The sequence below is a fragment of the Athalia rosae genome, chromosome 5, assembly GCF_917208135.1.
Source record: "Athalia rosae chromosome 5, iyAthRosa1.1, whole genome shotgun sequence".
In the NCBI taxonomy this organism is placed as follows: Eukaryota; Metazoa; Arthropoda; class Insecta; order Hymenoptera; family Athaliidae; genus Athalia; species Athalia rosae.
The window spans coordinates 10,159,911-10,288,877 of record NC_064030.1 but is presented as its reverse complement, the minus strand read 5'-3'; the positions used below and the strand labels follow the sequence as shown (position 1 = coordinate 10,288,877).

The 128,967-nt window shown below is 41.8% G+C and overlaps 8 protein-coding genes and 2 long non-coding RNA genes across 22 annotated transcripts; 5 read left to right on the top strand and 5 right to left on the bottom strand.

Annotated features, from left to right (window-relative positions):
* Nucleotides 1-12,725: 12,725 nt before the first annotated feature.
* Nucleotides 12,726-16,014, bottom strand: LOC125500928. 2 transcript variants are annotated; one of them, XR_007278386.1, is made up of 3 exons: nt 14,582-16,014; nt 14,215-14,488; nt 12,726-14,124 (listed from the first exon to the last, which is right to left on the bottom strand). It is a non-coding gene; the product is annotated as an uncharacterized LOC125500928 (long non-coding RNA). The 2 variants fall into 2 exon arrangements; XR_007278385.1 differs by having other exon boundaries at nt 14,215-14,441.
* Nucleotides 16,015-44,971: 28,957 nt separating this feature from the next.
* On the top strand, nt 44,972-65,149 carry LOC105685428 (G1/S-specific cyclin-D2). Its single transcript, XM_012399491.2, has 5 exons — nt 44,972-46,537; nt 49,566-49,781; nt 57,399-57,564; nt 60,014-60,159; nt 61,005-65,149. The coding sequence occupies exons 1-5, from the start codon at nt 46,340-46,342 to the stop codon at nt 61,206-61,208; spliced, it is 930 nt and encodes a 309-aa protein (XP_012254914.2). The 5' UTR covers nt 44,972-46,339; the 3' UTR covers nt 61,209-65,149.
* Nucleotides 65,150-65,790: 641 nt separating this feature from the next.
* Nucleotides 65,791-90,932, bottom strand: LOC105685749 (DENN domain-containing protein 5B). Of its 6 annotated transcripts, none has more exons than XM_012400131.3 (20): nt 90,609-90,932; nt 75,133-75,242; nt 73,890-74,110; nt 73,608-73,802; nt 73,059-73,530; nt 72,844-72,980; nt 72,561-72,748; nt 72,217-72,392; nt 71,919-72,130; nt 71,637-71,843; nt 71,541-71,549; nt 71,167-71,341; nt 70,832-71,096; nt 70,542-70,577; nt 69,588-69,852; nt 69,234-69,501; nt 68,834-69,146; nt 68,571-68,747; nt 68,273-68,483; nt 65,791-68,189 (listed from the first exon to the last, which is right to left on the bottom strand). In XM_012400131.3, the coding sequence occupies exons 1-20, from the start codon at nt 90,724-90,726 to the stop codon at nt 68,000-68,002; spliced, it is 3,945 nt and encodes a 1,314-aa protein (XP_012255554.2). In that variant the 5' UTR covers nt 90,727-90,932; the 3' UTR covers nt 65,791-67,999. The 6 variants fall into 6 exon arrangements, with proteins under 6 accessions (XP_012255554.2, XP_012255536.2, XP_012255565.2 ...); XM_012400113.3 differs by lacking the exon at nt 70,542-70,577 and adding an exon at nt 70,041-70,148; XM_012400142.3 differs by lacking the exon at nt 70,542-70,577.
* Nucleotides 78,695-83,084, top strand: LOC125501111. 4 transcript variants are annotated; one of them, XR_007278611.1, is made up of 4 exons: nt 78,695-80,478; nt 80,965-81,149; nt 81,277-81,816; nt 82,543-83,084. XR_007278611.1 is itself a non-coding variant. In XM_048656087.1 (3 exons), exons 1-3 carry the CDS (start codon nt 79,919-79,921, stop codon nt 81,331-81,333), a joined length of 411 nt encoding a protein of 136 aa, XP_048512044.1. In that variant the 5' UTR covers nt 78,695-79,918; the 3' UTR covers nt 81,334-82,185. The 4 variants fall into 4 exon arrangements, 1 of the variants encoding a protein (XP_048512044.1); XR_007278610.1 differs by having other exon boundaries at nt 79,593-80,087; XR_007278612.1 differs by lacking the exon at nt 78,695-80,478 and adding an exon at nt 80,721-80,844.
* Nucleotides 90,933-91,047: 115 nt separating the features above from the next.
* LOC105685456 (coiled-coil domain-containing protein 22 homolog) lies at nt 91,048-94,423 on the top strand. Of its 4 annotated transcripts, XR_007278609.1 has the most exons (8): nt 91,103-91,302; nt 91,705-91,876; nt 91,964-92,264; nt 92,333-92,583; nt 92,649-93,071; nt 93,141-93,581; nt 93,666-94,011; nt 94,071-94,423. XR_007278609.1 is itself a non-coding variant. In XM_048656086.1 (7 exons), exons 1-7 carry the CDS (start codon nt 91,149-91,151, stop codon nt 93,783-93,785), a joined length of 1,743 nt encoding a protein of 580 aa, XP_048512043.1. In that variant the 5' UTR covers nt 91,048-91,148; the 3' UTR covers nt 93,786-94,423. The 4 variants fall into 4 exon arrangements, 3 of the variants coding, with proteins under 3 accessions (XP_048512043.1, XP_012254976.2, XP_012254967.2); XM_048656086.1 differs by having other exon boundaries at nt 91,048-91,183; nt 93,666-94,423; XM_012399553.3 differs by having other exon boundaries at nt 92,652-93,071; nt 93,666-94,423.
* On the bottom strand, nt 91,205-91,698 carry LOC125501112. The gene is made up of 2 exons (XR_007278613.1): nt 91,507-91,698; nt 91,205-91,427 (listed from the first exon to the last, which is right to left on the bottom strand). It is a non-coding gene; the product is annotated as an uncharacterized LOC125501112 (long non-coding RNA).
* A 49-nt stretch (nt 94,424-94,472) lies between the features above and the next one.
* Nucleotides 94,473-96,162, bottom strand: LOC105685982. The gene is made up of 2 exons (XM_012400502.3): nt 94,926-96,162; nt 94,473-94,848 (listed from the first exon to the last, which is right to left on the bottom strand). The coding sequence occupies exons 1-2, from the start codon at nt 95,997-95,999 to the stop codon at nt 94,570-94,572; spliced, it is 1,353 nt and encodes a 450-aa protein (XP_012255925.2). The 5' UTR covers nt 96,000-96,162; the 3' UTR covers nt 94,473-94,569.
* On the top strand, nt 96,036-97,286 carry LOC105685987 (39S ribosomal protein L22, mitochondrial). Its single transcript, XM_012400515.3, has 4 exons — nt 96,036-96,188; nt 96,421-96,652; nt 96,717-96,930; nt 96,999-97,286. The coding sequence occupies exons 2-4, from the start codon at nt 96,428-96,430 to the stop codon at nt 97,217-97,219; spliced, it is 660 nt and encodes a 219-aa protein (XP_012255938.2). The 5' UTR covers nt 96,036-96,188; nt 96,421-96,427; the 3' UTR covers nt 97,220-97,286.
* Nucleotides 97,287-97,362: 76 nt separating this feature from the next.
* LOC105685999 (60S ribosomal protein L39) lies at nt 97,363-98,222 on the bottom strand. The gene is made up of 3 exons (XM_012400525.3): nt 98,115-98,222; nt 97,892-97,995; nt 97,363-97,502 (listed from the first exon to the last, which is right to left on the bottom strand). Exons 1-3 carry the CDS (start codon nt 98,115-98,117, stop codon nt 97,454-97,456), a joined length of 156 nt encoding a protein of 51 aa, XP_012255948.1. The 5' UTR covers nt 98,118-98,222; the 3' UTR covers nt 97,363-97,453.
* Nucleotides 98,223-99,820: 1,598 nt separating this feature from the next.
* On the top strand, nt 99,821-119,564 carry LOC112694967 (potassium voltage-gated channel subfamily KQT member 1-like). The gene is made up of 5 exons (XM_025746672.2): nt 99,821-100,415; nt 110,080-110,190; nt 111,668-112,073; nt 113,109-113,324; nt 119,386-119,564. Exons 3-5 carry the CDS (start codon nt 111,980-111,982, stop codon nt 119,562-119,564), a joined length of 489 nt encoding a protein of 162 aa, XP_025602457.1. The 5' UTR covers nt 99,821-100,415; nt 110,080-110,190; nt 111,668-111,979.
* The last annotated feature ends 9,403 nt before the right edge of the window (nt 119,565-128,967 follow it).

Genomic DNA, 128,967 nt, shown 5'->3' with positions numbered 1-128,967 from the left:
ATAACAACAACAACAACAACAACAACAACAACAACAACTGTAACAGTAACGTGTAGTCGAGGCGGAGCGTACGCAGCCCCGCGTACTTTGTACGCTCCGATTATACGTGGCCCGGGTCGTCGAGGGGTCGGTGCGGGAGCCTCGAATCGGTCTCGATGTTGTATATCTTCCTCCGTCTATACCACCGAAGCTGTAAATTTAATATTCTCGGAGCAATTAAGCAATTAGGAGCCGTCGTGCGAGATGGATGCGGGGGAAAAATTAAAATTTACAAACATCGGGTGTTACAGAGCATATAGGTGGCTCGCGGACGTGGGAAAATTCGATCATAAAATTCGAAACTACCCAGTTTAACGACTGCCTCTCTAAAACAGTAATTCCCATAAGTTTCCGTACCTTGTATACATACATAGGTGGGTACAATACCAACATTGTAAACTCGAAGCTACGTCGTTGAGAGGAAAATGATTTCAACCGAAAGCTGCGGTGATTCGTTAATTCTTGTTCTTTCTGCGATCTTCTTCTTTTTTTTTTTTTTTTGCACCGCTCTCGATTCGGGGATTCGTGATCGTAAGATTTGGGAAAAATTCCACCGGTGGTGTCGCCCCTCGGGGTCCCGATTATTTTCAAAGTGCGAGTCCGCTCGCCTTTAACGTTCGCAGCCGTATAACATAGGACGTGACTCATAATCGCCGAATTATTAAAGGCTCAGGTTTTTTAAATGATCTCCTTCTTCTTTCCGTTTCTTTAAAGGTCCCTCGAGTCCACCGGGCTCCCTTTCTTGCACCTATATTGTTTGCGCAAACCGTATACGTACTCGTTGCACCACCCATTCGTCGCTTTGAATATTTTTTTACTTCCCGTTTCTCTTCTTTTTTTTCCTCTCCTTCTCCTCTTTCGATCGCTGCTGCCGCTGCATTTCGTCCGTACACCCCGCGTTATGACCGCCTCGGAAGAGATCTTGAATAAAAAAAATTTGCAGCTGCGCAACGACGGCGGTTCCGAGTAGTTTCCAACCCCCTGAAGGTTAACGCGCGCGACGAGGGTACGCGAGTGCGCGCGCTAAGTTAGGGAGGGACTCCTTGGCCCTCGTAAGTCGAAGTATTATTACCCTTGCACAGAAGAAGCAGCAGCGGCAGCAGCCGCCGTACGAGGAACTTTTTGTTCCCCCCGTGGCACGGGCCAGACTTTTGTCCGGTTCTTTTGTCACCCCGTAGCCTCCGTGCGTATAGAACCCGCGGGTGACTTTCGTCGGAGAGAAATCTCGATATTACAAAAAAGAAACGAGGAGAGAGAGAGAAAAAATAGAAAAACCTAAGAAATATATCCGGAGCGTTGTAACGCGGGCGAACGACCTCTTTCGCAGCATTGTTTTCCCCCTCAAGGGGTCGTCGAATAATGAAAATAATATTTCACCACGTGAACTATTTTCGATGGGGTTGGCATAAAAGGATTTCTTGGATTTTTGAGAGGCTTTAGTTCTTCTTCATCTTCTGCTGCTCGAAGGTGATCGAAATTTTATTTCACCTTTATTTTCATTCTTATTTTTATTTTGACGGGGGTACGCGAGCTGGACGGGGAGTGGAACGAGTATGTAGATACGCCGGATGCATGGGGCGCGTCTTCGCTCTGCGATCGTTAGGTACATTGAGGGGTGGTTTTTCGGACCCCCTCAAATAAGTTGGAACCGCTTGCCGATGCAACGTCCGTCGACCTGCAGGCGCAAAAGACGTTAAATTCGACGACCTTAGACCAAAACTCTCCCTTAGCATGACAATGAGACATCTGCCTGCCACGCGAGGGGATAACCAGGGGTAGTAAAAGGCGGTTACCTCGCAAACTAGACTATACTATACCGACGTCTATAATATAATCTTAGATGTTTCGTAACGGGCAGAGAAAGTAGATGAAAATCGAATGGGATCAAAAGGAAAACGCGGAGGGAGAACGACAACTCTAGGGAGAAGAAAACTCGGCGATTACGTATACGTGTAGGTAACTCCCGGTGGTGAACAACTTGTTGCACCTGGTGGTCGCGGTATACGTCGCGCGACGTTTTCCACATCGTTTGTCGGCGTGTAAAAATTATACCGATTCTTTTCGCGAATCACCGTAATTTCGAAGGGTCGTTCCGATCGCGTAAAAGCGGCCCTCGATGACCGAGGCGGCGATTGAAATTCGAAATTATTATCATCATTTAATCGCTGAAGATTACATCGAAACGTTCATTAATGATGTGTTACGTACTATCGTATGGTTTTCATAAAAGTATACAATTTATTTTAGAGTAACGTTACCAGGAAACTGCGATAATGTCACCGCACTTCCTCCACGTGTAATTATATACGGAGTAAAAGTGATAAAACAAATTAGGCCCACCGAGCTTTCAGCGGCAGTGGAGGGAATTATCGAAAATTTTTAATACCGATATTTTTTACCTATTCCGTTTTGTTTTCACGAAAATTTCTAGCAAATGTGTAAATAATTGACTTGTTACAACGTGTATTTTCTTCGAAGATTTTACAGTCCCTTTTTCAGTAAAGCAGGTCAGTCGTCGGCAGGTGTTGAGACATAATTACGTTAACTAAGAAAGTGGATAAGAAGAAGAAAAAAAAAAAAAAAAGAACATAGAAAAAAAACCGAGAGAAAAATTAAAATAAAGGAAAAGTAACATAATCAAATACACGACAGATGTTAGTCTCTTACGTCATTACATTATAATCGTTCGCAAAATATTCCGCGCGATATAACTACACGCTCATAAGCCAGAAGAGGATTTTTTAGAGGTGAAAAAACAAAAACAAAGAAAAAAAAAACAGAAAAAAAAAGAGGAAAGATATCATTTGGCATTCTGATGAGATCGAGATAAAGAAACGAGAAAAAAAATAAATAACACATTGCAAGCTCGACGCTCGACTTGCCGCGGAGATGGGATGTAATTTTTAATTTTTTACTTTCAGTTATTTTTTGTTCTTTTTCCTTCTGCAGATAACCGAAATTCCACTCGAAAAATCTTGCACACCGTCCCATAACCGTCGTTACACGCTCACGCACGCACCCGAGTATAATTTAATTTATACATACAAGTATACGTAGTTGTAAAGAGCGAGTAGGTAGGTAGATATATGTATACGTGTAAGGTGATAATCGTATACCGAGTATATAGCGAGTTGATTAAACGCATTCGTACAGTTACTTTGTTTAAATTTGAGTCATATAGATTAGAGGGCGAACACTCAAAAAACAGGCGCGCGGTTAGGTGAGACGCGTCCGTTGAGATTGCACGGAGAAGGTGGGTAGGTCGGCGGGTAAGGTAGGTAGACTATATTTCACGCATTTGTTCCTTTTACCTTTCATTTACGTGAGAGATGCGGTGCATACGTCGGACCGACATACTCGGTGTTCGATCGTCTCTCGATTCAACGTGTACACCTGCGGCCGTCCACCGAGGGACGCCTAATTTCGAAAGCGTCGCTGTATACATGTATAATAAGTCCTCGAAGGATGCAACAATGTCGAAGGTGGCCGAATCCTTTTTTATCAACTTCAAAGTGACATCGGCAGCCATTCGTTATACCGCATCTTCTTCCCCCTCTTTTTCTCTCTAATTATTCTCGTGCGCACGGTTTTAAACCAACTTTTTAAAAGGCAGAACCAAATTTGGTATTCCGGATGGGTCGAGACCGACTCTTCTTTGAAACGGCAAATAAAAATGAAAAAATCCTCCGAGAGGTACCTTTTGCCTCGGCGATGGATACGTACGTACGTACGAGTGGGAAAAATTCCGATCAAATATCAACCACCCTGTATATAAATTCTGGAGGCATCCGCGCACATTTAACAATCCGTGTGCACGTACGGGCGGGTACACGTACACCGGTCGGTACTACCTGCGTGTGTATGTACTCCGGTTAGCAACTTTGTCCGCATTTGTACCATATACCATACGTATGTATACTTTCGCGGGTTGATGATGACGATAAAATACATCACTTCTGGAAGGAGATGAAAAAAATGAAATAAAGTGAAGAAAGAGTAAAAATAGAAACGGAGACGGCGAGGAGGAGGAGGAGGAGGAGGAGGAGGAGGGAGAAAACAAAAAAAGGAGGAGAGTAGAATGATAAAAATTGCATGTCCATATGTGAGCAAGGAGTGGTACTTGTGTATCGAGGAGAAGCGGTAGCATGTCGGGTATCATCGCGGTAGCGGCGGGCACGAGTTTCGCGTTTCTACGTACCAGTTGACCGTAGCGCGCGATTTGCTCCGTTGGGTAGAAGTACGAAAAAATTTAATCTGCATTCCGGGAGTTGTAAAAAGCTGATCCGAGCTTCAAACAACCAATTGAAAGAAATTGATGGCTAATTAACGATTGAATTTTGCTGAGAATCGATATATTCCAGGGTTCCGATTCTCGCCGAACTCGTTTTGACTTATTATTATACAACGTACAGTATCCTACGACCGTATACCTATATACCCACATACCCATATACACGTCGACGCGGACTATTCCGGGCGATATGCTTGCATACATTTGCCAAATAATCTACATCTTTACATTTTATTTATTCCATCTCAATTTTTCCTGATTAATTTACGACCGCGCATAAATTACTTCGTTATTATCATTCGCTCGAATCGCGCACTTACATACGGTAATCACTGGTTACAACATCCTACTTTGTTGCAATCGAATCACATAATCGACACGCGATTACGGTGCGGAGAAATAAAAAACAAAAAAAAAATTGAAGGGAATAAATCCGACATCCTTCGTATATATCACGTTTAATTAATCAATACGCATCATTTATCACGCTCGGTGATCGGGGCGCTCGTAATCATCGGTTGCACTTGCATAAAGAACACGCGACGACGAAGGGAGAAGGCTTTCAATGAAGAAAAATGATATCCTGCTGCGATGGAAGGTTGACGCAAACGTGAAATTTAACAAAAATACGTCAGGTTATAATAACCGAGCGTTGAAAATTGGTACACGAGTCGTTGTCGCGGCGCGTGGTTCGCCACGCGTGAAATTTTATTATCAGCCAGTTTCTGATAAGAGGGCAAAAAGATACGGGATTCGCTTTGCAGGTCTTGAAAACCGGTAAAATCTCTCCCCGTTCTATGTACGCTGCACGTACTCGTACGTAGGTCTATATACCTACAGAAACATCTGATTTCTTTTCAACGTATCATCATACGCACTATTTACAGATGTATACCTAGGTAAATTTATACGACCATACGTGTGAATCTGGGTGAAAAAATTAATCCTATTTTTTGGGGGTGGCTTTTCTATTTTACTTATTTTTATTTCATCTTTTTAAGAAGAAGAAGAATAAGAAGATGGTACAGACAGTCAAAAAACCGAATAGTATGTAAAACGTAGAAGTATTTCGCTATACACACACACGCGTACTTTCACCGATCAAAGTTTCGTTGAAATTTTGACCTAGAAACAGACCAGCTGTGATAAGAAACCATTCTACGTACGATGTTACTAGCTGATCAACCGAGCGAAAATGTGCCACGCCTTTCCGCTTTCAATCGAGTTTGAAAATCATTTGATTTTCAATTTTTTTTATTTATTTATTTTTTTTTTTTTTGTCAATCCTCTCCGTTAGCAAAAGATCGTTCGCAAATAAAAAAAGGATAAAAAAATATCGCGCCCCAAATTTGAGATTCCGTGTCATCGTATCTTTATCATTATCGAGTTATACACGTGTTATTCGTAGATATTATGCGCGAATAAGGGGGGTAAGGGGCAGGGGCAGGGGCAGGGGCAGGGGGAGGGGCAGGGGGAGGGGGGGGGGGGGCATTAAAAAATGATTTTGGCCGTTTCGTGAAGCTCGCGCCACCCAGCGAACGACGACAGTTGATTCTTGGGCGCCGGTTCGAGTCGAAATGACCGATTCCAAGGGTGAACATCGTCGTCGACGCGATAGGAAGTGTTGCGCACGCAGAGGCGCACACATGCCGAGCTCCCATTGGCCCGTCGAGTGTAATACGGCCTCGTTTCGAAAAGGGAAAGAAAAAAAAAAAGAAAAATGTCGAAAAAAAAGCAAAAAAAAAAAAAAGAAACGAAACGAAATAAAATAAAAAAAAAAATCAAATAAAAAGCGAAAGATCGCTCCGCTAGTAGTCCTCTTCGCGGTATAATGCCGGTGCCCGGACACGAGGCTAGGGAAATTTATGGCACACTCTATACATGTATAACGTACACGTACTTTGAAACTGATTATGCATAAATTACGTCATTTGCAAATCCAAATCAGTTTGTCAGGTATGTGTGCGTGTTGCGTACGAACGTGTCAAATTATTTAGCGACAAGGATCAAGGCTGAAATTATTCGCCGCTAACATATATGCGATATTTCCCTGATGCAACAGTTACGTATCGACGCGAAATTTTTTTTCAGGGTTGTAGTTACAGAAATTTCAGCGGACTTGTTTCCGCGCTAGCTTTTTTCGGACCCTCCGTTGCGACGCACGTGTAGAATCCCAATTAGCCGTTTTGATGTGTAATTGGGCAGATTTTATTAATTGTCTCGGTACGCTAAGCTCGTATTGTATATCATCAAATCTTTGTAGCGTAACCAAGGTAAGTCGGGAGGGACGTGTACCTTTAATACTTGCAGGTATACCTTATTAGGTTTCCGTTGGGTATACCATACGTCCGTAGAAGAATTCTATTCAGGTACGTAACGACGATAACTAAATGCACGTACCTATGTACTTATGTATGATACACATATGAGTATGAAAATGTCGCACATAGAAGTGAGATATTACAATATTTGCACAGATGCGAGTTCGTTCGCGATTGAATGATATTCTTTTTTTAAAAAAAAAAAAACAACAAAGTTAATGGAAAAAAGGTAAAAAAAAAAATAAATATGTCAACGTCGAGGTGGTATACCCGCGGTACGTGTTCACGTAGAGGTATGTATTTATGCAATTCTTAGGATGTACGTACGCTGTCGCGTAGCTAATGTACAATATATGTAATATTACCTACCCGTCGTTTATTTACTTTGCACACGTTACAGTTGTTCGTTTAATCAGATGACTCGTTTTATTAATCGAAAGCGAGAAAATTGCATTTATGCGTATACATATGTATTCACGTTGTTCAATGTGTACCTACTTCGATGGTAGGTGTATTTAGCTAAAAAATTGTCCTAGGTCACTTCTACTCATTTCATGTCGAGAGAGGCGCACTTTCGCGGTTCCCTCTTCGTTACGTGGAAATGGATTTTTGTTTTCTAATCAATCGCAACCTCAACGTCTACGGCGCCATCTCACCGAGTGCAGATAACGCGATTGATTAGATGGCGAAACGACTCGGAAACGCCATCTTTGATAATTCACGACTCGGTTGGTCGTCTTGGAGACTTAAGAAAAGCCTGCGAGAACAGAGAAAGATAATAATCGATGAATTTTCGGAGCGAAGGAGTCGAACGAGATACGGCGAATCGATCGCAACTCCAACGTTATCGCTCCGACCAAAGTAATCGAATGAAACTCGTCTCCCGTCTCCTCAGCATCCAGGAGTGTCTCGGATCTTCGCGTTGCACCGGCGTCGGCATCGGCGTTGGGCGAAGTCGAGGCGAGTTACATCTCGGAGCGTGATCGCGAGCGAGCGAGCGAGCGTTTCGTCGTCGTTGTGCGAGAGCGTAAATGTGTCGGTAGGGCGTCGCGGTTGGGCCAGACGTCTGGACCTAACGTTATTTTACATTCACCTGCTCTTGACAGCCGACCGTCGACCTAGGGACACGTAACTTGCTTGTCCGAACCGCCCACGTTGCCTCCGAGGAGGGACGAATATCGAGTTATTTTATTCAAACTCACTTTTCTCACCGTATCGACGGTATCGATATAATTTTTTTCAATCGATATACGGTACACGCTCCGCTCGAAATGATTCCTCCGATGACGGGCGAATTTTCGATTCGTTTTTTCACCGTGTCGGGGCCCCGCGCAAACGAAGGGTTGATAATTGGGTGATAAAATCGTGCGCGATAATCACGCCGACCCATTATCGATAAATTTTAATTTGCTACCCGAAGATTCTCTCGTCTACCTGTACACCTTGAAAATTGCCATACGTACGTATAGGTGTAGCGTATGCAGCCGTCGGCAGAGGCGACGTGAACATCGTCCGACGAGAGTGACGAGCCGAGTGACATTCTTCGAACGACGTCTGCATTACAAAATTGAACCTTTGATTTCCAAGGGGACTAACTTTATCCATGGTTGAGGTTCCGGGCGACAGACACAACTTGTACATATTTTACGCTCTCGTCTACGTTTCGTTCAACACAAAACCTTCATTCATACGATTTTAACTTATACATATATGCAGGTAACATTCTCATGTCCATACGCGTGTCGTATACCGTACATATAGGTATACGTGTATATATATTGTGTACATGCGTTCATCTGAGTTTAAGTCAAGGGCGGAAGCGAACATCTAGCATAATGATTAGATAGCGTAAGTTACTGCCCAAAAAACCTCAGTCAATAATATCCTGGGCGATTATATGTATTTTTTTATTGTGGTCAGTAACCCTGACGAAACGTTAGATGATGACGCGCGAGAGAAATGTCATTGCCTCCGTTCTCCGCTGCTCCATAAGTGTGCGAAGGTGTCTTTGATACCGCGTACACGTGTACGAGCATACCGAACGACGAATTTTAAATCATCGTTGAATAATGTACGCGACACACAACGCTGAAAATCTTCGCCTATTAAATCGGAAAGAAAATCGCGTTGGTATCGGCACGTGTATAGGTATAACACGCGGTAGTCCCGTTTTCTTTCATTGTTATGTTTGCCATACTCGCGTTACGGCGATGTGCCATCTCCTGGTTCAACGTCATCGCGAGGCGCCAGCAGACGATACTTCGAGTTTAAATATCCGTCAGCCTATCTCAACCGTATCTATAGTAAAATCACCGGCGAAGAGCCCGGATCGCCGAAATGAAGTCCGCTGAGGAGTTCTTTTTTTTTTTTTCAATTCAAAATTATTTTCTTTACAAAAAACAAAACAAAAAACAATATACAATCAATTTTTCATGAATTATTATTTTCGAGCATGCGCGTGGATGTTGGATGTTAGCGAAAATTCGGATTGATCAATTATATCCGCAACGTCGTGTAAATCGCGTGATGAATTTTGAAATTTTTTTTCTTATTTCCAGCAGCTTCCTTTCACGCCGCGGTCGCACGGATATATTATTAGATGGAGGAGCACCACTGTTCCCGGCCAACGACTTCGCGGAGTTGAGTTTAAAAGTCCGCGCACGTGTCTAATATACGAAAGTGCTAAATTTTCCGCCCGAGTTGAAATCGGATTGGGAAACGGTGTAAGAATGTTACGTACCCACCTTACGCGTGCTCATATTTGTATGCGGATTTTGGTCCCGGGTGTTGGTTGCACGTACCGAATACACACACCCGTGTCAACGTATAACGCGGACTACCGATTTCGTGGGCGAAAGATGATTTTGGCAGCTGTGCGTAATACCTACATGGACATTTGAGACGGACATAGTTATACGGGCATTGCTATGTACGTGTACCTATACTATACCACGTCCGTGGCGGGGAACGGTCGCCATTATCGCTCTTCGATAAAGACAAAATGGCAGCCGAGTTTCAAGACCATCTTTCGATCCCCGACTCGGATTCGGAGCAGAACCGTGGCGAATTCGATTCTCTCTTCTCTCTTTTTTTCCCTTCTTCGTTTTATTCCTCTGTCCGCGGTACAACAGATTCGCGTGAATATACACGTGCAGTCTGGATTCTTTTTCGGTTTCTTCTCGACGTGTATCGAACTTTCCGAAATATCGCCGTGCGGACGACGGATCGAATGCTCGGCTTCTTTTTCGGTTCACCTTATTTTTGGCCACCCACGAAACGTAGGTGTTCGGAAAATTTGCCAATTCTCACCTCACTCGTTCGTTCGGTTGTGAATTTTGACCCATTATTTTCGAAATTTTTGTACAAATATTCTCGAAAAGGTTATTATGATCTAATCGACGCGAACGTTACACAGCGGTGAAATCACAGAACAGCTGATGTGACATATTTTTATACGCTATACGTTAATGGGATTTCGCATAGGCTAATCAATCGCGCGGTACTTTAATTGTTCTGAATATCGTTTCCGAGTTTACTGACCGCGCATTACAATGTATGAATACATGAGCGCGCGATTTAAAACCCAACAAGTATACATATTTTATGATGTACGTATCTACCTACACACGTACGCGTCTATACATGTATGTACAAGGAAGCGGCTAAAAACTCGTAGCTGTAAACCGACACCGCAACAAAGTAGCAACTAACGAGGCCATCGTAGACGTTAGAAAAAAATGAAAGAGAAAAAAAAGAACATCGAAGGAAATAAATGTGTCGATATAATATTTGCCGATCAGCCTTTTATACACGTATACACCAATTACTCTAAGTAAAGAGCTGGGTCATTTGGATTTCGCAACACATCTGCGGGTTTCATATCAACGATCGCAACTGCTGCAGAGTCGCGAGAGGAAAAGAAATTTCTACACGCGTACTCATTGTCAGTCCGAATAGCCTGAAAAAAATCCCGGAGAGCAAAATCTCGGGGAATCGCGAGAGCTGGGGGCGAGGTGGCGAGGTGGCGAGGGGGGGGGGGGGGGGAGGGGGGATCAGGTTTTTGGCGGTGATTTAAGGAATTCGTGCAGATTTTTGGGTCCGCGAAGAGAGCGCTTACACACACGCGGCGTTCGCGTGTGTGTGCGGGCGCGCGTGAATGGCGTGTGCGTGGGGATGTGTGTATTAACGCGGTAATATTATGTATTTATACACCCGTGTACCCGCGATGCACACGTACGCAGAGGAGCGAGGGAGTCGGTCCGCGGCGGGTTGCGCGGGGTTACAGGGAGAGGGAGAGGGAGAGGAGCGTGTGTACGACGAGAGCGCCGCGCGGCACGGAGCGACCTTTAATCATCCCAGAATTTACTACCTTCGAACACCCTTCGAGAGCCGGGAGAGATACCGCGGCGCTTCTCCGGGGCCCCAAGGGACCCGGGGAGAGTTTTCTGACGGGGCGGTCCGCGGAGTTGCGGCATCGCGCGCCGCCGCGCCGCGCGGGCCCCAATTGGGTTCCTCGGACTCCTTCCTCGGTGGAGCTCGCCCAGGGATGCAGCGCACACTGTAAAACTCGAAGACATTACCTAAGTATTTTGTACGTAACGTCGGAGAGCGGCGTGAGTAGCTTATAAATCAATTTTTATGTTACCTTTCGGAGCCATTGTATTAAAAGGCTCGCGTGGAACTCGGAATTTGTCGATAAACGGACTCGAGTGCGTTCGTTACACGATACGCACGCCGCGCGCCGTTCGGTAAAAATTTTTAATCGGACGAGCCGTTCAAGGTCGGCTATAATCAACGCCGAGAATTACCCTCTCGGAGCTCGCCAGAAATTACGAGTGAAAATTTTTTTTCACCTTTATCCGTGGACGTTTTACCTCACGCGGTAGGTGAGCGCGATTATTAAGCCCTCCCCTCCGCCCCCCGTATACAATTTGCGCCGCGTTTGTGAAAGGCCGTTTAAATAATGAAGAATTACTTTAACGCGAAAAGTAACGAGTAAAAGTTTAAAGAACGAAAGGAACTATTGACAAAAATGGGCGTCGGGATAATCTACACCTCTGGAGCTGGTCGCGCATAGGTGTACAACGTGGCCGCACCGTCAAAACTTTTATGAAGGTAGAATTTCGTTAACGAGAGAAGGACCGTTTCAATTTCCCAGGATTTAATCCGACCTACAGAACCCCACGATTACAATTAATTAGTTGAATTTTTCAACTGTCAGTTCCATCGTTCCACGGTCGCGGATACCTTTCTTACGTGTGAATGGGTATGGTATAACTTACACGCGTAAGCGAGTCAGTCCGCGTGTAGAAATTTTCCAATACATTCGAACGCACCTAACGTATTCTCAGCAACGCACACTCGTCTGTACGCTGAGTTGTGTGTTATACACGTATACGACGACGCTGAAGAGTAGAGTCGCTCGAACCGTTACAAGACAAAACCGGCAGGACGAGCGAGGTACCGGGCTGAGGTATTTCTTTCTCGCTTTCGCTCATGCGGTGGACGATAAGCCGTGCGGAGGGGCGCTTTTTTGAGGTTCTTTATCGCGGCGGAGGCGAAGGCGGAGAATGAAAAAAATAAAAGTAACGAAGTAAAAAAAAAAAAAAGGAGAAAAAAGGAAAAAGAGAAAAAAGCGAAAGAAGAAAAAGGAGAAAAATGGGAATGAGAATGAGAATGAGACCCGCTATCTCTAGGTTTTGGTATCACGTGCGCGTGTGTGTCTACGTACACATTATCCGTCGGTATGCGTTCGAGTTATGATAGGATGAAGATATCAGCGTGTTGGTCCACCGGACGGTGAGAGAGGAATGCGGCTCCTCTCGAGTCCTCCGAGTTCCTGTGGGTCCATCCCAATCAAGGATATGTCATCCTTGTCGTATCGTACCTATACCATCGTCGATACAATTATAATACGACGCACGCTGAACCGCGCGTACCAAATACAAGCCTTTTTTTTCTCCCTTCCCCCCTCCCCCCCCCCCCCCCCCCCCCCCCAGCCGCCAAAATTTCAATTTTACAAAGGTGATCGCATCAACGATCGTTCGCGTAATTTGACTCGGATAACGCTTCGATCGACGTTTACGCGCGTTATCCGAAAACCGCGCGACCTAGCGAGCACTCGTGAGTTTTCGGTGTTTGTGAGAAGAGACAAGGCGATAAAAAATAATGATAACTATAAACAAATATCATCGTTCATTCGTATTTATTTATTCGAAATTTTTAGAAATTTCTCATTCCGCGTGCAGCGTTACTTGAATGAGAATTTTTAACTACGTATACACGTACGTAATTGATGGGCACACGTCAGGTGCAAAAACGGTAACTTACAGATGTCACGTATACGGTGATAAGAAAAAAAAAACCACATAAACATAATTTTAATATGGTGATTGAGGAAATTCGAGAGATTTAATTCGAGAAAAAAAAGGAGGAAAAATTGAGGACGGTGGTGTTTCACACGATCATCGCGGGAAGTACGATGCGGTAGAACAGTTCGTATGGGAGTCAAAGGCGGTTCCCCGAGGTCCGACTAAATCCATTTCGAGTCTCCTCTTCGTACGTGTAATAACAAAGGTTATTCGACTCACGCGCCCGCTAGATCGTCAAATTTGAAGGTGGTTCCTACGCCGGCGTAACTCGACGCCGCGCGGAGACGCGGAGATCAAATGGGAAGGTTAAGGTCGCGTTATCTTTACTACGATTTTCCGCCCTCGCTTTCGTCGCTCGCCGCGGTAACATCGTGACACGGATGACTGGACTGGTTACCCGACCGTCGGATCCCCGCACTTACCGCCTCACCCAAGGAAACACTCGACGAATCTCTGCGTACATCGTCTTTCGGAGACTTGGAAATTCGAACATCGCGCTACGATTCTACCGCGTGTGCACCAATGAAATCAGGCGTCGAAAAAGCATCCGCGAAAAAAAAAAAACAAAGAAAACGGTCCGAGTTGAGGTTCCCTGGACAAAAATTCGGAACCTTTTTCCAAAGTTTTGACGCGGTCTGCACGCAACGCGTAGGTACCAACGTAATATCACGAAGTGATCGCGCGCGAGGGCAAATATAAACGCGGTACCACCGCAGGGGCGCGTCGTTCAGTGACAGGTATAAGGTGCGCTGTGTCGTGGTCGGGGTGATCCTGTACGAAACGAAGCGAAGCTCCTCCGGAGCTCGAGTCTCACAGCATCGCAGAAGGCATTCCATCAAGAGATGCTATCGAGAGAAGCTGGTGCGGTTCACAGGCGAGGAGACTCCGAAGTCGTACGGGCGGAGAGGGGAGAAGAAGGAAAGAAACCGAGGGGGACGAGGATGAGAATACGGGGAGAAAGAGTGAGAGTGTGGAAAGGAGGGAAGAGAGGCGCCCTGTTCACCGATGAAGAAGAAGAAGACGAAGACGAAGACGAAGACGAGGACGAAGAAGAGGGCGGCAAAAGATATTAAAGGATGTTCCGCCGGCACCGAAGAACGAGCTGAAACGATGAGAAGAGAAGAGGACGAGATGATAGAAACCGAGAGAAAATATGATCGAGTAAAAAGAGCGAAAGAGAAAAGCTGCATACCTATAGGCGTCCTGCTGCGGTGAAGAAGCGCGGTGGGTTCCGTGCGGTGAGAGTCCTTGGTGGGCTCGGGCTGGTCCTCGAAGTGGTCGGGATCTCGGATCTCCGGTCTCTCCCGGGTCGCCTGCACTCCACGGTCTCCCGAGTCTCCCGAGTCTCCCGAGTCTCCGTCCGGTACGTGACTCTTCGCGTAAAAGGGGGGCCCGCAGCGGGGCGGGTCGGCGAAAGAACTACCAGAGAAAACGGAGGTTAGGGGGCCCGGGACCGAATCGGTTACCTGCCAATTATGAAAATCATCTAGCTGCCGCCGAGTCGTTTGTTTGCAATACCCTTTTACGCGTCGTTATTACTAAAAACACGATATACCTACCCCACGCACCTATCGCAACGAGGAGGAAACGGCTCAGGGAAATTGAGCATATCTTCCCCCCGGGGTGTTTGAGCAACGCGAAAACTTGCGCGTCTCGCGCGATCGCACGTAACCGCTGCGGTTGATACGCGTCGTTATTCACGTACGCACACGTGAATAACGACACTCGTGTTACACGCGTATCCGGAACCCGTTCGAATTCAAATCTCGGTTTCGGAAATACTCGGTCGCGGGGCTCGGTAGTCTTCGGAATGATCCGGGCGGAACTTTTGAATCGAAACGAAACCCAACCGCCGCTTCGTACTTTTTAAATACCATAACGACCGAGCCGCGAGCCGCACCTTCTCGTAATACCCGGACATGCATCGATCTTTCGGAGCTGCTCTCCGACCAAATTATACACGTGTACACACGGTTACGCGGTATAACCAATTGATCGAGAATTTTCTATACCCTATCGTCCGATAGCTCGCCGGCGATTAGAGCCGATCGACTGTGACGACGATTCCGCCGTCGTAAAAAACCATCGTCCGAGAAAAATGTCCGAGTTACAGTCGACGCGAGAGGGAAACGGGTACACGTGGCATGTGTACGAATGCAGATACAGTTTTTGTTTCGTTTATTTTATCCGTGTTTGTTTTGTTTGATTTTTTCCTTTTTTTTTTCATTTCCCTCTAAAAATGGAAGACACGGAATCTTTGAACTTTCGCGCCTTCTATTCCCGAACGCGTGTCCTTGTCGCCTCGTCTCGGTCCGGCTTCGGCTCGGATCCTTGCCTGACTGCCTTCCTGGACCATAAATAGCGAATCTTTACACATAGATGGGTTTAAAGGTCTGGTATGCCGGGACTCGGAGCTTTAACTTGAGACAAGGAGGCTGATTCCGCCGCCGCCGCCGCCACCGCCGCTGCCTCGAGGTATGCGGTCCACATATACCCGTACCAACACCTTCGCACACGCCAACCAGTCACTCCTACACCTAAACCTTTTACTGCACGCAATCGCTGAACTTGCCGGCCCACCTTCGCAAGGTGATTCACTGCCAACCTCATCCTTATGCTGCTACAGCACTGAACTCAACCGCGCGTTCGCGCTCGCATTTCACATCAGGGAATCGACCGTAGTAAACAAATAATAGGTGCGAACCTTGATAATTCTTGCGCGGAATTTGTTCGCCCATTTTTTGTTTCTCAATTTTCATACCCATTCATGTAGCGTGCAGCGTGTTATATAGGTATACGCCGATCTTTGCGCTCAAACAATTGACTGCGCTGATTTTTATGATCCGGTTGATAAATTGACCACTTTATTTACACTTTGGAGCGCTGTGCTTTTTTCGTATCGGAGAGATCGTCGAACGAAAAGTTTTGCGCGTCGGGGTCGTCAATGAGTCGGTGTCAAAGGCTTCGCGGAGCAAAAAAGCGCAGCTAGCGATTCAACCGCGACAATCCCCGTCGTACTTCAAGGGTATTTAGCGTGTGCACCGCACGCATGAAACTTGGCGGAGGGTTATTTTTTTTTGTTTTATGGCGGGGGGGGGGGGGGGGGGGGAGAAACGAAGTGCGCGATAGTTTCTCTCTAGTCTTGCAGACCGCTTCTAATTGTAGAAAATAAATAAAAAAAAAAATAAACGAATAAGTATGAGAGAGGGTGAAGGGAAATGAGAAAAAGGAGGTGGAGGAACAAGAAGAAACCAGGAGATAAGTCATAAAACGTCGTGTTTCACATTTATAGTCCTCTCTGTGTAGCGCCTACCCGTACCGCGCCACCACCCTATACCGCGGACCTACCAACGGTGGCAAAACCTTGGCCTAGGTAGTGCTTTTGATTTATGGAAATGCTTCCTGGAATCACTCAGGTTCCTTTATTAGCCGAGCCGCGACGGACCCGAGCGAACAACAGATAGAATGCTCAGCCGATTATCGATATCGATCAGTTTTTCGTCAATCTTTCATCCGATACGTCTATAAATCCCTCCACCCTATCCCCCGCGGACAGCGGGAGATACCCATGCAAGGATTACACATCCTTCCACCAGACTTGACAACCTACCGCGCGTTATGGGTCGTCGCTGTGGGAACAAAGTAAGGCTAACACCCGTTTAAAAAAAAAAAAAAAAAGTAAATCAACGAATCGAAAAAAGGGACAGTGCTCAATTCAGAAATTTGATGTAATAATTTGGCGCTCGATCCGCGAACATGGGATTTTAATATCATCAGCTAAGAATCCAAGAGACGAGCAACTATGAGCCGAGTACGGAGCTAACCGTGCAAAATCGCACGTTGAACGAGGCAGAAAATCGTTGTGTAGGGTCGAAGGTATTTCTCGGTAAACTCGCGTAATTTATGCGCGATCCTTTTTCAGAAGTCCAGTCCTCGATACTAAAGTAGCCTTCGGAAGTCCGAGTCGAGAGTGTGCAGAAGCAGCCGCTCTGTTTTGACTAACTTCTCACGATATATATTTCGTCGTCATCTGCGGAAGACAAAAAGCTGCTTTGAGTATAAGTTTTTCGAAAAAGTAGAAAAAAAAAAAAAAAAGAGAAAAAGAAAGAAAGATTCCTACTGGTTTTGCTTTTTTTTGTCTCTCTCAATACTTGTTCTTAGCACGTGTAGCGCCCGATACTTTGCTGTGATCCTTACGCGTCACTGCAGCAAAAAGGTGCAAATTCAAGCGATACCCTGGCCATTGAAACGTCGATAATTATCGTGAGAAACAAATTAGCGAATAAACCCGACTTTGAAGGATACGATTTATTATCATCTTTATTATGTTTGATGGAAATTATTGGAATGCGCGTTTGTGTCCGTTCAAGGATAATATCGCGTGAGAACATTGAGGATATTCGAATACCAGATTTCGGTGCTTAATTTATCTACCTATATGGTCGTTAAAACGAATCAAGCATCGGGTAGAGAATATATAGATATATATATATATATAGGTAGACATCTGGACGGATGAAATAAAGATCGGAAATCGAAGAAACGTGTAAGCATTGCGACATAAGGACGAAACGGATCGAATTCGCCGCTGACAATTAATTCGTTTCTGTCTTTTTTTTTTTTTTTTTTCTCGTCTTCATTTTTTTTTTCGTTCTTCCCGGGCATTTATTCCCCGTGCAGAAATGTTACCCGCCGGCAACCGCACTCCGAATGGAAGTCGAAGCGGTCGGTGCAAAAGTGATTTTATTTTGTTCCATTTGATGCGTGCGATTTTAAAAGCGCGTTTCACCGCGTAAATTCACCGCGTTTACGAATGTATCGGGTATAATATCTTCGGCGGTACGTGAATCCGCGGGGATCAGTTTAAGCCGTAAAAATAAACGAGGATGCGACAAAACTGAAGAGGGTATGTCCCGATCGGGACGACGGAATTCTTGAAAGAAGTAATCAAAACAACGTGCTCGATCGATTCAACTCAATAAGAACAAATGTATATAAAACTCCGTTTGAAAAAGAACCGACGTAAACCAAAGGCGTTTGACCCGAACGCTCCATAAATGCCGAAACGATTATGTGTCGCGAGATTCCCCTATAATAATAGCGGTATATCATATGTACCTACCTGGCTGGCGCAAAATGGCGATGAAAATACAAAACGAAAGAACGGTAATTCTTTATTTATTCATTTGTTTTTTGTTTTTTTTTTAGGTATTTTTTATTTTTCTTTATTCTTCTTCCAACTTTTTAATACCGCGGAATTCCTGAACGATAACCAAAAAGTTTTTTTTTTAAACACATATAATACATACGCGCATATGCGGAGGGTATATACCGGTCCAGTTTGTCTCGGGCAAACACGTTTTAATTAGCCGAAGATCCTCTTAGGCAGCTATCGAGCTGGCATCCCTCGGGATCCCTCTATCTGGAGCCGGGACCTCCGATGCCGCCCTCGGCTCATGCCCCGTACCGTCTATACTTCTTCCGCCTGCCTCGCCGCGCGCCGTGCACGTCCACGCAACGGCAGCACCAGTCGCCAGGAATGCAGTCCTACGAGCCCACGGGCACACCGGGTTGTGTGATGTTCCCGGAGACGGAGACTCCGTTGCGGAGCTCTTCGGGGCTGCGTTATGCCGCACCTATACGTACATACAAAGAACCAACGAACGAATGAACCGCGGAGCAAACGGCCGAACAACCGACCGGCCAACCGAATGCCGAGACCGTGCGGAACAAGAGAGAGGGATAAGGTAGGATTCAGCTCCTTTGGGACGGGGTGCGGAACGCGAGGTAAAAGAAAAGAGGGAAGAGAGGAAGTGGGAGGCAGAGGAACGCGGAGGACCTCCCTGGACACGTCGCGGAGGTCCTTTTGGGCCTCACTTTCGAACCTACGAACTCGGAGAAAAATAAACGAGGCTTTCACCTTTTTTTCCTCTCTACTACGATCTCATCGGCACGTCGAGGTGCGGAGGAGGATCGATACAATCCGGATCTGTAAAGGACTCGGAACCGGAACGGAGGAACCCGCAGAAAATTCGGTCCCGCGACTAAGCGACGAAAAAAGTTTCCTCGTTCCCCGTGGAGGAAAATCCTGCTCTCAGCTGCTCGACATACGTACGTCGCATGTGTGGTTGTTGGACAGGTCGGAAGTAACGCTGACAAAGGTCAGGCGATATCAAGTCCGGACGGAACGCATGACTGATATCTCAAGCCGGTATACCGTATTATATTCCCCTGCGGAGACGGAGGAACTGATAAAAGATTCAGTAAAAATATCCCAACCACTTCTAACGGTAGGGCGTAGGTGGTCCGCCGCTGATAGCGGTGCTTTGGAATTGACGCTGCGCGACGTTGCTGTCGCTCTCGGCTTATTGCCGCACATCCGCGTCTCCTCCTTATTATTTTCGCTTCCATTTTATTATACGTTTCAGCGGGAAGAACCCCGAGTACCCCCTGCGTTCGGAGAATTTCATCCCGAGAGCGAAGAGTACCGAGAAAATATAAATCCGGTAGAAAAAGATCCGTTCGTTTTCGCGATTATTTTCGTACAGACCGTCGAAATTTTGTTTACCGAGATCGTTCGGTGCGGCTCGTTCTGCGTAGCTGCTGATACTTTTTGCGACGGTATCTCGCGCGGATTCCTTTCCAGACCGTAAGCTGTAACTTGTAAGCAGGCTCAATTCTTGACCCTCGTGCAGACGAGAAGCGAACCGCACGTTCTTACGTTCCGCCCGTGGCGAGGTTTGGGCGGTTAGACCACCGGTGCGTGGGAGAAGACCGTTGAAAAACCGATCTCGAGGGGCGTCGGAATCTCGGGGGCGATTCGTGTTCCGTCGGTTCCTCCGCATTGGAATGAATAAAATGAAATCGAACGAACAGAGGGATGAAGGAGTGATTGGCGCGAAGAGGTGAGAATTGTCGATTTGAAATCGGAGTGAATTTTCTGGATCACGTCGCGTGACGTGTCTCGCTTGTCGTGCGGCTACCGAAGCAGGAATTTTTCATTTTCAAGATGGAGTCAGCGGAGTGTCCGGAACATTCCAAGATGGCGGCGAGAGTTCGTATATCGCGTTCTCACGTTTCGCATGTACGAAAGTCGCGAGCTTAATTAAAGACGAACGGCATGCGGATTCGCCCTCGAAGCTGACCTTTGTCGTTCTTCGCATCACCGCCGCGTCTACCGACGGACCTAACTTCTCGATTGCAGCGGCAACGGCAGCAGCAACAACGGCAGTCTCCTTTTGTCTCGATCAGCGACTCGCTCCAGGCGTACAATTCGCCAAATTGCACATCTTCTCGTCCCTCCCTTTCTCCTTCACGCCCTCTTACTCTTCCAATTCAACGAAGGAGAATCTTACGGCTACGGTATACAACAAAAAGAATTACCCGAGAATTATTTCACCGCTGGAGAGGAATTTGATATGCCTCTCGGAGGTAAACGGAAATCAATTTCGTCGCTTACGGGATTATTCAAATGACCCGCGTTAAACCGGACCCAACGTCGGGGAAGACGAGAGTCTCCGATGTTATCGTTGAAATATATTTATAAAAAAAAAAAAAGAAAAAGAATACGCGTTTGATATCCGGGACTTTTAGTGAAAAATATGAGGGAGTAGCGCACACGGAGTTAATTACTTAATTCAGATATATATACCGCGGCGCGCACCGAACCGTAAGGACACCGAAGGACGAACAAGAGAATCGGGGGGTTGGTGCAGGAGTCAAGGTTCGAATTCGAGGTGGTTTATAAATAGGACGGCAGAAGGGAAACAATTAGTTTAAAAGTAATAAAACTTATTTAAGTGGAAGACGCGGCCGAAGACGCGGGACTAATATAACGAGACCTAACCCCAACCCTGGAGACCAGACAACGCGTACAGAAGTCAATGAATCTGTTGGCCTTTTCCCATGCTCGAGCACGCGCACCCGCCGATGCTGATGCCGATGTTGCCGAAGAGCTGACACATATACCTATTGCCTCGAGCCGACCAACTTACACTCGGCCGCATCTCCTTCAACGATTCAACGAGCATAACGTCGAGAGTAACGAGCTGATTGTATTACCAAAGGCTGACTCATTCCAGGGTAAACTTATAATAACGCGCTACTAAGTACAACGAGAATATCAATTCTTGCCTCGTATTTATATCGCATGTACGAGTGTCACTTGTACGTGTGCGTACGTTCGAACGCGTATAGGTGCGATGTGTACATACACGGCGACCAGCATACGCGCGGCGCGTCGTCGAGGCTCCAGGGCTGAGCCGAGGACCCATGGTGTTCCACGATGTGAGGGACCCCTACTCTCTTTCTCGACGCATCCGACATCCAACGGCCGTTACGACCTCCTTATTCAAATCGTAAAAATTTGAATTACCTACAACGTACTTTTTATCTACTGGTACGCACATCCCGGAGCGTAGCCGCTGCGCCGCGGCTCGCGTCGAGTAACGAGGAGAACGAAAAACCGCGTACGTACGACTGTCGTCTATTTCTTCTTAGCGGCAACTTTCGCACCGGAAGAAAAGCGCAAGCTGGTTATCCTCTGCAGGGGAGTAGCCTCCCTCTCCTCGCGTGGCATCGTTATTCCGAAAAAGTAGAAGCCGAACGTGTCGAAAATCTCGAACGATGTACCCATACCTACGTGGAGAAATTCATTTTTCGACGTTCTTCTGCCGGTGCGATTAAACTCAGGTGGTAAGATGTGTATGGATACGCGGTCGCGCGTGTGAGTGCGTGCACACACACCTATGTAGACGTACAAAATGTATACATATAGATATATAGGTCTGCGGACTGCGGCAAACTTCTGATAAAGGCTAAATTACTGACCAGCCGCCCCTTTATTTTTCTTGCCTTTGGGCCACGACGGAGTTCAATTTGCTCTTTCGTACCCTCCGTCTCACTTCCACTTTGGTATAAAGAAAGCAAACTCATTTCGTCGGCTCTCCGAACCGTTGCAGTAGGAGGGCGGTGGTAACAAGGCGGTGAGACCTTCACGCGCGGCCAAAGAGCTACACGGATAGGTGTGTACGAGATGGACAACGTCGTACACGAACGCTCCCATACGCGAGATTTTAACGCTGAAATTAAAATGGAGAGATTCGGAGCGATTCGAAAAATCGAAGCTTCGATGACCTCCGTCGGGAACCAATGGGCCGTGGGAGCGTTGTCAATTTTGTAAAAAATAGAAGAAATTTCTACAACACCGGGTGCGGGAAAGGTCGATTCGTTCTCGTCGAATGTCGCCCGAGATCTCGGCTAAATTTACCGCAACGCTCGCCCGATCGCGACGATCATTCATTTCCACGACCATTAGCGAGTGACGATTTTTTTTCGCCACCTGTTTGCCCCGAGCGTCAAATATTGGCGGTCCACTCTCACCGGGCAACATGATATACCCCGGAATGTGCTTAAAATTTTTAAAATATTTGTACAAGAGGTAAAAGGTAAAAAGAACGCGCAGGTTATTTCCAAAGTTCCTCTCCATCGGATATGCGATATTATATTCTATCTGGTTACACGGAACCGTGAGATACCCGAAACACTTGTCCCAGAATCCGAGAGACACCGCGGCTCGATCGTCGTCAAATATTTGTAGCCAATATAATTACTCGCGAGACGTACGTACGTCGCACGTATCGTAAGCACGTATCCTGGATGAGGTAATCGCGCGTTACGTTGGCGTTAGAAATATCGCCGCGCGTATCTCGAGTGCGAGGGAAAAGTGATATTGGCAAATTATTTGCAACGGCGGGCCTCCTCGAAATTCTTGAGTGGCTTTGCGGACAATAAAGCCCGAACTTTCTCAGGTTTTAACACTTTCAGGTGTCGGGGGATCGCCCTAAGATTAGGACCGAGTCGTACGTACACGTATACACCACGGTATCTTATTCGTATACCTACAGGCCTACGGGGGTGTTGGTGAACCCCGAAGATCGAAACTCCCTTTCTTTCCCACAGTTTTAATCCCTTTCTTAAGGAGCTGTCGAAGGACCGAACAAACTAAAGACGGAAGACCCGCTTCTGCCGTTCTTAGAAAAACGTTTGAATTTTCTTAACGAGCTTTGTCCTTGCAATAAATTTTCACGAAACCAAAGCTTACCCCCTGGGTATAATAACACCGTCGCCGGATAGTTGCAGTGAAAGAAAAAGATGCGAACCGGCTCACTTGTCTCCAAAAAAATTTATGTACCGTACTCACCGTGCACGTAACTTTATGGTAAAATTATTTTCCCACCTTTTTTTTGTTTCTGAAATTGAAAAAAAAAATAAATAAATAAAAAAAAAACACAGATCCTTCCTTTTTTTTTTTGACCCCCTCGATCCCGAACCCGGAAGTTCCGAGCTTTCGCGCATCGTCCACAAATTTCGAAAACCTAATTACATTAGCTGGTGTTGTAACGAGGGATTTAAAATTCTTCTGGAATATCTCCAGGGTTTTCGGGCGTGGTTCAAGAATCGTTTTCTTCTGTCCCACAGGCGTGTCTGTCAGACTTTAGAAGGATAGCTGATTTTTCTCCCGGATTCGAACAGCCGTATATCGAGGCACCCTCGCGCCACGGCTCCGTCGAAACAAAAACTCAAGTTAAAGCGCCACCAGGTCGAAGTCGGGGCTCACATTTCGTGTCCATATTACATATATTTAAAGGGCTGTTCGGGTTAGCTTTTCAACTTTTTTTGTATTACATGATATATTTTTTTACCCTCTCTCCTTTTCCTTTTTTGTTTTTTTTTTTGTTTTTTTTGTTTTTTTGTTTTCTTGTTTTCCCCCTCCCGCCCCTCTCGACGTCGGCGAACGGTTAAAAGTTCTCACCCGGAGTGAGAGTGGCGGATGGTAAAGGGGAGATAAAGCAATCGAATCGTGGGCGTTTCCATAGGCTGCTTTCATCCTTTCGAAATACCCCCACGATAAACACGGTTATGCGGTCGTCTGCACACGCTTATTCTATACCTAAATATATAATTTATTTATAATTTCATAGAGAGAAAAAAAAAAAAAACTAAAACCAAAACTATCCGCCATTGCCGAATATAATTCCTTCGGCAAAAGTTTATCGCATTCCGCACATTTCCTGTTGCAACATTGTCAGGTGAATTATGCAGGCAAAATAAAAGAAGATACGATGATAAAAATTCAAAAATTTACACGATCCGCGAGCGATGCTCCTCAAGTCTCAGCGTGAGAACAAGTTTCGGTATTATGAGAAAAAAAAAAAAAAAAACAATATATAGAAAAAAATACAAATAATCAACTCTCCTATTTATGGTAAATTTATTGTAAAAGATATATAAACTCGCGAATCTCAATAATCTCGAATCGCTAGACACGTGTGCCTCTCAGCGAACATATTTTATTTAATTTTTTTTTTCTATTGATTCAACCATAAGTAATTAAACGATAAGTTCAATAAACTCGTCGTACCGATGAATGGAAAAAAAAACGTATCCATTTCCACGGTCTTGCGAGATTGAATTGGAATAAGAATCCGAAAAAAAGAAATTCATCGTAAAAGTAATGAAATCTATAATCCGTGCAATATCGATGATTCAACTTTTGAGTTGATGGCAATTTTATTTTTACGTGTCATGTTCTTTGGGATGATCGTTTTTTCCAGAAGAAAAAAAAAAAAGAGTTATAGAGCGAGAAGAATGTTTGGGCGTATCAAATGCACTGTCATCTGTTCCATGTCGAGAACTTTTCCATCTCGTTTATCATAGAAATTATAATAAGTAGGTGGAGCATACTCAAGTTTTATACGGGGCATTCCACGTCAAGCGGGCCACTTTTTCCAAAATATTTTTTGAATTCGATGAAACTTTTTTGACGTCTTCAGCGGATGACCTCTAGATTTTGTTTCGAATCTGGGGTGAAAAATGAACATTTTTTTTCTATTTCGGGTTTCGGCTTTTTTATTGATCGAATTATAGGCAATTTTTCAATTTTTCGAGCAGAAAAATTCGTAGCTCGATTTACTCGACGGATTCGCGTTCCTTGGGTCAAAATACGTTGGCCGAGGGTCCTGCGGTCGATTTTCAAAATACTTCATTTTTGGGCCAAAAATTTTTTCTCTCATGTATAAAGAAGAAGTATCAGGTGGGGGAATTGTCACGTGCAAGTTTCATGACCCGCCACAATTCTTCGATAGGGAATAATTCGATCTTACGTATACCGTGGAGCGTATAAATATAGATGTACTACGTATAGTCACAATGTCTATTTTCGATATCGCATACAAAGTTCAAATAATCGGCACCCATGAATTTGAACATGCGTATCTAGGTTGTTTGTGTTGGATAAAATGACCCCGTCGACAAATTTTTGTTTGTACAATCACGAAGGATTCGTTTTTTATCCTTTTTTTTCTTCTCACTTCAAATCAAACGACGCCAGTCATCAGACAGAGCCATTCCGTTCGTCGATCGACGATTACCGAGGTGGATATATACCATTTGCCGTTACCTTGAACCACTTAATTTGACGCGTAATCAATTCACGACCCAGATGATTGCGGGGTATATCGTACGAAATGATATCGATAAAAATCGCCGGTTGACTTGTTGCCAAGCCGGTCATCGCCGTCATCGTATTCGATCTCGTCGCCGATGCGACGAATAATAACCGTGGATTACGTCGCGGCGCCAAATTCGCGTCATCGCCCAATGATCACCGAATGCAGTTGACGCCCGTACGCGACGGATAACGACTTATGTACATCTAATCTACAAAATACGAAGGCAAATAACGTCTCCCCGATCACACCGAGTATACCGTGAAGTCTTACGGATTTTCGAGTTCTCTGGGTGTGAAACTGAAAAACGTCCGCCATTATGAATTTGTTAAGAAATGAAAAGGCCGCCGGTGCGGTAATAATCCAATGGAAAAGAAATAATGCAACAATGCCCGCACACTTTTCCCCAGCAAAAAGTTCAACCGGAGGTACCTTGTGCGATCTTATCCCCGCTTCCAACAATGCGAGAATTATTTATCCGCACGCGTGTGCACGATTTTCACTTTTTTTCTAATACAACATTACAGCGTGCTAACGCGGTAAAAAGAAGCGCAGCTGTTCGAGATGAAGTCATTAGTTTTTTCCCCCCGCAATTGAATTCATGTTTTTTGTATGAATTAGAACTGTACCAAGTACGGCGCGCACACCTCGGCTTTTCTTTTCGACGAGTAAATGTGCATAATTTTCATTTTTCTCGACCATATGACCGATAAACGAGCGATATTCTTGAAACGCAACTCTTTCAGAGATTTTCGTTACTTTGTCGAGACCGCGCGCCTCGACAAAGTAACCAGTTTATTTTTAATTCGTTTAATTTTTTCTTAAACACCGATGAATTTTTCCATAGCTCGACACGATGTATTCCCCCCCCCCTCCATAGACCGCATCTTCGGATAAAGAGAGAGAGAGAAATTATAAATTATTATGGCATGTATAAAATAGTAACTGGCATGTGCAGCGCGCGGGCCAATGGCGGCGGCGAGAAGACCAACGCGAAGAGATATTATGTATTATATACTATGTGCATACGTATGCATGGAGAAACACGTGTCCAGACTTACAAAAATGCCTCGAGCCTCCTTTTTTTCAACCATACGTACGCTCGTATACACGAAAAAATCTCTAAAAGAATTCCTCAAGAGTTACTTATTCATTTTCATTCTGTCGCTGCTTCTGCTTCTGCTCCTGCTGTTGCTGTAATTCGTCTCTATGCGATCGTTCGAATTTCTTTTTTCTCTACCCGTCTCTTCTTTCTCGGAACCGAACATTTTTCCGACTGCCCGATATCGGTAGGCTTACAAATATGTGTGGTTTAGGTACACAGATGAAAATCGGTCGCGATAAGCATCAATAACGCGGTGTATAATAATGTATTCTCGATACCGCGCTGATAACTTTTTCATCGAATCGCTGAATCGTTTGATCACAGCTGCGATAGCTAATCGTCGGGGTCTTGAAAATGCCAGCTTCTAAAATCAAAAATCGAAAAAAAGAAGAAAAAAAAATAAAACAGTTACGCGAAGTCCTATTACTCGGGGCGTGGTTCTCCGCACGGTCGCCCGGTTACACCGACGGTCGAACGAATGTGTAGCGCGGAAAACTCGGAAAAGAAAAAAGGAAAATAGAAAAAAAATCGTACAGTTTGGTCTCAGATTAAAAAGGAACTCTTTTGCCGCTACGGATGCTGCAGAACGAAAATTATACGGTGGTTTTTGGCTAAGTGGCGTGTTTCAGGAGGGTATTTATCACCCTATACTAATACTTCACGGTATAATAAATGACGCCATAATGGCCATCGTATATATACGTTTATTATAACAATGATTTCGACATCCTTTAATTCTTTAAAAAAGCTTGACAGGTGAAAATGACCTTTAGCTAGTGCGACCAATCCCTAATTAAAATTCTTTTCTATACCTATAGGTTTTTAGAATAGGTCCCAATTTACCGAACCAAATATTCCCGGAATTTTCTAGCTCCCTTTTATACCTGCTTTGTACCACCGGCAAAACAGAACAAAATAAAAAAAAAAAAAAAAAAAAAAACATCGAAAAAGTACATATCGGGTATTTTATAGGTTCGGAAAAATCTTATCAATGATTCTCGTCCGGGATGAATGACGGCGACGCTGGATAAATTTCGAGTTTCTTCTTCCGCGCCGTCGTCAGCTGCGAATCGGTGACGGATGCAAGATCGGTCCTCCATCGATCGATCGTCGGAAAATTCGGGAGATTGTGAATTTTGTTTTATTTTTCAATCAATAAAAGGGACGCACAACTGCATAATTTTTATACGGGCGGAAAAAGGACGCGGCGGGGCGTCCCCGGCGTTGGTCGTTAAGCATTCTTATGTGATTAGAAGAGGAAGATACGGTCAGAATGTCAGATACTATAGCTGCGGCAGCATCACCGTCAGCATCTTGGCTAGTAGTCGGCGGCGCGGCGCTCCGAGTCGAGTCCGTGTTTCATCTCGAGTTCATCCTTCAGCCCCTTCTTCTCCCTTCTCTCTCTCTCGCTCTCTCTCGCTCTCTCTCGCTCTCTCTCTCTCTCTCTCTTTACTTTCTTCCCGTGTCCTCCCGGCGAGTGCAACGCCGTTGCATCAGCGGCACAGTGGATTTCCGTCGAGTGCGAGGAGCGCCCCGGCTTCGGATGCTGCCGACCCCATCCACCCCCACCCAAGGCGCATCCATTGACGCCTCGCACCGCGTTTATGAATGAAGCCCCTTCCTGTGACCCTACTCTGTATATGTGTGTATACACGCTGGTCTTTCAAGACTCGCTGGAACGTCGTCGTTGGCCTCCCCTCCGACACCGTGTCACTGAAAAAAAAAAACGAAAAAAAACAAAAAAAATAAAAAATAAAAAATATGTACATTATACATACACGTATCGTACGTAACTCCTTATCTCACCCCTATATTCGTTCGGTGTACACTTTATACCGAAAAATTATTTCTCGCACTGGGGAATATCCGTAAGTTTTTAGAAATCTTCACGATTTTCTTTTCGTCGCCTTGTTTTTGGCGACAGACGAAACGAGAGAGAAATTCTTTTCTCCCTTCTCTCCTCCGCGTTCTTCCTTCTTCTTTAATCTTCGTACACCGGATAAATATACGGAGCTTCGGGGGATTTGCATATATCACATCATGCCGTGGCAGGACGCGCCTGTATAATATAATAACAGAATTCGGTTGTGGGCGTAGAAGGATTTGGTACTGGGGCGTCTTGCGGAAGGTGTAGGTACGTACGTACATATATGTATATAGGTACGTATCTGCGGCATGTATACATGCTCATACTGGATGATAAGTGCGCTCCGCGAAAAACGACACGCCGGATATGACGTCATACAAAGAAACGTACATATAGGTAGATATAACACGTATACTCGTACGGCAGCATTTGCAACGAATTCTCGATACTCTTATTATTTTGTACGCGAAAAAAGTTGAAATTCGTCAATTTCAACGCGTCGTCCCGCGGAGTGTTCGACTCAGTTGTTGCAGAGGAGAATGTTCCTGTTTCTGAATTTCAATTTTTTTTTTTTCTCAAATTATTAATTTTCTTCCGTTACAAAACGTGCTCCTGGAGCGTTGTTCGTGCGATCCGCATTTTGTACGCTCTATATAATAATAAGGCGAAATCGTGACCTATGCGGATTTAAAACCGCACGCGGAGTCGCGTTAAAAGTAAATATTGCCAAAGTTGCCACGTCCGGTCTAACGTACGCTGTACATAGTGGTGTGTGTATATTATGGATAAATTTGAGAACATTATTATAAATATACATGCATATTTTTTAGTGAAATTCCAAGTAAAGCTAGTCGTTTCGTTTTCCTCTCCCACGAACCGCACGGATCACGATTGTAGGTGGTATAACGTTACCGATCATCATTATCAATTGAGTGATCGTTTATTTCAACTCGCCATTCGAAAAGCAAAACACGAAAATTGCAGATCCATCGCTGTATCCACGAATGTGACATTCGTATGTACTATGATTATTTTCTACAATAGTTCTTCGATGCGGCTAACGGGCTAATTAACTAACAGCGCTAATTAGCGAGTGGGTATAATGTATACCAGACTGCGTTCTGTAGTTTTACCGGATTTTACTTTCCCCCGTTTTTTTTTCTTTTTTCCCTCTCTGAACTACAGAGATTTAATTCGATCTTCCCGGAATTTTTACTTTTCCTCCAGACCCGACCGAAGAGGACCGTCCAGCTCTTCATCGATATACATGGTATGTATATCCTCTACCGTGGGAAGTTTATAGTCCGAAAAGATTCTTCTTCATTTATCCTTTTCCTGTTCCTGTATATCCTATTCGTTCCTTTTTCCTTTTGTTACCAAAAACGGTCGCATGATTTTTCAATCTCCAACGAAAACGGGAAAGCGACAAACCGAAGGAATCGTTGAATCGGTTAAAAGATTACGCGTTGTTCAATTCGTTCGGTAGACCGATATCGCCCTGGTATAATGTAAAAGCACTTCGCTTGCGGTTTCTAAACTTTTCTGATCGCGAGCGCTATACGGTATATCCGCGGGAGCGCAACTGCTACCGATATTGATACACATTCGGATTCGAACACCTCTCCGGTAATACGTTACACTTACGTGAATAATGACGTATAATAAGTGGCGGGGTCCGCAGAAGTGTCAATTATTAATTTGGTAACGACAATTTGAAGCAACGCACGCTGCCTCAGAGAACCTATGTGTATGTAATTCGAATCCCTCGCCAGCGAAATGAACTACTGCGGTTACATGAATACACCACGGTTGTAACACCAACGATCGCAACAAGGATGACGAAAATCTTTTATTTCATTTATCTATTTATTTGTTTATTTGTTTCGAAGGCTGCCGCACGTTTTACCGCGTACCGCTTCACTTCGGTCGTATTATTATAGTTTCCTAGAAGCGTCGGTCGCGTTGACCACTTCCTATAACTCCGTCGCCACTAATCTGCCCCCCCTGTATTATAATTTAATTATACAAACGCCGTGCAATGATAATTACGCAACGTTCGGTGTTTTATCTTTCGAATTGCGGTTCGGGCTATGCTATTAATTAATTAAGGTCAACAAGCTCCCACAGTTCATATTATTCTTACACAATTTTCTGTACCCATATACATACGTATACAGACGTACGTTACCAACGGTACAACGCGCTCCGTAATACGTGAAAATTCCTAATCGAATGCGCGATAAGGAAATCAAATTTTTTTCATATATTTGATATTGTTTTTTTTTTTTTTTTTCGAGGAGAATCAAAGTTCGGTGAGTGTTTCGACAAGCACGTCCATTTACGCGTGCATTGTACAGCGTGCAGGGTGCAGCGGGTGGGATTGCGGGAGTTCGAAATAAGAATAACGTGAGAAGAAATGACAAAAAGAAAGAATTTTTTCGCAACTAAAAAAATCCAAAAATATTAACGATCTAATGTTTTTCGAACGAACCGTATCAAGTATTTAGTTATAAAGCTCACGTGAAACTATGCGCGTTGTAAGCGAACGCCAGCGCATATTTTGAACGCTACACCAGAACAATATTCGTGCTAGAAAACAATTCTCAGCAAGTAGCTCTGATATACCTTCTCGTAATATATATCCCTTACGAATACATGTACGTGCACAACCGGAGTCGTACACGCATTGGGTTGTACGCGTACACGTATGTAAATACCATAATAATACCGCTGCAGGTACCGAGCTCAAGCAAATTTGAAACACTGATAAATTGCGTTCATTGTAACTCGTGGCACATACTATATGTTAAACGTTGTTACACGAAACTAAAATATCGTATGTGTCTATAGGTATATATATATATATACACATACCCACCCCATTCAAGAAGAGCGTATCCACAAAGTTGTGTTTTTTTTTTTTTATATCTTCCTTTTTTCGGGTTTTTTGATTTTCTTACACACACCACGGGTACGCCACGTCTAGCTGCAGACTTACCGCGATGAAGCGAGACACCTTTTTTTTATCTGCTCTGAAAATTCAAAGTTTGCGATAACCCGGCTCGATTCTCGGAAGAAATTATACCTCCGTTTTCTTTCGTTTTCGAACTCGATGTTCCATGGGGGTAAACGCGTCGAAATAGGTACGTAGCACGTACTCTGCAAGTACGATATTTTGGTGAAAAAGATGGGAGAATCGGAAAAACTAATTTACATTACGTAACAAAATGAAGGGGATTTATCGGTCGGCGGTATACGCGTGAAACACGGTAAACCGCATTCCCTTAGGGAGCCTCCGCCTTCAGGGCGAAGACATTTCGCGTTTCTGCGGCCCTATACGTCGTACGTACGTACGTACACGTACACGTATACCGGCGAACATGCAGAAGGAGAATTCCGGTACGCGCGGAGGCCCAACGCCCTGAAAAATACGTATCAGACACACCACACGCACACTAATCCTAATCTGTACGTACTTATGTAAATAAATTTCCGTATACGAATGTGTCAGTGCGTATAATCTGCGTACACGCGTACGTACACGTTGCAACGTATACGCGTACAGATCTCAGGGTTCCGAGTGTTGGAAATAATTCTGGGAAGTGGGGTTCCGTAGATAGAAGAAACAAAAAAAAAAAAAAAGGAAAAAAGGAAAAAAGGAAAAAAGGAAAGAGAGAAAGAACGCGATAAAAATGGAAGAGGGGATCGCGGGGCCGGAGGAGCCTCTCCGGGGAGGCCGACGTTAGGATAGGTTGGGCCGGCGGAGAAGACCTTTAATGTACCCGCATGGACCTCGGAACTCGGATCTTTCTTTGACCCACCAGCATGCGTCAATGTGAACCGTATACCGCAGGATACGCGCGGCAAAAGCGAACGGCAACGGATAGCAGCTCGGCCCAAACGTGCGGCGGTGGTCTCATCAGCCGCCTTATGTAATAATTATCGTCGTCGAATGCAGGCGTGCGGTACTCTTCGTAAAAAAATTAATGATTTCGTCCGATAAATCACCGATACGTTTCGCCTCCTTTATATCGCATGTACGATGTCGATACGCCGTCATTTTCGTATACGCATAGGTGGCTCGAATTTTTCGGGGATTACGGACGCGATCGTCATCCACTGAGAAACTACCAACGTCGGGCGACGCGACTCCGCGCCGTTGGATTATTATGCGGGCGGCTCGTATAATTTCGAGGTATACATCGAAATACCGAAAACTGTGCTATAAATGCGCGCATCTGTTGATCTTGCATATTACCTTTTATAATGCACCCAGATCGTACAACATCCCCTGCCACACCGATGATTCGGCTTTGTGTAAAGTGAAGTTTCGAAGAGAACGTATTCCCGTTTAAATCGGCTGCACATCCCTACGATAATTTCATAGCCATGTAGGCGCCATTGGCCGTCGGGGTGGCAATATTCGAAGGTAACGACGAGTGACAAATTTCGCACGACCTTGCTCCGAAAGCTATGAGGTTTTTATTTTTCATCGTCGGTAATCTCGATGAGAATCGCATCCGGATGGAAAGTCGTGTGGGATATAATTCAGATGGAGAGTGCGGGCAACGCACGTGAGAGATACGCATTTAGAGTGAATTAGTGAAGGGGAATTTTTGATCGACCGGTTGCCCGAAGTCGTTCTTCTTTTGTACGTGTATACCATATCGTAACTTTGATTGGGAGTTTTCTCATTACGAACGACTACACCACGACGCTCTCCTCCCTATCTCGATAATCCTTTCACGCCCCTTTTTGGCTGCTGATACATATAGAAAAGAATTTCCAGATGATTATCTCGCTTGTGTACGTACGTACCTGTATAGATGTGAAATTCTTACAAATATATATCGGACCTTTGAGACCTTTAATAAGGCATTAAATATCACGGTTTATCACGACATGGTGTATAAGGATATTTCGTGACTCTTCCCAGTTCCCAGATATCCCCGATGCTTCGTTTCCTTCTTTATTTACTCCGCCGCGACCCTCTCTCTCTCCTTCCATCCTCCGTGGTCCCCGTAACACGAATACACGTACGATTATGTATAAAGTTTGTCGGTAAGCACATCTACAAAGGTTTACACCGCTGCAAGTTCGGATCGTTGTTGTGTTATAAGTCCGGTGCAATCCTGAGAGAAAAGAGACCCATCGTCGCACGGTCGCCCTGCGCGCGCCCCGTTGTCGAAAGACACGTTGAAGTCAACTCCACGTTCGAGAACCAGATTCCTGACTGAAGACCCGCCTGCATCTCAAACAGACGATGCCAACCAAAAACGCTGCTTCGTTAAAGCCAGCAATGCCGCTCCCGCCGATCTTGCTCATTCCGAACCTACGACTCTCCTCCACTTCTACGGGCGTACGTTTCTCTTTTCACAATCAGTCGACTCATTGTCAGACGACTTCGGTGCCGATAGTCGATTCCGCTTTTCCAGACCTGCTGGGTACCCGCCGACGAAAAGATAACCGAAATCCACCTCGGAAGATGCTGTCTGGGTCGAGAAATAATTAAAAGTCAACTTAACCCCATTGTCAGTGTTAGGCGTCGCCTGGTATAATTCTATTACGTTTAACGTCTATTTTTTTAGTTTTACTCTCGGTAAACCGCACAGCGAGGTGTACGACGTGCGTACATGGCATACGAGGCGTACATACGACGATCGTGTAGTTCTGTATTTTATTTCGCACCGGAAGAAGCGATTTGTTTTTCGCTTCGCACTTTGATTAGGTATAAAAATTTATCCGACCACAAACCAAATTGAAAATTGAGACTCGGCCCAACGTCAGTCGGTGTATCGTGCGATCTCGAGGCTAAACGCGAATCGTGTCACCGGGTACGAAGATGAAAGAAGGAGTGAGGAAAAGGACAATAATTTCGCAGAGTTCCGTACGCATTAAACAGCACGGTTTGAAATTTGACGTTTCAAAATTCCATGCCTTTAACGTACGTACATATGATAATTATGGCTCTTACTCGTCTCGAATTTTGATTACTTTTGTACATTAAATCCAACAACTCGCGGCACCGTGTTGGCAAAGCCATGGCTGCATTTATTCGCCACCCACGTATGACGAATAACACGAGCTTTAACCTACGGTCTAAAACCACGCCTCGTCTTTGATATGAATTGAGCAATTACCCGCACCCGATAAATATTTATGGACGATCAGCATTCATGCGTCTCATTGGTACAACGAATTACGTGAGTTAATATTAACCCCTGCAACGTAAATATCGTATGTACATTTCTTACGACGAAAGTCTCCGTCTAATACTCACTCGAATTCGTCTGACCACGAGAATTACATCCTCGCGCGTATCTTCGTTACGACGTCATTCGTGACGAATGGAGCGAGGGGGAAAATGAAAAATGCCTCCCAAATTTTCGAAAAGCCTCTTCATTTTCATACTCATCGCGGAGTTATTTCTCACGTGTCGGCAACAACGCGAGACATACATTGTCGCGACTGTTTTACATACATTGTTTCACAGGGTGTTGAAGGAATTCATCAATTTTCACTTCCTTCCTAACGGAATTTCACCCAGAGATGAATATCCTCGAGGAAATGAGCCGATTGTACGTAATGAAAATGCGTCATTACGAGGTTCATTTATTCGAATGTACTACACATAGTAGTTGAGTCATAAATTGTATAATTATATCGGTGACACAAGACCCCTATGATGTTATAATAAGATAATTATTTTATTAATTAACAGACCACGTCGAGACATCTCTTCGAATATCATCCGGAAGAGTGAATTAGTCGAAATTAAAATACCACCCTTGAAATTTCTTCTTCTTCTAGATGTACCGTAGCCGTACCGCAACGATACAGTTTTGTGGGAGGCAACGGAAAACAAAGGGGATCCGGAACTCTATTTCGGGCAAATCGAGGTAAGATGACGATGGAAACTACATACACATATATATATATACATATATATATATATATATTCCTCGTGTTCTACGAAAAGGCAAAAATTTGTTAAGCGCGTTTCACGGTTCTCAATTTTTCGAGACCCGTACACACGCGTTGTGGCCGAAAGTCCTCTTCAGTTTCACGACCGCCGGGATGGCCCCGCATGCGCCCTGCAGTCCGCGATGAAAAACCTTCTCCGGGTCCGCAATTCTCGGTAAAGCCCTGTTATTTCTAGCCGCGGCGAAAAAAAAACTAAAAACTGAAAATTAAAAAACCAAAAAGCGGGATACGTGTATACCAACGGTTATATTCTTACACCGGGTTGGTTTCGGTCGGCGAGCCTGAGAGCACCCGATCTGCATCTACCTGAAATTTTCTGCAAAAGTGGGCTGGCCCCAGCGAGAGTTCCTTTCTACTTTTAGAGATAGATCGCCGTGATTATAGAAGTTTTCGAGCTCATCCTCGAAGGATATGGAAAGAGAACTGGAAGCGGGAAGCTATAAGTTTACCGTCGTTCCGAGAAAGTGAATGAAAAACTCCGGAAAGTGACGCGCCGCAGGTGAAATTGAAGTGGAAAAATCTCGGGGGGTGCTTCTCGCTGCGTGCAGGACCCGGACGTATACACGCGCACCCTTCACCTCACCGCGAGAACAACATTTAAGATAACAATATAGACGAGCGTACGCAGATGGATTTACAAATAAGGGTAAGAACATTCACTTAAACTTATCTCGCGTCTAACAAGACCCATAAAAATTCCTTTGTACCCTTGCCGCGAGGGACCGAGAGATAAAACTCCCTTATTACTCCTCGTACCTAGGATCAGAAGCGTACGTGCCTCGTACGCCTCGTTGAATCTATCGCAATGAAAAAGAAAACGAAAACGAAAAACGAGACGAGTACTCGCAAGTGTTTTGGAAAAATGACATTGCCCCCTCCCCCCCCTCCCCACCATTCGAAATCCGATTTCTCTTCAGTTTTCGTCATCGGCGGCAGCAGCAACGAAGAGTGACGGCAATTCGCTTCCTAGACGAAGGTTACGAGGGTACGAAAGTTTCTCACCCTTGAAATCTATAAAGACTCGAACTCGCGGTCGGTAGTTGTGACCAAATACAGAAAGGCGCGGGGTCTCGGCCCTCTCGCGAGTTAATTTTTTGCTACGTGGTTTGCCGCTCTTGTACACAGCGCTGACTGTAAAAGACGCGAAGGTCGCCGACCATTTCGAATGACTTTCATGGCTGCTCGCTAAAATTTCTGCATACATACGTGTAGCAACGATCGTACGGGAAAAATTTATGCTCTCGAATAGCGTGATGCAGACGCGCGCACTGCTCGCACCCCCCTAAGGGAATCCTTCCGCCAACCGGAAGTCGATATCTAGACCCGGTCCGATGCAGGGGAACGAGCGTATTATCAAACGACGAGTTTCGTTGATACGGTAAGCCCTTAAATTTTCTTCAAATACGACCGTAGAGGAAACTCGATAAGGCGATTACGCTTCTGATGTCAGGTCAGGATCGAGGGCGCGGTTCGCTATGAAATAACAATATTCATAAGTTACATTTTACCACGTCTTCTTTCTCCATTTTTCGAAGAACAATTATTGGGCGGATAGACGGAGATTACTATTTCAATACGGGGTCGTAGCGGCGTTCAACGGAATTGTACGTTTCGAAGATTGCCTCTGAATTCCAACGACGGCAGCAGCAGCGGCCAGCAGCAGCATCAGCGAGCAACGGCAACATCGGCAGCGGCAACAGGTCCTCACCGCAAACGGACGAGGGCAAGAAGATGGCTATAAGGAGTCGCTAAAAGCGGAACAATTCTGCTATTTCTGTACGGACGGAACAAGTAGAATGTAAGCGCACCTGATGGAGTTAACTATTAAAAGTAAAAGAAGGTAATAATTGCGAGCGCGGTAGAAGCGCGATACGGAAGATTAGTGGGTTGTACTAAATTGAAACGGAGAATAGCCCTTGGGGGGGTTTTTAACGGTGTGTTTTACTCGCAACTTAGTATGCTTTAAATAATCCACTTCGGGGAGCGATTTGCTTACTGCAGCGGCGCAACCGCCACCGGTAGTCCCCGAGCAACGACGCCCGTTCTGCCGCAATCTTTTACGACTACCGACGATCATCGTCCCTTCGAGTGTCATTATTTTCACATTACATTATACGTATGCCCGCAACGTTTCGCATACTCTCAACGCGTTGCACTCGCTCACGCGGTACACCGGTACACCGTGCACGCGCACACACGCCCCGTCCCGTACCGCGAAACCCCCGAATTTCATCGCCGCTCGCATGCGCGCTCCGCGTTTATCTTTTCTTTTTTCGCCGTTCACCTGAAACTACTACCTTATATTCCTAAGAATAACATTGAATCGCAATATCGCGGCGCGAACCGGCTGCGTTACGTATAACTCAATACTCGGAGTAATTTTTCAAAAACAACGATTGTCATGATAATGAAAAAAGAAAAAGGAAGGAATAAAATCGTCGCCGAGTCGCGTCGACCGCTGCTACGAAGAGTGCATACGAAAGTTATGCAATCGGCGGGCTCGCGATCATTACTGCAGCAGCAGCAGCAGCAGCAGCGGCTATTGACGACGATTTCCACGAGACGACAGACCAGAGGAATGCGTATAATGTCCGAATGAGTCGACCTGCATACGGTGAAGTTCGTCGATAGACACAATATGCATACGAAACAACGCGTCGCCGCGCGGCGGACGAGGACGAGGGGAAGAGGGAAAAAGAAGAGGAGAAAAGAAGAAGGCAAAAAAAAATGTATATTGCCGATCATGACGACGAGTCGTCGGGACGAATCGATGGAAATGATTGGCCCTGATGATCGTGACTGTCAAGATTTACGGCGATATTTGCACGAGGTAATTAACCGTCTTACCTCTAATCCGATGCCTTCGTGGAATTATCGATTCATTGCAATAGGATAATGTACAGCCGATGCATTTTATGATGTATAATTTTGCGGAATACGTGATTACGTGGAATCGTTATACCGAAGCGAGTTAAAAATCGACGCGATGCACGAGGAGTTGCGTACTTTTAGTCGCGATTCGCGGACCACGTATATCGCGAGGGTTTTGTCAATATCGTGCAGATAGAATTATATCCGATACTCATGGTGCAGAACAATAGGAGCGTGGTTGACTATGTTCTTTGTTTTTTTTTTGTTTTTTTTTTTGTTTTTTGTTTTTTTTTTAATAATTTTTTCGGGTGGGATTTAACCTTGTTTTATTATCCACGGTGTAACAATACCGAGACTCTCTGTATATACCCGTACCGCCAATTTTAGATAATCGCACGGTTCGACGATTCCAAAACTACCGGAAATAAAAGCAAGCAAAATCACGTCGGGATAAATAATTCGCGTACGATCGTTCGTGTTCGTACGGATAATTTCCGATTCGTTTTTCCCGGCTGTGCGTGAATTCCGAGATGGAAGGAGGAAAGACTAAATTTGAAAAATCGAGAGGCGCGCATGATTCACGGCCGCGTGCGCGTGAAATAAAAATACATACTTTCGGTGAAACGTTCGAGAATATCCAATTTCGTAGGCGTGCACGAGACGAACCTGTAACCCGCAATATATGTATACGCTGCAATATATTTTTCCCTCCGATCGATAATCGTACATTCGTCACGGACGTACAATTATTTAGGGGGGCGTTTGTCTGGCCGATGATGCATAAATTGAAAAATACATTTCGCACCCCTGCGATAAACACCCTATAAAACTGACTGACGTTATTTTTATAGCTTCCCCAGGAAAAAGCGTAACATAAAAACGAAAAACGAAAAAAAAACAAAAAAAAAAACATTCCCGCGCACGTAAATTTGAACCTTATGTCACCCGTAGCGTAATCCGCGTGTTCGATAGCTGGCACACGTGTAGATGTACGTACGTAGCTCGTTCGCGTGTATACGGAGCGTAAAAGATGGTAGACGCGTGTTATTAGGTTGCATATAGGTAGAGAGGTTATACGTAAATTTACTGGTGCGTGTGCACGCGTTTCGTACGTACCCTATACACGCCAACGAATGTATCGAATAAAGGTAACGTACACCAATACAAAAATCGGGTGAATGCCGTAGCATTAGTCTATTAATAGCTGCATTAAACCGGCCCCACCCGCAGATGTGTCTCTCGACTGTAGAGCGATAAAGTCGATATAGCATGGCCGGTATATTTGCTGCAGAGCATTTCCTGCCTTCGTGCGGTGCAGCGGTATTCATATGTAAAAGGTGGATCGGCGGATCGTCGATACACCCGTAACCACCACCCCTCCTCCCTCCGCCGACATACGGAGAATTACACAGGGACGTTCTCTTATTATTTCACGATCGCTTTACCGAACCGGCGCAGAAACTGGTGCTATCAATTTCACGATTACCGAGAGGCATTCCGTGGCGAAAAAAGAAGCGATCACCCGACAGTTTTTTTTGTTCGTTTATTTATTTAGCTTTTTATTTTATTTCCTCGCGATCGAGCGAACGACGCCGCGCGCGAACCCTGTACGACACACTCGTACACGACGATTTTAGATCACTTACCCGCAGGTTAGTCATTTCGAATTTCGATTCTTTTTTCGCTTTCGCCGGACAGTTTGGCAAACTGACCATGTCGAGTCATAGGCGCGTATCGTGTGTATAGTATTATTACACGAGACGGTGCGGCATGCGCGGATGACGCAAGTCCCCGCCACGTACAGGATTCGTTTGTCGGTATTGCGTGCAGATACATATATATATATACATATATATATATATATATACATACAACGAACATCCACGTATGCATAAGTATATATACGTGCGCACGTACGGACGTACCTATGCGTGATACGTGGGTACCGGTATTGGTATACGTACTACATACGGCCGGCGTAATTTTCTGGTGTGAACGGCCTGTGCCCTTGAGGAGCGCAAGACTCGGCGGGAGATTCGAACCTTTAACGGTTAAGCGTTAGACGAGTCCCGCGAATCAGGGGCGCGAGTGACGAAGCGAAAGAGAAACGTCCGCTGGTGAGCGATGATCTCTTCGAATATAATAACAATGAGAACGATCGCTGCGGACGCAATGAAACGTGTACGCCGCCGTTCCAGATTGTCGGTAACATCGGCGTGCGCGAAGGAGCGCGGATATCTTCGGGGGGGGGGGGCAGGGGGAATGTACGCGTGAAAAAAATGAATATGAAAATGAAACGTTGGCGGATTAATCAAACGTTTGGGACCAATTAGCGTCCGAGTTCGTAAGAGGCGACCTTTTTTGTTGTTAATACGACGCCCCTCGTCTTGAATGCGTCCCCCGGGTCGGCGCCAAGGTCCAGGGCGGAACTCGACCACCCGCATCATTTAGCCGCGCATATGTGTACACGACATACGTACGTACACATCCATGTATATTTACTGTCTCTATGTTCGCGTATGCTACGTATCTACTTCGTACGGTCGCGCTGTACGGTACGTCGCGACGCGAAGAAGGCGTCGCTAACAATCGCGATAATAATTTACGTGCGATCCGCGCTACTCGTCGCTATTCTTTTATAATAAATACATACATACATATATATATATGTATACATAGATATATTTATGAACCGTACATATTTACGTACAGAGTCAGCACTAATCACGTGTAATAATGCGGTACATAATCAGCTATAGGCTACACTCTCCTTTGCACACGTGTTCGTATATTGAAATTTATATTAGAATCTATATATAACGCACACATAAAGCACATACATGTATAATATATTTTATGTGTAAACGCGCTCTGCGTTATGAATTCAGCTGATCATGTTTTAATCAAATTGGGAACGCGAAATCATCAAAGCTATCCCCCTTTAGCCTCTCTTGTATTTTATTTATTTTTTATTTTTTTATTTTTTTTGTTTTTTTTATTTTTATTTTTTTTACATATACTTGCAGTTGCTACAGCTTGGCGTCGCCTTATCAAACGAGCAAGACTTTATCGCCGGCATTGGCTTATTGATTAAATCGGCGACGTTGCACCAGATATTTCGATACCCACGAAGAGCGGTTCGTTCTAATCATGTTCTGTTAGTTTTTTTTTTTTTTTGTTTTTCTTTTATTTCATTCATTCATTAAAAAGGCTGATAAATTAAAGCAGTTTCGTGGAATCGATCGACCTATTCTTCAGCTCTCCTGAAAATCATGTCGCCAATTTTTCGTACCTCGCGGTGACCGGATTCCCGGAGGAATTACGAGGCGAGGATCTCATCGGCGGATCTCATACACAGGGGGTTTCAACTTATACGCGAACATTTCTTTCGAATTTTTCTTTTTGGTATTCTGTTTTTTTTTTTGTTTTTTTTTTCTCCGATACATACGTGCGCGGTTTATATGCATACAAGTAGAGATGGGAGGCTATAACGTAAACGGTCGAGTGGTTTGAACGGAAACGGGCCCGGGTCAGAGGCTATACACTGATAATGACGTCATCTCCTCACTGGCGCACTTGTCAACTTCCATTTTATCACGGTATTATCAGAAGCTAGAGGTTAACGTGAGTTTAAAATACCAAATTAACCAATATGTAACTAACGTTGCGCCCCGTATTACATTCATTCATTCATTCATTCAGAAAACTTTTATACATGAGAAAGAAAGAAAAAAGAAAACAAGGAGATATTCGACATCGAACCTCCGAGAAAAACTTATTCTTCGATTCATTTTTCTGCACGTACAGATATCGTACACCTATATACGCGTACGTGCACATGCATATATATATATATATATATATATATATATATATATATATGTACTCGGTCAACGATTCCGCGAATAATTTATCACAAAGAATTTATTCATTCTTTTCTCACGTGCGATTACGTCTGTACGTACGTACGTACTATAAAAATTTAACCATCGGACTATAATCTCCCTATGCCATCGCCCACGCTGCCGCTTCTGCTGCACGAGCGTTAATTGTTAGAATTTATAATAGAGACAGGAAACGGCCTTACCCTTAGTCTTAACCGTGGCCTAGGTCTAGTATCGATGATGAAATTCCGGAAAACGAAAAAGAGAATAAAACACCGTACGCGCGACGACGAAAGCGAATCAATGGGGAAGTTTTCTCGCGTTACTGCAAATGACGCGTGTAATTTTTCGCAAAAATCTCGAGACGCGCGATTTCGTAAAAGTCTAATAATCCGGACGGAGCGCTATCTCGCTAAAATTCGCGGATAGCGCTCGATTGATCGTAGAAGGAAAGGAAAGGGGGTAAAATAATTCGTTGCGAAATTGGCACGCGGAGATCATTGTATCCGTATTACCGTCAAACATCGAAATCTGGCTAATGTCGACTCTCAACGGGGTGAATGTCAACGATTCGCACAGTCGCTTATTGTTAGTGTATGTCCGAAATATTTGCCGAATATCCTTTATTTCTGACTTACACCGGTAAACGTCGACGTTCGCCGTGCGCAACGATGTAATCAATGTATACGACAATGTAACGAGATACATTCGATCTTTTTCACCGACGTTATTGGCATCACGTCGACATTGTATCCAGATGTCGGTAATTCGCCGTAACATGGCGACGAAGATTTCGATGGACGTATGTACGTGTAGGTGAAAATTAATTAACGACTTCGGTATCACCCCGTAGATAACCACTCCGCAGAACGAGGCGACTTCCTTCGAGGAAAAAGGCGAAGGCATCATCGCCGCGAAGAGGCGGGTCTAGTCTACCTGCGTGCCCTCTCGAGTCGAGGGGCCTTAGGGCCTGTGACTGGGCCCCACGATATAGTTACTGGTTACGCACGGTGCGTAACTTTACGCATCGTTGAAGTTAAATACGACCGCTAGTACGCTACAGCTACTACTATAATACTACGAAACGGACGTACTTGCAACGTGTATCTAATGTAACACCGAGAATCGTACTATTCCGACGACGACGACGACGACGACGACGACGACGACGACGATGATGACCGTGATGAAATACAGCTGGGAGAGGGTTGAGGAGAATGAGATTCGTGGCCGTGTAACCGCAGCGTAAAAGTTACTACGTTACCGGTACGGTGACCCTTTGAAAAAATGTTTTTACTCTTTTTTTTTTCATTTATTTTTTACTTTTTTCTTCTATTCGTGTTTTATTTCTCTTCTAAATTGTCAAAGAAAGTCTCAAAAAGAGATGAGAATCTGATCTCGTGAACGTCACCTCTGGCGCGTATCTAATTGCAGTAATTTCCATCACCTCTTTTACGGCGTATCGTATATACGCGTATAAAACTTCGGAGCGTTGCAACACCGATATAATGGTGTATTAAAAAAGTAAAACCACGTACACGGTTTTGTTTTCGTATTCGTCCTTTCTTTGAAATCAGTTCGGATAGGAAAGAATTTCTTTGTACGATATTCAACCACGCTCAAACGACACCGCACACACACACACACACACACAGGCACACGTCGTACGCGCACAAAAATTTTGTAGCTCGGAAGGCAACTCATTGTTAGGAGAAATAAAAAAAAAAAAAAAGAAGAAGACATTCGAAGCGTATATGTAAGTCATGACTTAAAATAAAACAGCTTTGCGAATGACCCAGGAAGGCCTTGGAGCTTAACCTTTGCCAACAAAACCATCTCATGACGCTACGAAATGGGCGAAATCACCTCATGGAATACAACGACTATAACATTACGTAAGAATTCCCACCTTGCAGAGGTGAGAATTTCATGAAAATCTAATTAAAAGAAAATTACAAAATTATAAAACAGCAGCGGTTCGGTTCTTCGCGCCGGTACCATTTTCTTTTTTCTCTCCTCTATGCATTTTTCGATCATTCTTTATCCTTTTCCGCTTTTATCCCTCGGATTTCCGATACTAATTTTCATTTTTCCATCTCTCTTCGTCGTTCTTCAATCGCGTAGGACACGACCTGACCGCTCCAGGGGGGATAAAAGAAATGCGAAGAAGTAAAATCACAAAAATAAATCCCCTGTTCGCGCATCGAAATCTCCACAAATTCACCTCTGAATGAGAAATAAGAAAATGATCCCGATGCGTCGGAGAAAAAAAAAAAAAAAAAGGTAAATGAAACGAATCAAAAAAAAATCAGGAACGAAACGTCAAGTGACAAAAGTGGCGAAGCACAGCGTGATTTTATATGTCGAGAGGGTGACGCCTAGCGCTTAAATATCAGGTCGACTATCTTCCGTCAAGCTCCGTCTCTTTCGGCGGTTCCTCTCGTAGTGGGAAGAAAATAGGAACCTCGTTACAAACTATGAACGGGGAGTGGAAGCGGAATGTGTACCGTGGGGTGGGGGTGAGTCTCGAATCGGTGGAGGCCCTTCGAGAGGCTAGAACAAGGCCTGATTACCCAGAAAATGTTGGCACCGGTACCGTACTGGGTGGGGAAGCGCCATTCGTGGTGGGGACGCCGAGTAGCGACGTCGCCCTCCCCTCCAGTCGCGGGGACTTCTGATCAGCGCGATTCGAGATCGGACAGCATTCTGACCTGGTGAGTTGCCAGTGTCGGATCGTAAAAAGTAAAGGGCTCCTCGTGACACAAGACTTTAAATACCGGTGGACGGGCTAGAAAATAAAAGGACATTGAACATATATTTAAATACATTTTTTTAAATTACCCTAGAATAAGAATAAATATATACGTATATCTTATTCGGTCTTTTTTCGTATATCAAAATATCGAGTAATTTAAATAAAAAAGTAAACGCTCGTACATTACTACTAGCCGGCTAACGTTGACTGTCGTCGAATTCGGATATTAATCGAGTAAATATTTCAACAGTTACATTACAAATTGAGTTGAAAGTAAGATCGCTACTACTGCTCCGACGAGGATCCATACATTTGTACGCTTATTTATTACTAAACAATCTTAAAACGTTCCGAACTTATTTATTATTGTAACAATAGTAACCTACTGTAATTTAAAAGAAAAAGACGTAAAATTCAAAACGATAAACGCCGATTCAACAATTATTTACTAACGACGGATAATATTTGAAGCGAAGAAAAAAAGTTGATTAATTGAACGTCAATTATCGCGAACCGACCGATCGAGAAGATTTTAAAAGGATATTTGAAAATAATAAATCTACAAGTGAGTGTGTGTGGATAAAGAGAGGAAAGATAAAAAGAGAAATAATTAAAACTTGTCACCTAAAATTACACCGCTGTTACGATAATCATTATAATTAACGACGTAATACCTAATTGCACACATATTGTCGGTAGTGCTTATGTAAATAATATCCGTCAATTTGAAACATAGGTGAGTGTGCCACGCTCGTTATAAGAAAATAAGAAGAAGAAAAAGAAGAAGAAGAATTAACTAGGAGAAGCCAAACGAAAAAAGTTTTGTTGGTATTTTTCAACATATACCAATAGTAGAATCTATATTCTGTGAGTTGTGTGCGGTGCGCGTTGTGTCGCGTCGTCGACTTGGTGTGTTTCTGCTTCTTCTTCCTAGTCCCTATTTTTCTCTCTCTTTTTTCCCCTCTCTATTCTCTCTCCTCTCTCTCTCTCTCTTTGCGTAGTAGTCGTTCGTCGTTCAGTGAACCTCTTTTTGGCTCAACACACGTCTCTTGCTGAGTAACCAGCAGCACGTACCGTCTCAACTGTTACCGCACTTCAGCCATTAGAGTGTTTCATTGAAGAAGAATCGTTATACGTGTTGAATTAACGTCGTAAAACTTCGGAGAGAGAGAGATATATCGATAAATCATATAAAATCAAACGCGTAGAAAGAGTGGTGTGTCTACGAACTGATCGGTTATCAACCCCCCTCGAAACTAGAGTAATACCAACGACGACGATAACAGCTTTAAACGAAAAAAAAAAGTTGCGGAAAAAGTGGAACTATATCGAGGGGAGAAATATGGATCTTCTGTGCTGCGAAACAACGGAAACCGAGAGTAGGGCATACGCTGATCCGGCACTTCTCAAAGATGACCGGGTGCTACAAAATCTCCTCAAAAGCGAAGAGAGATACGCACCGAGTAGCTCCTACTTCGAGTGCGTCCAGAGAAACATATCGCCGTTAATGAGGAAAATTGTCGCCGAATGGATGCTCGAGGTAAGGAATTTCACAATCTCGATCTCAATTTTTCGCAGCAAAATTCTTGGACTACCGATCAATTTCCAGAGCGCATACGTACCTTTACCTTCTCACTTCAAGAATGAAGTTAACTTCCGGTCCACGTGTCCACGAGTTTCGCTGTCGTCGCGCCGCTGACGTTGCGGGCTCAACTCACGGCGATTTAAATCCTCTACGTATATCTATAGCAGACGGCGTAATATACGCTTTTATAAGAAGTGACAGTGACGGTGGTCAGTAGGCTGCCTATGGCTGCACTCGTCAAATAACGAATCTATGAATTAACCGCGTGTCGCGCGAGTTGAGGTCACGTCCACCAGGCAGACTCTTTTCAAAACTGTGACAAATTAGCGAATCGCCGACAATTTGTTTTCATCGACGATAGGATCCTTTTTCACCCCGTATTCCGATTTTCATTACGGACCTTTTTTTTTCTTTTTCTTTTCCTTTCTTTACTTCGTCTTTATCTCTTCGCACGAGAATCGTGGGAGAAATTCAACGAGATTCGACCCACACCAAGGATCAATTTGCATTATTTTACGCCGCCAATTATCTTTGGTCAAATCTATTGATAATGTCAAACGAATAACCGTACGTCGCGACATTAAAAATTCCCTCATCTACTCTTGGCCTGCGTCTCCTTGGCTTTTTTTTTTCTTTTTCATTTTTTTCGTTTTCTCCTGCCGCGGTTCGTTAGCTCGTTACACCGAGGCCGCACACGTCAGCGAATCTCGAAGCAGTTTTACACGAAATATTTCGCGTCCGGGACGCTTTCCGTTCATACCTCTGCGAAAAAAAACGTTACCGGTCGCTAACAAACGTCCAATCCGCAAATCTCGTATTTTTAATGAAAAAACATTTCTTTCGTTTCTCCTCTGTTTTTATTTTCTCTCTCTTTTTCTCTCTCTCCCTCTCTCTCTCTCTCTCCCTCTCTCTCATCTGATCGAGGCGTAACAACTTACGTGGGTAATGCCGTATGTAAACCTGTAATGATCCGCCTTCGTGAGTAACGTAATTGCAACCCAGAGATTAAGTGTAATATTATAAACGTAGTTGTAATCGTGACCTTGGAATTGTTGTACATGTGTACGCGCGGATAAAACTTACGTGACTGGACTGTTTAAATAAAGTTTATTGGCTTCAATTCTCGATCTCAGAACTAGTCGGACGAGCCTATTTTATTTATACGTAGAATGGGACCGTAACGATGACTTATAGCGCTCGAGACTACGATTGTTCGAATAACTCTGGTATTTGGAGAACAAAATAAAACCGAACACCGAACGGCAAAAATTTGGCGGTGGATCGTACCAGGGACACCGGATGAGAAACGCGCGGGTGAAAAATGTATTGCAAATCGAAGAATGAATCATCGGAGGTAGAAAGAGATGAAACCTTTTTTTTAACCCGGTGGTTTGCGGAGTGACAGAAATTTTGATGGATCAATGAATGCGGCGCGGTGACCCGCGGGACACAAATTGACCGTTGATTAGGGTTTTACTACGTCCACTCATCCTAATTATCCCCCTCTCCGATAGCGCGTTTTTCACGTAGATACAGCCGGTAGGTTCGACTCGACTCCTGCGCCCAACCATCGAACAATTAGGATGTAGTGCCACGGCATGTGGTGACTGAATGACCGACCGACCACCGCTGGTATGCATTTAATGTTTCAAGGCTGTGTCCATAGTTTAAATTAAGGGGAACCCGGCGGTGCTCGAAAGCTGTAACGCGCGTCGATATGTTCTAGACCTGTACGTACGTACGTACGTAGTACCTATGCACACGTATGTTATATCGGGTACTACGTCAGCTGCGCCGCGTTCCGGCATCCGGAAAAGCCACCTGCCACACACGGGGGCTGCAGCAGCTATACGCGGCTGTTGCGTAACCCCGATTTTAGGACCCGATTCCACGTAGGACAATCCATCCCCTCCTCCTTTTGCACCCCGTACGCTGTTTTTTTTTTTTCTTTTTTTTTATCAATAGTACGGTCAATCATATCGTTACAAAGCGTCGGTGTGCGCACCCTTGCTAAGTCCCACATGCACCGCTGTAGTGTATATTTAGTGGAAAAAAATTGAAATTACGTATCTACCTGACTCTTGATACTCCCCCACGCATATATTTATTTCCACGCGTCACGCACCCACACGCTTGTTTCTATATACACGCACATAGACACGCGTATATAGATCATGTTTATGTGCTCATCGAGCGTGACATTTGGTATGCCGGGATTTCTCTTCCCTTACCTCGTGGGGGTTTCTTTCTCCCTTTTTTCGAATGCTATTTTTTCGTTTGAAGAAAATTTTTTCTTTTTTTCTTTTCTTTAGCAAAAGATATCGTTTAATCGTTAATTCGATGAATGGATAAGGGATAAAATGGTAATTGGTTTAAAAAAAATAGAATTAAGAAACGAGTTGGTCTAAAAATTGTGCGAGTTTCTTTGTTGTACCATCGAAATTCTTCGAATACCACAGTAATCGAACGACGAAGATATGGCGTATATATGTATATACAATGTGTTCGGTGGCTTTTGTCTATAAATATCCATTGCAGCGACTACGGTGGTTCGAAGTTTCTATGCGCACGATGTGTGTACGGTATTTTTGAATTTATTCAGCACGTATTTCTCGAGTTGGGCGTGCGTAATTCTTTACCAGTATCAAAAGTTTTCCTTCATTCCGAAAATGAGAGTGGCGTAACTTGGCAGTTTTCTATTATTAGTTCACCTCGTGATAGTTGAAAAAACGCGGCGGTCCAAAGAAGAAACTCTTCTGGTAAAAAATGAAGCGTAATAGTGCGCCTTGGATTATCGTAGCCACTAAATTATCCGCGCCGATTCGATCGATTGACAATCTATAATTTTTTTGTTCCCTCCGTTCGTTCTATGAGATCATAAAAATCCGATGGCGTCGAATCGATCGATCGGTCGATCGAGTTTCGGCTGCGCAGTTAATTGCGTTTATACTGAATGGAAATATTTTTTTCATTGTCCCAACAGGTTTGCGAGGTTCAAAAATGCCAGGAAGAGGTATTCCCACTCTCTATGAACTACGTGGACAGATTTCTTTCGATCTGTCCGATCAGGAAATCGCAACTTCAGCTATTAGGAACGGCTTGTCTTCTCCTCTCATCTAAACTGAGGGAACCCAGGCCGCTGTCTGCAGAAGTTCTCGTTTTTTACACCGACAACTCCATCACTTTGGACGATCTTTGGGTGAGTGTGGTTGAACTTATTTACTCGTGTTAAAATAGCACCGAAATTCATACGATGTATCAAACGCGCACCAACGATATTTTTTTCGTCCAGTCAAACCGAATCCGCATATTGCAGTGATTTGCCGAGACATTTTTTTGCTCTTTCTCCGTCTGGCGGAGGCTTAATCTAAATTCTAAAATCTAACGGGTCGTCGCCGATCCCGGCCGCCCGCTATCTCGATCTCGATCCTAATCTCCCTTTTTCTAAAAGTCCCAGTCAAATTTGAGAATCGTTTATCCCGTCGCTAAGACGAACGCGCGCGGGGGTTGCAAATTTACACTGCGGTCGTTCCCTGGGAACCCGATGCAACAAAGAAAATGAAACGAAGAAAGAATACGCGATTACGCGGGACTGAAATATCAGTCAAATCTGGATTTTCCGAATATACGCAATCGCGGTTGATACGGGGCGATGCCCCGCGGTGTTGATCTCCCTTTATTAAACGCCATGTACGTTGTTCCTGGGTCGCGCAGTCCGTCCAACCCACGCTGTTACGTTACGTCGTGAATGAGAAACTCGCGGAATCCGTCATGAAAATTCTCTCAATTGGTTAGATCACAGATCAAGATATTGTTACAAAAATTCACCGTGTACAATCCATTCGTCTTTCGTCTCATTTTATTTTCATCTTCGTTTGCGCATCGCGTGTAATTATCGGTCGGATAATTGGGACGTAGACGGCGGTGATCCTTGGCCCATTTCTCCTCAAGTTGTACTTGAAAAGCGTGTCTATGACGTACGTATGCGGTTTGTGTCACACGTTGTCACGGTATAACGCAGAAACGTCGGAAGCGCGACAGGAGGACGGGGGCGCGGAAATAAATGAGAATGAAAAAATGTGAAATTATCGAAATGAAGAGAGCGACGATCGGCGTTGAAAAATCGAACTACTTGCAGCGAATTTCTCGCGGTGATTAGCGTTTCCGTTCGTTGTAACGTGTCCGACGAGAACATGCCATGGGAACGCAAATACGAAGCGATAACGCGCACATACCTTGCGTAGATATAGGGTGTTTTCCTTCTCTCCCTTTTCTTTGTATTCCTTTCGTCTCGTCCTCCTCATCTCGTGGTGGGAGAAAATCTGTAGCCTGCGCGAAAAGGGGGGCGTTACGTATCGCGGTGCACAACGCCGTACTTACGTAAGTGCGTGCGGTGCGTACACATTTTTCGTTCTCTAAATTTCTTTGCGTCTTTTTTTGTTTTCGAATATTTCGCATCGGCATCGGCATCGACGCGCGCCGTACTCAACGGAAGAAAACACTCCCGCATCGTTCGTTAATCTTTCGCCTCGGTTATTGTTTTATAATCTGGTTCGGTTTGGTCGGTGGTTGTGTTGAATTATGACCTCATCCCTGCAATCTCGCGACTTTGCTACGTGTTCCAATCAATGTGCTACATTATTACACATTGTAATGATACATCATACGCGAAACTCAACGGCTCGCAATTATCATTTTCTCTTTTTACTTTTCTCTCATACACTCTGCACTTCATAATTTACCACCACGAACTTTATTGTTTATACTTTAGTACTCCGTAGCGTTCTTTTTGTTTTTTTGCTGTCATTTTTTATTTTTTGATACTCCGTTTTCGGCATTTTCGTCTCTTTTTCAAATTTTAACACTCGCCTATGGACTCGTGTACGCAAATGTCATTGTACTTGTCAATCTTTCTTTCTTTTTTTCTCATTTGATTTCAAGTTGATATCTCGTCTATCGATACTGTTCCATTTTACTCATCATTGATGTCTGCAGCTCAAATCACGCCGCGGTAATAAATTGAAAAAAGAAAACAAAAAAAAAACGTCAACGACATAGGTGTGAGAACGAAGATAATTTTTTTTATTATACCCGACGCTGTATTGAATTTCTCGTCATAAATATACGTATACGTATGTATACGTATAAGGTATAAATAGGAGCTGCGGAGATAGCCTGTGAAATCGGAAATTCGATAACGTCGTTCGCAGAGTTGTAATAAGAGAAAATACATTAACAGCTTCTCCCTTGCAATTGAAAGAACGTACGAAGTTGAGAAAAATTGAAATAACGAAGATGAAATTTATCAGAGGCATGCGCGTCGGAGGATACGGTAACATCTGCTCTCGCGAGCCGTGCTCCGGGGTGGGGGGGGGGGGGGATATGCTTACAATGTATATCGAAAGAAATTAAAATCAAAATTTACTTATAACGTACAAAGTATCGTCGGCGAGGTGTAATCTCTCGGCGTATTTATCGTCGTATCGGTTATCCGCGGTGCCGAAATGCCCTTGGGATCTTTAACGGATTTATGCAAATTCGAAACGAAAGAACTTTAAATATAGTTGACTCATTGCGTTGACTCCGTGCTATCCTACTCTACACGTGCTGTATATCTGTACGTGTATCTAGTTATAAACTAGGTATGCGTAAGCATAGATATAAACGTCACACGCGCACACACACTAAAAACTATAGCTGATCGTCGTCGGCTCGCGTATCTGCCTAGGAACGCGTATACGTACACACCCTCGTTCGCGCACACCGGCGAACGGAGACGGAGTGATCTTTTATCCCGCTAAACACGCTTGATAATTTTATCGTCCTTGATTTATTGACGCGCTTGATTTTCGACCGACCATGCGGTATGCCGTACGTATACGTCCAATAATCTCTTACAATTATACCGCGAAGATTGATTCAAAAGAAACTACACGTATGTACGTACGTACAAATGCACGTACCTCTCGGCGATCGAATCCTCGGATCGGAGTGTGTAATTTTTTGAGTTTTGCCCAATTGCTCGATATAACTCGCGATTCGGTCGACGATTATCGGAAAACGAATCCGCGGACACGCGTATTTTTCTCATCACAGTGTGCGATGCGTTGGGTTAGTACGTGGACACGTATTGCATTTAGCCCGTAACATTTATACGGTCATAAATAAGGCCCGATAGCTCCGGTAAATTTAAACAGATAACAACTGATACGCTTATAATACACGCACACGCGGCCACGTTAATACGTTCCGTACCCACGTATCGCCATTATTATTATTTAATAATGTATCACAACGGCCGTCTCTCTGCCGACTCGCTTTTCTCTTGATATAAAAAATGCGCAACACACTTCGCTCGATCGCCACAGATTAGACAACGGCAGGGGGGTCGGAATTTCTGTTGGACAAAAAAAAAAAAACGAAAAACAAATTTACCTATCTCCATATACATATGCATACGAACCGAAGCGATCTCGCCGATTTTTTTCAATCCTTCAAATTTCCTCGAATATCGGTATAATATCCGAACTGTTACATATTTGACGAAAGTAAAATTTTTGTTTTTCATCCCATTTGTTGATTGTGTAACTTTTATCTCGTATCAAACGTGGTGGTAAAAAAAAAAAGAGAAAAAAGAAAAAAAACATTTTTTTTTACGACCAATGCGATGACGTAATCCAATTTTTTGGCTCCGTGGAATACTTTTCGGTATGCGTATAAATACGAGCTGAAATGATGAAAAAATTCCTATACAGTATCGGGCTCTGGACCCAATCATCGGCGGTAACGTGTTCTTCCGGGTCCCTCAGGATTTCTTCCTCATCTCCTTCTTTTTCTCCTATGCGAATCGGGGATGAGAATCTTGCATCCCCGAGTGTGACGCGCGCGCGGATCAAAAGGTGTATACGTATGTGTACACCTATATCCGCGGATGTATGGTGTATGCACGTATATCGGGGAGCGACGCGATAGAGAGAAGAAAATGGAAGGGAGAGAGCAGGTGGGCGCCAGGTGGTCCTGGAAGCAGGGTGCACCCGGCGGCAGCTGCCCTCTGTGCTGCTGCCAAACCTCATCCCCTCAGCCCTCCTCTCTTACGTAGCTGCAGTTGCGGCGTCGCGGTGCCAAGGAAAACTGGAGTAAGAGCGACCATTGAAACGAGTTGAAAGAATTTTCTTCAAGTTAAATTCAATGTAAAAGGGGTGAAGGGAGGATATCTCGAGCTGCGGGTCTCGTTGTCCGCAGCAATTAGGACGAAGAGAAAGAGGAGTCGGTGGTGCTCATGTGCCCCTGAACTCTTTTTCTTTTTTTCGCTTTCTCTCTCCCTCTCTCTCTTTTACCCTCCAACAGCAGCACGTGTATCACGCTGTTTCTGGTGCGCGATGGAGACTAATTTAGAAACTGTTGCTTTTCACACCACGCACCTGCCTCTCGCAATGTGGTTATTATATAGTTAGGTACCGCCGCGCACGAATGACGACGTGGGTTTTTTTTTTCCTCTCCTTTTTTTTTTTTTGCGGTACGTTGAGTTTTTTTTTTTTTTTTTTTACGGATGTGTGCAACAACCCGCATATTCCGGGGTGGGTTGAAATAAAATGTATGTACGCACGTTTCAATCGTGCGCTGATCAAATTAACGTTCACGGTCCTCCGTATGAGGTAATTACTTTGTATAAAATACGAGATGTACATCGACGGTAGATCGTTACGTACGCATATCGAAATGGTACAAGTACAAGTCAGGTAAAATTTTCATTATATTCACGATATGCTCAAACAAAGAAAGATAAATTTCAATTTAAATTTTTATGCTTTACGTACATAGCTGTATATACCCATTATACCGGTAAGAAAGTTGTTTTTTTTTTTTGTTTTCTTTTTGTTTTTTGACTCGTACGATATTATACTCGTTTATACGTCCATCTATCTTTTTATCTATTTACCTAGCGTGCGGGACTAATTTTTACGAGGCATTAGAAATAGTTTGACCGTGAGAGCATCGTCGGTACGGCCAATAGAGGCACCGGCGGCGGCGGCACCGGCACCGGCACCATCCGAATCGGAATCGGAATCAGAATCGGCATCAAAAGCAGCAACGTAGTCGTCGGATGAATATGCGGGGGAGGAGGAAAGACGGTGCGGCGTTGGCGGCCAGTGACCGAGTCGAGGTCGTCTATAGTATAGCGGACGATCTCTTCTATCCGCGAGACTGGTTCGTGTGGCTTTCTAATGCCTTGTAATCGGAGACTGTTTTGCGCTACGGCTGAGGTGCGTTCCCAATGCGGATGTGACGTTTCGAGAAGATCGAGAGACGAACGCGAGCTAGGAGCATCGCGCATTCCTCGACGTCCGATAGAGTGAGTTTTGAGATACGGGGCGCGTACGACGACCGCCACCCCGTCACCGAACGGGCCAAATTTCGCTCGGATTTTTCGATTAAACAGACGTTCGCTAAGTCGGCTGCGTTCTCGGAAGCATATACGTACAGAGAGGAGATGTGTTTGGCGTATAATGCGAAGTCGCGGCTAAATTTTTCTCCTCTTTTTTGGCTTTTGCTTTTCATGGGCGGGGGGGGGGGGGGGGGGGGGTAAGAATCGGTGGAAGAAGGACGAGGGGAACAACGAAGAGAAGCGGTAGAGAAGGAGGAGGAGGGCTGCGGCTGCTGCTCGCTGCGAAAGGAATGCGCGCCGCGCGGTCGGTCGGTCATTCTGGTTTTTGTTGCCAGTTATGCTGACCGGGGTTGTATTTTATTTTTGGTAGGAATGGTAAACACCTTGCTCAGAGGCGCCGCCCTTCCCATGGCCCCTCTTTCTTCCCCTCGGACGCTCTATCGATTTCTCTTCGTACGGGGCAGATAAATCAGGGGGCCACCGTTTCTTGGAAGTACGTCCTCTTTTGCTCAGGTAGAAGATACGCGCCCTTATACACCCGATACCCGTACCTACCTACCCGAGTACCCCATACACCGAAACGAATGCCGTCCAATCCTCCGGTCCTTTCAGGACCTCCGAGTCCCGGACCGCTCGTGTCCCAAACCTGGACCCCCTCGCATTACCGTACCGAAAACTATAACCCGAACCTCGCCCTTCCGCTCACATAGGATTGCCGGAATTTCGACGTAACTGTTGCGAACTCCGAGGTACCTCCTCAGACCTGAAACTATAATTTATGACCATTTCGAATCTTCGTCTTATATCGTGTATCGATCCCTTTGTACGCGGTTCTTCGATCTTTCAACAGCACATGTGGGTATTTATCTTTTTCGAGTTTCACGTACGCGAAATATGTAAAGGTAGCGCAACATTTGGTCTATAATTACGACCGCGAATGAACGACGAGATCACATGTATCATCGGTATGTGCAGCGAAAGCGGCAATTTTCAAAAATTGGTAAATTTGTTCTGCCTAAAACGTTGAAAAAATCTCGATAATTTTTAATCGTGGAAACATAATTCGACGGTTCAATACAGATCTGGTTTGATTGTGCACGCTTTTGAATATCGCGTAGGAAAAATTATTTTTTCACTAAACGCAGACGCTCCAGTTCCACACAGATATTTACACCCTAATTGCATGCACCTATTCTCAAGCTCCGCGCCGCTACCGTACAGAGCTAATTTAATGTTCCTTCGTCGCAGCTTAACACGCCGTTTAGGTACGGCTCTATTCCCTCCTCATCGCGGATCGAGGTTCTCCTGAAATACAAAGTCGTAACTACACGTACGCGTCTACGGTACAGTGAAATTCTACTTTAAACAAAAAAGATCGGAAACCTTGGCAACGATTTTGCTCCGGCCTTGTCTAAGGTCGTACACACCAAATCCTATAGCTGTTACTCTGGTTACTTTCAATTACACGTAACCTCCCGGTTGTACCCTTCAATTATCACGGTTCTAACGCGCGAGGTAATCCCCCCTTCCCCCCCCTCCCCCCAACTCATTTTTACGATACTTTGGTTTCCTCTTCATTTTCGAAACGATTCGATAATCCGCGTACGCGGAGCGGCGAGAGTTCGTCAGATGGATGAAGGAAAACCGGACACGCGATAGATTCTGGCAACAGGTGAGCATTGGGCTCCGCGATCCAGTTGACCGTGACTGACCGATGACCGGTCACCTGACCAGCAGACAGTCCGTCGTGTTCGGCCCTCCTCTTTTCTCTCCCTTCTTCCTATTTCTTTTTTCTCTCCTCTCCTCTCTTTTACTCTTTTGAGTCCGGTGCGCGCACCTTGGCTTCTCTTCGACTCGCGTCCATCGAACGAACTTATAAACGCATAGCGCAACGTGTACGTGTCCTGCTGCTGCGGGTATTCGTACATACGAGAGTTACAGGTATATAGGGCTAACGTTGGTAGTGAGGCAGCCGCCGGCTGGGTTCTCCCTCTGCGTGCCACCGGAGGGCGCATACCTTGCACCTGCCCTCTCGTAACCCGTACACAACATATGTCCGTTTCCCCTCTGTCACAATTCAACGCCGTGTAAAAAAATAATAAAAATGAAGAATAAAAAAAATAAAAAAAAATAATGGAAAATTGTATACAGAAAAAGGTACGAGGCGTAGACCCCGAATTCGTCCCTGCATATTCGTATCCCGAAAGCCGGGATTATATTTTGTACGCAACGCGTGAGAAATTTTGTATTCGCCAAATCTGTATTCTTTATTCCACAGATGTATCTACCCTACATTGTATTTTGTTGCACTCATGAGAAATTTTTACCAGAATTTACAAAGACGATAAGAAAGAAAATTGACAACTATGTCGCATCGTAGTGTAGCTAATTTGTGATGATTATTTTTTATTTGATATTATATTGTTTCAGCGATGGGAACAACTGGTAGTGTCGAAGCTCAAATGGGAGTTATCGGCGGTGACGCCCGGTGATTTTCTTTTACACATCCTCAGCCGTTTACCGGTAGATCCACGCACCTGGGATTCTCACATGATCCGGAGACACGCGCAGACCTTCATCGCCCTGAGTGCGAGAGGTGAGGATTCGATAAATGATTTTTTTTTCGTTGTTCAGAAACTCCGTCGACGCTTCCGTCTATCCGATTTATTATTCTCCGTTTCTGTACGACTTGTGTAAAAACGAACGACGGAATTCCTCGTCGTCGCGTTGGACAGTCGATAACCTCTCTGTGTAGTTCAATACGAACGAACGTAAAGTACATATTTACTTCTTCGTTTCGTGTACTTAGATTAGAGCACGAGCAAACGACTTTATAAGGTCCACTTTTGCTAAAATCTGCTTACGGATCATTCGCCCGTGCAGTAGTCGGAATGCGAGAGTTCAAGAATTACGGGAGAAGTTCATCGGATTTCGTCACGTGTATCCGACGTCGTTGATGCGAACCCGACGATGTACCCGGATTCGCGGTTTACGCCAGATCGAACGCCTCTGCGAGTCTAAAGAACTCACTCTCTCGCCGCGCGAATAAATTCTAATATTATAAAATTCACGTGAAACATAATCGCGTCGTGCGTGTGTTCGGTGTAGAAGTGTGTGCGTGTCGCCGGTGCAGCGAACCGCGCTCTTTTCGCCGATGCTGCTGCGGCGGCAGACTCTAAACACGCGCGCCGAAGACCTTTAATGGTTTAAAGATTACTGCACGCGTTTAAATGCCCTGTCGGTTAGCCCGCGGGACGTCCTCTCCCCGCCTCCCTTTTTCTCTTTGCTCTTCTTCTCTTTTTCCCTCTTTCTTATTTTGCTCCGTTCAGCCGCTACTGCCTCTCTCGATCGTTATTGCGACTTGGTGGCAAAAAAATTCTGCAAAGATCTCCTTCGACGCCGTCGTATTCCTCTTGTCCCGTGGACCGGCTAGCCAGCAGCTCCGACCGGATCGCTTCCCACGGGCCAAACTTGGCAGTGCTCTCTCTCCCCGCTCCTCTCAACCCGATTAAACCTTAAACGCGACAAGGGCACGTGCGAAGACCATCTTTACTACCTGTACCTCCGCTGCGCGACCGCGGGAGTGCGGCATTTTTTTTCGCTATTACCATAACTTCGGGACATTTCTGTATCGAATAATACGTACATTGGATTGATTTTTGTCGGCGGACAAAAGGAAGATGATTTTCCGAAAATCGATCGTCCGAAGACTCGGGTGAAGATAAATTCTTGGCTATAATAAATCCGCATCCGTTTGATATCGTAGCGGTGTAGGCGTGTATGCAATTTCGCAGCGCGTTGGAAATGTTTTTGTTTTTCTCGGCTTTGCGATGTCACGGCGACGTAGTTTCAGCCCTCGGAACAGGAGCAGGAGTTGCAGGAGCGAGTGGCGCAGGTTATACTGTATAAGATGCGATCGGGACCGCGGATTAACAACCTGGATACGAAATAATATGTGCATTTGTAATTGGAACCGCCAGGGACGTCTCCGCGATTATATCGGGTCCTGTATTGTTCGATATCCAGTTTCTGTACGTATCGCGTGCCCCCCGCCGACTCGTTCCTATTTTACTTTTTCTCGCCGCCGTATAATTTTTAACGAAATAATTTTCCCACCCTTGGTCTTAGATGATTAAAAAATTGTAATCGTTCAAACGAATTATATAGGTTTAAATAACCTTCCACGTACCGGTGCAGTTTTCTATATATGCTAATTCATATATTTCGCTGGTTTTTTCTGTGTACATGTATGATACACATACATTATACTTATATACCTACGTAGCGATTGTCGCTAGCCTTGAGAGCGTCCGTCCACGCGCGCCGGGCAAGGCGACGCGTTTCGTCGCACATACGCTTATATTTATTTATACATTTACATAGAAGTACATAAGTAACTTGGTATGAAAGTGTGCGTATCTATGTACACAGAAAAAAAAAGTATTAGGTAGTCTTCTGCTTTTTTTTTTTATTATTATTATTTTTCTTTATTTGTATAATAGATATATGCGCGCTTGTCTATAAATTTGTATATCACGACTGGAATTTGATACTTTTCGCTATACGTATACCTACTCAGATGCTGTGGAAATTTTTCTTTCCGCCAGCGTGAAAATATGCGACGACGAAAATTTTCATTCAATCATCAGGCGTTCTTGTGTACTTCGAATTTTTTTAGTAGGTGGGTAATCGAGGCACTTGATCTTCGAGTCGCGATCGTACCTGCCGAAATTAAAACTCCCTATGCTCAACACCTGCGTTGATATTATTTGACCATCTGCCCTCTGCAGTTATAAAAACAATTTTGCACTGCACCGAAATGCACTCGGTGTATTAAACATTGAGGTGCAACCGCGGGCGTCGATTCGTCATGCACGGAGTCGAAGGAACGTGGGAGCGAATTCTCGCTGCCCTGTTGCTCGAGTTCTCGCGTCTAGTTCTATTCGAATAAACTTCGAGAATACATGCATATGTGGTATCGACCGAAGGAAACTTGATTAACAATATTTATCTAATTTATATATTTTTCCATCTTTTTTTTCCAGAATATAAATTCTCAATGTACACGCCTAGTATGATCGCGGCAGCGAGCGTCGCGGCGGCACTACACGGTCTCGATTGGACGGGTAAAAGCGGTTACGGACTACCCGGTCTCCTCGACGAGTTGACCCGCATCACAGCTATCGAACAGGTTTGCATAATTTTTATACGAATAATTCTTTTACGATATCGGATTTGACGATTCTCTTTTTCTTTTTACGGATTTTTTCGAATTTTCTTAATTATTTATTTTTTTTTTTTGAAAACCCTCCGCTTTGCACCATCATTCTTATTACGCTGCACATACGATATATTATAATTATATTTCCTTACGTCGCTTCTCTCGCGCTCACTTCTGCTACGGTCATTTAAATAGGCGGCGTTTATTTCATTTCCTTTTGTTTGGCGCTCGCGCGACTTTGAAACCCCGGCAAATTGTATATACGGTTACCATTCAAGAAACCAGCAGTAGACGTTTAGCAAAAAAGATGTACGGGATGTGAGAACAGGTGCCCGGCATATGTGATCTCAACGCCAGACTTGGGGAATATGAATAATAAAACGTTGAGAAAAAATGAAAGAAGATGAGAGAAAAAAGGAAAAAGGCGTCCGTCTGCACCCTCGCCATAGTTCTCAGAGAGACGGTCAAATATATGATTCATCTTCTTCTCACACGCGCGAATTTATAAATAAACTGCATCCTCGCCTCGCTACATTTTCAATGGACTTGGCATGGGGTCTCGGTCGATTCATTGCAAGGGTAATATTTCCCGTCAACATATGTCAAGGAACAGGAAACTCTTATGATTTCTTTGGCAACCGTTTCATTCTGTCGACTTTTTTTTTTCTTCTTTTCCTTCTGAATTTTTCCTTTTCTCATTCTTTTCCTTTTCATTCATTCATTAGTACACCAGTTGCAGTTGTTGCTTTCTTTTTGGTTATTCTCTGTTCTTTTCTTTCCCTTCCTTACACGAGATATTTTTATTCACGTTACAGGATTATCTGAGAGGCTGTTTGGAACAGATAGAAGAAATGGTTTCGTCACAGGCGAAGGGAAACGGTCACACGACGACTAATTCCGGAAGTATCGGCGGGGGGCCTCCTCAACGGCCGATGGGGGACCAGAACACGGGGCAGGAAAAAATTCTGGAACACGGGAAAGCGGGGACGCCGACTGACGTAAGAGACGTTCACTTCTAGCCTGTGACGGCGTAGAATCACAAGGGGATGAAATGGAAATTAAGTGGAGTATGAATGGGAGGAACGGTGAACCAAGAACCTACGCAAGAGAATGAGAGAAAATATTGAGAGGAAACAGAAGATTGAAAAAGATAATTGGGAAAAGGAGGAGATTCGTTCGGAATACGAATCGCAACGTTTTATACTTTTTTACCGGAGAACTCTGGAGAGTGGTTCTCTTCGTTCTGACTGATGATATTGGAGCGGTGACCGATCGACGGAATGAAAGGAGCGGACGAAAATTCGTTTGGAATTTCGAATTTTAACAGAATTTTTCCAAAGATGAAATAGATAAACTTCGAAGAGAGAAAAACGACGAGAAGGAAAGCAACGAGAGAAAATAACAAACAAATGATTCGAAACAAAAAAGGAAAAATATATAATATACATATGTCGATGAGGTGAACGAATTAAACAATTGAATAATTAAGCAACACACGATCGTAATCCCGAATAATTGGGAGAATTTTAATTTATCTCGCCGTTCGTACGCGTCATAATCGCTGGCAAAGTCAACTATAAGTGAAGGAAAAAGTCCTGTTGAGGAATGATTGAATCTGTCTCCGGAGCGAAGAGAGGTTGAATTTTAGTTTGAGTGTCTGCGAATTTTCGCAGTAGCGCAAGTGTTTGATAGATATGGGAGAGGCGCAAGAGGGGGACAGGCGTGCTGGGGGAAGGCAATGCAATACGCTTTACGCATTATTACTAAGAAAACTTAATTTTTAGCTGATGATACTATTACGTTATAAAAACAAAAAAACAAAAAAACACAAAACTAAACTAAACAATTCAAAAAATAAATATAGTCATATCGAGTCATATAGCGTTTGTACATACGTTTAAAGAAACAACGAATAGGTAGTTTTATATTATGTATTATTAATAATATTTACGTGAGTAACTCTTCATTTTAATCCAATTTTTTTTTCCTCCTTTTTCGTTCTCTATGACCGTAACAATTTTCATTTCAATATACAAGTTTTTCTATCCTAGCCGAGTTTTTTTTCCCCCTTCGTTCACTTTCAATAACTTTTGCGAATAAAAACGAAAAACATGAAGAAAAAGTCACGTTGATTTAAAATAAAAAAAATGAATAAAAATTAGTTTTTATATATCGTATTAAGCTATGTTTATCATAATATATTCGGGGAAAAAGAAAAAACAAAAAAGATTAATATTACGTTCGATTTTGATATCGTGTAAATAGCTAGGCTGTTAAGAAACATAGTAATTCACTCTATAACGATTTATGAATAAATGATTTCGAAATTTAAGCATGTAAGTTTATTCAGTAAAGAATAGAGCGAGTAATGAGTAATAAGCGAGGATAAGAAATAGATAAAAGATATAAAGTAACCAGATAAGCATGTGTAAGAAAGTAAGTAAATTAGTTAGTTAATAACTGTAAGCGAGTAAAAAAATTAAAAAACAGAAAAGTTGGTAGGTTGAGAACGTATTAGAAAGAAAAGTAAGACTGTGCTGTTGTTATGGTGCGTTGGATCGTTAAACGAGAGATTTAGAATGATTTTAATGAAAAAAATAAAAATAAAAAGGTTGAAAAAAAATCTATAAAATATAAAGAAAATTGGAAAGAGGAGAGGTGGCAGTACTTAATATTGAATTCGATCCCATGCCAGGAGCAGCACACCACGGACTACTAAAGCCACGCTAACTAGTTAAACAGCGAATTTTACGCTGTCGTAACCAAATGTAGTACAACTTATATAGATCGCGAATAACATTAAAAAAAAAACGAAGAAAATAGTTAACAGTTAACGAGAATGCAGGAAATATGCGAAAATAAGGAATATAAAAACTGTTATAATCGAAAAACAATCATAGTAGCAGCGCATTTGCGGTTTTATCTGTTCACATAGGTAGTTTGTTTTATTTAATTTATATCTACGTACAGCTGCCAATCATTACAACTGTTTTTGAAACAAACACTACAATGTTACCGATTAACAACTATACTCCACGTACAACTACTACTACTACTACCACTATCGCTTCCACCACCACTGCCACTACTATTACTGCTACTCCTATGGCTAATGCTGCTGCTGCTACAAAGCCGATAAATGCTTAAAGTCGAAAAACAACAAGAAAAAAATACCTACTACCACGCTACTACTATTATGCTATAAGTATACTATACACAGACATTAATTATAATTAAAATATCCTGTAATTTAATGAAACTATGAGACCACCGGAATCTATGTTCCACGTTGCTGTCTCCCTGTGCCTTAGTTAGTTTTAGATTACAAACGAAGTAGCTCGAGTTACATACATATATTAATAAATAAAAACTCAAAATCAGTGTAGCTGGTATACACCACACATCTGGCATGTATACACCACGCGTAGACACAAGCACACATTTATTATTGTTTTTGTTCCCTGCACGTATCTATAATAGATGAATAGATATGGAGATATGATTGAGAATTGTTTTCGGACAGGAAAGAGTGAAAACGAAAGAGAAAAAGAGAGAGCTGCTTCGATCGAAAAATGAGACTGCCAAACCAAGTAATGTTAGAGAATGTCCTTTGTGTTGTGTGTGTACTTCTAGCCTATATTCTGTATAATAATTGTAATAATCATAATATTTGTGTGATTTTGCACCTGTGCCTTGACTAAATTTACGAAATATTTCTTTTTTCTGACAGCGTACGTTATTCTTTGATTTCTTTTTTTCCTCGTCATTTTTTCATTCTAATTTTGTTATTATTTTTGTTTTTGATTTCTCCGAACACACACATACACACAGTTAACAAACAAACATACAAACAATAACAACAATTGTTCATTATTATGCGATACAGTATAAAATCTACATCTAATATTATGGTATAAAATACACAATTTATGATTAATTATTATTTGTGGAAAGCGTGTTGTTAATTATTGATGGCAACGTGGACGATGCTTTCGTTGGTTATACAGACATATATTATTATACAGACATCGTCGTAATATTGAGACTAAAATATTTTTTGCACTCGCGGATCGCGCGCCTGCAAAGCGGATACAAAATTTATACATGAAACAATGATTTTTTTCCTTCTTTTTTTTTTTCTTTCTTTCACGTAATTTGATTCGAACATTTTTTTAATATTTTCGGCAGCGATCCGTGGCGGATGTATAACTTTTTGAATAACGTTCAATAGATTATATGTATAAATAGTATTGTAATACTATCCTACTTCGTCTATATGTATAGCATATATTATGTTCAAGTCCGAAACGCATTTCAATTGAATTATTATTGAAACTTTTGTGTAAATTAATTGAAACGCATGCTGCAAAAACAAAAAAATGTCCCAATACCGTTTATTCGTTGTCTGATTCAAATTTGCAAACAATTTACCAAGAAAAATTGAAAAAAAAATTCGTCAAGTCGCAAGCTTTGGTCAATTGTTATAAAAAAAAATCTAAAATACAGTCTTTTACTACCAGTCATTTGAATGCAACAGTTCCGATCTAGGAATCATCTATCACCTACAAGATTAGTAAAGAGGGTTGCAAAAAAAAATTGTAATAGGACAACTTCCTACAAAGCACATTACGTTCTGATAAACGTTAAAATTACATTACAACGGTTAGAAGAATACGATTTAAAGGCAATAGCTGGACCACTGATATACCTCAGATCACACGCATGAAACACAATTTCCCTATTGACCATAGTTATAGCTCTCGAAAAACATGTGCGCTAATTTTTTAATTACATATATTATTATTACTATTACTATTACTTTTATCATTATTATTAATAATTTCCACTTATATTATGTAAATGTCACCCTTTGTACATATCTTGTTTGCGTTGCACGGCGCAAGAAAGTCGATTGAAAATAAAGTATTTGTATTTTATACAAGTTACGATGACAATCTTAGGAGAGAAAAGAATTCCTTCTTCTATTTTCCATCAATACTTCCTAAATAAATTTGCGAATTCTCCGGCTTAAATTTCATATTCCATTGCGTGGCAATTGTACGGCCGATTATTTGTATGCAACCCATTGAATGTAACCTGTGTTACTGAAGATTATATTTTTGAGGGGTTGTATGCACCCTCTTAATCTTGAGACCAACTACCCCTTGTAGCTGTAAGGTGACGCCACCAATTACTAAAAACGCGTATTACTCGGAATGATTCAAGTAAAGCCGCTAATTGAAACCAGTACGAAATTTTTACTAGCATTGTTACGATATAAGATTTTTTTAAATACGGAATACCTCATTCTGCGGGTTAGAATTTCAAACGGGCAAGTGTGATTTTAGTGGTGTTCTCCCAATTTACTGGTTGAACAGATTCCAGAACAGGGCTGGTGTTGAAGCAGATTTGGTATGTACACCAGATTAATTATTAAACAATAATTCAGCAGGATTGTCAATTGATTTCGAAATATTCCACTTACCATTCATGTCGATATGAGTGACTGAGGTGATGTGTTACCTGCGTCTTCTGTGGTATTTGTTTACGGTTTCGACTCTGAAGAGAGGAACTGAAGGAAGGATATATACTTTTGTATAATTCCGTTATAATCAATAATCATTTATTTCACTGTACAATTTTCCGCTAAGCTACATTATATACACATTCAGAAAACATTATTCAGATTCGCCAAAGTATTTCTACATAATTCTACGTTTACATGAATTTTTGTATTTGGTATATGTACAAGAATTACGAGGTTTGAGTAAGGAACAACTGAGTTTCGGTAGATGAATTTCTAGTATGAAATGTTCTTTCGTATAGTCAAACTAATGTAACATAAATATACTTGTACTGTATCTTTTGAACGCTGTGATTCTAATAGTTCGATAGGGTGGTACATATCTATGGTGGTACTGACTTAAAGTAATAAATGTCATGCAACATGTTGAAAGTATTGTGCAATCATCACGAGTCATGGGTAAGCCTGACGTACTGTTCTTAAAATTTATATACGAATACACTAGAAATGAAATGAAATGAAATAAAAATTAAGGACATTTATTCCATCAATGTTATTGTCAGAGTTGGCAGGACTTAGAGCGCTCTTGGTTGAATTTTAAAAATCGAAGGAATATTTGTCCACGGACTTCACCCATGGTCAAGCGTTTAAAAAGTCTGTATATTGAGTATTACCCAATTGAATTCTGTACGTCAATTGTCAGGATTATAAAGTGAAAATAGTACGTAGTTGGATCTAATCGAAAAATCTAAGTTCACCATTGCATATGATAAATAATGCATGTCACCTTTGAATGGAACTATCGTACTGACTGTCTTACAATGCAGCTGGTATCTATTAAAGTCAAGCAAAACCAACCAGAACGAATGCATGATGAAATATATGGATTTGTCAATAGTCCAAAACGTCTGCAGGCTTGAAACATGAAAAAATAAATTTAGTACATGACCTTAACAGCTCGGACTGAAAATTATTCTAAAAAGACTCTCTGGGCAGTACAATAACGTTACAGTGGTTCACTGTGATTGGTATGCATGGATACGGACTGCAGGACCATACATTCGTATTAAAAAAAAATGGACCATCATCTTTTAAATAAGAAAATTATAGTTCAAACTGATCGGAATGATTTTTTTAATCGGACTTGAGTTTTTGAATAGTTTAATTGTATTGTGCTATTTTGACCACGCCTCGTTGAAACGTTTCAACTGATCATTGGATGAATTAATTAGACCATAGAATTAGAATTTCTATAAAAATGACAGCACTGGTTTTTACCTATATCAATAAAATATATCAAGTAGTAAAGAGAATTGAAAATTTACAGATCATTGTTCAATCATTAAAATCTATTTGATATTTATTAAGGAGTAAATGAATTGCATATGGTTTAGCTTTGGAAAAATACCAAATAATTATTGCTTTACATACAATTGATTCTCTACGAAGTATGAGTACCCATACTGATTGCCAATAATACCTAGTATGAAATTCAAGCTGGATATAATATAGAAGTAGAAATATTACTGTGAAATTCGAGTATTTTACTAAATTCTTGTATGTAAGAAAACAGATAACTGATCGAATGCAAAACACTTGTTCCTAGGTGAAATATCTACGGCTGTATTAATTTTAATCTCCTAACTACTATGTACACTAAAGAAACACAAAAGACCGTAATATTAGTGTCATGTATAGATTTTGTTGCGCCATCACAATCTTGATAAATGTAGTAACAATAATAATATCTTTGGTACGTGGTTTCTACAATTACACTAACATTTTATTTACCTACAAATATCACCTAAGATATCCTATTCAGGATCTATGTATAGTAACCATTATGGCAAGTTTGGTCGACAAAACTTCAACTCCTTGAATCATTTTCGCCTCATTCAGAAAAATTTATGTTGTGGATTACTTTCCAAAAATCAATAAAATGTGATTCAGTTATTACATTATCTAGCGAATGTAACTCGTCGACAATAAAAAATTCCGATAATTAATGATCGTCAGGACTATGATTGATTATATGGGTCACAATAATTTATGCACAAAAATAGTTTTGCAAAACTCTATCCTGTTTTCTTCAATATTATTTCGATTCGCAACATAGATTCAATCTTTTGCAAGCAATGAACTGCAGAGAATCAAATCTGAATAACAACAGTTTAGTGTCTTCAATTTTCCAAAAATTCAAGTAAAGAAAAGAATTCCGAATCCGAGATTTATAATAGCTGGGAAATGGGGACTCGTACCTTCAAATTTGGAATGTGAAGCATTCGATTAACAAATGCTTGAAATTCCTTGGGTCAGGCTTTTTTCAAGAACGATGTGAAATTCGTCCAACGGTTCGAGTATTTGGATTAGGAAAGTGAGCAACTGGGTACTCCTCAAAAAAGATATTTCCTCGTACATGTCAGTGGTAGATCGGGCTTCGCTCATTGGGCTTAACATACGATGAAGTAGATGTTCCCTGTTGGATGAGAATAAATAATGAAAATTTGATCTAAACTAAAAATAACGCGCAGATGACCAGCAAAAAATGTAGGTATTTACCTAGCTGCTAAACAGATGAATAGCTGAAATTTTCCATCTTTACCAAGAGTATGACTCGACGTATTTATTTGATCAATCAGATGACAATAACAGCGCAAAATAGTAAACCGCTGATTATTTTCAGTCAGTGCTCTTCTGTCTCTACTAAGCCTCTGTGAGTATTCATCCATTTCTTCCAGAAGAGAAATCTCAAAGTTCTCTTTGACTCTGACTGTGAATTAAAAAGATGGAAATTAATACAATAGTTACAGGATGTAAAAATCTCAGACACCAAATTCACAGGATCCTTATGCATTACCAAGATAATCCCAAACGTAGAGATTTTTGCCAAACAATCTTTGACTTTTGAACCCAAACAGAAAGGTTTGCTCGAGAGAGGGAACCAAACCACTCTCACCACATAGCAATGCAGTCAGCGATCCATCCTGTGGTTCTCTTTTATAATGGAATTTGACAATCGCATTGACTGCCTCCCCTAGCATAAAAAAAAAAAATTGATGAAACTGACGTTACCGCAAAATAATGCTTACTTGTAACAAGAGTATACAACATCATATTCACCAAGCATATGTTGTAGTTCGGTATATGAGAGGGTTATGCGTCTTGGAATACTTGGTGATCGACATCTGGGTGGTGTGGAACAGGATTCTACGAGCTCATCACTATCGATACTTTTTGGTACCAGACCTCCTACCAGTAATCTTTCTGTGGATCCATCGTCGATTCCTCTACCCAACCACCGTCCACACGGAAATTTGAAGGTATGCCCTGTTACTTCGTTTCGAACAACAACATGTTCAACCATCCACTTTGGCGAAAGACCTGTATTGTCATGTCCTATCCTCAATGTTGATAACACCCCTAGATTTTTGTGCTACAGTAGGATAACATAAAGCCAGTTTAAGTGATTGGTTCATATAAAGGTAATTGAAATGAACAAAAACATTTATAACATTCTCACATGAAAAACGAATTCTAATGCTCCCCTGGGGATAGGAACAGGGTTCGTCTCACACAAGGTGCCGGAAATGGCGACCCAGCTATTTGCCGATGTTGTAGCAGCACTTGCTTTTCTACTGGGAAATATCACGACTCGATATGGTAATTTGGTTGTAGGATAATTGTTGGTGAAGCAAAAATAGTCAACCGCATTAAGTGTCAGGAGATGATATAGAAACTGTTCTTTTTCTTCTTCACATCTCAAAAAAGCAGAACGTTTGTATTGACTCCTGTAAAGAAAAAAAAAAAAAACGAAAAATGGTGGTTCTGTATTTCTAATGAATGATTATAGTTGATTGAATAGATGGGCAATCACCTCACTAATGCTGTATCCGATAATAGAGTTTTCAAATGTCTTGACAACAATTTTTTTTCTAACGCAAGGCGCACCCAGGCCCTGGCATACCCCATATGTGTTTTAATGTCAGTCATTGCTTGCACGTTCCTTATATCAAAAACTAGAGAATCTGGTAGTGGTCTTAAGTGTTCAGGGCCAACTGATTTTCGTTCTCCTGGTGATTTTTGTCTCTCTCTGCCCCGAGTGGGAGAAACTTCTGTTTCAAGTGCCAAGTTTGATAGATCTGTATTCAATGAAAGATAATTACTAAGTTTCTTAGTTAGTGCTATCTGTATTGAGAAATAATGCGCGTGATTGATTTATGTTGCTACTATGTGAAGAAATTATCACCAAAGCATGCTGGTAAATTTGCTGATAGCAGTGGAGAGGTTGAAAGAAATGATTTTGCCCCAAACCAAAAGCAACGCTTACCATTGAAGTTTTCCTTGAGATATGAAGCAATTTCAAATATGTTTCTGCTCTTAATGGATGAAACCAACAGATCCGGTAACCCGAAAAACTTATTCGATGAGTTCTTGACTATTTACAACATAAAAATTAACGAGCAAACATAAGGACAACATAAATGAAAAAGTATAAGATGAATGAACTGAAAAACTTATACGTCTATTTCTGACATTACAAAATGTTTAATATTGACTTCATAAAATATCTACAGCAAAGAAATCATGCATATAACATCTTCGTGAATCATGGATGATAATTAGCGAGAGTGCAGCAGTCATAATTCACACGAGTGGTAAAATTATATTAATTCCCTGACTCCCATTCTGCATTGTTTGCTAAGAAGATAATGATTAATAGCTTGGTCACCAGTAATTTATGATAGGATACATATTTAAAGCTCTTCAGAAAGCTACAGTGCAGAATGAGTGCAATTAGGGTAAAGTGTAGTCGAAAATAGTGACGTACAATCAAGACGCTTCCTGAGAACGCACCAAGCTAGAGCTGCATTTCCAAAAAGTGACAAGTGGCACATTGAATAACAGAATGAAAATTATGATGATTTATATTTATACCATTTTTTAACTGTGTCAACTGATATATTAATATAACTGATTACACAACAATTAATGGAGTTAGATGTGACAAAAAAGTAATATATGCTTGATGAGAATAGTAATGATTATTTTGGTTCGATTATTTCGGATTAGCTACATCATTGATAACATCAAATAGCGAGATATAATTTGAAAAATTACCTGGCGTCAGAAAATTAGGGTCTATAGATTTCGTGGCATCATTACACTCATCTAATTCTTGATAAGTGGTGAGATGGGACCACAGGGCACTTTTGCCCTGTTTATTTTGTAGTCCATGACTCCAAACGCGTTCTAAAAGATCGCAAAGACTAGCAACCAATGTGTTTTCTTCAACATCTGATAGAAGTTCGCCCCCATGACCGAGCGCTACTGCTTCAGATCCCATTTTTTCCACCAACATCCGTTTAGTTTTGGACTTGCAGTCCTGTGATCATGGATGAATCATTGATAAGATTTGATTAGATTTATTTTTATTTAAGTGTACTTCATCATACCTTGAGCAATTTTTCAACAAAAGTCCAGTTGGCTTGCGCGATTAGTGCTGGGCTCATGTCTGTAGAGAGCTTAGTTTGTGGCCTTGGTGATTGAGATTCTTGTGGAGTTTGCAATTTTCCACTTGCTTCTATCATTTTCATTTTATATTTCCATTGCGTCTGGCCTCTCCTACTGCTGTTGGTAATCACATTAATTTCAAACATTATTCACTGTGGAGTCATTTCACTAGAATTCATAGATAGTGGATCAATAGGTATATACATGGTTTGATGACATTTTTCCGCATATTGTTGGCAAAATTACTCTCAGTGAAAAAAATGAAGGTTCACATGCAACAACAGTTTCAAGAGAACTTGTGGAAGTATTATCTTACCGAAGTAGACTACATGGAAAGCCGAGGACAAGAAATAGTGTCATTATTAATTAGATATCCAGTGATTTTAAAAAATTTAAGAAATAGTATCATTACCTTTGAGTGGGCTCCTTGTTCAATGCAACGCTATCAAGTGGTGGAAAGCTCCGAAAATAAGCTGCTCTGTGCGGAAGAATTTCAGTTGGTGGAACAGCCTCTAATTCTACATTGGTCAACCGTTGTTCTAGAAGCTTTTGGGTCTCAGTAATTGCTTGACAAACTTCGTAACAAGGTGATCGAACGATTCCCTCCCCAACTTTTTTTCTGTAATAGAAATTGTTCTCAGTACTTGAAAATTGGTGCTATGAAGATTTTGCGTTTTTATCAGTGTCAACTTACTTCAGTTGAGCGATTCTTTGATCAAATACTTTAATATTCGGATCCAGCTCACTCCAAGTGGCTAACACTTTATTGTCAACCAGTGAGGCGAACATTTGAGATTCCAGGAATCGAGAGAGAAATGGTAAATGTTGAGCAGGTTGATCGGACAAAAATGTAGCTTTGTCAAAGACATGCATACTATCTCTGTTACACAACCACTCCTCTTTATCCTGCTCAAAGTTAAGTCATTCGATTAGAGCAAAGAAACAAGCAAGTATGGTAATTGAAATAATTATACCTTGTAACTTTTCATTACCTGACTTGGTTGAATTACGAAATGTTCATAGCTAGAGAATATCTGTACAAAACGATTCAAGAAGATTTCTCTCAAAGCATTGTTGAATACAAGAGTATCGTGGTATTCTTCTTGTGGTGTGAGTATTTTGTCTTTTGTTGTATTCTCAACTGAGTCAATGTCACCCAAGTTTACTCCTGGAAGTCGCATAGCACATTATTAAACCTAATTAATCTTAAGTGCTACGATAATAGATACTATGCTCATTATGAATAGCGAAGCAATGATAATCATCCAGAAAGTGTACTGTATCACAATTTTATCACTAATGTCAACATTGAAATCTCAAAATAAGATTAACTGACCTGTTCTTTTGACAAGGTCCACTATTCTTTGCAGTGTTTCGGAATGTGGTTCGGGTTCTGCTCTATCCCAATCCAGAACATCGTGTAAAGAATGTTTTCTCCTTGGGTGATGAAAGCCTGACCCAGGAAGAGTTAGGCTACTTGTCATGATATCTGCGTTGAAATAATTGATGGCCATATTGTCAGTCCTGAAAAATAAAAGCAAAGTTTCATCATTACCGTTTTCACATCAGACATTGCAGGCAGAAAATTAGCATTTTTATTTTGGAAATCTGGCGCTCACTTATCGGGGTGTGGCACTTTGAATTTATTTAGTAGATCTCTAATTTCGGCAATAAATTGCAGCCTGTGAGGAAACACTGGCAGCTCCTCTGGTAATTGGATACTTTGTTTATCTATATCTACGTAACACAGGTTTGCCTGTAATAAATGAAACCAAAAATTATCATCAATGTCCATTAAAGTGTGCAACGGTTGTGATCCAGAGTATAAACTCACCTCACTAGCAATCTTCAAATTGCCTCCTTCACTTTGAGCATGTAATCCCATCACAAAAGGTACTGGAGCATCAAGAAAGTGATGCAAACTTGCCGGAAGTATTGGTACGTAAACATGCTGCCACGAGAATGGAAACAGAAGTGCAGTAATGCACTCTGAAACAACCATAAGTTTTTGAAAATCAGCGCTTCTCAGGAGTACTTGATTTTCTAGTAGCAGACAAGTAAAAAGCTGGATAACGCAATCGACGCCTAGCCATGTGAATACGTCCTTGAGAGGATAATCGAGCATAGGAAGCTCTTGCGGCAACATTGGCTGATGTATTACAAGCTCTAGTGGTGCTTTTGCCGGCTCGTCATTCGGAACAAAAAATTTCAATGATTTGCCGGGAAGAGGAATGGGGACGTTATAAAGAAGGTTGTATACGTAAGACTCCAAGCTAAGCCCTGGACCGGGATGCCTCGGAACGCATCTGTAAGAACCAGAAATTAGGTGTGTAAAAAAAAGAATGAGTCCACTCTGTGGTCACTAATTATTATCATTACTGACTTGTACAAATTTGTGAGAAAAGTTCGAGCAGCGTGAAGGTAAGGCTGTTGGCATAAAAGAGAAATAGACTTTGTGACTAACAGCTTGTCTTTGGTTGAATCGTAGTAGCCAAGAGCTGCGCTTGGCGAGTGTGCAGATAATTTAAAATGTCTCGGAAGTGATCTGGTGTTATGACCATCCTGTCCTCGTCTAGGGCTAAAAATAAATCAGGAACTCGTTTTGATCAGGCGTTACTTTATAAAACTTGAGCGATTGTTGCAATAATAATGAATTTCAGCTCACACAGGGGGTGTGCCATTTTGTCCGCTGCTTAATTCTGTGATGTGCATGGCTTGTAAAGTTTGCATGGCGGCGCATATTTTTCTATTACGGCATTCCTCGTAGAAGAGAAGACTGAAACCGTACGTACGATGACCATCTTCTTTGGTGAGAACAAATGAATGAAACGAGGGTTCTATCGAATGCTTTTGGGTACGGAACCTCAAGCCACTGGGTAGACATAGCTGAAAATTCAGATGAGAAAGAATTAATTAGGCCGTGTGACGGCATAGGGTGGATTAGGGGTGCTCTTCGTGCTCATAATTCGTTGGTAGGCTACGGGAAGAATTGTTTGACCTTGATACCTGCAGAATTCTAATTTCCCGCACCTAGATAATGTTCGTGCTTTGTAAACGAGAAATGAGAATACATCCCCTTCGGGTAGAGCTTGGAGAAGCTTGTGTGAAGAGGCTCTTGGCCTAATAAAGCTTAAGAAACGAGACAAGCTGGTCTTCAGCATTACTAGGTATGCAAGAGTTGTTAGCCCAAAGCGTAATTCACGTATACAGCTGCAGTTGAGGTGATCGTAAGCCGTGAGAATAATACGTAGAAACATTTGTTCCAGAATTTCATTTTACCCCTTGAATGAAAATTCTCAAATTTAGAAAAGTAATTTGAATAAGTTTTCCGCTTTAAACAGCTGGGTGAAAATTTCCATTTCCTAGCAGCCCGCGGATTGTTGGATCACCACGTCCCAAGTATCAAGTCTTTAATTAAGTCCCCCTTTCGAAGTTTCAGCAACTGTTATTCAACTTCACACTAACAACAATGGTTCGGGTCACGTCGACCAGACAAACATCAATAAGAAAGAGCACTTTTACTCAAGAGTATCGTCACCCATCCAGAGCTTCGGGTATCAACACATCAAATCACAGCGTCCGATGTGCATTTCACGTTTATTTTTCCGCGATAATTCATAGTCTTCCAATGTATGCGATGATTAAAATAACGTTGAAAGAAATTGTTGGCAGCTGGTAGCAGCCCGCGAAAAAATAAAGCTTTACTCTACTGCAGCAAAGACTGCATAGTTGAGTAAAAAAGCGCGCTTTACTTGGCACGCTTACTACTTACATGCGGCTAAACGAAAAGTAGAATAAAAAAAACAGAACGCGGGTAAAAAAAAATTTCACAAAAAATCTAAGATGATCCGCAAAATCTTCGCACAATATAGTAATATACAATAGACATATTTATTTCTACAACTCACCATGCAGACCGCGTTCTTGTCGAAGTGATTCCAGGGTACAGAATCTGGATAATGACCTAACACCTTGCCTTTATAGGCTCTATCTAGTGGAGTACATTGCAGTGAGTCACCTGAAAAAAATACAAGTAAAAAACAATTAGTTTGGATGATTGAATTGTATCGGATGAAAATTTACTTCTGTATTTTATTATTTTTTTATTACTCTATACGCTGCTGATTACTGTTAACATTACTATAAAAGTATCCAGTTGTAGAACACGGATATAATTACCGGAAAAAAAAATTAGACAAGATTTTCGGAGCTTAACTCAGGGTTTTATTTTTATTCGTTCATTTATTTATTTTTTTTTTTCCTTTTTTTCTTAACATGTAATTTAACGGGAGTTCGTGCAATAAAAGTTTTATTTATATAGCTTTCTAGTGCGAAGGGTTGTTTTATGGCGAGGGATTTTGAGTTTTACGTATTCCTTTATGGCTCCTTTTTTCGTCTCTTAAATAATACTTTGTCCGCGTATTTCTAGTGGAGTTACTTGTTTTTTGTTTCACCCTCTTCTGATTTAAGGAAAATATGTTCTTCCTCGGATGAATATTAAATCTTATGTCGGCATACCTATATAGAGCACTATGTACGTCAGAGGGGCTACTTTTTCCAAAAAATTTTTTCAAGTTCATGAAACTTTTTCGACATCTTGAGGGGTTTCAGAAATCAAAACACATATGAATACTTTAGAAAACTCGATAAAAAAAATTGCCGAATTTCGAGAAAAATCTAAGGCTAGGCTTGGAATATTAGGGGGGGGGGTAAAAAGTAAAGTATTTAAAGAATTATTTTCAGGACGCTTCTCCTACGTATTTGTGCTCCAGGGACACGAATAAATCCCATTAAGATATACTTGATTTTTTAAATTTTGGAGCGACAAACTGGCGATGACTCGATCAAGTAGATAAATAGATCAATTGGCTTGCAATTTTAAGGTTTTTTTTGGCCACTCGTTAGAGCTGATTAGGATTTTTCCAAAGCATGTGACTTAACAAAGTAGCATCAGTTGATACGTGGATTAATTAAAAACTTCCTATACGAAGACAGTTGGGAATTATGAATGTGGTAAGAGAAGAAAAAGGGACAATCATCGATGATAACCCTTAGGCTCGTTACGAATTATACGTGCATATTTAAATTTGAAATTAAATCTTATAATTAATTCAGAGAGTAGAGAAGAACACCCTCCAAAAGTAGGACATAGTGATATTGAAGTTTGCAATCGAGCTCCTCGAGGATGGTTAGAAATTCCAATAAAGCACGTTCTCGTCTTATATATTATACACATACAACTCTGCCACGACAGATATAATAACGAGTGAAATATTCTGCTTTCACGTTCAGTTCACCTCAAAAACCGCGCGGCTTGTGTAAAGTCAGTGTGAAGCTCATGAATTCTGCGAGTTCTAAAAGCTCCCGTAGGCATACACCTTATACAAAACCGACAGAAGACTCAAGCTGGTATATAGGCACGGTTTATGCCTTCTATGCCTTCAAAAATCCACCCATGTAATACGCCGTATTCGTTCATAAATCTTGTATATTTAAAAAAAAAAAAAAAAAAAAAAATAGTCATGCACAGTAAGAGTCAATGACAAAATTTTCCGAGAGCTTTTATCAGTTTTATCACACGCACGTTAATTCTATTTTATTTTTTTCAACCTCGCAGAAGGTGTTCTTTCACATTCGCAAGTACCGTACGTTTGGGTTCATATCGTCGTCACGATATACACGTTATAAGATATTTTGAAGAGCTGAGTATACCGCCGTTCTAGAACTGCCGGGCTTTTTTATGTACACCATCGTAGAATTTTAGTGATATCTATGTATGGTGACCGGGCTCAAGGTCCCATCCATAACATTTTATATCGTCGAAAAAGCGTGAAATCTGTTGCCAAATTCAGCGGAAACAATCATACCGCGGCCTTATCTTGAATGCTTGTGTAATTGAATCGGAAACGCGGTATTTGAACCACTTGCGATGAGCAGCTTCCTGCGACGCATATTTATTATATCGTGCCGAAAAAAGAAAAAGGATGTGGTATAGTTTATGATAAATCTATAGATATTGTATTACCGATTTTTTTTTTTTTTTTTTTTTTTTTTTTTTTATCTAACTAATATTGGTATAACGTTATTGAAGTAAGACTAGAACGTCATGCGTGGTGGACATTGGTGACCGTTTCTTATTACGCCAAAGTGGTCTCTGGTAAAAATGTACGTGACGTAAGAGTCTGTCCACATACCTAGATGTATGCTCTAATATATGAGATACATACACTTCGCAAATTGAAGCAAACGCACACCCAGTTTTAGATACCATAAAGTATATATGTACAAAATATACGTACAGGACATCATAATTGGTATGTATTTTATTTACATAGTAGTACCGATTACGAAGGTCAAAGGTAAATCAATTGAATAAATCATATAATTGGAGCGAACTTTAATGGGAGGTAATTTGGCCTAGCGTAGGTGAAAATTTTTCTATTTTTAATCCGCGATCGCAATTGCAATATCAACAAGCACTCTTCGGGTTTGAAGACGCTCGAGCTTAATTTATGAAACTTTGAAAAAAAAAAATGTAATGGAAATCATGTACATGTTCTTTCTCATGTGCATAATACATAGTATGGACCGAGAGTCGTCTAATGTGCTTTTTCAAGGGGAAAAAGTTTTTCCTCTTCAAGATGAATATATGAGATATTTTCTTGAGGTTTCGAAGAAGAACAAGAGTGGGTCGTATTCGCGTTATTCGCGTGAAAACTCGACCGTAGCCAACTTCAGGGTGGTGCAACTGTGAATTGCACCACGAATATAAGTGCCGAGGAGATGAAAAAGATAGAAAGGAAGAAAAAAGGGAAAATTATGTACAGCTGTTCCCACGTGCTTCTTATTACTGTAATAAACTAAAAACAATGAAAACATCCAATGAATGAAAAAGCGAGGTGAAAATCCGAAGGGAACGTTTCTTTTTATGGGTAAAAGTGGGTCGAATAAACTCGAAAAACGGGCCATTTCTCGCTCGTCCAAAAGATTAGCTATTTGCACTTAAAAAAATAACAATAATAATGACATTCATTAAATAATTTTTCTTTGCACGTGTCACAATGAAAAATGAGGGGAGAAGAAAAACTTTAAAGAAGCTTATTCATAGACTGAATGATCGAACGATTGTTGTTAGTTTCGAACTTTCGGTCGGTCTAAACACGGTAATGCTTTCAACCCCGCTTTGAATCGATTTGTAATAATTATAGGCGAAAATAAATTGAGATAATGTTTCCCACGTACATCGTTACAGTCAATTAATTTTTCAAATAAATAAAAAAGAAATGTTGAAAAATATAAACTTACCGCAGACTGAGATAATAATTTACATACGTATATCTATAGGGTGCATCGTGCGGGTGAGGTGTGCGTACTGCATCGTACGTATACATAAATCTCTTTAAACTATAAATAAACGTCACACGAGCTTTCCGTTTAATCAAATAAATAGGATGCTGTTTAAACGCGGAAGTGGGAAGGTTCGTCTATAAGCTGCGAGGACAGCGATTCTCCCGCTGTCTCGGTTCGTCTACCGAGTTAATTGACCGTAGGAAAAAGTCCGCAGTGAGCGATTCGCTACCATTTTTCTATTGTTCTTAAAGAGTACGGCGCTGTCACGTCAAATTCTGCCTTTCAACCGCCATCTCATCGTCTGCCCTGTCATCGTCTTTTATACATTTCCCTTCGCTTCGTACGGACAGTTATAAATTTATCAACATTTTAATTAAAACGGACGAGCCGCACAATTGTACGCGAAATTCGAATAAACTTACAAATAATGACATAAATTTGTTGCCCGAGAAGCAGAAAGAAGAAAGCTTTGCCTTCGTGCAGAATTCCTTCCAAAAGCTTTACCCTGAGAAATTTATTCGATGCTTTCTGGAGAAAGTAAGAGGTAGTCCAATTTGATTTCCTCTCTGTATATTTTTTTTCGCTGTAAAATTCCACCCTGTAGTGGATATTTTTGGCGTGGTTGCGGCAACGCGAGGGGTAAACCTGATTGTTTAAAAAGAGGAGAACCGGAAAAATACACCCCTCTTTTTACCCCTCACGTATACCCAACCATCTACAAGGGGTGAATTTTTGACTCGGGTTTGTACCGAATTTCAGCATCACGCGGAACGTACAGTACCCAACGTCGCGATATGATTTAGGCATTATACCATAGATGGGTGCAGAGCGAGTAAAACAGTAGAAAGAAAAAATAATAACAGTTCTGAAATAGTGTCTATTAACAATAATTATGTACAGTTGTTGTACGAGGTTTGAGACGTCGATTATATACCTATCTACACGTCAGCGGTTGATAACATCCGGTGATTGTTTTGCTGCTCGCGTGTAAATTAGGAAATTTTTCATATACCGTACAATCGCTTATCGGTTGCTGCATTGGAAAACAAGTTGACCAAGTTCAAGGGTCATAGGTTACATGCACGTACGCGTATACCTTATCATGCGACGTTGCTTTTTTCGAACCGAGAAAAAAGAGGCAATAAAAATAGCAAATCCGTTAATTTTTCTCTAAACAGCTATGACGTTTCTTCAGTTTTATACTCAGGGTCATTGAACCCCGTAAGGGTCCCCTCTGTTCCCGTTTCTCAACTGTATAACGTTCTCTGCAGTGCTTCATGTAATGTTCAATGTTCTATATATTATACCTTCTCCCTTCTGCTGCTGCTGCTGCTGCTGAAAAGCATGCAGCTCAACGACTTCGCTTCTATACAAAGTCAAGAGCAATTTAATCCCGAGTTTGTTGTACACAGTAAACCATTTATTGACTGGACGACTCGGAAGCTGCACAGCTCAGAAGCGATTCTCTTTCGACACTGCACACGTCGCTTTAAAAAAAAAACTCCTCGCATAGGTACGTACCCGACCCGAAATTTATGGCCGAAACGATTCTCCGAAAAAAAAAAGAAAAAAAAACGAAAAACGAAAAAGTTTCACGTCCCTTGTTTTATGGGGATGGTCCCGTACAGCACAGCCGACGGTCGATCATCCCATCCCAGATTGAAAATTGATCAAAGAAAATGCTTTCCGGGAAAGAGGAGACAAAAAATTAAGGTCGGACGGTTTGACTTTAAGATTTTTGTGTAAATTTATACGACGCAAATATAAATTTTCGGTGACCCGATGAAAGGAATGAAGAAAAATTGAAATTCATTCGAGTCCTCTTTGTAGTGCGGTAGATTTTCTTCCAAAGCTGTATCGCCATCTCCTTCGATAGTCAACCGCGTCCTAATTGGATTTTGATTGTAAGTTTCAACCCTGTGGTGGTGGTGGTGGTGGTGGTGGTGGTGGTGGCGTAGAGAGCGGTGGTTTACAATCAACCTTTGACCTCGCGCCGAGGTCATTATGTAACGAAAGTTTTTCAAGAGCTTTGGCGCGGTAATTCGGTCGGTCATTTCAGAGCAGAAAATCAATTTTCTCAACTGAGAGAGAAAACACAACATTATACGCCTCAGATCAAAGAGTACATGTAATTATTTCCTCGAAGGTGCTTTCATTTTCATAAATATCCTCCGGAAAATTGGAAATCGCTGATTCTAACCACTTTTATGAAACTGTCGCTTATCTGTAGCATTGCAATTCATCGTGCGCGACATTAACAACCGCGAAAAGTAATTGCTTAATTTTGTTTATCAGTTTAAAGTATGAATAAATATATGAATAGAAATAATAAAAAAAAAACGACGACGGACGTCGTTCATATCGAGTAAAAAATTTTCTTTACTTTGCAGCTGGCCGAATGCCACGATCACGCCAACAAGCAATTGAACAAATGCAGTTGGGAAGCTGTCAACCTTCCAAAAACAAGAAGCGACCTCTTCCCTCGAAGGCGTTTGAACTCGGACATAAATTTTCTCGATCGTGGAAGGCTGACAAAAGTTGTTCGGGAAAGGGAAGAGAGGAAAAAACCAGGCAGGTAAGGATGACGAGAAGTGTGATTGTTCGCTTTTATTTTTTGGATCGATTTCCCTTCTGAATTTGGCTTTTGTGTGGTATACGATAGGCGTATAAATCGCGTGGTTTACGCCATCTTTTCATTACAGACGGTCGTCGAGGACGGTGAGAATGTTATATACGGTGATACCAGCCGATGCATTTAATCAAGACAATAGCATCCGTTGAAACCACCGCAAGGGAAGATACAGATAGAATGGGTTTGGGAATAGGGAAGGTCCGTCTCCACCTATAACGCAACCTTGAAGGGATGAGATGTCGGTCTATGTAGTACGATTGCCAAGAAGATAAGAAGCGAAGAGGGCAAATAAAAAAAAATACAAAAATACAAAGAGAGAATAAAGGGGGAGGAAAAATGGGCAATGACCAAAACGCCCATGGGGCTGCGGAAAGACGCGAGTCTTATATACGCCCTTAAATAAGGGCAGAAATTGTTCGGTCGAATACGAAAATCCCTGCAGTTGTTCTTCTTATATATTCAAGTCGAAGAAAGAGGTATGCGTATATTCGATGGCGCTATCGGTATTAGTACACTACGAAACAATGGAATATTCATTATACGTACGTACAGCATGAGATGACTGGCGCGTTACCATAGAGGATGACCTACATATGAAATAATAAGATGCGTAAGTTCAAAACCGAGCCAGAAATATACCCGACCTCGCCACGTACTGTTATATCCTGTGCGCAGTTGCAAATATGCCTATAGGACGTATGTACGTACGTACATCGAATCGCGGAAAGAAAATGAAAAATAAAAAAAAAATCAAAGAAAACTAAAGCAAAACGAAATGCAGTAATCCACGTTCGCGATTTACCACGTGGGTCGAAGCAGCTGAGGACCGTTTCTATATAAGTTGTGTTGTGTGGGTAGGTATGTATACCGCGCGACGTCGACGTCGTTCTCGCGGTGTCATGCGGAACACGAAGCGGAGGAAGCGGAATTTAAAAAAAAAATTTTTTCAAATAGGAAATAAAAAATCGCGCGAGGTTGCTCATTTTGATTTGATCGTGTTTTTTCTATTTATTTTTTATTTTTCATTTGTACACGTCCCCGGGCGTTGTCTATCAGATTTTTGCTGCATATTATACACGGGTATACGAATATACAGGACGTCGAATTAACGGTAAAATTCTTTTACCAGTCACAATTTATGTAGGTACACGCTGTATATAGTGTAAAATTACGTCCAACCTACCGACGCAATTTTCTTTATATAGACCGTAAGCGACGGCCATTTTTAATTTAGACACTTGAAAGTTAAAAACTTACAAACAAGAGAGACGCCTCGTGCGTGAGAGGTATCATTGCAGATTTGAAAGGTCTAAAACTTTGTGATTTATTTTTTCAGATCGATGAATCTATCGACGGGTCTCAAAAAAACTGTATGGAAAATAGCGAATGATTTTGCGGACGGCATAAAGTAGCCAAAAAAATACTCGATCCGAGTGTACATAATATAAGCTGAGATCGACGGGACTTAACTTTATCCCCGCGCACTTTGCGGAGAAGCGCTCTGAAAGATTCATGACCGTTTCTCCTACGCCCAGCTGCGAATTGGGGACCCATTTCAAGGTTTAACAATTTTGGGATATATACCTACGTATATATCTAGGTATACGGAAACGAGCGACCGCGCTAAATGGCAAACGTATGGGGTACGTACTTCAAGGGTGTTTCTTGCTTTCGCTACCCCACCATTGGCGGAGAATTTTAGAACTGAATATACTAAAACCACCCGCGTCACCCCTTGGTTTGGAATTTCAATAAACCTCGCAAGATATTCTGCAGCTCGCGGTGCAGACTTCGATTTTATAGAGAGAAAAGAGCCGCCGATAGCCGTCTGAAAATTTACATACTATGTATAATACATTCATAATTACAGAGACTAATTTCATAAAGACCTTTATCTAATTGTAAGTCAATTGATTAATTTCACGACAGAAATGAATTAAATAATTCAATTGATCGGTGGGTTGTTCGAACGGTCAATAATTGCCAATAATTCACCGATGTTGACAATAACGGACCAAATCCTACGATTAATGTCAACCGATCACACGACACTGCAAATGGATCGAGCTCTCGATTACTTCTTTTCTCAATCCGCAATAATTTGGAGTACCCGATCGGCAGGTAAAAAAATAAAATTACAGGGTGTAATGAAAACTTGTCGTGCACTCTGTTAACTTGTTTATTTGAGCGAAATGAACCGAGTAAAATATGAAGTACACGTATAGCTATGTGTATAACAGTCTAGAAACGAATCTAAAGCTTACATTGTTCAATTGGTTTTAATTTTTGCCGATTAATTAGTCGTCTAATAATTTCAAACGTACGTCATCCAACATTACATAAGTTAGGATGTAATTAACGTAATGCTATTATATTATCATTTTGCCCTCGCGTAATTAATGGTAGAAATATTTTCTACTCTCAATTTCGGGATCAATCCCGAACATATTTTCCTTTTCCTTTTTTTTTTTTTCTTTTTGCCATCATGACAACGTATAGCTGTTACGTATACGTATCGTACATACGTTCGTGATGGTTATTGCACTCCAGTCTGTACCATCGCGTGATTATGACTCCCTGCATGCCATGTGATGTATATTTTACATAGACGATGGCTCGATATAAGTAGCCGCGACAATGTTAAAAGTAACGAGTATACCTGTACACGTGAAAACGGGTACATAAAAAAAAAAAAAATTCCAAAAATTTACAACCCCATTTTTCTGAGTTACCATTTGCGCCGCGAGTGTGACGAGGGTGTCGAACTATGAGGGGTGATTTTATTATTCGCGCAGCATACCGTAATTTCGAAGTTGTGTTATATTTTTCTCCTGTTTTTTTTTTTTTGAACTCGACAATAAAACCAGATGACGTGATTAAGCCGAATCTATAACGGTAATTCGCTTCAAAATCGCAGAGCGAGTCGATCGGTAGGAAATTTGTCGTTTGAATTTTTCGAAGCTGGTATAGGTATACAGATGCCGACGAATTTCGGAGAAGGAGAACGCTATTTCCGGTCAATCAATTGCCCGGAATCAATGTACGAATGCCCATCCATTTTCTTAATCTGTTCTCATCCGGCTCTGCAGTTGAATTGCAAATCGATTTTTCTCCTCGCCGATCATCCAAAACTCAGCGAATCTCGCTGGCTGCTATTTTCTCTGCTGTAAAATATACGCAGTATACGTGCAAACCGGACTTTACGTAGAGGTATGTGTGCCCCACGTACATAGGTAGATAGATTTATATATATTTAAACGTCAACCACCCGAGACTTCGAATTGATTTACCGCGAGAGGGAGAGTTTTGCATGTGATTGAAAATACTGGGGCATCAAAAAGCTGACTAAGGACATATGAATACATATATATCGAGTGTGTATAATTCATGATAAAATTTCATATGGATCAAACGGACAATTTAAAATGAATTTTTCAAGAAAAAGTAACAACAAAAATAATTTGGGATCGGCGAACCCTGAAATCCACGTTTGAAAAATATCACGTATTTAAACTTTCATCTACATGTTTTCAAGTATCGTGGGGAACAATGAAATTGAAATTATAACTGAACGTCACAGGAGTTTGCTGTAAAATGTTCAGTCGCGTGGTTGTATGCTGATTAAACGTCGTTAGATTGGAGATTGAGAATATAAACGTACCCACATATTATATATAAATGTATATAATATAAACTACACGCGCGTAATTAGCGATAAGGACATTTAATTATTGCGTAGCTATTAACGGTCGACATCTGAAGCGGATCGTCGTTAATTGATTGAGCAAATTTGTCACAAGAATACCGCGTGTATAAAATATCATTGCCGTGCGGGGGGTAAAAGTAGGACGTACATACAATGATAACAGCAAACAAGAAAATAAGAAGAAAAAGGAAAATAAGAAGAAAAAGGAAAAGTAATAATATAAGGTGGTGAGGCGGTGATAGATTTAAGGGTGGTAAACAAGTGTCGGCGTGAACAAATATGTGTATCGAAGACACCGAAGTGAGAAGCAAAAGTCGTAAGTCACGTAGTCCGGGGTGTCGTACACCCCACCCATAGGTATATAGAAATATGGGTAAAAGTGTAATAAGTAAATATGGGAATGGAGTGTAGACTTGGGAAGGGTGGAGGGTGGGTACATAAATGGTAAGAAAGTATCGATCTGGTGCGGTTCATGCTGACGAGTAGCAGTCGTCGAACCTTTCTAGCCTAACGACAACAATATATGAATCAGACCGAGTCTCAACATCCCTGTGGTAGTACGGTAAACGCAGCCACCTCCCCCTTGGCGCATGATGTCATCATCCGGGCTCGTTTACTCTACCCTGCAGCTCCTGTTCCTCATGTATGTAATGTACTTACACAGGTAAACTTATCGCCTACATATACGTGTACTTGTAAACACGCACATGATATACATACACCGTACATCGCGCCATACCTTACGTGTAATGTGTAATTCGCGGGGTCGCGCGTCGGCGGCGAACTTGGCTTTTATCAACTCGCTCCAAAGTAAGTTCTACGTAGGTACGCGTCGTGTACGTTTACCCCACGTGCGCTCAGGCGAGTATGAAGCGCGGAAAATACTCGCGCAAAAATTTTTGGAATAAAATTTGGATACGGGGGAAAAAAGATTCACGCGACGGTTATTTTCGAGAATTCACCAACATTTGTACGTATGCAAATATATGGAATAATTGACGAGATAATTTGATCCCAGTTTTTATCATTTTCTTTTTTTCCTTCTCGGTTTCTTTCCTTCTTCGGTGGCGTAATTTTTGTCACTCGGCTCGTGCAGCACGTGTCGTACAGCTGCACGGATGATTTTTTTTTTTTATTGTTTTTTTTTATTTCCCAAGATGTCTCAAACCAGCAGAGATTCATTTTCCTGTATATTTTTCGTACAGTGCAGCAGACTCTAGTAAATGCATAGGCAATAAGGGATCCTTGCGCGAAGGGGAATCTTACGGGATCAGCTTTTATTTTGCGTCGAATTTCATCCGAACGAATATAATTCTCCTCGTCCTTTGCTACGATAAATTCGAAAGCTGAGTCGCGTGACTTTTGTCAGTTGGCAAGTATTTTTCTAGCCGTCTGTTTATAAGATCTGATTTACGAGCTTTCCATTACACTCATTTTAAATGGAAGTTTGGTTTTTCGGATCCTTTCTTTTTTTGTCTTTCATATTTTTAAATTCAGTTACGAGTTCTAATTTAGATTCGTACCCACTTCAAATAAACTCGCCTTCTGGAGGAATGAACGTCAAACAATATCTAATTTTATAAGTTTAACGTGCACCGCTACTGCGACACTGCAGCTGCTTTGCCGCTGCACCAGTTTCCGTCTCTTAATTCTTGATCTTTGTCTAAGAAACTGAGAGTTCACCGTAATACCTACATCGCGAGTGCAACGTTAGCGTTTAACTGTAGTAGGATATTGCTATTTCCAGACCACAAAGGAACTGCTTGATAACTAACGTTATTTCAACAGCTTATTGTGCCGACGGTTGTCTTTTGTACCGCAATCTTTGAGCTGCAAAAACGCAATTCGCACCGTATATACGTCACCTCATAATCGATGCGATTATTTATAGATTTACTGTAATTTTCCATTCGATGGACTGCTGAAAAAACGGAATACATAAATTTCAAAAAGCCCCACAGTCGTTTTTTGATCCACGTCGTGTAGAATTTTATACGCTGCAACATGCGAGAATAAAAATAACCCCAAGTTCGCTACTGATCACCGTACATGATACAATATGTATAATTCATTGCATTCATATTTTATAACACATCGAGAAATTTATCAAGAGTATGTACAAGAGCGAATGAAATGCGCCTTAGTTTACGGCGAGAGATATACACAGTGTGTATCGAATGCGACGCACTTGGGGGCGAATATCGTCAGTGCGAGACGATATATATATTAGCCTTGAAAATGCTGCAGTTAAACATTTCAATTGCTCGTTGCGATATTAGAAGGGAACAGTGTACTTCCTTGTTAAATATTATACATGTATTACATACCCACCCACGATACAAAGTGGAAGGTTTCTTTTCATATCATGCTTTTCTAGATCAACAAAGTACTACACATTTCGCAAAGCACAAAAAATGTTTGGAATCGTGGGAGCGAAAAAAGCGTGCGATTCACCCTCGAGCGTTGCGAGGGCAGAGATTTGGATCCCTCCAGGTAGGACTACCGGATAAAGTCTCTTTCAGTTTCGTTGATAATTTGTCATCCGATTTTTGGAGCGAATAACGCGAAAGGGTTTTTTTGGACCCTAGGTTATTCGCGCTATCATTTTACGACGTTAAAGAGTACGTTTGGATATTACGTGAAGTTATAAAATGCGTAAGACGATGTGAGGTATTAAGAGAGCAGTGTCTATCGAATGTTATACGTGCGATGGGGGATAAAAGTCACTGCAGGGAGAGTGAGAAGAGCTTGAAACCCTTGAAAGATTACCGACGGTGTCCTTCAACCCTTCAGCCTTTCAACCCTTCGACCCTTCCAAACGCCATGTCGTCTGATAAGGAAAAGGCTGTGAAAGGACGGCAAGTGTGTCTGTATATAACGTTGGTACATAAAAGCGTCTGCACGAAAGCAGTCAAATTCATGCCCAAGGGAACGTTTCCAAGAAATGAATTGCAGCGCTGAAAAATTTATATTACACGTTTGATTCCGTCTGAATTTCTCTCAGTCTTTGTTTATTTAGTTTTTCAAATATCGATACATTTCACCAACGAAATATAATTTTTCTCGCCACTATAAGCGTATAAAAGAACGAATATTATAATATTGTTAGAAAGAAAATGATAAAAAAGTCAGGCCCTTGAGATGAGATCTTTTATTTTATACACAGTATCTCAAGTCTTTCCGTTTCCGAGCTTGAAAGAATAAATGTTTAGGCAGGGAGTTGAGATAAATAGCGCGATAAGTGATTTCATAAATCTAAGCTAAGATTTTTTTTACATACATTTTTAAATAAGTTTCTGAGCACGGTTTTTTTTTTTTTTAAATGAAAACTTTCAAAAGTGTTTTCAAAAATGATCGCGGATTTTACTGTAATTTTCTTCTTATTTGTCTTTCGTGAGAAAGAGGTAAAAATTTGAGCGGTCTAGTTTCGTCACCATCATTTTTATCGTGATTATTACTGTTATTTTTATTGTCATTATGATGATTATATAACGTTGCGTTCTGCCCTTTGCATCATATACACGCGCTTGCTTACCTACAAATTAATATTGAAGGGAGCCGAGTAGCAGGGTGTTAATAATTAAGGGGTGCGAATAATTGTGTCCAAAAACCTCTACCAGCGATTAAACACACCTGAAAGGTCTTACCTAATTAACGAAGTGATTAACGATTGAATGAATTATTAGCGGCTCGAAGAAGTTACGTATTTATTTATTATACTTTAATGATTAAAATCTAGACGTGGAAAAAAAATCGTAACATCGAGGTACACGCACGTAACTCATCGCTTTCGATTTTCAATCAGTATAAAATAATTATAATTCATTATACAATCAGCCTCTGATTATTATAAGCAATATAATCGTGTAAAAGGATTTTATAAATAACGTATCAATTCTATTACTCGGATAGGTGTAAATCAAGCCTCTCAAAATTTTGTTATTAACGTTGTTACAAGTTGTTTGAAATTTGTTCCACCGAGACGAGGGGATCCAGCGGTCGTATTTGTACAATGACCTTATGCCAAAGAAGAAGTCCTATGAGTATACGATATACATCCTCGGTTCCTGGGTAAGTCTGTTTGCCCTTTGTAGTCATCGTAGGTCTCTTTATCAATGAAGATATCACGCTGTGTTGCACCGTGGCAGCTGGCCCAAAAATCTTTTGCTCGGAAGACTACCGCCTTTGTCGAGAAGTTTCTAGAACTTTCTTTTTGTCAATTTCTTTACAAATTTTTCTACGACGAAAATTCTTTGGAGTACCAAAGGAACCTTGGTGTTAGACTCACTGCGCGGAGGATTTGTAATTTCGAAGTTATGATTTTTTTTTTTTTCAAATTTACGGAATTCGATTCATTCGCTTATTTATTGCTGTGGATGGCATTTCGCAGAACGGAAATACTGAATTTCATTCTCATACATATTTGAGGGTAAATGTATCCGCCGAGACTCGAACATTTCGGACTAGATCTCTTCAGGTCAAACTCTGCACCCGCATGAAAGGGGATACTTTGCTTTTGAGTATTCTTTAAGGGGAAAAAACCCCGTGGGAAAATGATGATTTTTCAGATGCCGGTACAACAAGCGTAAATATTTTAAGCCTCGACGACTATGATGCGACAAAAAAATTCTATACGAATGTTTATAAATAAATATGCGGTGTAGGTTTTAGAAATAATTTTTCTTATACTGTCAGGTCAGCTCGCTGCTGAATCTGTTGGTTGGTACTTCGTCTAACAATAAGCAGACCATGTATTTTTTCTTTGTCGTATCGCATGTACTTAACATAAAAATAAGAGAGAATAAAAAAAAAGTGACAAGTAACAAGACGTATCGGGTGTACTGGTTGTTAGTGAACATTTTATCTCTTACTGTTTGGCTTTTATAAGTTTCACAATCAGCCGTAATTTGCAACTAGTTTATCATTTCTTTGAGCGCAGATACAAATTGTTGCACAGTTTGTTTGATGAACAGATCATACAAAATGTTTTACGTAAATAAACTAGCTATTCCTTACACGAAATGACTCCCCTATGAGTTTCGCGCCTTTTCTTTGGTCTACGCGGCAAATTCGAGGAAATTCACGGTGTTTTCGATTATCTGAATCCCGGTAGTCTGATGCAAAGTTTAAACAGTTGGTTTGTGTTTTAATCATTTCGATAAAGAATTGTCAAGGTTTAACGAATGACCTCGGATGTCAAACATAATATTCAACAAACACATGGCATGTGTGAATTGATTCATATCACTGCACCGATAAAGTATGTTGCCTAACTTTGCGTTGAATCGTAGATTGCAATCTTCCAAGTCAATAATGAGAAAATCTCTGGATTTCGAATTGAAATTGTGCAGAAACTATTTAGATTTGGATGTGGATTTGGAACGACCATTGTAAGGATAATACACATGATAAATTCATGATAATATGCTATATACGCAATGATTTTAGAGCAGATAAGTAAAAGAGAGATATAATAACGCAATCACATGTGGTTTCACAATTACGCAACGATCAAAGTGAGTTTAATAAACTCGAATTTGTATGGAACTGTATGTGACACTTCCGTGCAACAATGGAAACTAACTATTGTTGTTTTTTAAATTAAAACAATAAACGGGACTACGGAATAGCGCAGAGTTCGTCACGGTTCGAGGGTGATTCGTCACTATTCAAGTACTTAGGAATAGCCAACTCACCGAAAAATCTGTCTGGCTCCAAGCCCGAATCTTGGTCCAATCCACAAATGACAAAATAATCCGCGAATCGCGACGGGTGCTGTTCGGGACCCCGTATCACATCCAGACTCCCGTTCATTTTTCTTGGTTATTCTTTTTCTATGTAATATATGTATCAAATGATTATTAATAAAATAATATTCTTTTTCTAAACACGCGCACATTCACACACGTGATTTACGTAAACGAAACATGATTATCGCTCTAACTGTCATTTCACCAGGCGAAACGACAGCCAGCTGATGTTGACACAAACGGGACGGACCTCTCTCTGTCTGCTCTGGTAATAATTGATCTTTACTCAATGCACTGAAGTTTGTTACTAACGAATAATAACTCGCGAGTCGCGGAGGCGCGCGCTGCTTCTCGGAGGTCACCATCGAAATTCGATACATAATCGAGTCTCGTTTTTACGGGGTACAAAAATTTTAGCCTCTTTAACGTAGCGGCATCTGTGCGAATATTTCTTGCTGCCTTTTTGACAGATACATATATAGATATATGTTGTGCCTTGACAGCTATAATTTCTTTGAAAGGTTAGAATCGAGTACGATCGGTGAGCTGTTTAACGTTCATTTAAACGTATTTTACATCACTAATGTGCCATGGAGGAGGTTGACAATATTATTATACATTCTTTGCGACAGATTGGCTGGTAAGTCACGATCATTCGAAATTTGACTTCCGATCTGTCATATGACCCCGTAACCTTTTGGTGCTTCGAACCTCCCTGCGTATCTTGACGGGAAAGTGGGTGGAACCGGCTTCATTGTTAATCAACTAGACAAACACATGATATAGATTTATCGTTTCAGCGGATTTGTTTCACACGATTTGATTGATTATAAAACATTCGTACTTGCATGGATGTCGTCATTATTCATTTAAAATCTAATCCACCCAACTATTATTATGCCACGAAAAATCGCTGAAATATTTAGGAAGTTTTGATTAAAGATCTATACTTTCGATGACTTATTTCCTGTGCCTCCTATTCAATCATCTATCACTTCCACAATACAACTTCTGAATGATGCAGGATATGTTGGCATTTCAGTGACATAGAAGAAGATGTAACTAATTTGAGCGGTTTTAATACTGAATTGGTAGTCGAAGCCGCAGTTAGATGTTTAGACATAATTCGTCCGGGGCTCGGAGTGTCCACAATTGTGCCTGCAAATATGGCAGCACGATTCCGACTGGGAGCTACACTGGCTCAAGCTTGTTCGGTAAAATGAGAATCTATTTTAGCATAAATGAAAGTTTACTTGCAGTATCATAGAAGTATTTGGTATAAATAAATGGTCACTCCTCAGGAACTTGGGTACAGAGGTGACATCGGCTATCAAACATTTCTGTATAGTTCGGAGGTGGATCTACGTCGATTGTTTATGTTTCTGATTGAAAAACTACCTAAAGAAAGTGACAAGACACTAAATGAACCCACCAGCAGAGTGGCCCTCCTCGAAAGACAGATCGCTGATGCTGTTTCTCGGGATCTTTCTGCTCCTTGGCTGCCACATTATTGTCACAAACGAGGGAGCCGGAATAAAGGGTCGACAGATCATCATTTTAAAACAGTTGATCTAGATATACCGAGTCAAGGGAAAGGCGAAGGTGATGAAGATATAGAGTTGGATTAGATTTGTAACTTTTTTAGTACTCTCTTATTGCTCAAATTTCAGACTATCAAGACTATTATGTTAACTACCAAAAGGCAGTGACTGAACAAGTACCAGATGAAAAATACCTCATACCTTCTCTTGTGACACGTAATGCAAAATTACTGCATTGTGCTCCAACTAATATTATAGAGAGACTCGACTGGTTACATGCCCAAAGACTGAATGAAACTGCAGCTGACATAATACAAAGTGAAATTGAAATTCAGAGCAGGTTTGCTTTGAATCAAAGACTCCAGTTCTCAGAATTAGCGGTGAGAAGAGATAGATAGTTTCTAATGGTGTACAGGCATAGGGTTTTATATATTTTCCTCTACAGCAGGATACCAAAAACGAGGAAAAAGGCTTGACAGCTCAATCCATCTCTGAGGTTTCAACTCCTCTGAGTCGGGAAGAAAAAAGGGAAATAAAAATAGACAAAATTAAATCAGAATGCGAGAATCTCAGAAGTGATTTGGATGAACTGCAAATAAGTGTGAAACAGCTGACCACAAAGTTGTCCCAAGTTAGTGTAATGTTAAGTACTGAAGAAAAGGAACTTGAGCATTCTGAAGAAAGGCGAAAAATCAAAGCGAGAACCTATGACTTGCTCCCCGAAGGAGAAGAAAATATCAAAAAATTAGAGGCATTGATCGAAGCTGGAGCTAATAAATTGGCTAACCTTGCAGTACAATGGGAACGACATCGGCGTCCTTTAATTGAGAGATACAGAGATGAGAGGGCAAAATATTCGACCAAAGCTGTGAGTAAATAAAGTTATGTGCTAATTTTTCTTTCAGATATATCTTGTAACATAAGGTCTTAAATTCAGAGTGCTAGTCGAAAAAAGGTGGACGAACTGAAACTACTCAGAGAAAAGGAGAAAGAACTATTAGAAGAATCTCGCAGCAAGGATCAACAGTGTGCGCAATTACTTGCCGAGATTCCAAAATTACCAAAAGAGGTTAACCGATCTGCGTACACTCAACGAATTCTAGAAATAATAAACAATGTGAGAAAACAACGAGGTGAAATCGACAAAGTATTGGCAGATACCAGGGGAATTCAAAAAGAAATTAATACGCTTACCGGAAGATTGGAAAGGTCATTCACTGTTGCTGATGAATTAATATTCAAAGATGCAAAGACAAATGATGCTTCCAGAAAGGCATACAAACTGTTAGCTACCTTGCATTCCGATTGTGGAGAACTGGTCACTTTGGTTGAGGAAACTGGAGCTACAGTAAGAGAAATACGGGATTTGGAAGAGCAGGTAAGCTAAGAAATATTTTTATCTATACATATATCTCCTATTAAATCACTTACTTGACTTCAAAAATTTTTGTCTCTGTTGAAGATTGATTCAGAGTCTGCAAAAAATGTTGGAGCAAACCTTGAAAGAATTACCGCAGACTTGAAGCAAATGCAACAAGAAACGGCAACACTAACTGCACAACTGCAGAGTAAAAACTCGTGATAGCAGTCGATATAGGCAGAACAAAAATTTATATGAAAATACCTTTTGAGGTATGAATGTATAACTATTTAAAAATGGTAATGAACAGTGCGCTTTTGCAGGCCCGATGCTTTCTGTTGTTGAAGTATTGATATTTTCTGAGCGTAGCTATTAAATAGTGAGAGCTCATATGGTATAAAAATTTGGAGCCTAATAATTGGAGAAGTGCAAACATCCAACCGTAAAGGTAGTTTATTTTCTTAATTTTCTTACGCAAGGAGCTTCAAATGGATCAACTTGTTATAGGTATACTACGATGAATAAATTAAATATATTAATTGATAATTCCAAGCACTCAAACAGATGTGTAAAAGTGTACAAGCTTGGTTATCATTCATTATTACTATACACTTATCCACGCCCCTGGGTACAACTACAACGACTTCAAATGTAGTAAGTAATGAATACATTGGCAGTCTCTTCATTGAATCACCGAACCAATTCGGATTGCTTGGATATAACATTTTGAGAGTATGTTTTGGGGGCTGCCTATCGTAACGTATAATTGTTGATGAATGTAACCAATGTATTATGAAAAAAAGCAAAATGAAAAAAACAATAAATATAAAAACGGAAGTACCAAGTCGTTTAAAAGATCATTTCAGGTTGTTTTTTCTATTATTGGGGAATAAGAAAACTATATATCAATTTTTAATGATAAATGAAATTTATTTGCATAGATGGAGCTAAGGGAAAATCGTTAAGATTTTTTGTGAATAAAATATCAATTACTGTATACAAAACTCTAGTTACGAGCTCGAGTGGGCATTTCTGGAGGTATGTAATTTTCATTCACAGACTTGGGCTTCCTCTTTTTGCCAATCGGTTTCCTCGTGTATTTTGGCTTTTTGCTGTCAATAGTCAGATCGATTTCGTCTTCATTTTCAAAGAATGTTAGAAGCTGTTCTCTTTCGCTCAACTCCTTTTTGATCGCTGCTACTTTAGCCAACCTTTCCTGGCGGTCAAGTTCAGCCAGTTGCTCATTAAGCACAGACTGCCTCTTTTTTTCCCAGTCGTCAAAATTCTGTGGAGGAACATTGTATGAATGAAAATTCATGGAATTATTGAAGAACGTCATTCTTTCTACATTGATAAACAAACCTGCAGTTGTAGAGAAATGTCTCGATCTGCTTGTTCGGCAATTACCTCTCTAACTTTTTTCTCGATTGCTTCTTCGAGATTTTCTTTAACCAAATCGCATTTTTTGAAACCTTCTAATGCTACAGTAAAATCTTTGACTTCATCGTTAACTTCACCTTCAGGAATTTTTGACAGTTCGTTTTCGACTATTTTTATTGCGTCTTCATACACAACTTGTTGAATTCCCTTTTGGGTCCACTCTTTGATTAGATGAGCGGCGGCGTTATATTTTCCATAAAGTATTAAACCGATTAGTTGATAGCTTCGCCCTAATGAATCACCAAAATGTTTGCCAAAAAAGTACAAGGTTTTACCAACAATATGTGCTGGTTTTTGCAGATCAAAATGATCATCAAAATATGGATTTCTCAAGAAGCCTACCCGCACTTTAACTATCTCTTTGCTAGTGTCTACCACAGGTTCTGGCTCCCTCCAATTTCCAAAATTATCTATGCACTTGTGGCTTGCATAAATAGCAATTATGTTGGAAATTGGATTTTGTGTATCTTCTTGAAACATGAGTAAACTTGCAACTCTTGCTGCTGATACATAATCTTTCTTCTTTATGAGGGAGTCCATCAAAATGTTAAGGGCAAAGTGATCAGGAAACAAGCCATAATTCAATCTGTCGTGTAACATGGAAATGAGTTCTTCTATGCGATCTGCTTCCAAAAAGCAACGTACAACTGCATGATGAGTAGAATCAAAAGTATTGGTAGTTTCAGCAGACATTCGGAGCTTGTACAATATGTCCACAAGTTCATCTATCTCTTGGGATTCAGTGGAAACCACGTTTGCTAATATATCGACATCGACTGCATGTGCTTTGGTGTTTTGGTTGAACTTTTGTTTTAATTGAAGGTAAAAATCTTCTGCGACTACCTTATTCAGTAGAGGTGATTCTAACCTTTGCTTCCAAGCTTCGTTACAACGGTAGGCATTTGACAAAAATGTTCGATTCTGAGTCGTTGATACGTTCTTCAACTGTAAAGTGAATCTTTCACAGATTCTCACTGTTTTCCACATCTTATCCATATCAGTCACTGCTTATTTACTCATTCGAAAGCTACTTGAGAATGTAATCTAAGGTTAACCGACAGTGAATCGTCGTCTGCTAAATAGACTCACTCGATCCATCAATCTCTTCGGGATGCAGACAGAAGTAGGCGACAACAAATAAATACTTTGGGTACCGTCGTCTGCTGATTACAGTGATTAGTACCGGTAGGTTTGTTTGTCTCTATTATTGCAAATTCTAAAAAGGAGTATTATAGTTCCTCAATACTTTCTATTCATCCCAAAGTATTAAAACCATGCTCTTTCCCTTGAAGGAGTCGTTGATTTTTGATTCATAGGTTATGTCTACGTATATAAGAGTCTGTTCACCGACTATTTACTAATGAATTCAGACTGATTCGTTGACTAATACATTGCCAATTTACCTTGAAATTTGTAGATCTGCCATGCAGAGCCTCAAATCTTGTGTGCAATTGTTGAGCACAACCGGAAAATTGATCAATTTGCAGTCCGTATTCTTAGATGCCACCAGAATAACTGTGTTGTTGCCGCGATGTGATATTCACACATCACCTGCAGTAAATGCCAAAGGATCCAAACCAACACACTGGCTTCAATACAATAAAAAAATCTTCCCTGTTCAAGGTCCCAATGAAGAACGACGGCCAGCGGTATATATCTGACAATATAAGTATTTGTTTAGAGCAAGAAATCTCTAAGCTTTTTATTTTTCAGTACGTTTGCCACATGAAACCCAACATCAAATATAGTCCAAAAAATATGTGGTATGTTGCTATCCTGGTGAGAGGTTTGAGCGTTGATGAAGCAGTAAAACAGCTGAGTTTTGTATTGAAAAAAGGTGCTGCAGCTGTAAAAGAAGCAATTATTGAGGCACAGGAGATGGCGGTATCCCAACACAACGTGGAGTTCAAGAGTAACCTTTGGGTCGGTGAGTACAAAGTATAATAAATTTGTTCCCAGTTCATTTATAACCCATAATCGTTCATATTCTTTCAGCTGAATCTTTTGTGGGAAAAGGTTTGGTAATAAAAGGTTCTCGAAGACATGCAAGAGCTCGTATTGGGGAGGTGCGTCATACGTACTGCCATTACTTCGTTAGATTAGAGGAGGGATCACCACCCGCAAACTATTATTTGCCAGCGCCAAAGAACAAGCAAGAAATGCTAGATGATTGGTTGGCAGAAATGCGTAAACGCAAGATCATATCATCACTGTAGACATTTTTCACCAATGCCAGGTTCTTTGTATAGATGTAATTCCGAATTAAAGATTTCTTTTAAATCAGTTTATGTTTCAAAGTTTATCCATGTCAGGTGTTTTATTATAACGAGAAGGTCAAAAGTATAATGATAAATCAGTGTTGGAATTTTACAACGTTTTATTTTGCGAAGCATCTAATTCCATAGTTGTAGCATGGTGGAGATAGCTGTTTCTGGATGGATAGATGGAGCTTACAACTTCAACTTTGTCCTTCTCCAGTGACGCCTCTTGGCATTGTAGCTGTAACAAAATTGGTCAGTATTAGATATAAAATTATCGAGGACTTCAATTAATTCCTAACCCACATGACAATGACACATGTACACAGTATTTGAGGTTATGTTATACTGTTATGGTGGCATGAGATTAGTTCAGCTGCACTCATTCAAGAGATTGAAGATGAATGAGAAATCACATGTGTACTATTTACAGGTATGTAGTTCTCGAACTTGATCAATAGTCAAAATTTGTTTGCTCTGTGCAATATCGGGCATACAGGGTTAGGTCAGGGATTTAGTTGGCACAAGTTGCAAATTTACTATAATAGACTACGAACGAAGAATAAAATTATGATAAATGTTAAACGTTTTTGATAGGTGCTAATACATTTTCATGAGTGGTTTACTCACCGAATGGTATTACCAGTACGCATCCTAACCCACTGTGGAATAGGTCTGTTTTGTTTTAGCTTTTTGGCAAGCTTTCGCTTGACGATAAAGGTCTTGTGCGCAGCCTGAAACACAAAAAATGCTATATTGAATATCCGACGATAAAACTGTGCTTAATAATTTAATTCAACCGGCACGATGCTGTGAAACGAGCCGGATTTCGATCGCTAAACTAAAAACCCACCATTCTTCTCAACAGCACGCAAACGGAAGAGTGAAATTTTGTGAAGTGGTGTTAGGCGCGCGCAGCCCGTAAGCCTTGATCCAAAATGTTGACGACTACGCCAGTCAAGTTAACAAATATTTCGTGAACTAGAAATCAGTTAGTAAAAATTATAGAAAATTATGTCGCGCCTGCCTGAAATGAATATTAAAAAAATGATCTATCTCATACAATTTGTTGTTGTCGTTTCTAGACAAAAATTATTGGTGACTCGATGATCAAGGAAAGAGCAAATACCTGCTGTGATCTACTTCATCGATCGAACTTTGTCAAATGTACCCGAGGCGCGGTCTCCAAGATTTAAATCAAAAGTGAATAATCATTGAGATCAAATATTCAACGTCGGATTCAAAATCATTTTTGTGAAAAAAAAAGCTGTTCATTCTCATTTTACGTTGGAATACGAGTGAAAAAGTTGGAAGTCAGATCGGAGTAGAGTCAAAACTGATTTCTCATTTCAAAACTGATGTCCCATAACGTTGACCGCTGACTGGAGATTCCTATGACCAGTTATGATTCTAACATGCACATTGAAATGTTTTGTTTTCATTTAGCAAGGTGAAGCGTAAGTGATTTAGAGATCTACGTCAGTTGTAAGTTAGGCCTCGAATCTTCCGGGAGTACATAATTCCCGTCGTCGGTATTCTGTTGCTACAGCGGCTTGCCATGCGTTGTCATCGTTATCCCGCATTAAGGTTCTACGTTATTGTTCAGAATGAGTGGGATCTACAGTGAGGTGAGTCTTCTAAGGTAACTTGGAATCGCACGTAGAAAAGCAACGGCCCTTATAAGATAAACTTGTAGTGCAATTGCAGTAAATTTTAGGCTCAAAAGCTACCTGCTCCATTCCGTGATGACGCGATACCGATAACGCGTGGTATACGTGTCTTCTGGAGGTTTTTCTTTCCTCTGCAGATTAAAACCCTTTTTTATTTCAGAACATTTCTCACGGCGACAGAACGGTTATCCGATTGTTTGAAAAGGTGTCTGTTGATGGATCTATTAATTAGCAGTTATTATAGGACGACGGTCACGCGTACGATCAATCGTCACATTTCAATAAAATAGCATTCTTGCACATCTATCTTTCACGTACCTACCTATATCAGGAATCACCTACTGTATACGATATTATTCGATCGAATCGTGTCATCGCTGCAAACTTTACCAGGTATAGTTTTAGATGGTGTGTAAAGTATGTACAATCTATAATATATGCCAGTTTGCTTCTATTCTCGATCGCATAATTTTTTAATTACCCCTTTTGTTACCTTTACCTCGTGTTATTTAACACGTTTAAGGATATCCGAGTCTTTTACTTGTCAAGTCAGAGCCCAGGTAATAAAACAAGAAAAAAATGACACGCGTCTTCTGGTTTCGTGAGCCGGTTGCAGATCGCCTCCTCCTTGAATTATGAAATTGACCGATTTGTCCTCTTCGGACTCGTCGGTCGGCGCCCTCGAGATGATCGTCAACCAGTTCAAGACATGGTACAAGGAAACGGAGAAACGGTAAGTCCGATAAAACGAACAACAGCATTCAAAAAAACAGGTGTCGGCGGAACGGCGTGATCAAAAGCTTCGTAGACGGTGTGCCTATCTGGTGTCGAGCGTCGCGACGCGTCGACGTATTCGAGTTGCGTTTCGGTGTGATGTGTTCGTTATTTCTTGTGCGGCGCAGTCCGGGGTGCGCATTCAAGGGTAGCGCGCGTGCCTTGGTCTTCAGAGTGACCAGGACTCATCGCCGCGGCTAGATCCGCGTGGAAGCTAACTTGTCACGTTGTTTTATTAGCACAAATAATATTTTTTCCCCCCCTGATAAATAGGCTGTGACAATTTCATTCGGATCATTCGTTTCATCGTCATTTCACTGCGGAGACTGCGATAAGGGAAAGACGAAGAGCGAGAGAGAGAAAGAGAGACTGATTTTTATGCTATTCGACAATGAGGATAGAAAGAAAAAGAGATCGAGAGAGACGGGAGAATGAAAAGACACCCCCAACTTTGCGGCTCCGTGATTGTTGAATCCTATGAGTTTATGTGTGTTTAATTTACAAGCCCGCCGAGGACTTTTGATTCCACATTCGTAATGCTTTTTAGAATGAACGATTGTTGTCACAACAAAGTGAATGACTTTTATGCGTGCCGGGTGTAACACAAACAGCAAGTGTGAACTGTGAGTGTTTTATTTTATTCCTCTATAAATAATCTACTGGACAAAAAGCACCAACTGCAGCATCCCCAGCAGACTCCGTCGCAACAGGTTAGAGCTTTTTCTTTATAAATTTCTTTTTACCGCCCTCGTTTTCATCGCGTACAGTCTTCCAGGAAAGTTTTGAAAGATTTTTTGAAAGTTCCATCGCTTCTTTGTGCGATCAGTTACTCCTCTTTTTTTCAAATGTGCCCTCCCATTCGATATTCGTTTGTTTTCTTAAAATTTATACAGAGACACACGCGTGTCACGACTTTGTCGAGATTTATTACTCCCCTATTATTCGTGGCAGTGCGTATCATATCCGATTCTAGCTTATTATAATATGGAAATTGTCTCTCGTATTATTCAAACAATATAAGCTAGTCATGTTAAATGCACGACCACTTGCTGAAAACCGGTATTATACAGCTTAGATCCCGCAAATCATTCGTCAAATATTGGTCGCGGCTTTACCGTAATTAAATTTCTTAGTAGTCGCGCCTTCAGAGCGTATGATGTTTTCATTACTGCAAACAAAAAAAATTAAACGAGTAAAAAAAATAAGGGAATGACGGACAAGAAATAACCGGTAGACGAATCGGTCTGCTGATCAAATGTCCAGTCCGAGTATTGGGCGAAAAAGATCTCGTATAGAGTCCTTTCTCGAGGAGCATGTGTGTACAGGTGTACGCAACCATTCCGCTGGTCTGTCGCCTGTTCGTCTGACTGTCTGTTCGTTTGTCTGTCTTATTCTATATATCCCGGTATTTCTACCCCTACGGTCGACCGGGCATAGAATGCCCTACTTTAGCCAACCCCCTGACGTCATGCAGCGCGCCAATGGCGGGTAACTTTAGTCACGTGCTCACCTGCCATAACTTTTAGCTCTGCATTTTTCAAGTTAGGTTGGTTCCATTTCTGAGTTTAGAGGTTGTCTCGTCGTCGACGTAATTACACATGAAATAACCCCATAAAGTAGCTTTATTATATATACAAATTATATGCCACGCGATTATCCTCCCAACGGTTATGAAAAAATAAAAATAAAGACCGCGCGTTGCTTGAAATTCCTATAACCATGCAGGATCGTTATATACTTTCTATGCAGAGTTCACCGGATTTGTAGTTTATGAAGAAAAAATTATATTGCATCGATATAGTTCCGATGATTTTTTCTTCTCTTCTACTCACTCCGATACTTGGTTGTTTTCGGTTCGAGAATTTTTTTTTTCTTCTTGAAATTAGAAATTTTGCCCTTGCGGGTACACGGCGGCTTGGGTGCCTAAAACCAAATATAGGGGTGTTTAATGTTGTACCCGCGCAGAAATATGGAGGAGAGTCGACATATTTTGATGAGATGTACGTACGTACAAGGGGCGATGCGATGGTAGCGAAAATCATTTTTTAATTCAAGTATACTTCAGCCGGTCTCGTGTCGCGCGGTGATAGGTAATTAATCGAAAACGATCAGACGCCGGGTTATTGGATTATTCGTGTACAGCACCACCGTTACGATATCGTCGTACAGTCGCTATGAGATTAAATTTCCTTAACGTGTAAAATTACTCGGCGCCATTTTTTTTTTTTATCACCATCATAATCATTAAAATTATTATTAGTTTATAGCGAGCAATCGGAACGAATGCAGCATGCAATGTTCGAATATTTACAAAATTAACTCTATTAGTTGATTACGTATTATAATACAACTGTTATCGGTAAATGCGGCAGATTATATTGTGGCGAACAGTCCTGGAATTATCGCATGCCTCTCGCGTTTTATATAAATTAGTACTGCACTGGAATTTGTAGTGTAGCACCGTTGTTACTTATTTGTTTGCGTTTATCGTCAATTATATTGCAATTTTTCGTTCACGTGTTTTGTGGAAATTTACCGAATCTGCAAGGTGAACGGATTTCTCGCAAATAGGAGCTCACGAGGGCGAATGTGAGTTTTGCAAGTTTCGAGTGAATACCTCTTCTTTTTTTTATCGTAGGAACTGCATCATTTTATTAATGATGACGATTACCGCGTGCAGTGCTATTAAGTTAACGATTAGAGTAACTCGACGTACACATGTATTGGTAGATGTGTAACTGAATTTCTCCATCGCATGGTATCATGGTTATTGATTATTCTCGGAGTTCATGACCTGCTCCTACTGCTGCTGCAGGTTTGAGGAGAGATATTTTTAAACCAAATTTACTGCAGGTGTGTCCCGGTTTTTGCAGGACATGCCAGTGCACCGCATTCGCCTTGCATGTGCCTCGCGGAAATTCTCTCCAACTAATCACATCGTTAATTTTCATTTCTATTTTCATCGTCTCGTCGAATCGCGTATCGATCTGATCGAGCATCAATTTTGGACCAGCCACGCGATTAGAGATGCCCTCATGTGCTATCAGCCTGTGTATTACAAGGTCAATTTTTATCTGAGAATACCGCAGGGAAATAAGGTGACTCAATCATGACGTAGACGCCAAGCTCACACACCGCGCAAAATCTCTGTACGCGAAGTTGTGGAAAGAAATATACAGCCGCGCGAAGTAAATTAGATAAAAAAAATAGACCAGAAAAAAGTTCAACAGTCACCTAGACCGAATGCTGCCAGGATTCGCTTAGTCTCTAGCTTCTCCTTCTCTTCCTCCTCGAGGACCTGCAGTTTGTTAACATTTTAAAAGCAGTTCTATACAGTTCTATATTTGCCCTTGATTCCCCTGGAGGAAATGTTGGCTGTTGTACGTGTACGACCAGCTGCCTACGAACCCCGCACGGGACGGACGAAAATATTCTGCATTTCTTTTTTTTTTCTCGCCAAAATTTTATTCAGTGAAATAGAGAGGCAAGAGAAAAGTGCTCGAACCAACACCTGACGATTTTTATTTTTCTTTATCGTTCGCTGCAGATTCCGGCATCTTTTATAGTATGCAAAGTTGAAAAACACGTTGCAACGTTGAATTATTTTCTTGTTGTCGGATTTCTCTTTTTCCTCCCTTTGTTTCTTCTTCTCTTTTTTCGCCCTGTATCGGGACAGTGTTTATTGCAGAACGCACGTTGCGGCAGTCGAAGCGAAGAACGGTATTCCTGAATGACGGAGAGTCGCAAAGGGATTCGGAGGGGTTGATAGAATTCTCCCCATTTCTGAAACTATACTCGCGGAGATTTGAGCCGTTCTCCTTTTTCATCCTCTCAGCTTTGTTCGTTGCTTATTTTATCTCTTTCCTGTTTCTTCGATTCTCCGATCGGTTACAATCAGCTCGTTTCAAGAACAATTCATTGAATATTTTATGCTTATTATAGGCTTGCACCCAATTGGAGAAAATTGCTTGAGATTCGATGCATGAAACTTGTAAGGTAATATCCCGGGTACCGCGATTGCCCGAAGAAAAATAAAGTAAAATGTCAACAAAATAAAGTGAAAAAAAAACTTTCCCGCAAGAAATTATTTCACAACGGTCGGAAATTTTGCCGCATTATAAAATGAATTACCGCTGCAGATGTATAATATTTCGCTGTTTGATTATGGCGGAGAAAAGAAATTGAGAGGGGGGTAAAAACGTTCTTAAAGAGAAATATTTTTTTGCCCCTAATGAAATTTTATACAACTTGAATCCGTATATCCTATTACATTTATGTAGCGGGCTGAGGGTTATTTTTATGAGGTTACAACTGACCCGGTATACCTATATTTATGTATAGAACAATGAAAGAAATTCTTGAATTAATTAGGGGTAGTTACTGTGTACCGTTTACCAACCTATTTATAACCCAATTCGGTACCTAATTAGATTTATGTAAAGATGTATGTAAAGTATATCCATTCTTTATATCCGCGAAACAGAATTGGAGAGCGGTAATTGAATTAAAACTTTTCACAATTATTTTACCGATCACTGCTGATTGGATATGAGGTAAATTTCAGTTGGCAAGTTACGGGTCGGTTTGTTCGTAACAGAAAAGAAAATAAATCTGCAAAACTTTCATCTTTTCAACCGGCGAACTCGTCAGCGTCATTTGATTCTCGCCTATATTTTTCTTCGCTAAGTTAGATCGGTTAATTGATTTTCTGTCCGTTATAATATGCAATTTCCACGTACACATCGCGCTAAGAAAGACCGCCGTCGCATAATTTTAAATCCATTGTAACGGATGGCGGGAAACTCTTTTTTTCAAGATAACCCTTTGGCCTAAATGTCGGGGTATGAGTGGACAAAGGAAGCTTCATCCATCACGCTGACATCCTGACCTTGCTCGATTTTTCCCTTCCGATAAAAAGAAATTTTTCCTATATACCTCTACGTGTACGTGCATAGCTACCGCCACCGCCACCGCTGTTGCAGTTGACGATTCGATCTTTTCACCACCCAGGCGTCGTCGTCCATGGGTGCAGTCTGATAAAAACAAACAAAAGAAAAAAAAAAAACCAAAAAAACGTAAACCATATGAGCGGTTTTTTTCTTTCTTCCGAGGTATCCTTTCACTTGACCCATTTTGGCGTGGGTCTACCTTGCGAGTCATTCGAGTCGGTCGTTTTCGTCGTATAGGTCGAGTAACTTTGAAGTATGATAGGGTCCTGGCCTACCAGTAGCTGTAGACTATAAACTTTGCAAGTTGGAAGAGCTGATAAGTATTTGAATAGATCGTACATAGCGGGTGTCGCGTAGCAAAAGGGGAGTGGAATTACGATGTTCACTTGCCGATGTTTTCCGAAAGGGCTTCGAAAAGTTGAATGAAATGACGGAGACTCGATGTTTTTGGGGGTAGAGCGATCATCCGGTCTGCAGATTTGGAATTCCGATAATACACCGTTGTCGAAGAAAAAAGTGAAACTCCTAGAAACCGAAGGATCTTCCTAATGGATGATGCGCGTCGTTACAACGGATGTTGCACGGGGAAATTTGATTATAACCGTCGTTACTTATCGTTAGACGGGATCCGTTCAATGATTATCCCAAAATGTTATCAGGGATAATTAGAAACACCGAACCCGACACAATGCCACGACTTTCCATCCCTACAGACACCCTATACATGTTTCTCCATAGCCATAATAACACCAAATTATGTCTATGGACCACTGCTTAGTTTACCTCTATAAAGGGGATACTACGAGAGAAAATTTATCGCGTCTACCCAACCGTTGGGTAGTTTGATTAATTTATTAATCACCTACCCACTTACATTGTTTCGTTGATTGTCTGTCCGCATTAATTCATTATCACAAGAATCAAACATTTTTCATCTGATTTTCTTTTTCTTCGGCTGGAAAAGACATCTCGCGTCAAGTTATGGGAAAAGTTACGTACACGTGTATAGTTTTTCCACGATCTTCACCCGTGTGAAAGTGAAAAAGTGCGGTGGAGTTGTTTTTTTCTTGTTTTTTTTTTCTTTTTTTTTTTTTTTTTTCTTTCTCTCGAAAGGGCGCAATTCTGCGGGCTTAGGGCCTCGCGTAGCTTTTCACGCTAATCAGCAACCTCGAGAGCATCTCAGCGGAAACTAGAGAAGAAAAGAAATAGTATATGAAAAATTTCTCTGCTCAGTAGAGTTTCCGCACCAGCGCACCGCGCCACCCCGCAGTGCTTTTTCTTTCCCGGTCTCTTCAAACATTTTAACCCATTTTGTGTACATACGTATACGGTGCACAGAGTGCCTTCTCTAACGTCGCGCTACGAAAACACTCGACCATGCAACGAGGTGCTTTGTTTTCAAAAGCAATACTCGCGGTACACACGGTGCGCGGGGAAACTTGAACGTAATACCTAGCCAGGTACTTATTTTCGCTACTCAAAACTCGAGTAAGGCCTCATAGACCGGTTTGGATTTTGTTAGAACAAAAGGAAACCCGCGCCACCGTTGTTGTATTATTGAGTTTGTGTGCCCCTGGAACTACATAGCCGCTGACTTACCTTAAGCACACATCGTGGCAAATTTATTATTCCGTCAGGCGAAAAGGGATGCAGCCGCTATGCCCGCACCTGTTTACGTACACTGCTAGGTGGTCTAGATTTACCTGGAAATTGTTGCGATTCCGTCGACCGGGTCGGTCGCTCCGCGGTCGGGCGAATTTCACCCAATGTTTCGCATTGCCAAACAACGCCGAACTTATCGCACTCCCTCGACGCGTCGAACTTCGACTCCGATTTTTTCTTCTTTTCACTCCGGCGACGCCGAATCTAAATGAAATTCCGATCGTGACGGACGAATTATCGGAAACGTCCGATTGTCCGTCATCTGTACCGCACATAGACCCACGTGGCGAGGGGCGAAATGAAGCGACGCCACGAGTTACGGTCGATCAAACGATCGCTTTAATGACTTTGGACTGTCGTGTGCCATTGCAACGGGATATGTATAGGATGAGGTTTCAGCATAGCCGTAAGGTATGTTGTCAACGGTAAAAACCCACCTTCGCTCTATGACGCGCACCCGTGCACCAGGGTGACTGTCAGCCAGCGTAATATCGATTCGCTATAATATCAATTTTCTCTTACCGATCTCAAGGTCTGCCAAGGTACACACACCGAGCGATATTATTACATACATTCTCGTATTATGTATACAAATACATATACGTACATAGAATGGTGATAACGATTGTGAGGTATACGGTGGTGCACGTATGGCGGAGGCTTCTCCGGAGCCGTACACGCATGTAAAGTTATTTTTACAACTTTATATCGCATCGATTGGCTGCGTTGACACGATGGTTAATTTTTCAGCGTTATGATCCTCTCATCCGTCCGTATAACGCGGCTTGATGTGTAAATATTTGATGGATGGCCACCTTTTTCGTATCCATCGCTTATTGAGACAATTATTCTATACCCCGTGGTCGCGGCGCAACCGATCCCAACCCTATTTTCCTTTCGATATTTCGAACGCCGAAAAATGTCCTCCCATCTCGCTCGTTTCAAGTGGTAAATTCAACGCGCGGTCGGACCGAGTAGAAACGCCGCGCGACGGTCAGACGGTTGGGAACGGCAGACAGAGCCGTCGATTTTTCCACGCCGTGTTTACAGATGTTAATTATAACCAAATTTATTATTATTTCTGTTCACCTACTTCGTCCAGAGAGTGAATAATTGACGTCGCGAAAAGTTCACTCTGGGTAACTGCGTAGACTTCGATAATTTTTTTCATACATCTACGTGACAAATATATTGCGAAATTTTAATACTCCGGACGGTTCGGACGTTTAATGTATCCATTGTTAATAGTTTACGACGAGAAAATTCCAGCTGAACGATCATCTGCGGTATCGAATTGTCCAGAAGTTTTCAGTTAAATTATAATTCTGCGTTTGATCCATCTTTTTTTTTCTATTCCTTCTTGAGTTTGAAAAAGTTTCAACGAACTCTTTCTGTCTTCCGCCGATATCGTAGTCGGAAGAAAAAACTGCGGACGTTGTGGCCGATTTATCTTATCGAGAAACGAACGGAATGAGAAAAAGAAACGTACAAATAAAAGCAGAGAAAGAAAAGCGAAAGAAAATGTAAAGGGAAATATTACACTCGGCCCGACACTTTTTGATAAATTTAATAACGTCGGAGATGCATCGACTCAGAGATTTATACATTTCCCGTTGAACTTTTCTTTTATTTGTAGCCCCGTATTAGGTTTTCGACAAAATATTCGATACCGATTTCGTCTGCCTTTCTTTCTCGTCCCTTCTCGCTTTTCCTTTTTTTCTTCTCCGCTGATTCGATGAAACACGACATTTCCGCACGGTTCTGCAAAGTACAGTGTTTGAAAAATAACCACCCGTTTCGACTTTTACGGTCCCTCGCGTTTCGCTTTTCAAATATTATTTTAAAAAATCACATAAATTCTACGTAATTCCCCGTTTGTCAAATCGGTAAAGGGAGAGTCATAATCCTTTTAGTTTTCCGTTCGTCTGCCGCGGCTTAATCGTACGTATGTACGTACGTACCTACATGGATACATACAATCCGGGATGAAAATTTCAAGCAACACATTGTTCATCCGTTCGTGTATGTGCATTTAATATAACTTGCACATCACAGCTGAAATCCCCTGTGATGAAAATTCTTGGAAGTGAGCGTTTCGTTTTCTTTTTTTTTTCTCGGTGTTTTTTCCTGAATTTTTTTCGAGTCTGTGTGGTGCGGCGTGCGGGAGAACAAGAAAATAATTTACACAAGGCAATTAAGCGATGGCTCCTTTTTTCAGGGAGTGTTTAAGCTGTCCAACCTAACAGGGGTGCGGCAAGAAGCACGTAACAGACATCCCCTTTACCTACTGCTTACACGTCTACCGGGTGTCACACGCGATCGAAAAACAAAAAAATGCGTCGAACAAAAAAAATTTAATAACAATCATTCGAGCGTATTAACCGGAGTGCGTATACGTAGCTCGCACGTCGCTCCGTACTTTGTTGTTCGCGGATTCGCGTGAGAGTTTCACCGATTCCACCTTCGCAGTTTTGCATCCGATCTTTCGATTTTACTATGTTGAAAATTACGAGCTGTCGTTATCTTCCTTTTGTCACCGGGAGCAGAGCACGGCGTTTTTTTCAATTTCACATTCTCTGATTACGTTCATAAAATTTGTCCACATGAGACAAACGTATGGAAAAAAAAGTAAAAAGAAATACCGAATATTTCCGTAACCCGTGGTGATCCCGCGGGGTGTGTGTGCGGGTCTTTTCTCTCTCATTTCATGTTTGCTTAGAACTCATATATGTATACATACACGAGAACGTCGGAATATGGATATAGTCTAACGGTAAGCTACCGGACGGCAAACAATTATTCTAGAAAAACCACCCGGCAAAGTTCGTCACGGAGCATTAAATTCTCTGAGGGTATGGAGAAAGGTTGAGGGGTAGGGGGGGTTAATTTCCACCATTTTTTTTTTTTTTTTTCATACCACAAGGCGGTGTTACCGGTAACATATTTCTTCCATACACGGGGTTGGTTAGTCTAATATTAGGATCGCAGTAACCATTTATCCTGCGGGGGACTCGTTGGTTGTTCGATATGTATGTATATGTATGTAGAAACCAGATAGGTTGGTTTCGGGAAACAATTCCTCACAAGTAAACGCTAGCAAAGTTCCACTTAATCGATCCCATACGGATAGGTAGGTATGTATACGTACACCTTATCGTTAGAAGAATTACATGGTATACGTAGCGCACGTGTGCGCGTAGAACATTCGGATTAAATGCTCTGGTTCAGCCACAGTAGCCGCTTGTCAGAATCTCAAAGCGAAAACATATGTAATACAAGTTGTACATTTACGTACGAAATTGAGCGAATCAATTTCAGTTGTGTTACGGTAGAACGTTGTACGCACGGTATGGCGAACGTTCTCTTTAGAAAATGTTTAGAACCGGGTGATAAAAGTGGGCGAGCGGTAATTATCGCCGTTATTCTCGAAGAGTCGGCTGAATAATTGTTCCACTTATTTATCCATTTCCTATATTTTAACCGCGGTAATAACAATAACAATCGCAACCAGTTCGGCGAGCCGTGTACTTTTTTCATCGTATTTACACGAGCCGTTACTACCTGAAACTCTGGTTTGTGTGTATTATCGATTCACGATTAGGTAAAACTCAACGAACCACGGTGATACAACTTCGCTGGCGTTACATCAGACGCCCAACGCGCCCTTATGGGCAGAGTGGTTCGTTATGTAATTGTTGCTGTTACTTTTTCCCTCTGTTCTATTTTCATAATAACGAAGCGTAACCTCGTTCGACGATTGCAGGTGTCTTACCGGAAGGCGCGGAGTTCTCAGCGACCATGATTCCGACGAACCAGCCCCTGCAGTAACAACGATCTTATACTTGATGCTCGCTTCGCGTCGATTCGAGGCCAGGTAAATTCGCCGATGATCGTTTACCGATTCGCCTTCTTTTTTTTTCTTTTTCTCTCTCTCATTTTTTTTTTTTTACTTCACCCTGGTCAACCTTCGGCTCACGTCCATTTAATTCATTCGCGTATCGGTAGACATTGGAATAACATCAGTCGTGCCGGAGCGAGTTGGCGCGGCTAATAAACCCTCCATTTGCACACCTATAATATCTGGGTTACTTACGTTACACGTGGGCGTACGCAAAGAACCCAACCGATAACCTATATTTTGTCTCGACCTTTCGATGGATCTTCTAGAATACGAGGGGCGGGGGTCCCGATCGATCCCTCTTAGGCCTCCTTTCTTGCCTTCTATTTTTTGTGGTGCCGCCGAGACTTGTAAAATCTTGCCGTTTTTTTTTTGTTTGGTTTCGTTTTTTCAATTTCAATTTGAGGAAGTCAGAATCGCATAGTGAAGAACAACGTGGTCGGTGATAAAATCTCGTCGTTCGATAGAGCGTAAAATATTAGAATAATTTTTTCGAATCGCTACGGGCTTGATCCGTTTTGTTGCCAGTACAGCTGCGGCAACCCTTGAAAATAAATGGTTGTCGGGTCGATTCATCGATCCTCCGGACTTTTTCGCTAAAATTCTCGCCGCGAAACTTTAATGACTGGAAATATTTTGTGTACTCTCAACTCGAGTCGTCCGTTATAATGGCATTAGATATAAATTCACCATTTCATCGGTGTTCGAAAATCAAATTCATCGAACTTTGAATTTTGCAACGTTAATGCTACATGCGCGATATTTTTGGAAAAAAAAAAAAAAATGTATATATTGTTAAGAAAAATAAAAAAAAAATTTTGGTATTTTCTCACGTCCGTGTAGAAAGTCAATACAAAGAAAGCAAATATCGTAGAAATTCCAGAGGTATATATTATTGTAATTGGAGATCGATTAGTCGTCTGCGGGAACACTTCAAGTTTTTTTTTTTTTTTTTTTTCTTCATTTCTTTCCTTTCGACAGACGGATCAACGGATCGCGACCACATTGCGTTGAAATATATTCGTGGCGATAAACTGACGAAGAAATTGTGACGGGAATCGAGTGGCGCTACTTCAGGTTTGAAATCGTACGCGCTCAGGGCCTTATTGTCGATTGATGATCGGAATACATTTTGCCAATTCTTCATCTGGATAACGTTGAATCAGAATATGGACTCCTCGCGTGTCTAAGTGCGCGATAACGCCACCCTAATGAACATTTCCTTCTATATCCGATCACAACGCATCAATAACTATAATACCTTTATTCGCATTTACATCCATCACGGGCGAGCCCGATGAGGTCATTAGGTAGCGAAAGTGAAGGAAATTTGAACTTTCCACAAACGTAGGGAAATTCCGCGAATTGACAACGGCGTGATCCGACGGACCCTGCGCCGATTCACGAAATATTTAATGGTGACGAAGATTCTTTTCGTTTCGCTTGTGTGCAGTTCGGATCCGGAAAGTGGTGACGCAACAGCAGTTGACCTGGGGAGAATCCGGTGCAGCCGGCCGGCGTTGCGTGGGGCATGGTACTAGGTGTGGGGGCAGGGCGATGACGCTTTACCGCTTTCCGCCGTCGCCTCCACGCGTTTCCCGTATCCCCCAGGATTTCCCGATCCTGGCCCCGCTCCCGCTCCCGAATCTGAATCCGCCGCCTTCACCCCGTTACCGCGACCCGGGAGACTCGCCGTTGGATTCTCAACCACCGCCCTCGTTATTTGCGGTATTTTTCAAATTCAAACAACGAAGTTCAACGAATCATGAGAAACCACTCGAGACATCACGAACATCATCACGGTCAAGCGATGCCGTTGGAGGAGGTTCAAGGACTCTTGCCTCCGACGTCGAGGACAGGTGGGTCTCGATCGATTTATTAAAAAAAAAAAAAAAAAAAAAAAAGCACACCTGAAATTATGTCCACGTTACACATATTTTTGTCTAATGTTAGCTGCGGAGAATCTCTGACATTCCAGGTTGATATTTACTGGAATGTCTTCGAAAGTTCAGCAGCCTTGTATGTACTAGAGAGTATGTACCTAGTTGACTTGAAATTTTGCGCTATTTTAGTCGGCGAAATCTTTCTCGTTTTTTCTAATTATTTCATAATGTCGGAGCGGTTTTTTGAAAAATACGAATAACTTCGTTGAAAGCACGTGAAACGACGCGAAGAAAAAATTTGATTTCTAGATAAAAGAATTTTGGTAGCTCGATTCAAATATAATGATCACATACGCTATCGATCATGTAGAAAAGAACAAGTGAATGAGAAAATGAATTTATTCATGACGTGTAGTTTCAGCGATGCCATTCGTTCTATTAAGTTCGTAAACCAAAATCCGCCATACCAAAAACTCGTGTTTCTTCGGCTCAGAGTATCAGGCTTACGAAGCTCTTCAAGTTGTCAATTTTAGGAGGGGGGGATTGTATATTACACACGTGTGATGTGATACGTCTTTCATCGTTAAACGTTTCTGATTTCGCGGTGAAAACACTCTTGAAGGGGCTATAAGCCAACCTCATCCACTAGCTCAAAGTCGAACTTATCATTCACCACTGATTGGCTGATTAGGACGACGGACATTTTTATTCCATCCGCACAAACGTAACTAATAACTTAGACGAATGAATAAACAAAATCCAAGGAAAAAGACAAACATCTAGCTCCGCGACGTTCGATACGGAAAAACCCTCCGAAAGCGAAAGGTATTGAATAATTTAAGGACCACCTTCCTTTCCAGGGTCGGGTTGAACTTTTACTCTTGACTTTATTCAACGCGCGTTAAAGCTCAACGTCCTCTACAAACGATTATTTCACGTTATCTTACCCTTCCCCGATTGTCCAACTTGCGACCACCAGTAGATTTCCTCATTTCGATTTCTTTCTTCTAGGTAACCGTGGACCGCTCAGCGTAACGATTGTCCAGGTAGGCGGAAATGGCGGGAACGTCGGCAGCTCCGGTCTAGGTAATGCCGGTGGGTGCGGGGGAGGCGGTACGGGAGATTTACTAGGTCTTGAACCTCCGTCTTCGGATCTGAAACCCGCAGCATCTCCGCTCTCGGACATCAGCGCCCTTCACTCCGACAACAATGACACCTATACCGGCGGTGAGTCACCGGTATTCGATCATCGTACTACACCAATCGATTCTCTTTTTTTTTCCTAATTTTCGTTCCGTTACAATCGTACTCGCCATTACCATCCACTCTCACCGATAATTCTCGAGCATCGAGGTGAATTTTGAACAACAGCGTGGGAATTCGCCAGGTGGATGACAGTGGAGAAAATTTTTCATTAACTGTCGCACACGTGCGTTTGGAAATATTACATATCGGATATCAATATAGATACGCGATTTACAAACGTTCGTATTTCGGGATCTTTGTCGTAGGTTGAATGATTAATGGATCTTGAGAATGAACGACGCTCGTCACGGTGGTGTAAATTATTAGCGTTGCGATCGTTGAAACTTTGATAATTCGAGGCGAAGGTATTTCGCCATGATTGTGGCGCGATATCTATAGCTCGGCCGTCTGAATTACGAGAACGTTGTCTGACTGAAATCAAATCAGGATTATTATCCCACGTCGGAAATACGTCTTCCACGTGGTAGGGAAAAGCAATTAGGTGTACCTAACCACATCGTTAACGAGGGGCTGAAATTTTAGATTTTCTGACGTCCAATTAAGCTCCAGGTGTATGATTCAAAACTTGGAAAGATTTCGTTGACCGGAGCAGCAGAACGTACGGTCATCGTTAATAAGTTATATATATGTATAAGTATACCAATTCTCACCTAGTTGCTACCGGTGTAATTACACCGATGCCGACGGTGAGAACGACCGAGTGTTTTCAGCACATCACTTCACGCTGCACGGACTAAATCCCAAGAGACTCGCCAGGTTGGTGGCGGGGCAGGAGGGGGGGGGGGGGGGGGGGGGACTTTTAGCGAAAAAATTCAGAGAGAATAGATTCTGGGTGCACGAACGTGCAAATGAACCGCGCGGTGTCGGGAGGGGGGGTTAAAAAAGAATCCGCTCGAGAGATCGATCGTGATTACTTCTGTTTGCAGTAAACCCATGGGGTGGAAAGGTAGATGACGTCATATCCTGGGGCCGGAAACATTTCAGAATCTTGGTCTTGGCTCCCCCTGCAAGTGTGTATACCTTATATACCGGGGTGTTGGATGAAATCGGGTGGATGAGAGGTAGACTTGGGTGGGTAAAAAAGAGTAGGGTGGTGAAGGGTGGTCGGACATTAGCACGAAAGTAGAGGTAATATCAAAGCGGAGAAAGGCTTTAGCTATACGGTAAAACGTATATACGGTATACGTGTAAGCTGGCTCATCCTCCGTCTCGCGTGAAGGACTCGCGCAGGTGAAAAGGTTGGAAATAAAATTTCCAGTTAAAAAGGTTAGAGAAATATGTCGGACGAGGTTATTGTTAATGCTCGCGAAGAATTTCACGCGCGAAATAGAAAGCCGGTGCGGTGCGGCGGCACCGAGTGATAAAATAATAAATTCTACGGCACCCGCGCCGGCTGCGAAGCCGCGATGTGCTAATTTTTTTCTCCTCCTTCTTCTCGCTTTTTCATTTTTTCGATTATATTAGAATATATTTATATCGTGCGACGTTCGAACGAACCAACGTTAAAAACGAAAAAACTTCAATTCTTTTTTATTCATTTATTTATTTATTTATTTTTTTTCCCTATTTTACGGAAGTCAATTCTGAGCCCGAGTATCGGGGGCAGGTATAAAAACGATTTGTCTTACGTTGAGACTTTCGGTTCTCTTGTCGAGTACAAGATAGGAGTATAAGGCATTGATTGATCGGACTTGAAGCCAATTTTCCTGAGTTTTTAAGCTCATAATGTATATATATATATATGCGTATATTTATTCTTTTTCTTGGAAGGTGTGATTTCGGAGGGCCGATGTAAATTTCAGATAACGAAATAAGCAAATAAATTTGAACTCGTGATGAGAATATTTCGCCTCCTCGATCATCGAAGTTACAGCGATTCTATCGTAGATATTATATCTATGATCTGATGTATGCATTTTTAATGCTGGAAATGCTCGAACGTTCAAAATAACAGCACCTCCGAGTTCGTGTATTCGGACGTATGGAAATGAAAAATGTGACTTCAAGCTTTTAATGAATCCGAGTATACGTGTCGGCGATAAGTTTTGATTCGGATCGGTGTTCGCGCCAATGAATTCACGAGTTTCCCCTCGAACCTTCGTTATCACGGAAATATATATATATTTCCAAGCTCTCGATGGTTTCGCAATGTGAAGAACGAACGAATGAATGTCGTCTTTTGCCACGATCTTACGAGATCGCGTTCGAAAAGTCTCGTAATTATTCGAGAATGCTACACGCGGTGCACCCTTATATCGGGGTTCGCCCTCGTCTATTTCGAGCAATTTTAACGAAACCTCACCGCACCGGCGATTCCCTGAAGATTCCGCCGGCGGCAACGTCGTATTAAATAACCTCGATACCTCGGAAGGCGCTTCGGTGATAAAAAAAAGCGAAAAATTCACACGCAGCAGGCACCGAACTCCTGTAATTTATCGAGGAAATGTCGCACCTGGACCAAAGAAATAAAATTAAATAAAAAACGTACAATTTCGTTCCAATACGATTGATCCGGTAACGTTGATTTTTTAACAACCGCGATGGATAATCGATTGTTTTTGCTGTACCGGCAGGAAAAAATTTCGTAGCATCTCGCGCGTTACGTGAATCGTTACACGTGTAAATGTGGTGGGAACGTCCAAGCGAATCCAAACTTGAAACGTCGCACACGTGGTTCTGGAGACTTTAGTATAATATAAACGTTAATCGGATTACTCTGCAGCGTGATGGTCTCCACTGAGGTCAGTGTTGCCCCCAACGTTCACCGGACTTCTTTGTATCGTGTACAGTGTTGGCAAATAGTGTGACAATGTTTTCCTTTCATTCGTTTCTCGTTTTATTTCGCGAACGACGGAGGTGCCTAGGGAATCCAAAAATCGCTACGCCACCTTCGATTCGCAGCGACTGATTTTAATTTTACAAATTCATCGGATTCACGTCCGTTTCGCAATACCCGTGTTCCTCGTACGAGCGTCGAACTGTTCCGATGGCATAAACATTATGCAATAACCTTGCCTCCGCCCCCCCCGCCCCTCATCGAACGCACTTATGTTTTCGTTGAAAAAACAAGGATGGTTCGAGTGTGTTCGGTTGTTAAGTTTTCACAAAGTGATTACAAAACGCTACGAGTGTACAGTGCGTCTATGTCGTTTTTGTTGTCCCTGTTAAACGGGCGATGTGTTTCCTTTGTGCTTGCGCAATTATGAAAGCACTACAACTACAACTATGCTACTACAAGGCTGCGGAATACTAACCCTTGAAACTGTACATCTAATGTATATAATTGACCAGCGATCGATAAACCCGCGGTAATTGAGCGAAAATTTTGCACATTCCCTGTAAAAATTGGATAACGATCGACCGTAAAACATCCCTTATCAACGATTGCGCGTATTCGCGAACCGCTCTACTTGTGCACAGATCGAAACTCAAACGGTAATCTTCAACGGTTATGGAAATCGCGAAGCGATGTAGAAAAAAAACGAAATAAATCTAAAGTTTTAGTGCTGCACCGGCTCTAAGGTGTAAATTTCCGCAAGGCCTGTGGCCACGTGATATCACGTTTTACAATCGAATTACGTAACGAGAGAGAGAGAGAGAGAGAGAAAAAAAAGGGAGAAAAAGAACAAGCTGAAGCTAAAAAGCAAGGTCGCGTGATTTTTATGACCAATGTAAAAATCCTTTCAATTTGTGCACCGATGAATTAAAACATACTCGATAGAAATGGGGTGACATTCCGGTTGGAGGGGTTCAATCAATTATCGAGACTAAGCGACGAATAAAATTCCGCAGAGTGTGGAGTGTATGATTAAAAAAAATAAAATAAAAAATAAAAAATAATGACGAAGTCGCAGTGATAACGTGAAACATGTATTTCGACGCGAAGGGAAGATTGTCGGACAGCGACTACCGGTGAAAATTTTATTATGGAGAAACAAAAGTTCGAATTGCCGCCGGATGTTTTCGTCATCGATTGCGACCAGGATGGAAATAATAACGGGACTCCCGTATTCAAACCTCATTCAGTATACAGAAATTCTAGTATACGACGAAAATCCTGCAACAGTCAAAATATAAGTACTTTCTTCAAGCACCCTTATATTCCTCCTGAAACCCCGTTACGGGCTTGGTCTATTCCGGCAAACTATTATGTACGTCCGACGCAGCTAACCCCTTTTAATCGACCCGACATGGCGGTATCCTATTCCGACAAAACCACTCGCCCATCGTCGAATAAGAGCGGGAGAAATTTGGTCAATTTTTTTTTTTTTTCTCTCCCCTCCCAACAGGTTGTACGGACTTCCGTTAATTAATTGCCGTGAATTTAATTCGGCAACGCTGCCGCCGTTCCAACGATTTTTAACGAAATTTCATGCGGATGGATCGTAGGCTGTTATCGCACCGCGAGGTCGATTTAAAAGGGTCATCGTGCGCGGAGGTATCCCGGTACCGGTTTACTTGCAAAGTAAAATGTTTCAGAACATTCGTCCATCTTCATATGGTTTTTATGGTCGTATCTTCGGTAGCGGAGGTAAAACAGGATTATTCAATTTCCCTGTGGTCGTTGGCCATTGGTAGTAATTCGCTCGTGTGCAGCGTTAGATATCGTAGGTACGGTGGTAGGTGAGCTGGGTAGGGTGGAAGTAGCCGGCTTTTCTACGTTGGTCGCGTAAAATCGATTTGACATTTCTCTCAAATACAGTTGGTTTTGGTAAACCGAGCCGCGAGTTTACGATCTCCCGATCGTACGCGGTAGCTATGATACGTCATTTGAGTCTGACACGTAACGAAAGTTTAATTAATTATCATCGGGGACTACGGAAGATCTGCCGCCTCGTATCTTCGAGCGGGAAAATGATAATTTCCCCGTAAAGTTTCCAGTTGCTTTTCGAGCGTAAAACAAAAAGAGCAACGAACAAACGAGCAAAAAATCCTACCGCCGCGTTCGTTGTTCGGATGGACTGTAAAAACCTGAGGTGGAATTACAGGTTGAGTTTTAGTGCATCGCAACGTATGAAATTAACTTAATCACCATATTTCCGGGGTGCCATTTTTATCGCGTGCAAAAATGACCTTGCCACGCGTACGCTAATTCAAGGACAAACTCTTCCAACTCGATCTCGCATGGAAACAATTAACGACGCTTTACGGCCTTATACGTTATAACGTGTGCATAGTTTTGAGATTTTTTTTTTTCTTTCTTTCTTCCTTTCTTCTTGTTATCTTTTCAAACACACCCTCCACTACTGGTTTCGGTCTGTGCACTTGATTTTTCCTTTGATCATCCCCGACTGATCCTCAGGGTAGGGAGGGTTCCAGTACACTTTTGAAACGGACGATCTACGGGTCGAGAGAATTCTAAGAATAAGTGTACATCGATGTTACAGTATCACAGTTACACGGCTAACCTGTAGGTTAAAGGAGTTCAGAAGGAGTTGTGGAAGACAGATATAGGTTTATATATTCTAAAGCTCGTCTGCTTTAGAAAGTTCACCTTGATATTGTGCACAGCTGGGTAGCTGTATAACGGGGGGGAGGGGGGAGGGTGGGGGGGAAGAAGAAAATTCTTGTATATCTTTGTTTGTATTATGTATATTCGGTGTACATTCAGCAGAGTTCGCCGGGTCGTTTATCATCCGTGAATTCCAATTCTTCTATTCACTGAATTGCTATCACGCCCGGATAACCCGAGATAACACGAATCCCAGATTTCTTCTATCATTATCGCCCGCGTTCTCCGAGGTATCGATCAACGATTTATCGTGCGAAAAAAAAAAGAGAAGAAAAATTTGTCTCGTCTGTTCCCGAATTCCGATAAATTTTACTTCCCCGTTCGTTCGTTTTTTTTTTTTTTTTAAGTATAACCCTGAACGATTCGCTGGCAAAAATTTTGCAATGGAGCGTTCGTTTGCCTCCGATTCGATCCACGCTCAATCCCTTGATTCGTAAAAATGTTGAACCTTTTCCACCGACGCCTACGATATTAAATCTAATAAAGTTACGAACGGTTACGTGTCGACAGGGTTGGATCCTCGACTCCTTCTCGGTGGAATTAGCGGAGGTGATCGACTCGCCTGGGAAGGGAGATACCAGATCAAGGAACATCGGCGTGCCGGAAAAGCTACCTTTCAGGGTCAGGTTTACAACTTCTTGGAACGTCCGACCGGCTGGAAATGTTTCGTCTATCATTGCTCGGTGTAAGTAAAGTTTTATTTCAATTTATTCCCGCCATCGAGCTTCGGGGGAGATGAAAAATATCAAACGAGATTCTTGGTAAGGAGAAAAGTAAGGTACCCGATCGGGGCGAGTTCGGAAGAAATTAAGAAAATATTGAATTCGAGATACACGCTACTCACATTATTCGACTCGGCCTCAAAAAGTGAGTGAAATGACGAATACGAGGGTTTGTACTATGCATCGCTCCCCACAATTTATTCATAGGTCTAGGTCTAGGGCAGAGTATTTAGTCGGAGCTTACAGCTACATGTGGCTTTCCCTATTACCGGCAAGACAACCCTGAAAAAAATCAATGATACATTATTACAGTCGATATCAAACCCCGGCAATCACCGCACCCCTCGCATTTCAACGGTAAAATATGCCAAAAATCCTTTTTTTTTCAACCCTGCGAGGGTTGCGGACTCTTCGAACGAAAAATGGAATCTCCTGCAGAATCCTTACACGAATCGCTGATGAATTACCGATGGTTTTTTTCCCGCGAGCTTCCACGTTCGAAAAACGATTTGTGGATAAAAATTATCTGTTGGTCGATTTTTAAAACAATATGTTTCGGCATTGTTTTTGCTTCTTTTTTATTCTTCCTTCTATCGTCTGCTCTACTTAATCATTCTTAATTTCTCCATCGCGTGCGATCTTAAATCGATTTCGACGGAGGTATAACATAAACTGTAGTTATTCCTTTCTGAGACCGTGGTATACCACCTCTAATTTCTGATCCGAAGGAAAACGAATTGTCAATAATTGGCTGGAATTAAATGAAAAATAAATCATTTTTGAGAAGCTCGTCTTCTCCAGCAGTAGTTCGTAATAAATCAAATTTCCGCACGGACAAGCCTCTCGATGCAGCTGGAAAATTTTCCTGATTCACAATCAGTACGACGATGAACATGTCACGTGTCAAAAACCTCCGTTAATTTCTCTATCGAATTTTCATTGTTCACTAGCATTATCTGCTGTATTGTTCCGAAGCAAGCCCGTCATTGATTTTTGATAGGGGTATAATATAATCTAAACTAATTACTCCGCGCACGTATATGGTAATAACGCGATGTTCGAAATGGCGGCGTCACATATCTTCGATTTCGATGTACAGTGCAATAAATTCGTAGAAATTAATTATTCAAATAAAATACCATCTGCTGAATTGAATTTATAGATATCTTGCACGTAAAACTTGTTGCGATTTCTTCGAAGTTAATTTCGGAAGGTGGTTCCCGATGTGATCTGTATCACGTAGCTACGCCGAAACGTATAACGTATAAAACACTTATGTATAACGTACGTACGTATACGTCACGTCGCCTCCGGTTTACATTTCTCCCTCGGGGCAACAATGCCGTTGTTGGGTGGGTAATGACTAAATTCCCACAAGTACGGGGAACGTCGACAACCTATTCGTTTTCAAATAAATAGGCATATCGTACACCTATGTACGATATGCCTATGTGCAAGCACGTATATTATATCCCATACTCTATGTATTTGCAGGGAGTGTCTGTCACTCATCTATTCGCGTGTAGACAACCAACAAATAACTCGTCGAATATTGTTGAATTTACATATTGTATACGTACACGCGGTGCAATTTGACTCGATAACAATGACGATACGTTCTATGCGCGTACGAACGTAAAGGGTTATCGTTGAATGTGCATGAGCGATAATTGTTATTTTCGTCGAATACTTTTTCAACGAAATGCTTCTCGCTATTATCATAAACGGTGAAATTGATTGAAATAGGTAATTATACACGTACGACCTATAGTTTAAAATGACCGTATGTTTTTACCAACCGAGGGCAACTTTATTCGCGGGGGAGAAAAAATTCTATACATATATATCCTATTTTTCTTTTTCATTCGAACGCCCTCGACTTTCAGTAAAAAAAATTTCTCGTTCGAATTCGCGAACACCGTGCACGGCCGACGCGTGGACGACGCGTTGCCGACCGCGACTACTTGCCACGTCTGGTCTGAGGCCGGCCAGATGGCGGCCCCGGTACGGAGCGTTTTCACTTACGAAGCGTCTGATCCACGCGCGACTCGTACTACTGCGGATAGGAGAAGAAAAGAAATGCATTCCAAAGTATTGCGATTTTTGTTTCGATCGATTCGAAATCTACATTTCGCGTTCGAGTTTAGTGGGATTGTACTTGAAACTGAAAAAAGAGGAGGGAAGAAGGAGGGAAAACCGAATTGTTGCATCTTATACCAGGTGGAAAAATATAAGGACGATCTTCGAATTCAATCGGGCGTCTATAAATCGCACCTGCGTACCTTTGGACGTAAAAATAAATTTCACATTACGCGTGAAATTTGGCAATATTTATACATATACTTTATATATGGTTGCATTTGCACAATGGTTATGGGTATAGTAGGTTCAAGGTGGTAGTGTATACGTTTTATGTACCCTCACTTTAGGTTTCTGTAAAAGGTCGACGATTTTATATACGATCACCGCAGTTTGCGTGCATTGCAAAAAGGGGTAACATAATCTCTGTATAGCTTATTGAACAAAAGGCCAGCGAGAGAAGCGGAGATTTAGGGCTCAAAGGGTTAGGGTTGTACACTCGGACAAAAAGGTCTTCACTACCGACTGTTGTACGTATCCTGCGTAACACGGTCACTCGTTTTTTTTTGTCTAGACACGGAGTCCGCGTAGTTAACAATTTAACGTAGGTATAAATGTTTGCGTTATCTACCGCGAATCGAGGATCAGTTTACTTATATTCGGAGACGTTGCTTTGTATGAATTTTCGAGTCACGCAAAGGTGCAATAAAAATTTATAGATCTAGCCGGTGTATATACATCCAGGGTCGTGAAAAGTTAGGAGTTTTCGTTGCAGCTGCAAGAAAATTCTCGGCGTTACGAAATTTATGTATAAGTTTCCATGTCGAGGTACCCACCTAACACTGTGTATGCGCGCGGTGTACGCGAACCGTAAGAACCGGTCGTAAAACAAAGTGCAGTTGTAATCGTTCATCCAGCTAGAATAGTGTTTCAATTTTTCCGTTACCTTTCTCCTTCGAGTTTTTTTCATTCTTTCGTTTCGCTCTTCATCCGACACGACGACGATGAAAGTGGCGAGAAGATCGCGCAAAAGGGACAAAGAAAAATGAAAAGGAATTAAATGTCAAACATGGGAACGTTGTAATACGAAAATTTGCCAACGCGTTGACGTGTTACTGTACCGACGGAATGATGGATACGCCATATTGTATGCTCGCTTGTCAGGTCAGTTGATTAACTACTTCCGCCAATTAACTTACCGAGACTTTAATTTTATGAACCCGTTATCGTCCATTTCTCTTCCACGGTCCCGCGGCCCTGCACCCCACCGTCGTCTGTTTTCTCGCGCTCTTCATTCTCAGCCGCATCTTTATTATTTTTTACCATTGTTCCATAGCCTCTTTCAATTTGAATTAAACGAGCGTGCGCATACATACGCGCGCACACACACACGCACGTACGAAATACACGTACACTCATTCCCCGCGTCCTTGAGGCTAAGAAAAATGAACGGTTAATCCACCGCGGTCTTGGCTCAACGAGTACCACCCCTCAGCGCTCGCGGTTCTAACGTTGGAAATTATTTCTCGTCCACGATATCAGCCTCGAGTAAAAAATCACATGCTCTCGTTGCTCTCTCTCGCGATGTAACGAAAGTTAAGTGAAGAAAATAATATTTCATATTTGTTTTCGAGAAAATTTTTCTCAGTTCCGTATTACCTTCATCACCTGATTAAATAACCGTAGGTGCGTGTGGAGAACGGAGGTATACAATGAAAATTTTTCAACGATGCGGGAGGCGAACGGATTATCTGGATCAAAAAAAGGACAAAAAAAACAAAAAAAAAAGGAAAGAAAGAAAAAAAGGTCGAAGGAAAATGAATGGGGTCAAAAAACCAGCGCGAGTCCTTCGCGTGATTTAACCCGAATAATTTACGCGATTCGCAAGGTGCCGGGTGCTCGGCGTCGCGGCGCCTCTATTCTTCCTCCAATTTTTGTCGCGATGGTCGTCACGCGTCCTCAAGCCTTTTCCTGCAGCAGCGCTTCGACCTCGCGTCCTCGCCCCCTGTGTACGTGTACATCGCATCCACGTATATACATATACGTATAGCTTCTTTGCAAAGACACGACGGCGAGCAACCGTCTGGATAGATTAATGGTTAGACGTTAGAGAAGTTCAAGGTTTTAAAGCTCCTCGCTGTACGGCCCGAGGTGTCGTCCGTATAAGAATTACGACGTGAGGATTACCTTGCAGAAAATCTTCGGTGTACCGTAAGAATACGTGGAACGGCGAGGCGCGTAATTAGAAACGAAAAACGAGAAAAAAAAAATAATTCGAACGAAAAGTAAACCGTAGAGCGGAGAAAACATCGATGTGACGGATGGTATGAAATAAATTTTTTCCTCCTTCGTCTTATCGATGAATTTTTTCAATCGCAATAAGAAAAGTGTCCTCGTAAGAGATTATCACACATTGTTATCGCGAACAAACAACGGGAGTCGGCATAAAATAAGATAAAGTTGGTGTTTGGGGGAGGAGAAGATGAGAGATGAGACTGATAATCTTTCGATACACTTACGCGGAGTACGTATTTTACATGAATATACATACGACCAACTTCTCGCCCTGTATACCTCTATAAACACCGGAGTATCGATCTTTCCATCCTCGTGAGCAGCCCGATCTACATTTTATACGAGTAGGTACCGTTCACCACGTTGCATTCCGCTTTCAACATTTTTTTTCCGCCGTCTACCTTTGATTTTTTCTTTTCTACCCTCAAATCTGCTAAAATTTCTTTCTTTCTTACACTGTACGAGGTTTACAGGTAAGCATGTAAATGCGACAAGTGCAACCCAGTTCTCGTCGACTTTTTCTTCGAGAGAAAAAATAAAATAAAACGAAATAAAAGTATAAAAAAAACAAAAAAAAAAAAAAACAGTCGAGAATAAAAAAAATAATGTGCTACGGCTTTCGTGATATTCGCGGAGCTTTTTCGTCTCCCAACGTTATCAACCGCACGATGTATACCCGTATAATGTGTGCATAATTATATGGAGGTGTTTGGAAACTCTCTTCAATTTATAATAAGAAAACACCAAGGGCGTACCGAGTTGAAGGTGGAAATAAGGAAACCGGGGGGGGGGAGTAGTTCGAGTGGTTTTTTATTTTTTTTTTTTCGGTTCATTTCAATATTTTTTCCCTTCTCTCTCGCCCTCTTGGCATCGGTCCTTTTCTTCTTTGACATTTTATTGCTCGGTTTCCCTACCCGTACGGATGGTGAAACATGCAGAGCCGAAAAGTTAGAGGTCAACAGGAAACGTTGATCGTCGCTCGGGTTCACGCGAATCAAATCTTTTCATCCCTTGGAGAAAAAGATAAAGTGAATAAATAGAAAAATGAGAAATAAATGAAAAGATATGAAAAACGGAGACAAGGGGTGGCGAACTTTCCCTACCCCAGATCTCACTTTCAATATTTATTCCTCAGATCTCGCGTCTCGCATTTTGTCCTCACTTTTGTTTTCGAATTCAAACCTTTCCCGTTCATTCGTGCAACGACTCGATGTTTCTCTTCAGATTGCAAATCGTATTTGATTTCATTCGATTCGATTCAATTTTACTCGATTTTCCTTTATCATATATGAATTTTATTGCAGTTCTGCGTACATCCGTTACCTTTTCGACTTACAATTAGGTTGGTCACCCTTATACCTTATACGTATATTCCGCATAAAGGAAACTCGAAAGGGTTGAAAAGCACATTCTTAACTAGGGTCGTATTTTCCTCTCCCTCCTTTCGGCATCGGGCGATTCGCCTATATCGTTGGACATTACGCGGTTTCTCGAGTGGGTCCGAAGATTCCCCCCTAAAGTAAGAGCCCATGAATAGAAAAAGGGCTGCGAACTTCACCGCGCGCCCCCCACCCTTCAATTGTACACGCATTCGCGGCGCACACTCGACCTATCGGTATTCGTGTACGCGCCAACTAATTTCTGTTGCAAAATCCGTCTGTTCTTTTTTCTCTCTTTTTTTTTTTCTCTCACAATCAGATTCCCGAACTGTTAACGGCGTTTTTCTGTCATTTACACTTAGAATAGTCGCGTAAACAAATTTATCGATCCCCAGGTTTTGTGCGTCGAAAAATCGTGTTATACAGTGTACGGGGTTATCCCTTTTCGCGTGTTATTACAGTCACGCAGAAATAATACAAACAACCAAATACCACCGTTGCGGATTTTCTTTCGGCGGATATTACGGCGTCGTAAATTTTTCTTCTTTCTTTCATTTGGTTTTTTCAAGGTCAAGGTTGCTACGTTTCCGATACTAATCATGTTGCAACCGTGCACCGGATGAAAAAAAAAAAAAAAAAAATCTAGCCAAATAAAATAAGAAAAAAGTGATTCGAAAAACTTGTCTGGAAGCTGAGCTTTCATCTTTTAATATCGTGGTTGGTAATTATAATCTTTTGGCTGCAGTTTTGAAAGCGCATTATTAAAACTTGAAAAGCTCACTCGATAAAGTTACGCCGTACATGGGCGTATGAAGGAGCAGGACGCGCGAGGGGTGAGGTGTGAAATTGAAAAAAAAGAGGGGTCGCGACTTTGGTTTAAAATTGTTGAAAGGCAGGCGAACTCATCTTATCGTGCGGGGTCAAAGTTGAGTGGCTCTCGAAAACCACCGCGGGTTGTGCCGCCGCTGGCCGTTCTATGAAAATCAATAGCCACTCAATTTATTAAGGAGTTCTCACTTCTCGCGATCAAGCGAAGTGTGTGCTGTTGTTGGCGGCGAGAGAAGAGCATTGTCGTACGGATATAACTTCTACACTCGAAACACACGAGTTGCGGTTAATGTCAAGACGGGCGAAAATCATCGCAGATAAAATCAGATTGCAATGAGAGAACGGAAGATCGGTTGAATTTTTTACACCGCGAAATAATCGTTGAACTTGTTTAGCGTAAAACCCCTACGTACGACGTACATACATATGTATGTTAAAAATTAGGTAGATTCACGTTCATGAATTACGCACGATACGCGCCATGTATATTACAGAGGCGGTGAAGAGAAGACGTTTTATGTCGCCGGACGTAGTTTTATGACAACCTGTTATTTTTGCCGTCCCATTTTATTATGACCTCATATTACTCTTATTACCATCACGAGCGCGGGTACTTCGCAAAATACGATCGCGACTATGGACAATTTCGAACGTGTTATCTCTTCGAGAATAATGGAAACTTCGGATCACCACCGTATCGCACGTACAAGTTGGGGATGCACGCGGAGATCGTCAAATCGTTACGTGATATACCTATACGGTACATATCATTAACGATACGAACGTTAACTTTACGACCTACGACCATAACTGGGCGTCCGCCCCGTACACGGGGACACTTATGTCCCCGTGCATCTTCCTCGTCCCCGGTGCATTTTCTCAAAGTTCAAAACTATTCCGGTTCGAATTATAATTCGTATTACGTCCCGCCCGAAAATGACCGACCCGTTCGCGCGTGTTTTAGCACTTGGTACGTACACGCGGAATTCTAATCGAAATTATATCGTTGAATCAGGTGGCTGCGGAACAACGTGCCTCGGGTATAGGTGGATATAAGTACAAGCAATTACATCGGTGTGTACGGAAAAATAATTGAGGCTATGCAGCGAAAGGGGAGAGGGACGAATTGAAATGGTAAACTAGAATTAGAGGAGATTGAAAACGAAAACGAGTGAAAAATAAAAAAAAAAGGAAAACACGTGCGTGCACGCAATAAATTAAAGGGTATGAAACACAAACTCGCCGCGAGTTTCTGTACATGTATACGAAATCGCGAACGATGTATAAATGGTTTTTGTCAATAATAGAAGAGGGTCGCGTTGCGGCCTTGCCATCCGTCGCGAATCGATCGAAAGGCGAATATCGATTTACTTTATGAGGTCTATAGAACGACGACGATGAGTTTATAAGTATAATAGTCAGGCTAGGGAACCCACGTGCGTGTCGTTTGTCGTGTGTGTTTACCGTAATTTCGCTACGGTCGTTTGTAAGAGACAAATAGACGCTAGAGAGCTCTCCGTTGGTAGGTTCGACGAACGGTCGCTTGAAATTTTAACGAAAAAAAACAAAACGAGTGCGAAATATTGCGGGGTGTAATATTGGCGAGAAACGGGAGACGAACATCGAAAGTCGGGATATTTTATCTGAGGAATTCAGCAGCCGTTGAAGATGCGGGTCTCCGAAGAACTTGGGAATCCCTGAACCGAGGGATCGATATCCAAAACTGAAAATCAATAGACCTCCTTATGCCGAGGTATGCGGCACATTGTACCGGATAGACCTCGCCCCGTATATGGGGCATTCCACGTCAAAGCGGCCACTTTTTTCAAAATATTTTTCGAACCCGATGAGACTTTTTCGACGACACGAGGGATCTCAGAAATCAGAATTCATGAGAATACCATGGAAAACTTGATAGAAAAACAGTCGATTAAATTAGGTTGGGGATAAGTCCCATTGAGATATCCTTTATTTTTCACTTTTTGGATCGATAAATTGGCGATAACTCGATCAGTTTCATAAATGGATCAATTTGGCTTGCGAATTCGGACTTCTGAGATCGAAATACGTGAGAATCCGATGAAAACCGAATAAGAAAAATGTTGATTTTCGTCTCGAATTTTCAGAAAAATCCAAAGCTATAGTCTTGGCGTCTTTTGGCTCGGCAGTTTTCAATGAAATTGAAACAAAATAATTTACACAAATTTGTTTATCTCTAGCAATATCAACTGGTTCGATGATAAGAAAAATTGATTGATGAGAAAGTTTCAAGTTGAAAAGATATTTTTGGAAAAAGTGGAGCGTTTGTGGTGGAATGCCCCATGTACGTACGCATATATAATACATATCGGTGTACCAACCGTGACGACGTCCCGCGATACCAATACAAACTCACAAACGATAGATTCCCGAGGGAGATGAAAGCTAAACACGGGATCCCATATTACAGCCTTGCACCGCTGTGTAAACCTTCTCCACTTTTAACCTATAACCCTCATACTTTCAGAGGTTGAGCTTCGATAGCACTTTTACACATCGCGGTGACTGGTCAACCTAGATAACATTTACCGACGTATACGTAATGATTTATTAAACAAATGCGAACTATGTACTGTCGCGTTTGCATACCGCTCGCTCTCCTGTTAGATCAACATCTGTAATATCAACGATTTATTTTTTTTTTTTTCAATTCTATTTTCGTTTTTCGTGCATTCGGACGTGTGAAAAACGTGAACGGATTTATTTGGATCGCCTGACCTAGACGAAATTTTCGAGTCGAATTAATTACC

Bases quoted from the DNA above. Each gene is read 5' to 3' on its own strand.
- LOC105685428 (XM_012399491.2), top strand. From the start codon at position 46,340: ATGGATCTTCTGTGCTGCGAAACAACGGAAACCGAGAGTAGGGCATAC. The intron at 49,782-57,398 runs GTGAGTGTGGTT...ATATTGTTTCAG, and splicing joins TCACTTTGGACGATCTTTGG to CGATGGGAACAACTGGTAGT. The intron at 57,565-60,013 runs GTGAGGATTCGA...TTTTTTTTCCAG, and splicing joins CATCGCCCTGAGTGCGAGAG to AATATAAATTCTCAATGTAC.
- LOC125501111 (XM_048656087.1), top strand. From the start codon at position 79,919: ATGCAGCTCAACGACTTCGCTTCTATACAAAGTCAAGAGCAATTTAAT. The intron at 80,088-80,964 runs GTACGTACCCGA...TTTACTTTGCAG, and splicing joins AAAAAAAACTCCTCGCATAG to CTGGCCGAATGCCACGATCA. The intron at 81,150-81,276 runs GTAAGGATGACG...TTTTCATTACAG, and splicing joins GAGAGGAAAAAACCAGGCAG to ACGGTCGTCGAGGACGGTGA.
- LOC105685749 (XM_012400113.3), bottom strand. From the start codon at position 90,726: ATGAACGGGAGTCTGGATGTGATACGGGGTCCCGAACAGCACCCGTCG. The intron at 72,749-72,843 runs GTGAGCGCCAGA...TTTATTTTTCAG, and splicing joins AAAGTGCCACACCCCGATAA to GACTGACAATATGGCCATCA. The intron at 68,748-68,833 runs GTGAATATGATG...TTTTTATGCTAG, and splicing joins CGAACTACAACATATGCTTG to GGGAGGCAGTCAATGCGATT.
- LOC105685456 (XM_012399544.3), top strand. From the start codon at position 91,253: ATGGAGGAGGTTGACAATATTATTATACATTCTTTGCGACAGATTGGC. The intron at 91,303-91,704 runs GTAAGTCACGAT...TTGGCATTTCAG, and splicing joins TCTTTGCGACAGATTGGCTG to TGACATAGAAGAAGATGTAA. The intron at 93,072-93,140 runs GTGAGTAAATAA...TCTTAAATTCAG, and splicing joins CAAAATATTCGACCAAAGCT to AGTGCTAGTCGAAAAAAGGT.
- LOC105685982 (XM_012400502.3), bottom strand. From the start codon at position 95,999: ATGGATAAGATGTGGAAAACAGTGAGAATCTGTGAAAGATTCACTTTA. The intron at 94,849-94,925 runs GTTTGTTTATCA...GTTCCTCCACAG, and splicing joins ACATTTCTCTACAACTGCAG to AATTTTGACGACTGGGAAAA.
- LOC105685987 (XM_012400515.3), top strand. From the start codon at position 96,428: ATGCAGAGCCTCAAATCTTGTGTGCAATTGTTGAGCACAACCGGAAAA. The intron at 96,653-96,716 runs GTATATATCTGA...TTTATTTTTCAG, and splicing joins ATGAAGAACGACGGCCAGCG to TACGTTTGCCACATGAAACC. The intron at 96,931-96,998 runs GTGAGTACAAAG...ATATTCTTTCAG, and splicing joins CAAGAGTAACCTTTGGGTCG to CTGAATCTTTTGTGGGAAAA.
- LOC105685999 (XM_012400525.3), bottom strand. The intron at 97,503-97,891 runs GTGAGTAAACCA...ATTTTGTTACAG, and splicing joins CGTACTGGTAATACCATTCG to CTACAATGCCAAGAGGCGTC.
- LOC112694967 (XM_025746672.2), top strand. From the start codon at position 111,980: ATGAGAAACCACTCGAGACATCACGAACATCATCACGGTCAAGCGATG. The intron at 112,074-113,108 runs GTGGGTCTCGAT...TCTTTCTTCTAG, and splicing joins GCCTCCGACGTCGAGGACAG to GTAACCGTGGACCGCTCAGC. The intron at 113,325-119,385 runs GTGAGTCACCGG...ACGTGTCGACAG, and splicing joins CAATGACACCTATACCGGCG to GGTTGGATCCTCGACTCCTT.